At 48.6% G+C, this 131,770-nt stretch overlaps 1 protein-coding gene across 1 annotated transcript; it reads left to right on the forward strand.

The window, feature by feature from the left end:
- The first annotated feature begins 13,723 nt into the window (after positions 1–13,723).
- LOC141975424 (complement C3-like) lies at positions 13,724–101,125 on the forward strand. Its single transcript, XM_074935791.1, is given in 40 exon segments — positions 13,724–13,794; positions 17,614–17,806; positions 26,843–27,005; positions 27,670–27,740; positions 28,757–28,851; positions 30,060–30,142; positions 30,303–30,393; positions 30,889–30,991; positions 31,087–31,207; positions 33,908–34,023; positions 38,496–38,642; positions 39,367–39,579; positions 40,814–41,008; positions 42,557–42,718; positions 43,982–44,111; positions 44,857–44,928; positions 45,810–46,010; positions 46,643–46,754; positions 63,112–63,197; positions 63,379–63,518; positions 71,500–71,712; positions 72,707–72,773; positions 73,271–73,357; positions 74,104–74,307; positions 76,296–76,371; positions 77,722–77,881; positions 79,445–79,540; positions 84,402–84,552; positions 86,124–86,287; positions 87,961–88,119; positions 89,092–89,242; positions 90,262–90,313; positions 90,514–90,601; positions 93,836–93,925; positions 94,389–94,494; positions 95,867–95,956; positions 97,795–97,881; positions 98,410–98,493; positions 99,444–99,579; positions 100,811–101,125. Coding segments are annotated over 40 exon segments (4,968 nt in total). The 3' UTR covers positions 100,953–101,125.
- The last annotated feature ends 30,645 nt before the right edge of the window (positions 101,126–131,770 follow it).

Raw genomic sequence — 131,770 nt, forward strand, 5'->3', positions numbered from 1 at the left:
GTGCTACTCAGTTGATGGTGAGTCCCTCCATCATAACAAAAGGCCAAGTACAGTTCCAAGCACAGTTCCCATAATCAGGGTAATAACAATTTACTCTTCCCGCCCCAATAACAAAGACACTGGGGATCCCACAACAGCCAAAGTGACCATTTGGGCAGTTATGGCCTCATTCTAGGCGGGGTGGGTGTGCCTATGCAAATTGAGATCAGCCCCTGAAGTTCTTTTCCACTACTTGCCACACCTCACCACCAGATGTCAGGGTGGAGCCCATCCTGACTCTGCTTACATAGATTAGGATGGACAAGCATGAATGGGTGGTTAGATACGCATGGATGGATATTTGGGAGCCAGTCTTCTCTATCTCTGTGTGCCTAGGGTGACCACACAACACGTTTTGGCTGGGACAGTCCCTTTTTTCAGCCCTGTCCCGGCTGGCACCATGGAGGTACACAGACGCTCTCCACCAAAATCCACAGCGCCACCAGATGCTGCTGCCGAACAGAATTCTGAGGAGGTGGAAGTAATCTTAGATCAGGAGGCAGCTCCTGCTACCTGTAACTCCTTCTCGCCGGAGGAGAATGTTATGCCCCCTCCACCCACTCCTAGGGAAGATCTCAGGAACTTCCAGGATCTCTTCAAACAAATTGCTGACATGCTCCAGATAACCTTAGAGGAAGTCTCTCTTGGACATACCCCACACGTTCACCTCCTCCCAGATTGCCCTCCCGATTAACTCAGCACTCACGGAATCTGCCAAGAACATATGGCTGACGCCCACTACCATCCATGCTTTAACCCACGGGTTGAGAACTACTGTGTTAAAGGCTCATTAGAACAGTGGCCCCAAACTGTGGGACAAGCCCCCCTCGGGGTGTGTGGAGGAACGTTCGGTGGAGGTGCGTGTGGCAGACCCCAGGCCGGCCCCCACCTGGGGCCAAGAAGGAGCACCACCCAGCCCCACTCTGCCCCCACACCAGCTCCGCCCCCATCTGCAGCTCCACTCAGTAGTGGGTGCTTCTTGCAGTCAGCGCTGAACCCACTGTCCCAGCATGGTTCTAGGAAGCAGCGGAGGTGACTCAGTAGCGGGTGTTCTCCTCGAGGGGGCGCTGTGCTGCTCAGGATGCCAGGTTTTAGCAAGAAGGCTGAAATCGGAGGGCCTGGCCATGTTCTATTATTTACAGATACCGTGCCACTTTGACAAGAGTCCGGACGTTTGCTCCAGTGTCCACTTTGGTACGATTTTATCTCCCTAATTTCCCCCTGCAGTTGCTTTTGCATATGGAATTCGTCTTCACTTCCTGTCCTAAACAGCTGTGTTTACGGTTGGTAAAAAACTGCCAGACTTCCTTCCCAGAGGTATCCACAGGGATTTATCTGGAGTTTATCCCCTGTATGATCCTGCCCCTTTCAGATGAAGCTGCAAGAGTCCAGACCTTTCACAGTCGATTCAGAGCAGGAGGGGATGAAGGGCTCTGACCTCTTATTGAGATCTGAAACATCTGCAGTTAATCTTTGTGCCGTGCCCAGATACTGCTGGGATGGATGCCAAATAAATTCTTGGAGTTACAACGAGAATGAAACAACTTCACAGCTATGAAACTCCACTAAGAGAGAAGGATTATACACTTTTCCCAGGTGGGTAAACTGAGGCAAAGAATGCTCATGTGACTCACCCATAACAGGGCAGTGATAGAATTAGGAGTGGAGGAGTGGTAGAATCTTTGTGCTCTAAATGCTGGACAATATTCCCTCGCTGTTCTGAGTATAGAACCCAGGAATCCTGACACCTAGTTCCCTGTTTCAATCAACAGACATCCCACGTACATGGACATAGCTTCCCACACTCAGGAGCGGAACCCAGAAGACCTTTGTCTCCTGCCTTGATTATGCAAATAAATCAGACAACTTGCACCTCTTGTGTTTTTATAATTTTTTTTGGCCTATATGTTTTGTTTTTCTTTCTCATTCTTTGTGTCTCTATTTTTATGTCTAGCCTGTTTGTCAGAGCTTCTTTTAATTACGTTCACAGGCAAGAAAGGGGCTGCAATGTATCTTCTTTCTTTTTTTCCAGCGGGAGAAGCCCTCATCACAGTGGAGCAATCTGCAAGTTCAGATTATTTATTAGGTATATTACAGTGGTACATAGGAGCTGCCCCCCTTCATTGTGCTAGGCACTGTACGAACAAAAAAAAAGTCCCTGCCCCAAAGATCTTACAGTCTGATTATTTATTGTGTGTATCACAGGAGCACCTAGAGGCCCCGATCAAAAATGGGAAGTATCTGGTTGTAGGTGCTGTACACCTGTACAACAAAGAGACAGTCCCTGCCCCGGAGAGCAATGTGAGCCTGGGGGAGGGACGGGTCAGAGTTGGAAAGTTCAGCACATGAGTGTTTGCAGGATCAGGGCCTGAGTATTAGGGATGTTTACCTTGGCTTCAGCTTTGGCTTTGAATTTCTTGTCAATTTCAGGGGTAAATTTGGGGCAGCTGGTGCCGTAACCCAGCCCGGTGACACAAAACTCTGGCCACCTTCTTTCCCCCTTGCAAACATTCAGTGCTTAGAACTGTCCCATTGTAACATTGTAATTGTTGTGGGGCAGCCTCCTCCCACGCATCCCCTCATGGCCTCAAGCCAGTCCAGCAGGCAGCCCCCTGCCTCAGTTTCCCCCTTTCGAGGGGCTTCTGCAATAACTCACAAACCCTTTCACAGCCCATTTCAGGTTTGGGTTTATTCAATTAACAAATATTTCAAAATAAAGTTTGCCAGTCCTTCCTCAAGTGCATCCATGCGCACCTCTTTATCAGGTCACCCCCAGACTTTTCCTGCCTGTTGTCCCACTCCTGATGTCCCAGCTGGCTGCACTGGAGTCTAGTCACACCCTACAGCCTCTGTGCTAGTCTCTGCAGTCAATGATTTTAGTTTAGTATCCATTTATTGTGTGATGTTATCATTAATCAATGTGTTATATTACATATATTCATTGTATGTTCACCGGAGTTGATTTGTAGGATTATAAAAGTATAAGATTGATCAGTATTTAGGGGAACGACGCAGTAGACATGAGTAAGACAAGCTGAAACACAAGAACCTCTAGACTGAGGCCTGCAAAACTTTAGCTTAGCTATTTTAGGCATTGGAGAGAAGAAATGATGGTGCAAGGCCATGACCGAGAAATAACCCAAAAACTTATGGGAAAGAGGTACCAACTGGTAATATTCCGAAAGTATAAGGTCTTAAATTTAAATAATAAAATGCTGTAACAACAGATATTGTCTCTAACACGTGCCTTAACCGCAAGATAAAGATGGTACGCCAACGTTAATGAGAACCTACACGGCCTATAGAATTCGGGGTCCTGTTGGGTATGGCCTGTTGTATTGTTCTCTGGTTCATTATACACGGTTTATTAAATTATGTGTGGGTATCAGAGCCAGTGATCAGTGATTTTAAGGACACTGTGGCAATCCAAGATGGAGTCTGAAAACTGTCATCTTGTGACTCCATCTGGTGACCTTCTGTACACTGTCAGCCTGGACTGGATAAAACTGGACTGAACGGGTTTTTCCCGCCACTGGGCGACCCCCAAGGTTCCATCACCTCAGACTGTTTCCCGCCTTTCTGCCGATCGTACCATGTGTCCCCGCCATAGAGTCTGTGAAAGACCTGGGATCACGGGCTGATGGGACAGTCCACCATAGCGACCGGGTGCGGGGTTTCGGGTCTCCGGGGCACTCGTGCACCAGCCAAGAACACCCTTCGTGCCCGGGGCGAAAGGAAAAGAAGACAACACATTATCATCTTACCGCTCCTGCGCCCGGGGAACGTCACCATCCCGAGGGGCCCTGGCCCGCGTCTTCTGTCCTCCTGCCGGAACCACGCCCGTATCGATCAATCCACGAGCGGGCCAACCGACTCTAACGCCATCTTGGAGGATGGGGGTATGTCGGTAGGTATGACTGGTCCATGGTACTTCTCTCTAGGAATTGTCCATGCTGTGACATTTATCACTTTGCTGGTAACGTTAACCAAACTGCTAAAAGGTAGACACTCTTGTATTTGTCGGTGTTATTTACCTGTGGTTTAAACGTGTTCCTATGAACTCTAGATCCAGGACAATCAGAGATAACTCTCTGTTGAACTTGAGACTGTAGCCGACAGAGCTGATCCCACTGAAGTAGGATTAAGAGTACATAGAATAAAACGCTCCATTTCCCTAGAAATTCCCCTCTCTCCACATTCCTGCTGCTCTCAGCTCTTTACTGGGAAACCAGCTGACCCCTGCTCAGGTGAGCCCCCTTAGTAATTAGGGTTGGCTTGCCCCAGCCTCTAGCCCTTCACAAGCCAGCTAGCCACCGGGATAGTGTATAAGCCAGGAAAGTAACCCCACAACAGCGGGACCATTCCCCCGCTAACACATACACTATGATCTCCACTGATCATTGCGACACCACAGATAAGCTGAATGCAAACACACTCAGCAGGTAGACAGCAGATCCTCCCATGGCACCAGAAGACGCCACTTCTCCCAGAAACATCTGCTTTTTGTTCGGATGCCTCTTCTGTTGCGAGCTAAAACCTGGGCAGTGGTCAATATATAATTGCAGAAGCTCCTGGACCCCCAGCACTGACTTGATCTCAATACAGGGGGGGGCTAGCGTCCATGCTGCTCAGTTGGGAAGCAGAAGAGGCTACTTTAAGAGGATGATCTTAGTGAATTTCATGCTGGGGGAAGGTAATAGAGCAATGGATTGATGGTCTCTATTTATAGCCGGGGTACAGGACATCTCTTGGCAATGTGCCTCCATCCCTAATCTAGGAGATGAGGCCCTCTATTGCCAGGATGGGCAATTTCAGCTCTCTGGTCTATTCCACTGCCTCCTTGTGCCTGTGATTTGGTAACGTGTGCGCGTTTTATCTAGGTATTGCACAGAGAACTCCCCCCCCCACCATTTCAGGTGGCTAAAGCAGGACGCTGCGCCACTCGGGTTTTTGGCCCACTCGCCCTCTTTGGACGGAGGCGGATGGGCCAAATGTGAGTGGTGTTGCAGCCTAGCACTGGGGCTCACAACGCCACTCATGTTTGGCTCGCCCGCCCCTCCGTAGGTGGCGTCAGGGGGCGGGCAGGCCAAACCTGAGCAGCACTATAAACCCATGCACCAGGTCGCCGTGCCACAGAGTTTGGGGGCCCCCTCAAACTGGGGGCCCAAGGCAAATGGCCCCTTTAGACCCTCCCCTCTGGGCGACCAAGGATGCAGGAAATGTTCACTCCACCAGGAGAGGGGAATTGGGGGGGTGTCAAAGTAGGACTGTCCCATGAACCCCAGGGCTATTGGGAGGTCTGGAACACCCGCCCTCACCATTCCGGAATGACTTTCAGACACTTGGAGGGGAAATTAACCTTTTTAACGACATTCAGCCAAACAACAACCCCCTGAACAACCTGTACATGCTGCCAGTTCCCTGGCAATGCAGTGAAGGGGAGGGAGCAGAGTCAGGGCTTCAGAGACGCTGGGACAGAGGCAGGGTGGGATGATTGTGCTCACTGTACAATCCACAGAGAACATACCTGCCAAGATAAATCTGTCTGTGCCCTAAGGTCTTGTTTACCTTTTACATCAAGGAAGCACCAGGAAGGAGAAGAAAGATGGTCTTGTGGCTGGTTTCAGAGTAACAGCCGTGTTAGTCTGTATTCACAAAAAGAAAAGGAGTACTTGTGGCACCTTAGAGACTAACCAATTTATTTGAGCATAAGCTTTCGTGAGCTACAGCTCACTTCATCAGATGCATACTGTGGAAAGTATCGAAGATCTTTTTATATACACAAAGCATGAAAAAATGGGTGTTTACCACTATAAAAGGTTTTCTCTCCCCCCATCCCACTCTCCTGCTGGTAATAGCTTATCTAAAGTGATCACTCTCCTTACAATGTGTATGATAATCAAGTTGGGCCATTTCCAGCACAAATCCAGGGTTTAACAAGAACGTCTGAGGGGCGGCCGGGGGGGGGGGTAGGAAAAAACAAGGGGAAATAGGTTACCTTGCATAATGACTTAGCCACTCCCAGTCTCTATTCAAGCCTAAGTTAATTGTATCCAATTTGCAAATGAATTCCAATTCAACAGTCTCTCGCTGGAGTCTGGTTTTGAAGTTTTTTTGTTATAATATCGCAACTTTCATGTCTGTAATCGCGTGGCCAGAGAGATTGAAGTGTTCTCCGACTGGTTTATGAATGTTATAATTCTTGACATCTGATTTGTGTCCATTTATTCTTTTACGTAGAGACTGTCCAGTTTGACCAATGTACATGGCAGAGGGGCATTGCTGGCACATGATGGCATATATCACATTGATGGATGTGCAGGTGAACGAGCCTCTGATAGTGTGGCTGATGTTATTAGGCCCTGTGATGGTGTCCCCTGAATAGATATGTGGGCACAGTTGGCAACGGGCTTTGTTGCAAGGATAGGTTCCTGGGTTAGTGGTTCTGTTGTGTGGTATGTGGTTTCTGGTGAGTGTTTGCTTCAGGTTGGGGGGCTGTCTGTAGGCAGGACTGGCCTGTCTCCCAAGATTTGTGAGACTGTTGGGTCATCCTTCAGGATAGGTTGTAGATCCTTAATAATGCGTTGGAGGGGTTTTAGTTGGGGGCTGAAGGTGACGGCTAGTGGCATTCTTGTGGTTAAGACACAAAACTAAGGAGTCAGGACTCCTGGGTTATATTTCCAGCTCTGGAGGCAGAGTGGGATTAAGTGGGTAGAACTGGCCTGTGGTCTATTGCTAGCTGAGGGAGGGTAGGGTTATCTAATGGTTAGAGAAGGGAACTGGGGGTCAGGACTTCTAGCTTAAAGAAGGGGCTGTGATCGATGGGTTAAAGAAGAGGATTATGTGGTTGGGGCTCCAGGTTCTACTCCTCGCTATGGGAGTATGGTTTAATGGTTAGAGAAGAAGGGGGTGGGGCAGGACACCTGGTTCTGTTCCTGTCATGGGCTTGCTGTGTGATATTAGCCAAGATGCTCAGAACCAAAATAGGAAAAGCAGCCTTTAATTCTGAATGCCTCTGTTTTTGGGGGTGCCCAGTGTGAGCTATGAAGGCTTGGGTTTCACAGGGGCTCAGGATCCACAGAGCCCATTGTCAGCACAGCCTGGGACACAGCAATCCTACCGGGGTACCTGAGAAACAGTCAACCCTGGGGAAAGGAAGCTGGCCTCGGATGCCTGGTATCTGGTTATTAGTTTGCTAATAAAGTCAACTTCCAGGAAGAGAGTGAAATTGGCTGTGTATAATGTGTTTGGAACAGGCTGGGGGTGCCATCTGCTCACAGGTTCCCAGAATCCTCCTCACCAAAATGCTGAAGCTCAGATTTGGAGAAATCTCTGAATACATTTGAGAGTAAAAATTCCTCTATTTCCTATCAATCCTGGGTAAACAGTGAAGAAATCAAGGATTGTGAGGGGTTGACAGGAACTGGCAATGCCAGAGCTGACGTGGATTCAGGAATGGGAGGGTATCTGGGGGAGAGTGGGGGAAGTGCCTTGTACCTTCCAGTGTAGCAACATGTTGGAATTTCCTTGTAATCTCTGTGGACGTGAGGTGTGGGGCGTGCCGGCCCCTTAGGAAACCCCAGGAAAAGAAAACTCAGCAGTTGCCCATCAAAGAGCAACAAAACAAAGGTTCTTCTGTATCTTAAATGGGTAGGGAATGGGGTAGGTTAGAGCAAAACAGCTGGGCGTCAGGATTCCTGGTTTCTGTTCCAGCACTGGCAGGGGAGTTGGGTCTAGTGATTAGAGCAGTGTGTGTCCTGGGACTCAGAACTCCTGGGTTCTATCCCAAGCCCTGAGAGGAGTGTGGGGTCTAGTGGTAAAAGCCATGTTTAAGCTGGGTCTCAGAAGTCCTAGGTTCTACCCCCAGCACAACCACTTGACCCCCAGAGAAGAGTGGGGTCAAGTGGTTAGAGCAGTGTGTATACTGGGACTCAAGACTCCTGGGTTCTATCCCCAGCCCTGGGAGGAGAGTGGGGTCTCATGGTTAGAGTGGTGGTGTGATAAATGAAGAGGGGTGGGGGTAGCTCCCTTTTATGAACAGCCAGTAGCTATAAAACCCCTCTTAGTAGCTGTTCTCTAATTGCTTTACCTGTAAAGGGTTAAAAAGTCTCACTGCTATGCATAGGCAAAAGGAAGTGAGTGGGCGCCTGGCCAAAAGAGCCAATGGGAAGGCTAGAACTTTTTAAAATTGGTACAACTCCCCTTTTGTCTGTTCTGTTGTTGTTCTCTCAGGGAGAGGCAGACAGGGCTGAGCTATGCTGTAAGAAGCTTGGGCCTGGTATGAAAAATTATTAGTATCATACCTAGAAACTACTCATTTAAAACCCCAGATATGTAAGTAGATCAGGAAATGTCTAGGGAGACACGATTAGGTTTATCCTTTTTATTTCTTTATGGCTTGTGGATTCCTCTGTGCTAATCCTGGTGCTTTTGTTTTGCTTGTAACCTTTAAGCTGGACCTCAAGAAAGCTATTCTTGGTGCTTAATCCCTGTAGTTGCGCTTTTAAAATCTAGCAATAGCCTGAGTTCCCAGATGTATTTTCTCCCTTTTTAAAAAAGATAAAATTTATCTTTTTTAAGAACAGAATTGAATTTTTGTGTCTTAAGAGGTTTGTGCACATATTGTTTAATTAACAAGGGCAATAGCTGATTTTTTTTTCTTTCTCAGCTCTTCCCCGGGCTGCGGGTGAAAGGGTTTGAGGATACCCCACAAGAAGGAATTCCCAAGTGCGCCTTCCTGGGCTCTCAAAAGGGTTCTGCACTTGGGTGGTGGCAGCATCTACCAATCCAAGGTCAGAGAAAACCTGTAACCTTGGAAGTTTAATACATGCCTGGAGTGGCCAGTATTAATTTTTAGAATCCTTGCAGACCCCGACCTTCTGCTGGGACTCAGAACTGCTGGGTCCTATCCCCAGCACTGGGAGGAGAGTGGGGTCTAATGGTTAGAATGGTTTATATACTGGGACTCAGAACTCCTGGGTTGTATTCCCAGCACTGAGAGGAGAGTGCAGCGTAGTGTAGTGGTTAGAGTACTGTGTGTACTGGGACTCAGGACACCTGGGTTCTATCCCCAGGACTGGGAGGAGATTTGCATCTGATGGATTGGGTTATACCTCACAAAAGCTTATGCCCAAATAAATTTGTTTGTCTCTAAAGTGCCACAAGGACTCCTAGTTGTTTTTGCTGATACAGACTAACACCGCTACCCCTCTGAAAGCTAATGGGATTCTTCCAGCTTTACTCTGAGCACAGTAATAGCAGCTTCTAGCCCCTGGTACTAAGGCACTGCCTTTCACTGAAAATCCCCATAGGTTTCCCCTTCTCGTATTCCCCCTTGTTTGCAAATTGCAGCAGGAACCTGTTGCCCAATAAATCCTTCCTCAGTTGAGTGTTAAACCCAGCTCTTTATCCAGCCGAGATCACAGTCCACCCATGTGTTTGTTCAATAACATGCGCAGGTTGTCTGTAGACTGGAGGGTCAGGGCCATGTTCATCTGAATCTATCTAATATTAAATTATTCAATGTGAAAGGTGAAATTTCCAGAAGCCTGTGTCTGAAATTCAGCAAGTGTGCCTAGAAGCATGCAGTCCCTGGATATTTCCCAGAGCAGCTCCAAGGTGGCTCGTTAATCCTGCAAATCGCACATATTGGACACACTGCATTTCTTTTACGTTCTTTCTGTAGCAACTTGTGGCAAATAGTATAAAGTGCAGATCTTAAACTGCAGTTCCTGGGGGCTGCCTCAGGCTAAAGTTACTGATTTGACGTTTATTTCTGTTTTCCATGTCACACTGTTTGGCTTTTGTCTTTTCATGTTTCACTTTTCATCATCGCGCCGATCTCACTGAGAGCATTGTTTTGATATGTTGTAGAGCAGCAATTTAGTGTGCACTTGAGTGCAGGCTTTACGAAATGGGGCCCAGAAATAGTTTTTGAGAAATTCTGGACGACTACTCCTACCTAATCCCCTGACATCCAATTACATTTTTCAGGAGTTCCCTTCCTGAACTTTCAGAAGTATGGGCTGAAGTGAACCAAATACTTTATTTCATAAGTTGAAATACACTCCTTGAATTCTGCTTGCAGCTCTGGTCGCCCCATCTCAAAACAGGTGTATTAGAAATGGAATAGCTACAGAGAAGGACAACAAAAATGATGAAGGGATTAAGCTTTCGTATGAGAAGAGATTAAAAAGCCCGGGCTCTTCATCTTGGGAAAGAGATGACTAAGGAGGGATATGACAGAGGTGTATAGAATCAGGACTGGTGCGGAGAAAGTTACTAAGGAAGTGTTATTGACCCCTTCACCTAACACAAGAACCAGGGGGTCACCCCATGAAATTAATAGGCAGCAGGTGTAAAACAACTAAAAGGAAGTCCTGCACACATCATGCAGTCAACCTGTGGAACTCATTGGCAGGGGATGTTGTGAAGGCCAAAACTATAACGGGGTTCAAAAAGAGAACGAGATAAGTTCATGGAGGATAGATCCATCAATGGCTATTAGCCAAGATGGTCAGGGATGCAACCCCATGTTGTGGGTGTCCCTAAGCCTCTGACTGCCAGATGCTGGGACTAGACAACGGGGGATGATCATGTGATAATTGCCCTGTTTTGTTCATTCCCTTTGAAACACCTGGCGTTGGCCACTGTCGGAAGACAGGATACTGGGCTAGGACCATTGGTCTGACCCAGTATGGCCGTTCTTATGTTCTTATCTTAATAATCCTCTTTCCACTGCTGGGAAGTCATCGTTAGGACAGAAAGGGCAAGATGAACCCTTTCATTGCAGGGCCACTGATCCCCCACCAGTCCTAGAATAGTCAGAGAATTATTGTATTTGTCAGGCAGAGTGGACAGGGTCCAGCCTTTGTCTGTCTTCCTTATTCAGATTGTAAACAGTCTCTCATCATGAATCTGTGCAGCACCTGGCACAATGGGGCACTGATCTAAGCTGGAGCAGGGGCTGTCCCTCACTAAGTTTCTGTGCAGCGCCTGGCACAACGGAGCACTGATCTCAGCTGGGGCATCTAGGCACTGCTGTGATACAAATAATAACAAATATTCATTCATGACGGCACAAAATCTACTTGCCCTTTGATAGTGGGACAACTAATGACATTTTACCCGCCTGTTAAAATAAATTTGCAAGGCTGGTGTGTGGATTATGGATTAGATATTGTATACTCACCCCCAAATCAAGACCGGATACCTTTCTGGAAGGTATATGCTTTAGTCAGTCACCAGTTATTGGGCTCAATACAGGGGTAACTGTATGAAATACAATAGCCTGTGCTTTGCAGGAGGTCAGTCTCGATGATCAAATGGTGTCTTGAAAATCTGTGCGTTTTCGACTAGATTTTACCTCTGTCAGTGTAAATCAGTGTCATTGCACTGACGGGAGTCGGGGTAAATGGCTTGACATCAGCTGAGGATCTGTTCCCAATCAGTACTCAATACTCATTCAATACAGTAACTCCACTGAGACCAGCCTGTGATCTGACCCTGAGTGTATAAATAAATCCTTTGGGGAAGAGACTGCATCTTGCTGAGTGTAGGTACAGCGCCTAGGACAGTGGGCCCCCGATCTCAGCTGGAGTTACCATAATACCAGGCCACGAACACAACTTGCTCCCCTGTCAACCTGATGGAAAAATTAAAATCTTGCTTGTAAAACAAAGGGTGAGGCTGATTATTACAGTAGATTCAAGTCTTACGCGTTGGGCTCACACCCGGATTTGGGGCCAGTGCCTCGGCTGCTGCAAACCAGCATTGCTCTAACGAAGTCAATAGAAGTAGGGTTGTTTACGCCAGCTGAGGATGTGGCCGTCTGGCTTTAAATGTAGCTAATGATGGCAGCATCTGCCTAGCTCTGTATTTATTATTCATATAGCATTAGCACTTCGAGGGCCCAGCATGCTAGGCGCTGGTCATACATAGCAAGGGGCAGTGGCTCTGTCCCCGAGATTCATCATCCAGAGGCAATGCGAGAGGTCACACCGCAGGTCAGGGGCAGAGCCTGGAAGAGAATTCAGATCTCCTGGGTCCCAGGCGACTGCCTTAGCCATGGCACCATGTTGCTTTTACTTTCACCGCTCCCATTCCACTGAGCCCTCCTTGGTCCCGCTAGCCATATGGCATTGTCACTGCTCAGACTTGTGACACCCGTTGTTAGGTAAGCCCAGTCGGCTGCTTAGTCGTAAGTAAATATGTTGCAACTGGATGTCTTTGGATATTGTCCAGACTGAAGCCCTGTCCAAATACCAGTGCCAGGAAAAGAAACCTGTTACTGGAAGCCAGCTGGTAACGTGCCTTCCCCCATTAACCCTTCCCTGGTTTGCAGTGGTTTGCTTTTACCCAGAGGAAGGGAAAAACAGACTCTGAGATGAGTGATCTCAGTGGGGCTAGGCGGGTTCATACCAGTGGAGGATCCGGCCCAGAGATCTGAAGGTCTGGTTCATCAAGGAGGTTAACCTCTAAAAGGCCAGGTACTGGATTGCAGGGTTATTGCAGGTGAAATAGGTTAACCGGTGCCTGTGCAAATTGCTGTTTCGAACTTCAAAGCAACCAAAGGGATTTTGATACCCATCCGCCATTAAAATGTGTCTGAATCCTCTCCATGGCTTTGAAGATGCCAACCATGATGTATTTTTCAGGGGCACAGGAAATGCCACACCAGATCAGATCATAGGGTCATCGCCAAGCATGGCTATTACCAGACATTTCAGAGCCAGGTGCAAGAAACTCTACTGTGGACAATTATAGCCTGCCCAGGGGGACATTACCTCTCATGTGGCAATGAGTTCTGGAGGCTAATTCCACATTATTATTTCCTTTGATCAGTTTTATGTTACCTGGCAGTAGCACCCAAAGGCCTTCTTTGTGCTAGGTGCTGTGCAAACATACAAAGCAGGTGTAGATGATGGGTGGTCGAACATGCCGGTGCCCTGTCTTTATTAGCACTCCCACCATTGCTATCAGCAGCGTAGATTCCCTCATAGAGTGTAGAGGAGTCCTGGCCTAAGAGACAGTTTCTGCCCCAAAGGTTTTACAGTCCAAGCGAGTGGGATAGAGAGAGATCTACCCTTCTGGGGCTCCCTTGAGGACTGGGACCGCTTTCCCTACTGAAACATCCCAGGACTTGCCCAAGGTAAAAGAGGGTCAAAAGGGAGATCCAGGAACAGAATCCAGGAGTCCTGATTCTCAGCCTGCCCCCTTGTTGTAACCCAGTAGATCCCACTCCCCTCCCAGAGCCAGGAATATAACCCAAGCGTCCTGACTCCCAGCCCCCCCTGCTTTAACACACTTGAACCTATTCCTCATTCACAGCTGGGAGCAGAACCCAGGAGTCCTGACTTCCAGCCCCAATTCTCCATGCTAGGCCTGAACTGTGGTATTGATCAGCGCCCCACCATTCTGATCTGTGGCTAGCACCTTGGCATGAAGTAAACACAAGCACAGCCTCAGGTCCCTAATTCCAACTCCAGCCCTTGGAAAGACAAATAAACCCTTGTGTCAAGGGAGTGAAGAAAACATCTTTTGTTCTGAACTTTTCAGGTTTCCTGGGCTCCTCCTGGTCACTGACTAACCCGCCCAGCTGTTTGCACAAGGGCTCATCTTACAGGCAACTCTGAGGATAAATAGCCCAGGAGGAGCTACTTCTCCTCACGCTCCTGTCCTCACCATGGGGGGCTCTGCTCTCTACCTGGTGGCCGTGTTTGCTTTCTACTTCCCGGCTGTTTCTCACAGCCAGCTGTAAGTACCCCCGCGCTTCTGCCACGGTGATGAGGATATTAACCAGGGTTTGTTAAATGGCTCCCAATGGAAACAAAGCTCAATTTTCCTCTCTTCTCTGCTACTGTGTGTGGAGTGGGAACAGGCTGCAGAAATTCTCTTCCTCACCTGGTCCAAGCCTCTTTTCCCTCGCTCAGTTCCAAGGCTAATTTTAGGATTCGGAAGACGGAATTTTAAAAAAAGTATAAACTGGATTTTGAGCCTCGTTTGATCTAAGTGAATCAGGTATAGACAAGGAGTAATTCCATTGAAAACAATGGGGTTGCACCCCCCTGAAATGTACTGAAATCAGTGGGGTTGTCTTTCCCTTGGCTCCAGTGGGCTTTGGATCAGGCCCTAAAAGAAACCAGAATCAGGTTCTACGGGGCCATATTTTGAACTCCTTGCTCAGTTTCTACATCCGCAAGACACCCAGTGGGAATAAATTCTATTTTCAGTGTGTACTGGTGCAAATCTGGAGTAACTCCACAGACTTCAACGGGTAGTTAGTTACACTGGAGTAAGTCCACTGGCTAAGGGAATTGCTTATGGTGCATGAGGCAGACCAGAACCCAGTTCACTTCCAAGGGGCTGGTGGGCTTCCGAAGCACAGTGGTCCACCGCTTGGGCACTGCACTGGGAGTCAGGACTCCTGGGTTCTATTTCCAGCTGTTGGAGGGAATGTGCCTCAGGGGCCAGAAGATGGGAATGGGAGTCGGAGCTCCTTGGTTCTACCTGATGCTCTCACAGGGAGGATATCCAGGAGACGCCTGGGTTCTAGGAGGGGGATGATGTCTAGTGGTTAGAGCCGGGGGGTGTGACTTGGAGTCAAAACTGCTGGGCTCTATTCCCAGCTGAGTCACTGACTGGCTGTGTGACCTTAAGGAAGTCTGTCCCCTTTTCTGTGCTGGCCTCTCCCTCCTCTGTGAAAGGGGGATCATGACACTGACCTACCTCTGTAAAGTGCTGCGAGATCTATGCCTGGCGAGTACTTTGAGTGTGACCCTGGGGCTAAGCTTCTGTTGTCCATCTGACTGACTAGCTGCCTGGCATGGTTACTGCCTCCCGGCCTGTTCATGTCTGTGCTGGGGTGGCCAGATGAACAGCCAAGAGTGAGACCAATAGCCCATGTGGTGGCTCCTGTTCCATGGGGCTGGCCTGACTCCCTGCTCCGGCCCATTGGCTCTCACCGTAGCGCATCAGTCGGGGGGGGCTCTGTTCTCATCCTCATCCTGGAGTCATTGGCTCACCTGCCCCAAGCTGGACTGTGATGGGCCAAATAAAATAATCTGGCCGGTTTTCTTCATTCCCTCCGCACCCCTGTGTGGACAGGCACCCCCTGAGATGGGGGCCCAGTGCAAGAGCACTGAATACATGTGGGTTAAACCGGGCCTGCCCCCACCAGCACAGCACTAGCCTCCAACTGGGGCAGCAGGATCAGCAAAGAGTTGGAAGAGAGACCCCCTGCCGAGCCACCACCTTGCTCATTGCAATGCAGCACCCCCAGCACCATGCCGGGGCATTGGGGTCAGCACTGACTTACAGGGAAGAGCATCCCCGACTGTATCGGTGTACAGCTGGGCGCCCCATTTCAGAAAAGTGACAACAGCAATGTCTTTTATGACAGGATTAGGCTGGGGGACACATCCACTCACAGCAATTTTCCGTAGGGACAGGAGCACATCATGTCCTGAACTTTTTGCCTACGTGTGTGTGCATATGATCTTTATCTGGTATGAAAAAATCAAGTCCCATCATCCATCACCCTTCCTACCGGCATGACACACAGACAACTTGGCTGACATTTAGCAAAACTTTTTATTTCCCTCCAGGCCTACTTCCTTGTGAATTCACAACACTATGGGTGATGTAATCAGTCAATTATTTCGCTGGGAAGACGGCAACCCTGCTTTAACTCCATTGCCTGAGGGGGGATTTTCCAGACAGCCTAGGTGATTTAGGGGCAAAGTCAACTGGACTTGGAAGGGCTTGTCTCCATGAAGAGTTAGTTCACAGCAAACTTAAGTGTAAATCTACCCCACACTAGCCCATTGCACACTAACTGTCTGTGTGGACACTGTTAATGTGTACTAACAGTTCCTCAGGGCACTTTGTCTTCGTGCATCTTGGGCCCCGAATACTGTGGCCCTGCTGCAATTTTTAGGCACCAGCTCGATCAGAGATAGCACCTGTATGCCCGGGTCTACATTTAACATTTATGTCAACCTAGCTACATTGCCCGGAGCTTTAAGCAGCACTGTAGTTAAGCCAACCTAACTGCTGGTGTAGTTGAGGCTAGGTTGATGGAGGAATGGATGGTGCATTATCTACACCGAGTAGAGCCTGTAGTGTAGACAAGCCCTATGTCTACCCAAATTGGGAGTCACGCTGTGATGGGTTCGGTCACAGAGGTCCCCTTGGGACTGTCACCTGATGTGCTGAAATTACCTCTGAGCCCGTTTCCTCTGCCACCTTGGGACTCCAGAACCCTGCCTTGTTGAGCCAGACACTCTAGCCTGCTGCAACGCAGACCCAGGGTCTGGTCCTCAGCCCCAAAGCTGCAGACTTTAACCAAAAGCTGCTCAACAGGTCACCTATCTCCAGCACCCAGACACTCAATTCCCAAAGGGATCCAAGCCCCAAATAAATCTGTTTTTCTCAGTATAATGCTTATACAGGGTAAATTAATAAATTGTCCACCTTCTATAATACCGATAGAGAGATATGCATAGCTGTTCGCTCCCCCAGGTATTAATCTCTTACTCTTGGTTTATTAATAAACAAAAGTGATTTTATTAAGTATAAAAGTAGGATTTAAGTGGTTTCAAGTAATAACAGACAGAACAAAGCAAAATAAAGCAAAAACATGCGAGTCTAAGCCTAATACATTAAGAAACTGATTACAGGTAGTATCTCACTCTTAGAGATGGGTCCAATAAGCTTCTTTCACAGACTAGACTCCCTCCTAGTATGGGCCCAATCCTTTCCCCTGATACAGTCCTTGTTAGTTCCAGCAGACATCTTAGGGGGTAAGCAGGGGTTTTCTTATGACTGGCCACCCCTTTGTCCTGCTCCACCCCCTTTTATAGCTTTGGCACAAGGCTGGAATCATTTGTCTCTCTAGGTCCCCATCCATCCTTCTAAATGGAAAAGTACCTGATTTATGATGGATTCCAGCATCATGTGACATGGTCACATGTCAGTGTAAAACCCCTAGTCTCCATTTTTCCTGGGTTGGCCCACAGGTACACAGGAAAGTTTGCAAGTAAATAAACCATTTACAACCAATTGTCCTAGTCAATTGGAGCCATCAAGATTCTAAATCACCACTAATGGCCCACACTTTGTATAATTACAGTAGGACCTCAGAGTTCTACTTCATATTTCTAGCTTCAGATACAAGAATGATACATGCATACAAATAGGAGAAATATATTCAGTAGGTTATAACCTTTGTTATGATATCTTAGAAGAGGCTTTTTGCATGAAGAACATATTCCAGTTACATCATATTCACACTCATAAGCATATTTCCATAAAACACATGGAGTGCAATGTCACATATGCCTCCCAGCGGCTGTCTAGACATACCCCTAGGGGCAGGAGCTGTCTCTTACTCTGTGTTTTTTACTATGCATCAGTCGCTGTTGGGATTTTGAGATGCTGCTGTAAAGCAAATAATAAATTATAAACCGTGGTAACAAGCTTGGTATAAAACCTCCTTCGGGACGTGGGAATCGCAATCAGTGGGGTTTTAAATACTGACTGAATTAATCACATCGACCTTTTTGCCATTCACAGCTACTCCCTGATCACACCCAACATTCTGCGGGTGGAGAGTGAAGAGAAGGTCGTGGTGGAAGCCCATGGTCTCAATGCCCCAATCGCGGTTACAGTCACAGTGCAGGACTTACCACTTAAGCAACACATCTTATACCAGGTCCGAACTGACCTCAACCCTGTGAATGGGATGATGGGCACAGCCATAATAAAGGTGGGTAAAACCCCAGGCTCAGGTCATCCAGTGAAACAAAGGGTATCACAGGAGGTTGCCAGAGGTGGAGTTGGGTCCGATCTCCGCTGTGCTGCTGGGAACGCCCCAGCCAGGGGAGGTACACAGAGGTGGGTCTGATCTCCCCTTGAGGGCCATGCAGGGGAAAAGGAAGTCCTGTCCCTCCTCAGCCCGGCCGGGACTAGCAGCTACGAGCCCCTGGCTGGAGCGCTCCCAGAAGCATGGGGAAAATCAGACCCCCTCCACAACTGGGAACCTCCTGCGACTGCAGGAAGCTGAAGGCAGTGCAGAAGTGAGGGGGGCAATCCTAAGACCCCCCTACAACAGGTTTGTGACCCCCCCATGAATCTCTTTTGGGTCAGGATCCTCACAGTTACAACACCCTGAAATTTCAGATGTAAACATCTGAGAACATGAAATTGACTAATTTTCAAATCCTAGGGCCATGAAATTGACCAGAATGGGCTATGAATTTGGTTGGGCCCTAGTTATACAGGAGGTCAGACTAACTAATCATGTTGGTCCCTTCTGGCCGTAACATCTACAAATCTATTAGTGATGGGAGACCTATAGCTAACTAGTCAGATAAGCACTGTAGGGATCTCTTGTTCTCGACCTAAAAACTGAGGTGCCCCAAATTAGGAGGTAGAAGAAAAAGTTGAGAGGAAGGATGGAGGGGTTCCCTGGTGGAGCATGATTCTCATTTTGAGTTGATCCAAAGTCCTGGCCAGGAATGGAGAGTTGGGGGGACAGAGGGAAGGTCTCCAAGATGTTACAGTTTTAGGGGAGCACAGTAGGAATAGTCGGGAGCACATCAGTGCAGTAGAACTGACTTCAGCAGGGCACCCATGGGATGCCCTTTGTTTCACAGATATTCCATATAAGAGGAGGTGACCAGACAATGGGTACAGGGCTGTCCAAATGGTCTGGCCTGACTCACTGGTGGTGACCTACGCTGACTGTGCCATCCTGGGAAGCCCCCTCCACCTGGGGTATTTTATGGCAGCTGTGTAAGCTGCTGGAGGAACTGCATGTAGAGTGGATTAGTAAAAGGCCATGGTTTCTTATGGATTCTTTCCATGTATAATGGCATAACGAGTGGGGTCCTGTAGGGATCGGTTCTGGGTCCGGTTCTGTTCAATATCTTTGTTAGGGTTCCCGCCCCACTCTGAACTTTGGGGTACAGATGTGGGGACCCGCATGAAAGACCCCCCAATGCTTATTTTTACCAGCTTAGGTTAAAAACTTCCGCAAGGCACAAATTCCCTTCCTTGTCCTTGGATGGTATTGCTGCCACCACCAAGTGATTACACAAAAATTCAGGAAAGGGTCACTTGGAGTCCCTATTCCCCCAAAATATCCTCCCAAGCCCCTTCACCCCCTTTTCTTGGGGAGGCTTGAGAATAATATACCAACCAATAGGTTAACAAAGTGAGCACAGACCAAACCCTCTGGTTTTTAGGGCACTAAAAATCAATCAGATTTTTAAAAGAAGAACTTTTATTATAAAGAAAAAAGTAAAAGAATCACACCTGCAAAATCAGGATGGAAGGTAACTTTACAGGGTAATAAAAAGATTTAAAACACAGAGGACTTCCCTTTGGACTGAGCTTCACAGTTACAAAACAGGAATAAAACTCCCTTTTAGCACAGGGAAAATTCACAAGCTAAAACAAAAGATAATCTAACGCACTTCCTTGCCTTACTTACAATTAGATGGATCATTTTATGTATGTTTTCAGTAGATGTTTTACCTGCCTGGTCTTTCTCTCCGTCTGGAGAGGGAACAACAAAGAGAGCACAAAGAAAACCTCCCCATCCCCCATATTTGAAAGTTTCTTCTTTCCTCATTGGCCCTTCTGGTCAGGTACCAACTAGATTATATGAGCTTCTTAACCCCTTCGTAAAGTGATTCAGAACAGCTTCCCAGGAGGAATTTTATGTTACCCTTATTTGTATGTTTATTACACGTTCCCCAAATCACAGACGGTGCTGGACAGCCTGTTTCACACTGGCTGTGATTTTTTTCCTGGAGCTTTAGGAGAAAACAAAGTTAATAAGACACATGCACCTTTAGACATACTACTGATTATATAAAAACTAACAATATTTTCCACATTTTAAGGACTATTGTAACCAGTTGATTTTGGGAAACTTTTATGGGAGAGGGCATTAGCCATGTTGTTAGAAGCCCCTGAAAGGTGTTGTATTTCAAAATCAAAATTTTTGAGAGCTAAACTTCACCAAAGAAGTTTTTTGTTATTTTTCTTGACGGTATGAAGCCACTTTAGTGCAGCATGGTCGGTGTGCAGGTGGAAACGCTGTCCCCAAACGTATGGGCGTAGCTTCTCCAGAGCGTACACAATGGTATAACATTCCTTTTCTGTAATTGATCAGTGGCTTTTCCTCTCAGACAGTTTTTTGCTGAGAAACACAACAGGATGGAATTTTTGATTCGGTTCTTCCAGCATTAAAACTGCTTCCACACCACGCTCGGATGCATCTGTGCTTACTAGGAAAGGTTTGTCAAAGTTTGGGGCCCTTAGTACAGGGTCAGACATGAGTGTTTTTTAAGCTGGTTTAAGGCCTTTTGGCACTCTTCAGTCCACTGAGCTGCATTTGGCTGGGTTTTTTTTGGTCAGGTCTGTCAGTGGGGCGGTGAGTTGGCTGTAATGTGGTACAAATCGCCTGTAACATCCAGCCAAGCCTAAGAAGGATGGGACCTGTTTTTTTGACAGGCCACTTTTGGATAGCATTTAGAATCATAGAATATCAGGGTTGGAAGGGACCTCAGGAGGTCATCTAGTCCAACCCCCTGCTCAAAGCAGGACCAATCCCCACTTTTTGCCCCAGATCCCTAAATGGCCCCCTCAAGGATTGAACTCACAACTTTGGGTTTAGCAGGCCAATGCTCAAACCACTGAGCTATCCCTCCCCCCTTTGGCCTGTAGGGGGTTGATAGTTTTTTGACCCACCTAGTGACCAAGGTACGTTACTTTGTTTAGGCCTATTTGACACTTTTTAGCCTTAACAGTTAGTTCTACCTCCCTTATGCGCTCAAAGACTTTTTGTAGATGCTTTAGGTGTGTTGCCCATAAATCTGAAAATATGGCCACATCATTAAGGTAGGCGACTGCAGATTCTCCCAATTCTGCTAGGAAACTATTTACAAGTTTTTGGAAGGAGGTGGGTGCATTTCACAGCCCAAAAAGGGAGCATATTAAATTCATACAGCCCCTTATGGGTGGTGAAGGCTGACCTTTCCTTGGCGGATTCATCCAGCGGTACCTGCCAGTACCCCTTGATTAAGTCTAAGGTAGAGATGAACTGGGCACATCCCAGTTTTTTCAATAGCTCATCTGTGCGTGGCATTGGATAGTTGTCTGGGTGAGTTACGGCATTTAGCTTAAGATAGTCCATGTAAAAGGGTATCTCCCCATCTGGTTTGGGAACTAGAACCACTGGAGATGCCCATGCACTTTTAGAGGGGCAGATTACACCCATTTGTAGCGTGTCCTGGATTTTCCGTTTTATAGCAGTTTTGGCTTGAGGAGCCACCTGCTACGGTTGGGCTCTAATTGGGCAAGCATTACCTGTGTCAATGGAGTGGTATGCCCGTTCAGTCCGTCCTGCGGTGCCTGGGAACATTGGCATGAAGCTAGTGCACAGCTCCTTGATTTACTGTCGCTGCATACGTCCGAGGGTCATGGAGAGGTTCACCTTTTCCACGCCACCATCACTTTTTTCTTTATAGTAGACACTTTTAGGCCACTCAGCATCATCTCCTCCCTGGGCAGTAAACGTACACTTTAGGCTTTAGGTTTGAGGTGGTGGATGCTATGAGATAGTTAACATCTCCCAGGCGCTCTTGGACAGTAAATGGCCCTTTTCACAACACTTCCATCTTATGGGGCTGCAGTGACTTCAATACCATGACCTTTGAAGGAACGCTTTCTGGTATTTTTATAATACCAGGCCTTTTGCTCTTTTTAAGCATCTTTTAGGTTTTTTTAGCAAGGGCTAATGAGTTTCGGAGAATGTTTTGTATGTTGTTTACAAAGTCCAGAATGTTAGTTCCTGGAGAAGGCATAAACCCCTCCCATTGCTGCCTTACCAACTGTAATGGCCCCTTAACCTCATGGCCATACAAAAGTTCAAATGTTGAAAACCCCAAACTGGGATGTGGTACAGCCCTGTAGGCAAAGAGCAACTGCTGCAACACTAGGTTCCAGTCACTGGAGTGCTTATTTACGAATTTACGTATCATGGCCCCCAAAGTTTTACTAAATTCCTTTACCAGGCCATTTGTTTGATGGTGGTAAGGGGTGGCAACCAAGTGGTTCACCCCAAAGTTTTTTATGGTCCCTGCCAGTAAATTAGTTCCCAAATCCGTAAGGATATCAGAGGGCCAATTTACCCTGGCAAAAATGTCTGTTAATGCCTGGCACACACTTTTAGCCCTGGTGTTGCTTAGTGCTACTGCTTCCGGCCATCGGGTGGTAAAACTCATAAAAGTCAGTATGTACTGCTTTCCTCTGGATGTCTTTTTTGGGAAAAAGAAAATGAGGACTTGTGGCACCTTAGAGACTAACAAATTTATTTGAGCATAAGCTTTAGTGAGCCACAGCTTATGCTCAAATAAATTGGTTAGTCTCTAAGGTGCCACAAGTCCTCCTTTTCTTTTTGCAGATACAGACTAACACAGCTGCTACTATGAAACCTGTCATTATTTTTTGGGAAAGGACCTAGCATATTCACAGCTACTCACTTAAATGGAACTTTAATTATGGGGAGTGGCTGGAGAGGAGCCTTGACCTGGTTTTGGGTCATTTTCCCACTGTTTGGCACACCGTACAAGACTGTACATAGGTAGAAACGTCCTTGTCCATTCCCTCCCAGTGAAATGACTTCCCCAAATGGTCTTTGGTCCTGTTCACCCCAGCATGGCCACTAGGATGATCGTGGGCTAAGCTCAAGAGCTTTACCCGGTACTTGGTTGGAACTACCAACTGTTTTTGAGGATGCCAGTCCTCCTGGTGTCCAAGCTCCCTGGAGGCTTTCATTTGTTTTCTACTCAGCCTGGAACTGTTTTTTTGATGCTGGAGACATCAATTCCTCACTGGATTGTGGACTTGGGCTTGTCCCTCTGGAAGCGATGTAGGTGATGGGGTTGTTTTCGTTGACTGTGAACTGCTTTCCACTTGTGCTCTATGTTGTATTTTAGGCTCCAGCTGAGCCTGTTAGGCAGGTTTAGCTGCTGGTGCCAGTGCAGGTTTGGTGGTGCCCTCTGGCATTGGAGTTGTGGACAGGGTTGCAAGCGCTGGACTGCAGTGCTGACAATGGATCTGGTGCTGGTTGCTCTGCCTATTCCGGTTCTGGGACTTGTTCTGGTTGGGTCTTTGGGACTGGATTTACTACTGCTGTTGCAATCTTTGGCATGGGGTCTGGTTCCACCACCTCGGTCTGGGTCTTTGGTAACACAGACGGGGCCCTGGTAGAAGGCTCAAGAACAAGGATAGGTGTGAAGGCTTGCTTAGCCTGGCTGCAGGTGACCATTTCCACTCTTTTGGCTAGCTTTACATGACTGGCCAAGTCTTTCCCCAGCAGCATGGGAATGGGATAGTTGTCATAGACTGCAAAAGTCCACATTCCTGACCAGCCCTTGTAATGGACAGGTAACTTGGCTGTAGGCAAGTTTGAAGAGTTTGACATGAAGGGTTAAATCGTTACTTGGGCCTCTGGGTTGATGAATTTGGGGTCCACTATGGATTGGTGGATAGCTGACACCTGTACTCTAGTGTCCCTCCGCGCAATAACCTTCTTTCCACCCACACTCACAGTTTCCCTTCGCTCTGAGGGTATCTGGGAGGCATCTGGGCCTGAGGACTTTTGGTGTGATTTTGGTGTAATGAACTGCAATCTGTTGGGGTTCTTGGGGCAGTTGGTCTTCCCATGCCCCAGCTCATTACATTTAAAACATCGCCCAGCTGACTGGTCACTGGAGCCAGGTGGGTTGCTGAAAAATGGTGTGGTGGGACGATAAGGTGTTTGGGTTTTTTTGGGGGGGTGTAGGTGGGGCCTTGGGATGCCCCCGGTGGTAGGGTGTTGTCTCGGGTTTACCCTTCTGATATCCGCTCCAACTCCTCCTAGCTTTTTTATGTTCTGCCACTTCCACCCATTTGGTTTCACTCTCCCCCACCTCGATTACAGTTTTGTGCTTCCCATCTAGGATGTACCTTTCTATTTCCCCAGGAACACCCTCTAAGAACTGCTCTATTTGCATTAGGAAAGACAGATCTTTCAGAGATTTAACACTTGCTCCTGATATCCAGGCATTCCAGTTTTTTACAATGTGATTGGCGTGTCGGGAAAATGCCACGTCCGGTTTCCACCTTAGGGCTTTGAACCATTGATGGGCCTGCTCAGGTGTTAGCCCCATCCGAATTTGGCCTTTTTTAAAAAAAAGTTTGTAGCTGTTTGTTTCAGCTGCCACCTCTGCTAAGGTTTCACTGAGCTGCAGCCTCAGCTCCACCATATTCTGGTCTGTAGAGATGCTGTACCCAAGGCAGGCCCTTTTGAAACTTTTTAAGAAGGCCTCTGTATCATCGCCTACCTTGTGGGTGGGGAATTTTTTGGAATGGGAAGCAGTACCTGGAGAAGGACTGTTAGGGTTATTTGGTAGACCCAGCTTAGCCCTTTCCAGCTCTAAATGCTTCAACTTTAACTCCGTATCCAAGCATTTCGCCTCTGCCTCCAAGTGCTTTGCCTCTTTCCTCTCCTCCACCTCCAACTCCAAGCACTTTAAGTCCATTTGTCTTTCATGTTCCTTTCGTTTTTCTTTAGCTTCCAGTTTGGCTAATTCCAGTTTTTTCTGGACCTTACTTTCCATCATTTTTGCTAGCCTTCCTGCGCTTAGCCTAGCCTAGCCCGAGAGCTAGGAAAAAAAAAACCAACCAGCTTGTGAATTCCCTTGCTATAGCTTAACTACTTTGCCCTCAGACAAAAAACAACCAAAAAAACCCCTCCAGATGATCTCAGCTAAAAAAAACCAACCCCCCGCCCCAAACCCTTCCTGGTTTTCAAGCAGCCAAAAAAAAAATGTGTCCTTTTAAAATCCTGAGGTCTGTGCTTCTGGTTCAAAATGATCCCACCACTACCACCATGTCAGGGTTCCCTCCCCACTCTGAACTCTGGGGTACAGATGTGGGGACCCCCATGAAAGATCCCCTAAGCTTATTTTTACAAGCTTAGGTTAAAAACTTCCCCAAGGCACAAATTCCCTTCCTTGTCCTTAGACGGTATTGCTGCCACCACCAAGTGATTACACAAAAATTCAGGAAAGGGTCACTTGGAGTCCCTATTCCCTCAAAATATCTCCCGAGCCCCTTCACCCCCTTTCCTGGGGAGGCTTGAGAATAATATACCAACCAATAGTTTAACAAAGTGAGCACAGACCAAACCCTCTGGTTTTTAGGACACTAAAAATCAATCAGGTTCTAAAAAGAAGAACTTTATTATAAAGAAAAAAGTAAAAGAATCACACCTTCAAAATCAGGATGGAAGGTAACTTTACAGGATAATGAAAAGATTTAAAACACAGAGGACTTCCCTCAGTACTCAGCTTCACAGTTACAAAACAGGAATAAAACTTCCTCTTAGCACAGGGAAAATTCACAAGCTAAAACAAAAGATAATCTAACGCATTTCCTTGCCTTACTTACAATTAGATGGATCATTTTATGTATGTTTTCAGGAGATGTTTTACCTGCCTGGTCTCTCTCTCCGTCTGGAGAGGGAACAACAAAGAGCACAAAGAAAACCTCCCCATCCCCCAGAGATTTGAAAGTTTCTTCTTTCCTCATTGGCCCTTCTGGTCAGGTGCCAGCTAGGTTATATGAGTTTCTTAACCCTTTACAGGTAAAGTGATTTAGAACAGCTTTCCAGGAGGGATTTTATGTTACCCTTATTTGTATGTTTATGACAATCTTCATCAATGATTTAGATAATGGCATGGAGAGTACACTTATAAAGTTTATAGACGATACCAAGCTGGGAGGGGTTGTAAGTGCTTTGGAGGATAGGATTAAAATTCAAAATGATCTGGACAAACTGGAGAAATGGTCTGAAGTAAATAGGATGAAATTCAATAAGGACAAATGCAAAGTACTCCACTTAGGAAGGAACAATCAGTTGCACACGTACAAAATGGGAAATGACTGCCTAGGAAGGAGTGCTGTGGAAAGGGATCCTGGGGTCATAGTGGATTACAGGCTAAATATGAGTCAACAGTGTAATTCTGTTGCAAAAAACCAAACATCATTCTGTGATGTATTAGCAGGAGTATAAGCAAGACATGAGAAGTCATTCTTCCGCTCTATTCTGCAATGATTTGGCCTCCATGGGAGTATTGTGTCCAGTTCTGGGCACCACATTTCAGGAAAGATGTGGACAAATTGGAGAAAGCCCAGAGAAGAGCAACAAAAATGATGAAAGGTCTAGAAAGCATGATCTGTGAGGGAAGATTGAAAAAAATTGGGTTTGTTTAGTCTGGAGAAGAGAAGACTGAGAGGGGACATCATAACAGTTTTCAAGTAGATAAAAGGTTGTTACAAGGAGGAGGGAGAAAAATTGTTTGTCTTAACCTCTGAGGATAGGACAAGAAGCAACAGGCTTAAATTGCACCAAGGGCGGTTTAGGTTGGCCATCAGAAAAAACTTCCTAACTGTCAGACCAGTTAAGCACTGGTATAAATTGCCTTGGGAGGTTGTGGAATCTCCATCACTGGGGATTTTTAAGAGCAGGTTGGACAAACCCTGTCAGGGATGGTCTAGATAACAATTAGTCCTGCCTTGAGTGCAGGGGACTGGACTAGATGACCTCCCAAGGTCCCTTTCAGTTCTATGATTCTGTGATTTTATAACTGAAGCGTCAACACTGCAAAGGTCTTTTGCATAGAGCATCCCTTGTGGTGATGAGTAAAAGCAGGAGGAACTTATCCACGCTCTTCTTCTCATGCAGGTCCCCACCAAAAACATAACAAAAGATTACAAACAAAACCAGTATGTGGTGGTCCAGGCTAAGTTCCCTCAGCAAACCCTGGAGAAAGTGGTTCTGGTCCATTTCCACAGTGGATACATCTTTATCCAGACGGATAAAACCATCTATACACCTGGGTCTACAGGTACTGCCTTCCCCTGGTTTCTTCTAATGGGAAGGGATGGGAGCTGCTGATGTCATGCCATATCTACAGCAGGGCTGCAGGGTCCATCCTGTGCATATGGCTTTGCTTGTTTGGTTGAAGATGGAGGACAGTTGGAGCAGAGACTCTGCCATCACCAATTTGTAATATTTCACCCTTCACCATCGTCCTAACTGGGATGTCCCATTGAGTGTTAGATACCAAAAGACTGGGTGGGCCAGGGGATTGAGAATGGGCAATGGAACTTTTCAAATCTCAGTGACTGGTTCTGCTCCATCTTGTATTGAGATACATGCCCCCATCTGACAGTCGTCCCAAAGCCTGTGTGAAATAGGGGCTGCTAATCCCAGCTCATTCAGAACAGGACAGGTCCCTGCAATGACAAAGCCCTCCCACCTGGTACTTAGGGACAGGGGAGAAAAGCAAGACAACGCCCTAAAGAAAAAAGCCATGGAGATCTCCAACTTTAGAAAGAGGCTATTGTGAAACAACCCCGATGAGGGCTGATGGCTCAGATCCTCCATGGAGTTAGGCACCGAACTCCCGTTGGTTTCAATCGGACTTAGACACCTAAGTAGCTTTGAGAATCTGGGCCAAGGTGTTTATCAGTTAACGATGTCCCTCTCTTCTCTCTTTATTTTCTCAGTCCTCTACCGGATCTTCACCGTGGGTCACAGAATGGAACCGGTGTCTAAGAGAGTGATCGTGGACTTTGAGGTGAGGTCGCTGTTCTGAGTGAGCCCATGGGGGGATAGGTGGGTTTAGCCACTTGTCTGGGTAACGCGCAGCAATTTAATGTGTCTGAGGAGGCTGCATGCAACCCCTGCCTGTAGCAGCAACATGGTACGGCCGGGAGAAAAGCAAATGATTGTCTGAGGTCCTTCCTTGCAAACCTCTGGTGTGCAAATTCTCCTCCTATCATGAGGGAGGTTACGAAGTTTGCAGGGGCAGCAGCCAGGCAGCTCTCGCGGGAAGTCCCATGGTTCTGCAATGGTGTTAACCCTTGAGGAAAGTTGCATGGAGTTCTTCGGGAAGAGCCAAGCAGGTGATTGTCTGGGAAGGCTGAAGACAAGGAGCCACTGCAAGGAGCCCTTTGAAGGACGTGTAAAGTGGTGGCAGGAACAGGGATTAGAGCTCCAGGCGTTAGTCCTCTTAAGGCCCTTTCCTCTGGGCTTTATGATCCATAATATAAAGTAACTCAGCTGCAAAACCCTGGGCAATAATTCCCAGGGGGTTCCCTCACCTCAGCCAGCTGGGAGGGGAGAAAACACGCCTGTCCCTTCAGTTCCTCTTTGGCTCAGTTTCCCCTTTCTTTGACACTCTGCCCTGAGCAGCAGCATAACCAGCTGGGGCCTTGAGATGGGGAGCAGCTGTGGTTGGCAGAGTGACCCAGCCCTTTGGGCAGCTCCAAGGTTTGCAGAAAGCTCAGGGTTAAGCCTGGCATCTGCAAGATTCTGCCGTGGAGGCGTTTCAGTCTTCCGAGCTGCTTCCTTGAGTTCTTTGGTGGCCTCGCTGAGCTATCTCAGAAGGTCAGGAGAGATTTGTCGGTTTTTCCAGGGTCTCTGGCTTGTTAAGAAATTCAAACCAATCAGTGGAATCCAGATTGTTACATGCTATTGTTGGAAGTATGGAGAACAGTCCAGTGGCCCAGGAATGTAAATGTGGCAGATGATGCTGTTAAGAGCAATTGACAGCATTTTTCTCCCTAAACTCTTAACTTGTTTACTTTTCAGACCCCTGAGTCCATTATTGTCAAGCAGATTCCCATCTCCGCCCCCTTGAAATCAGGCATCTTCTCCCTGAACCACAACTTGCCGGAGATTGTCAGGTAGATTGGCCTGATGTTACTATGCCTGGACGGAGCAGAGCTTTGCAGGAGTTGGGCAGAGAAGCAGAAGAGATGATGTGGAGCTAGTTACTGTGTGTGGCCCATCAGCTAGATCATCTCCTACAGGCATTTCCAAGTGACGTGGAGAAAACAAACTCTCCTGCCACATACCCAGTCTTGGCATAATTTGATTTGTATTTCTTATCGTTTCGATGGATAATCATGTTTATTTGTAAGCCTTTTTTTTCAGTTTCAATCACTTCAAATGCTCAATTGTGCAAAATTAAATTATGGGTTTTTATCTTCCCCCATTCTGAGTTTTAGCAATTTAAATTTCACAGGTGGGGGAAAACATGGGGGCCAGACCACAGTGGTGGGGTCTGATAATAATTATTTAATGACAGTAGACACTGAGATTCAAAAAAGTGAAAGATTTATAGCCATTAAAACACAAATTGTCAACATCGTATGTCCAAATACACCAAGTATAAAGCCTTAAATCAAACTGTAGTAAGTTCTCATGCCGCGTTTTTCTTGCTTTGCCTATCTGTAAATTTCGATATTATCGATGGAAATGTGTTTTTGTTGGTATGCATGTGCACAGTGAAATCAATGACACATATCGATAAAAAAGTCTACACAGTCACCAGAATGAAGCTGCACTGACTTCCTTGCCATTACTCCTGATTTATTCCAGAGTATGTGAAGGCAGGATCGGGCCCTATTGGCCTGTTTTTCAAAAGTGCTGAGCACCCAACCTCCCATTCAGTGGGATTTATGAATGTTCAACTACTCTGAAAATTATGTCAGTGAGCTGGTAAGTGAGGGGCCTGATTTTGGTATGGATCGGAGTTTCCTTAAGTTTGGGGGTGTTTGGATTTAGGGTTTTGGTCCATGCAGACTGTAGAAACAAGTGCTGGCCACAAAGTTTAGATCAAAACTTCCCAAACCTTGCTGGCCAAAGGTTGAGGGGATTGTGGATCAAATGTTTTGTTCCAAGTACCTACCTCTAGTTCTGGTTCATGAAATCATCAAGGTGCAGAAAAAAATATCTTGTATGAGATTCCCTGTGGTTCCCTCAAGACGGCTTGAGTTCCACGTATGGCTCAGATTTAGCTTATGGGGCAGATAAACAAGTGAGCCAGGTGGGCCTTGCGAAATGTGCGTGTTAAGTGCATTCAGTGTTCCCTCTTATTTCCTTCCTCCAGTCTGGGAACCTGGAAGATCACGGCCAGGTATGAAGACTCCCCTCAGCAGACCTTCAGTGCGCAATTTGATGTTAAGGAGTACGGTAAGAATCCAGCACCCACTGGGCCCAGGCTCAGGGAGTGGGCCTGTCTCTACTCTCCTGACACCATCTTGGAGCAGACTCTCCATTCGGCTAGGCTTTGCTGGCAACCCACCCTCTCCTACAAGCTCAACGTTCTCCTCTTCCCCTCTCGTTTCTCCAGTGTTGCCGAGTTTCGAAGTCATATTGGAGCCGGCTGAGAAGTTTTTATACATCGATGGCATTGAAGACTTCAGGGTTTCTATCACTGCGAGGTGGGTCTGTGAGCAGGTGGAAGGTATCAGCTGACGGGGGTAGCAAGCACAGGTTTTAGTGCAGAAAAAAACCTAAGTCTTGCATCACTTTGGGAATGTTTTCCACTAAATTTTTTTTTTTCCCATGAAGAGTCTCCATTTTCCATGAGAAATTCTGATTTCTTTTTTCATCCAAAAACCCAATGTTCAAAAATGGAGAAAAAAAAATTGGCTGAAAACCTTGTGATTCAGAAATGCTGGCGCGGTGCTTCATGGGGGTTGCCATTCAGGTGCTTCATTCTTCTGTTCTTCACCATGGGCTGGGCTTGCTAGCTGGACTTAAACTCCCATCATGCACCATAGCCATGATGGTCCACTTCTCCTTACCATGGTGGATCATGGGAGATATAGACCGACCAAGGAGCTGGGCCTATAGAGGAGAATGGTGGCATAGGGCCATAATATTCAGCGATAGGTTTCCTTGTGGCTTCTCTTGCCCATCCTTATCTCCTCCAGGTATCTATATGGGAAAGAACTAGATGGCACTGCCTTTATCCTCTTTGGGGTGAAGATGGATGATGAGAAGAGGAGTATCCCGCAGTCTCTCAAGAGAATCTTGGTAATTCGTGTTCTTGGCTGGAGGGCGGGGGGAGGGATTCACGCCTCCTGGGAAACCCTGTGGGTGAGGTCATGAAACTCTCTCTCCCTTTCTAGATAGAAGGCGGAGACGGGGAAGCAACGCTGACGAGACAGATGCTGCAGGCTCGGTTTGCCAATCTGCATGAACTGGTTGGCCATTCGCTCTACATCTCTGTCACCGTTTTGACAGAATCTGGTGAGCATCAGCAATAAGTGCAAAGCCAAGTGCTTTATTCACGGGGTGTTCCAAAGTGGTGCCAAGTGCAGTTCAAGGTGTTGATTTAGATGTATAAAGTCCTATCTACTTAGGGTTCTGCAGATCTTAAAGGCTGCAGGCCAGATTCTTATCTCATTCGCTCTGGGGTAAAACTGGTGTGATGGGTTGCTCCCCCCTCCGGGGTGCCACCTGATGTATTGGGGTACCACTGAGCCTGGCTTTTCCACCAGCCTGGGCTCCCTTACGCTATCCTGATGAGCCAGGCCCTCTCAAGTCTCCTCCAGCACACACACAGGAAGGGACATGCTGCAGGAAGACAAGACACTGAAATCAGCTGCATAGGAAGGCTTCAGCTAAGGAATTTCCCAGCACTCACGTGCACCCCCCTTCTGGCATGTAAACCCAAAATTGTACTGTCTTGCACTGCACAGACAACTGTACAGCATAAGCTCATGAAATCCGCCCCCTCTCTCAATGTGGAGGATGATATGCACAGCTTTTTGCTCCCCAGTTATGAATTCCACAAACTGGTTTTAGAGAAAACAAAAACAAGTTTATTAACTGCAAAAGATTTTAAGTGGTTATAAGGGATAGGAAACAGATCAAAACAGATTACCCAGCAAACAAAACAAAAACGCAATATAAGCTCAGATACTAAAGAAACTGGTTACAAGCACTAATTTCTCACCCTAAATGTGGTTTTAGGCAGATTGCAGAGTTTCTTGAAGGCAAGCTGCTCTTGCTTGCAGCTTAAAACTCCAAGTATTTCTTTTACAGGCTAGACACCCTCCGTCTAGCCTGGTCAGTCCTTTCTTCCCAGATCAGTCTTAGATGTTTACAGCAGTCATCTTGGGCAAAGCTTCAGTGAAGAACCGACCCTGATTATCGCACTTCCCTGCCTTAAATAGGTTTTACATACGGTGGGAATCCTTTGTCTTCCAGTGTGATTCCCACCCCCGGATAGTGGAAAAGGACACATTTTATTATGGAGTCTAGTATCAGGTGACTTAATCACATGACCCTGCAGCCATAACTCACACAAAGGAAGTCCATTTGCAGCATCCCAGGAAGATGGGAGATTACCCTCTTCAAAGTCCTATTGTTCTCCCTAACAGTCTATTGACTTGTATCCAGCTAGCCAGCCAGATTGATTGCATTTTGTCTGGTGGGTATTCTCCGGGTACAAAAACTTTTGTAGTACAGATGTAGGGTCAATATTCCTAACTTAAGATACAAAAATGATACGTGCATACAAATGGGATAATCATATTCAGTAAATCACAACCGTTCCAATGATATCTCACAAGTCCCATCTTGCATAAAACACATCTTAGTTATGCTATAATCATATAATAACAATATTTCTCTGAAGGATATGGGGTGTAATGTCACACCTGGAATAACTCCAGATTTACACCAGCGAAAGTAGCTTGAAACTGTTGCACCTTTGTTTTCTGTGCATTGCACCTTTCCATTTCTAAGAGTTCTGGGTCAGCTCTTAGGGATAGTCTAGGCATACTTACTCCTGCCTCAGTGCATGGGATGGACTAGATGGCTTCTTGCAGTCCCTTCCAGCTCTACATAGCTCTGGTCTCTTAACTTTCCCTGCAGAGGGAGCAGCCATTCTGTTCCGAGCAGCTGTAGCTTGTTACAGAGGAAACTAGTAGCTGAAAGCCTGTGCTGTTGCACGGGTGTGGCAATTGGGCCAAGTAATCCAAACAACCAATGAAATTACTGCATGCAAATTAGTTGTAGAGTAAAGGTGGTGATTGGTTGGTTGAGTTGTGTCTGATATCACAATGGTCTAGGGCTCTTGGCATGCCACATGCCTTACTGGAGTTGTACACCAGGCTTGTAACGTCAGAATGGCTGGGGACTTAAAAATTGGCTGGTAACAGACTGCAAATCCCAGTGATAATTGAACCTGGTGATATTGTAACTAAGAAGAGCCCTTCTCTTGCTTATATAGCTGCTTCCATCACTTCACACAGACGCAACAGACGTTCTAGGCTTCAGAGTGGTACAACCTCAGAGTGACAGTCCTGGAATCTTATTATATAGAGACACAAACACTTGCTCTCTCTCTCCCAGGACTTTGTTTTTGTTCTTTCTTGTTGCTTCTTTAAAAGCTAAAATAAGTCGTTTTAGCATGAAAGGGGCTGATTCTGTTTTCACTGCTGCAGTGCCACTGACTATAGGGGAGTTATTCCTGATTTATACTGGTGTGAGAACAGAATCAGGCTCAACGGCCTGCAGTAATGTCAACCACAAACATGCAAAATTCACAAGTCAGTCCCCCAGCTCCCAAAATCACGAGATCATATTAAAAATCATGAGGTTTTTTTTAAATAGTAAACTTTGGTTGCTTTTTCTTTCCCTTCTGGCTTTTGAGGCGTTAGATCGCACTTGGGACATGCTTTCAAGCTTTTCTCTGCAACCAGAAGAAACGTATTTCTTCTTTTAAATGACAGCTGAGATTCTCATGCCATATGGTGATTCTAGCAGCTGGGGCTTGAAGACAAGGAATTAAAACAGGAGACTCATGATAAAATCACAAGAATCAGCGGCACTGAATCAATATCTGACCATGGCCTCTTCCTTGTGTTTTACCCTGGACCTTAAGGACAAAATTTGTATTCCCTAGCTCAGTTTTAATTGACCCATGGCTTCTCTCTGCAGGCAGCGACATGGTGGAAGCGGAGAGCACCGGAATTAACATTGTGACATCTCCCTATCAGATCCACTTCACAAAAACACCCAAGTATTTCAAGCCGGGGATGCCCTTTGAACTCATGGTAATATCTCTTCTAGATCATGCTCACTGTTGCCTGAGGTGTATAAAGAGGAGAGAACTATGGGTACTAGGGTGATGAGGGGGGTATAAGAACTTAGAATAGAACAGAAACAAAGGGCCACATTCCAATCTCAGTTACACCAACCTAATTCCAGTGTGACTCCACTAAATGCAATGGAATCACTCTAGATTTACACTGGCCTAACAAGTGCAGAGTCTGGCCCAAAAGCTGACAGCAAATACAAGGTGTGAAATGAGAAGAGGAGTATTTCTGGCACCTTAGAGACTAACCAATTTATTTGAGCATAAGCTTTCGTGAGCTACAGCTCACTTCATCGGATGCATAAAGTGGAAAGTACAGTGATGAGATTTTATATATACACACACAGACCATGAAAAAAACCATGAAAAAATATACATTGTAAGGAGAGGGAGGGAGGGATAGCTCAGTGGTTTGAGCATTGGTCTGCTAAACCCAGGGTTGTGAGTTCAATCCTTGAAGGGGCCATTTAGGGATCTGGGGCAAACATTGGGGACTGGTCCTGCTTTGAGCAGGGGGTTGGACTAGATGACCTCCTGAGGTCCCTTCCAACTCTGATATTCTATGATTCTATGAGAGTGATCACTTAAGATGAGCTATTACCAGCAGGATAGTGGGGTGGGGGAGAGAAAAAACCTGTCCACTATGGATGTAGAAGCCCTCTACACTAACATTCCACACAAAGATGGACTACAAGCCATCAGGAACACTATCCCCAATAATGTCACGGCAAACCTGGTGGCTGAACTTTGTGACTTTGTCCTCACCCATAACTATTTCACATTTGGGGACAATGTATACCTTCAAATCAGTGGCACTGCTATGGGTACCCGCATGGCCCCACAGTATGCCAACATTTTTATGAATGACTTAGAACAACGCTTCCTCAGCTCTCGTCCCCTAATGCCCCTACTCTACTTGCGCTATATTGATGACATCTTCATCATCTGGACCAATGGAAAAGAAGCCCTTGAGGAATTCCACCATGATTTCAACAATTTCCATCCCACCATCAACCTCAGCCTGGACCAGTCCACATAAGAGATCCATTTCCTGGACACTACAGTGCTAATAAGCAATGGTCACATAAACACCACCCTATACCGGAAACTTACTGACCGCTATTCCTACCTACATGCCTCCAGCTTTCACCCAGACCACACCACACGATCCATTGTCTACAGCCAAGCTCTACGATACAACCGCATTTGCTCCAACCCCTCAGGCAGAGACAAACACCTACAAGATCTCTATCACGCATTCTTACAACTACAATACCCACCTGCTGAAGTAAAGAAACAGATTGACAGAGCCAGAAGATTACCCAGAAGTCACCTATTACAGGACAGGCCCAACAAAGAAAATAACAGAACGCCACTAGCCATCACCTTCAGCCCCCAACTAAAACCTCTCCAACGCATTATCAAGCATCTACAACCTATCTTGAAGGATGACCCATCACTCTCACAAATGGGAGACAGGCCAGTCCTTGCCTACAGACAGCCCCCCAACCTGAAGCAAATACTCACCAGCAACCACACACCACACAACACAACCACTAACCCAGGAACCTATCCTTGCAACAAAGCCCGTTGCCAACTGTGCCGACATATCTATTCAGGGACACCATCACAGGGCCTAATCCCATCAGCCACACTATCAGAGGCTCGTTCACCTGCACATCTACCAATGTGATATATGCCATCATGTGCCAGCAATGCTCCTCTGCCATGTACATTGGTCAAACTGGACAGTCTCTACGTAAAAGAATAAATGGACACAAGTCAGACGTCAAGAATTATAACATTCATAAACCAGTCGGAGAACACTTCAATCTCTCTGGTCACTCGATTTCTGATCTCAAAGTGAGTATCCTTCAACAAAAAAACTTCGAAAACAGACTCCAATGAGAGACTGCTGAATTGGAATTAATTTGCAAATTGGATACAATTAACTTAGGCTTGAATAGAGACTGGGAGTGGCTGAGTCATTATACTAAGTGAAACTATTTCCCCTTGTTTATTCCTCCTCCCCCGCCCCCCGCCCGATATGTGCTGGAAATGGCCCACCTTGATTATCACTTCAAAAGGTTTTCTCTCCCCCCACCCCACTCTCCTGCTGGTAATAGCTCATCTTAAGTGATCACTCTCCTTACAATGTATATTTTTTCATGGTTTTTTTCATGGTCTGGGTGTATATATAAAATCTCATCACTGTACTTTCCACTTTATGCATCCGATGAAGTGAGCTGTAGCTCATGAAAGCTTATGCTCAAATAAATTGGTTAGCCTCTAAGGTGCCACAAGTCCTCCTGTTCTTTTTGCAAATACAGACTAACACGGCTGCTACTCTGAAAGGTGTGAAATGGCACCTAGCTACAGGTTTGGCCCAAAATGTGCCCTGGGGTCACTCGTGTACTGTGGGATAATATTCCCTGGACTGTGTGTTAATTGCTGGCACTTCAGGGTTTTCTGACTATAGAGGGGAATTGAGCACAGGTGAGGAGTTCCAAAGAGCGGGGGCATTTGCAGAAATAGGGGGCAGAGGGACCATTGTGGATAGGAGGATGAGGGGGAATTTAAAAATTGGCACTGACAGAATGATTCTTCTCCCAGCGAGTTAGGCTGCATTACAGGGGGAGAAATATTATGCTCCTAAAATTCTGAACCAATCAGCATCAGTCCTCTTGTCCACAGAGAATATGGTTTTACGGTCCCACACTCCTCTGAAGCTGAAGAGTTTGTGAAGGGAATTTAGTATTTTTCTGTCAGCAGGCACTTAAGACTATACATTAGCTGAACCTTAAGATCCAGGCAAGTAGCTGTCCGTTTTTCTTGTGTGCATGGGGGTAATTGAATTGCACCGGCTCTCTGAATGCTTAGGGCTAACGTGGGTGCTCACATTTTATACAGTGTAGAACTCTGGGGCTGGAAAGATCTTAGGTCCAGAGGTGCTGAGTTTCTGATTTCCCAGGGGGTGCTCCACCCCTGCTCCATCCCAGACCTTGCCCCCACTCCACTCCTTCCCCCAAGACCCACGCCGCATCTTCCTGCCCCCACTCTGCCCTGCCTTCTCCTCCCCCTGCCCCCCAGCACCTCCTGCCCACTGCTGAACTGATCCTCGGCAGGCGGGAGGTGCTGGGAGGGAGGGGGAGGAGCTGATCGGTGGGGCCAGCAAGTGTGAAAAATCGGGAAGGGGGTGGGGGGTAATAGGGGCCTATATAAGACAAAACCCCAAATATTCGGACTGTCCCTATAAAATCAGGACTTCTGGTCACCCTAGGCTATGTTTGTAGCAACAGCGTAATAGATTTAAACCTTTAAAGTATCTTGGCTTTTGCAAGGCCATTGATCTCTGCAGTCTTCAGGGTTTTCAGAACCAGGTCCAGTCAACACTCAAAGGGTATGTCTCGACTGCAGTCACAGGGTGGGACTGGAGCTCTAGCTGACATCGCTGAACTAGCTTCCATCACCCTGTGACCGTGTAACACCGATGACCAGGGTCTGCCGGGGCCAGGATCGAACCTGGGGCCTCCGGAGCTAAATGCATGAGCCGCTACTGCGTGAGCTAAAAGCCACATGGCACTTAGCTAAGGCTGTAGTAGACTCATTAATCTCTAAGTGGTCTAGGTGCCACTAGAGGGGGACAGAGCACCACAGCCAGCAGGCATGGCGTGCATACAACTGCAGCCTAGACATGCCCTAAGTCACAGTGTGAAAACTTTAATTAACCTCAGAGTTGAAGATATTTGTAAATAACTGGACATGACAGATGTTAGCGCAACAAATATGTCTCCCTGCTCCCTTAGTTAAAGAGCATCCATAGATTCAAGCAATATTTGGAAGCCTTGACTAACTGGCCTGACTCCTCCAATGAACTCTACTCCCATCCACTTCCTCTGTGTTAATTGCCACTTGAGAAATAATTGGCTATCTCCAATCTTGGCTCAGAAGCCTTTTGCCTCATTCGCTCAAAAAGCAGAATATTTGTTGGCAGTGATCGTGTTTTGGTTCGATTGGCAGTTGCCTTATTTGCCTGGGGCCAAAACAAGAAAAGACTAGCATGAAATTAATTTCCTCTCTGGCCTACATGAATTAATTTATTCTTAATTTTTGTATATTGTTTTGTTGGGTGTTATAAAAGCGTAAACTGATTTTAGGAGAAGGGTTGAAGTTGTGGTTTTTATATTTTTTTATGTTTGTACTTTTTAAAATGTGTATGCATTTTGTGGTGTGATACAGCAGATCATTAAGGCCCCATTCCTGAAAGTTATTTAGGTGCTTAATTCCCATTGAAATCCACGGAAGTTAGGCACCTAAATACCTTTGAAGCTATGGACCTGAGATGCCGTACATGCGATTTGATTTGAAGTTAGGATGCAGGGAGCGCTGCACCCCTTATTCGACGCATCCCTTTTTGATTGTGCCCCTCAGGTCTACGTCACAAACCCCGATGGCTCCCCAGCCCCTCGTGTCCAAGTACAGGCCGAAGGATTCCAGTCGGCTGGGTCGACCTAGGGAGATGGAACTGCCAAGCTGATTATAAACATGCCTGGGGATAAGCAGCAGGTTCCCATCACGGTGAGTAACCTTCTACCACTGAGGCTGGGCTAAGTACTATATGTACTATATGCACCAGAGGGAAATGCCCTGTTGGCGGCATTCACTCCCCTCTCATGCACTGAGCAGGAGGATAACTGAACTCTGTGCATTCCATCTGCACCTGGGGTCAGTTTCCTGTATGCCATTAGATTTTGGAGATGCTCCAATCACCATGTAACCAATACTCTATTGTGGGGCCAGAAGAGATCCCAGAAAACATTGACATGGGCATAAAGAGGTCCCGATTAGTCCCCTTGCCACCCACCATGCAGCAAAGGAGGCCTGTAGACAGCTCATGGCTCCTTAGTGTGAAGACCCTGTGAGGTGACACCAGGCTCAAGCTATAAAGCCCAAGAGAACACTGGAGCTATCTGTGTCCAGCCGCTTCAGGAGAGAGTCCTTCTTCATATTCATCTTGCAAGGGGCAAGACAGTTTCCTCTGTTCAGAGACATGTTCTCTTACAGTCCAGAAATCTGGAGTCCCAGCAGGACTGCGCTGAAGCAACGGGCCAATTAAAAGTGGCATTTGGCGTTTCTCTGAGGTGTCATGCCTAGAATGGCTGTTAGCAGCAGAATCCACCAACAATGGCATCTCAGGGGAGCTTCCTTTGCTATTGCTCACAGCGTGACCCAGCGTGAGAGGCTATAGACCCTAAGCTCACTCCCAGATTCAACTAAGATTTTATCTCCACCTCCCCTGCAGGTAAAAACTGCCCATCCCAACCTCCCAGCAAACCGCCAGGCTTCTAAGTCCATGGTGGCTGAAGCCTATCAGTCCCAAGCACAGTCTAAAAACTATCTCCATCTGGCGGTGACGGCTTCTGAGCTCAAACCTGGAGACACCTTACCTGTGAATTTCCACCTGAAGAGCAACAAGCTAGCTGTTCTGAATCAGATCCACTATTTCACCTACATAGTAAGTGCTGTGTCCCTGGGTACTGGGATCTCCTGGAACTTAGGCATCATCTGAGTTTCCACCTGTCCTTTAATATTCCCACTGCATGTAAGGAGAACCTGTAGCAGAGAATTCTTCCCAGTCAGGCAGTATATTGATTGTGTGTGTAGCAGAGTGTGGCAGGGCCCCCTTGGCTTCTGCTAGATTCACAAAGTCACTCTGAGACCCTGGGTTTAGTAACCACTGGTGCACTTTATTCTCAGGTTTGTTCTCACCACCATTTCACCATGTACAAGTAACCCTTCACCGTCTGCAGGCAGGAGGGAGGAGAAGCTACTTCCCTGCTTTCATTCCCTGCCTTTTTCCTTTTCTTCTGCTCTCCCCTGGCTTCCTTCCCCTGAGGCTTTTGTGCAGCCACAGGCTAATTAGGTAGCAGCTGTCTCCGCCTCTCCAATTAGGGCCAGGTTACCTCCAGCCCACTCTAATTTGTTCCCCTAAACAGAAGCGGGCGTGACAGAGGGCTGAAGCTGCAACCCTTTGCCCAGCACCCTGTCACAGTGTGAATGAAATAAAGTCAGTCATGGGGACAACCTCTTATCCACTTCTGGTTACTGACTCCGGGCCCTGTGATAATCAATAAAGCCGACTTCCTCCAGGAGCTGGAGATAGAACCCAGGAGTCCTAACAACCACCCCTCTGCACTCGCTACTAAACCATACTTCCTCTTGGATCTGCAGATGGAACCAGGAGTCCTGACTCCTCCCCATGTACTCACTAGAGCATATTTCCTCTTAAAGCTGGGGATGGAACCCAGGAGTCCCAGGTCTCAGTTCCCTGCTCTAAACACTAGATTTCACGGCTACTTTTTCAATGCAGAGTAGTAGGTCCACTCTGTTGCTTTTAGCTGGACAAATCAAATAATAAAGTTTCCATATAGCATGGATATGAAGTGTAGTTGGTGAGTGGGATGGGGGAAAGGAGGGGTGGTCTCTGTTGGTGAAACAAACAATATTCAGATTTGGGAATCAGATTTGTTGAATATTAGCACCACTGCCTCTACAGCCTATTCCTGCAACACATGGATTTTAGCTTATTTTCCTCTCTCCGCTCAGATGTAAAAGCCCATTTGAAAAGTTGCAAGTGACCATCTCTTAGTAGTAGAAAACAGGTAGATGGGAAGATTCATGGAATCTGAATGACCCATTGTGTTAACCTTGTGTCCTTTAAAAATCCACATCTCATGTTTCCCTGTTAGATCCTGAATAAAGGGAAGATCATTCATGTAGGGAGACAGGCCAGGCAGCAGGGACAAAATCTGGTGACCATGTCCCTGCCCATCACTCCAGACCTCATCCCTTCATTCCGCATCGTGGCTTACTACCAAGTAGGAAATTCAGAGATTGTAGCAGACTCGGTCTGGCTGGACATCAAGGACACTTGCATGGGAACGGTAGGTTGATATTCAAGTTGGCCTTCCACGTGTTAATTCCTATGAAGGTGTCATTATGAGGGACTTTTTCCTAGCCTGAAAGTGCTGACTGACTCTCAAAAGGGACTCTAAAAATGACACCGTGGGGCTTCTCATTGACTGTCTCCCAGCAAATTCTAGATCAGATTTGACCAGTTTACATGTACAAAGAAGTTCCCCAGCCCCCACAAGCCACTGCTGTCAACCCACTCTAGGATCTGGGAGTCAAGCTATGGTTCCTTCTAGCTCAGCAATAAAGACTCCGTGGATTGAAGTGGATGGAGCTGTACTGACTTGCGCCAGCTGAGTATCTGGCTTTGTATCTGCACCATAATTAGCCATTTTGCTGATGATGTGGCAGTCAGAATTGATTCCAGCTCCGTCTCCCAGGGCTGGGCTGGTTCTTCAGCAGATGTGACTCCAAATACCTATAGGGGACCTGACTATAATGTAACTACAATGCTACGCTGCTGTAACTCCAGTTAATTGCTCCTGATTTACACCAGTGTGAGATCAGAATCGGGCCCATGGAGCAGATCTATTACAGTTCAAACTTACTTGTAAATTTCTCAGGGCTGCCTGAGGGACAAAGTCACCTTCCATCATGGCTGGAACAAAGGGACTGCATGGACAGTTCTGCGGAAAAGGACCTAGGGGTTACAGTGGACGAGAAGCTGGATATGAGTCAGCAGTGTGCCCTTGTTGCCAAGAAGGCCAATGGCATTTTGGGATGTATAAGTAGGGGCATAGCGAGCAGATCGAGGGACGTGATCGTTCCCCTCTATTCGACATTGGTGAGGCCTCATCTGGAGTACTGTGTCCAGTTTTGGGCCCCACACTACAAGAAGGATGTGGATAAATTGGAGCGAGTCCAGCGAAGGGCAACAAAAATGATTAGGGGTCTGGAACACATGACTTATGAGGAGAGGCTGAGGGAACTGGGATTGTTTAGTCTGCAGAAGAGAAGAATGAGGGGGGATTTGATAGCTGCTTTCAACTACCTGAGAGGTGGTTCCAAAGAGGATGGTTCTAGACTATTCTCAGTGGTAGAAGATGACAGGACAAGGAGTAATGGTCTCAAGTTGCAGTGGGGGAGGTTTAGGTTGGATATTAGGAAAAACTTTTTCACTAGGAGGGTGGTGAAACACTGGAATGCGTTACCTAGGGAGGTGGTAGAATCTCCTTCCTTAGAAGGTCAGGCTTGACAAAGCCCTGGCTGGGATGATTTAATTGGGGATTGGTCCTGCTTTGAGCAGGGGGTTGGACTAGATGACCTCCTGAGGTCCCTTCCAACCCTGATATTCTATGATTCTATGACATTGGGTCCAATTCAGCTCTCAGTTTACACCAGCATGAATATGGAGTAACCTCCAGATTTACACAGCTGCCCCTGAGATCAGAACCTGGCTTTTGGATGCTCAAGGAACATGAAGTCTTACCTCCTTTTCTCCTATGTTTTGCAAAGGACGGGTTCTTAGCTGCTCTCTCTGCTTTAAATCAAAACCTCTCCCTTCACTGTCTTTCATACAGCTTGTGGTGAAAGGAGCCACCAATGAAGACAGGAGAATCCATGAGCCGGGAACTCCAATGAAACTCAAGCTGGAAGGAGACCACAGAGCTTATGTCGGCCTGGTGGCCGTGGACAAAGGAGTCTACGTTCTGAACAAAAAACACAAAATTACACAATCTAAGGTGGGGCATGAAAGATGTTAGTCGTAACTTGTAATGTTTTATAGTGGGAAATGCAGCTCGGCTCTTATCCTTGCTTGACGCTCCAAGATGGCGAAAAGCGAAGTGAGCCTTTTGTTTGCAGACCTGCCACTTGGGGTTTGAGCTCCACTGTACTTTAACTGAGCTGGGCCGGGCCAGGTGAGTACTTGGATGGGAGGAAACCCAGTGAAACCCAGGGTACTGTAGGGAGTGCTGTTCTGGACACACTAAAGGACACCCTCCCTTTGGACAGTGTTGACCCAGATGGTCCTGGGCTTTAGGGAACTGTATGGGTGTTGCAGTAGGGGGCGCTCTCCCCTCAGAGGTAGTTCTCACCCCAGTGCTCATGGTGGTGCTGTACATCAGGGAGTGGCAGTGTGCTCAGTAGGGGGCGCTCTCCCCTGCCAGTCAGAGCTGAACCCAATGCCCCAATGCGGCCCTAGGGGGCGCTGTGCTGCATTGAGTGGAGCGGGGGCTCAGCCTGGGGCGCTGTCCCCTCCCAGTCAGAGCTGAACCCAATACCACAGTGCGGCGCCAGGGGGCGCTGTGCTGCATTGAGTGGAGCGGGGGCTCAGCCTGGGGTGCTGTCCCCTCCCAGTCAGTGCTGAACCCAATGTCCCCGTGCAACATTCGTGGTTGCTGTGCTGTAGGGAAAAAAGTGTTAGTGACTGAAAAGAGGGAGCGCTTTCTTCTGAGTCAGCACTGATCCCCGGGCCCTATCAAGGTTTTAGGGGACGCAATGGTACTGAAAGTGCCATTTCTCAGCTGACATATCAAACAGAGCTTCTGGTCATTAAATGTCCTGTGACCCTTTCCACAAGGGTCAGGGCCCAGGTGCGCTGGCTGAATTCTAACTTGGGTATTTGATTTCTCTCTGCCTAACATCCTCTGCTGTCTGGGTTCAACTGGCTGCATAATTCTCTCTCTCTCCTCCTAAAATCGGTTGTGTTGCTGGGGCAGAATGGCTGTTGTGCTCCATCCCAGAGGCGGACGCATTTCCATGGGGATTGAGTTGCAATAAATACTTTACTTATGTCTCAGATTTTGCTTTCATTTACACTGCTGCAAACACAGAGCAAGTCAAAGGAAGTCAGTGGAGTTACTCCAGATCGCGCGATTGTACCTGAGACCAGAATCCGGCTCACAGCCTGTATAATGCTTTGGGATCATGCTGGATGGCACCATATAAATGGGAAGTGTCATTGTTAACAATAATCTCTCAACCATTGTATTTGCGCCTCACAGATCTGGGACTCTGTGGAGAAGAGTGACATTGGCTGTACGGCTGGCAGTGGAAAGAACAATCTGGGGGTATTTACGGATGCTGGACTGGCCCTGGAGACGAGCAATAGGATTTCCACAGCCCAGAGAACAGGTATCACTCTATAGAGCTGAACGGTCGCCATGAACAATGGAGGAAGGGAGGAAAGAATCAGCAAAGCAAGGCATAGTAACCTACGGCATGAGCCGGGGGTAGGGACATCAGTCTAGCAGGGCAAATCCCACTGGAACGGCCTAGGAATGGAAATGCTGGGGTTACCATGGGGGATGAGAATAAGGTCCTGAATTCCCACTGGCCCCCCACCTATTAAAAGAGGGATTAATTTTAAGAATGGGGTGGTTCTGAGGTGGGGATTCAAAGACCTTCTCTGCTAGTCCACTGGGTTTCTCCCTCTTCCAAAGTATCTTTCTCTCCCCTGGCCAGGAAGGGACGGGCAGATGGCTGGTGCTTCTCTCTGCTCTCTCTGCCCCAGGCTGCAAGCTTTTGGGGGCAGCACACGAGGAGGGAGGGAGGAATGAAGCCTCCTTCACTGTCCTCTCCTTCTGGTTGCCCTGGCTGGCTGAGCATCTGCCCAACAGCTCTTATGTGGCTCCCAGCCAGACAGGAAGGAGCAATATGTTAAGTGCCAAACTGGCTTTTCTGGTTTTCTGATTTGCCCCTAAATCAACGGGGTTCCGCTCATTGTGGCCTAGACCATTCTCAGAAATTTGGGAACTGACCGGATGCGGTGTTCAAATGTTACCGTGTTACATCCAGACAGAGAAATGGCATCAAGTTGAGTGGAGGGCCTCACTCGGTGGGTGGGTTTTTATTTTGTGTTTCTCACTTCCTTCTGCAGATCCAGAGTGTCCCCAGCCAGCAAAACGCCGGCGTCGCTCCGTTCAGCTCATTGAGTATAAGGCAATCAAAAGTAGGTACTAATCAGGGGGTTTGCTATCCTTGATCAAAGCAAGCATGCAAATCAGGAATGTGATTCCCTTACATGACCAGTTTCACCCTGCTACAGCCTTCTGCCAGCTGCATTTCCTGTAACAGGAGACAGGGGAGTTTGGACAGACTTCCATATGAGGAGAGATTGGAACTGATAAATTTATAGAGGGGATGCGATAGAGGTATAGAAAATAATGAATGGTAAATTGCTCTTTGGGGCACGGACCGTCTCTCTGTTCTGTGTTGGTACAGCACCCAACACAGTGGGGGTTTGGGCCATGACTGTGGACCCAAAGTGCTACTGCAATTCAAATAACAACAACAGATACATTGTTAAATTACCCATTTAAGCACAAGGAGACACTCAACCCAACTGAATGGTTTCTTACTACGAATTTATAAAAGGAACTATTTTCATACACAATGCATAATTAACCCACAGTACTCACCATCACAGGATTGTACTGAGGCCAAGAACCTAGCAGGATTCAAAAAAAGGATGAGCCATTTACATGGAAAAGGAAGAGATGTTCACCATTCCATAGGATAGGATTTTTAAAGAAGAGCTATACATCCTCATGCTTCAGGGCATGAGCCAACCTCTAACTGGGGTCAGGAAGAAACTTCTCTGTGGGTAGGTTATTCCACTGTGGGGTTTCTTGCACCTTTCTCTGAAGCTGCTGGTGCTAGTGACTGTTAGAGACAAGATACTGGATTAGACAGAGCAGAGTGCTAGTTCCTATGTTCCTTCTTTGGCCATGTCTAGTAGTAAATTAATGAGAGAGAGAGAGAGAGAGAGAGAGAGAGAGAGAGGAGTAGAAGAAGCTTGGTAGGAATGACCTTCTGGCTTTTACATTTTAGCATCAGATTACCAGGACCGGAAGGTGAAGAAATGCTGTGAAGATGGGATGTACGAGAACCCCATGGGGCACAGCTGCGAGAAGCGGGCTGGGTACATCCTGGATACGGATGAATGCAAGAAGACCTTCCTTGACTGCTGCAATTATATCAAGACCGTACGGGACAAGATGCAACGGGAGCTCCACCTGGAACTTGCAAGAAGCAAGTACTAGGGTTTCAATGTCACTCAGAGGAGCAAGGCTGGGGGAATTGTTAGAGAAATAAGACCATGCCACATGAACCAACCCTGCCCATGTTCACAGATCCCCCAGGTAGGAGATGAACATGAATGCAGTGGCAGCAATCCTGTTAGTGTTGCACCATGTTGATATGGGGACCCAGATGAATCAGGGTAATAACCTCTTCATAGGTTGCCGACGAGGTTTAACCTTTGTTTCTAAAGCACAGTCCTCTACCACTTGAGCTAAAGGGGTAACTCCCCTAGCTAGGAATAGTAGTAGGCTCTTACCCTTTGCAGAATATCCACTAGAGGGTGCGCATGTAGCGCTGAGCCAGTGGCTTATACCAGTGTTATAGGAGCCCAGAAAAGGCTAGCTCGTGGGGAAACAGCAAGGCAGGCATGGAGAGAAGAAGTCTGTGGCTTCCCCTCCAGCCGTTCAACCACACTCCAATTCATGCTCTTCTGGGCTGGCAGCATCAAAACCTGGCAACGTAGGTCAAATCACGGATGCTTTCAGGTCAGTAGAGCAGACCCATCCCCGAATCCTTTCAGGTTTGCCCCATCCCAATCAATGTCACAGCAGAGCCAGACAGTCTGTGATTTGACTTTCCAGGTGACTTGGATAAAAAGTTCATGTCTGACAAAAATATCACCTCAAGGAGCCTGTTTCCTGAGAGCTGGCTGTGGCAAGTGGAGCAGCTGACTGCACGACCAAATGAACTGGGGTAAGAGCATGTGGCCGTACCACTCCCATTCATCAAAGGGTCACATTCAGATGTGGCATAGCGTAGCTCCCACTGAAGACTGTGTCTCTCCACCAGCAAGACTCCCGTGGAGCCGGCTGGAGTATATGTCATGATTTAGGGCCAGCATTCAGCAGCTGATCCATATTCGTAGAATCACTCCTACATTTTAAAGCGAGAAGGGCCCTTAGATCATCTAGTCTCACCTTCTGTATAATAGAGTCCAGAGAAATTCATTCAGTTACTCCAGTTTTGAGCCCATATTTAGGTACCTAAAAGAACTGGCTCGACTTCCAAAGATGCTGAGCAGCCAGCAGTATCCCCTGGCTTCAGCCCTCATGAAAAACCAGGCTGCTGATTTAGGTGCTAGAATATGGATGTAGGTGTCTGGCTGTTTAGCGTTGGCCTTTTATCCTGTTCAGGAACGGTTCCTCATTTCTGTTTGTTATTCAGGGTGTGTTATTGGATTGCCGAGTCATGTGATATTGACGGTGCTTTCTAAGTGGATGTGTGATAAATGAAGGAAGGGGTAGCTAGCCAGCCAGTTAGCTATAAACTCCCTCTTAGTCACTGTTCTCTACTTGCTTTACCTGTAAAGGGTTAAAAAGTCCATAGGTAAAAGGAAGGGAGTCAGCACCTGACCAAAAGAGCCAAAGGGAAGGCTAGAACTTTTTAAAATTGGGAAAAAACTTCCCTTTTGTCTGTCTGTGCTTTTCTCCCAGAGCGCAGAGACAGGGCTGGAATTATGCTGTAAGAACTTGAGCCAGGTATGAGAAATCATCAGATCATACCTAGAAACTACTCATTTTGAACTCCAGATATGTAAGTAGATCAGGAAATGTCTAGGGAGACGCAATTAGGTTTATCTCTTTTATTTCTTTATGGCTTGTGGACACCTCTGTGCTTACCCCAGGTGCTTTTGTTTTGTTTGTAACCTTTAAGCTGGACCTCAAGAAAGCTATTTTTGCTTCTTAATTTTTTATTTGCTCTATTTAAATCTAGCAATAGCCTGAGGTTTTAGATGTCTTTTTTTTCTTTCTTTTTTTTAAATAAAGTTTACCTTTTTCAAGAAGAGGATTGGAGTGTTGTGTCTTAAGAGGTGTGTTCACATGTTATTTAATTAGCTGGTGGCAACAGCTGATTTCCTTTGTTTTCTTTGTCAGCTCTCCACCTGAGGGGTGTGTGTGAAAGGGCTTAAGGGTACCCCATAGAAAGGAATTCCCAGGTGCGCCTTCCTGGGTTCTCAAAGGGGTTTTTGCACTTGGGTGGTGGCAGCATCTACCCATCCAAGGTCAGAGAAAAGCTGTAACCTTGGGAGTTTAATACAAGCCTGGAGTGGCCAGTGCTAATTTTTAGAATCCTTGCAGATCCTGACCTTCTGCACTCAAAGTGCTAGAGTGGGAAATCAGCCTTGACATGGTGGCAGAGCTGTGGGATCATTTTGAATGAGAAGCACAGACCTCGGGATTTTAAAAGGATACATTTTTTCTTTAAAAGAAAAGGAGGACTTGTGGCACCTTAGAGACTAACCAATTTATTTGAGCATAAGCTTTCGATTTGCATCCGATGAAGTGAGCTGTAGCTCACGAAAGCTTATGCTCAAATAAATTGGTTAGTCTCTAAGGTGCCACAGTACTCCTTTTCTTTTTGCAAATACAGACTAACACAGCTGTTACCTGAAACCCATTTTTTCTTTAGGCAGCCTGCAAAGCCAGGAAGTTTTTTTTCTTTCTTTTCTTCTCTTTGCTACCTGAGGGGCAACAGTCACGAAAAGGGTTCAGCCTGCCAAGCCAGGGAATCCAACAAGCAGGGTTCTTTTTTCTAGTTTCATGGCAACGAAATAGCTAGGCTAGAGTAGGGCAGCCCTGTGCATGAGGTTGTGGTCAGGCACCGAAACCCTAGAGCAACCAGTCTTCCCAAAGCAGCACGCCACAGAGAAGACAGAAGATCAAGCCCAGACATCCAGCTCCATGACAGAAATGCAGAAAGTGCATGGGGGCCGGGAATTTCCCAGGAGGAAAGGGTCAGCTCTCCCCAACTCGAGATCCCGGGGCCAAGATGGAGGGATGCCCTTAACCCAGGCTGAGTTCTAACTGCAGAAGAAAGGAATTTCTTCCTAGAGATGAAGCATTTGGAAGTGGAGGAGAAGCGCTTGGAGGCAGAAGTGGAGGAGAGGAGAGAGGCGAAGCACATGGAGATGCAGCGCTTGGATGCGGAAATGGAGCTGAAGCTCTTAGAGCTGGAAAAGGCTAAGCTGGATCAATCAGGTAGCCCTAACAGTCCTTCTCCAGGAACCACTCCCCATTCCAAGAAATTCCCCACCTACAAGGTAGGTGATGATACAGAGGCCTTCTTAGAAAGGCCTTCTTTAAGCGGCCGTGCCTGGCTTCCCAGGCTTTAAACGGTGCCTCACCTGGAGACTGTCAATAGCAGTCTCTGACGGTCACTTCCAGTGTGTTCATTGCCTGGGGGAGACTCACGTTACGCAGAAGTGCCACCAGTACAAGACGTTAACGGCAAGGCCAGAAAGGCGAGGGAACTCCAGCTCAAGCCAGGGGTGAAAGTAAAATGCAGATCTTACCGGTACGGGGCCGCTCTGGCCCCCCAAAAAGGGGCGTGGCCTCGGGTGGAAGGGGTGGTAATAGCTCATCTTAAGTGATCACTCTCCTTACAATGTGTGTGATAAACACCCATTTTTTCATGGTCTGTGTGTATATAAATCTCCACACTGTATTTTCCACTTTATGCATCCAATGAAGTGAGCTGTAGCTCACGAAAGCTTGTGCTCAAATGAATTGGTTAGTCTCTAAGGTGCCACAAGTCCTCCTTTTCTTCTTCCTGTGGGATATGGGATCCTCCTCGGAGGCCTGGTCTACACTGGCGGGGGGAGGGGGGGGATCGATCTAAATTATGCAACTTCAGCTACATGAATAACGTAGCTGAAGTTGACCTACTTAGATCTATTCTCTGCCCTGCCTTTACTGCAGTGAGTCGACTGCTGCTGCTCCCCCGTTGACTTGGCCGGCGCCTCTCGTGCCAGTGGAGTACCGGAGTCGACAGGAGAGCGCTCGGGGGGGTCGATTTACCCTGTCTAGAGTAGATGCGATAAATTGACCGCCGCTGGATCGATCGCTGCCCTTGGATCCTGCGGGTAGTGTAGACAGAGGAGCACAAAGGATCCAGCCCCCATGAAAACAAAGAAGGGGCCTCACTCCGCCCCACTCGCCCCGAGCGAGAATTGCCATGCAAAAAGCTATCTCCGACCGCTAAATCTGCCCCAGTACCATTGGCACGCAGAGCCTCGGACCGCGTGGCACCGGGTTCGTCTAGTGCAGAGGCAAACTGAGGGGCAAGAGACCCGGTGCAGTCTAGCTCGCAGAAAGGCAGCCATGGCCTGTTCCCTCAGAGCCGAGAGAGCTGAAGCCCTTGGCCCCGAGCAGTGCTATGGTGCCACCTGCCGTTCCTGTACATTACAGCAAGCCCACAGCACCGGCCACACAGACGCTGACTAACCTCTGTGTGCCTCCTATGCCTGCTAGCCAGGCAGACCTTTTCGTTGCCCCCACCCTGGCACGCCTCTCTTCGGCACTGATGGCACTGAGTCTCACGGCTACACCTGCTGGCTCAGCCCCTCCTCTCTCAAGAGGATGAAGTGGCTGTAAGGATGGGCACCCCCTGCCATTCATCACCCAAACCTGGAACCTCAGGGCTACAACCCACAGTGTGGCAACCCCCTCTATGGATGCCCCCCCATAGCCCTCCCACCAAACTGGCCATATTGGGACCCATGGACAATGTACAGAGCTCACAATAACCAATCCAGGTCCAGAACACCAAGATCAGCTAGATCTACTTCACTGGTTGCCCCAGCTTCCCCTGAAGTCACCGGGGAGGAGCAAGAGGGCAATGAGGACTTAATAGAGGGTGACATCCTACCTCCTACCCATATTTCTTCCTCATCCCCGGAGGACACAATCATGCCTCCCCCCACACAGGGGGATGACTTTAAATCTTTCCAAGATCTGTTTAAGCGTGTGGCTAATTCGCTAGGCATCTGCTTAGAAGAGCTGCCAGAGACACAGCATAAGCTCACTGACATTCTCCATGCCTCTTCTGTGGCCAAGATTGCATTGCCTATTAATTCTGCCATTATGGACCCAGCAAAAACAGTCTGGCAGACACCGGTCACGGCCCCACCTTCTTGTAAACGTTCAGACAAGAAGTATTACATGCCAGCAAAAGGGGCTGAGTTCCTCTTCACTCACCCTAGCCCAAACTCACTGGTTGTGGAAGCCGTTAATCAAAGGGGAAAACAACACCTGGCTCGTACCACCCCTTACGACAAAGACTGGAAATGCCTTGACCTGTTGGTAGAAAGGCCTATTCCTCAGCGACTCTTCAGTTATGCATCGCTAACTGCTCCACCCTATTAGCCAAATACACTCACAACATTTTTGCATAGATGTCTATGATTATTGAGCATCTCCCAACAGACAAAAAAGAACAATACAGAGCTAGCATCTCAGAAGGTTCCCTGATTGACGGCCTTGCAGGAATCACTGGATTCTGCAGAGACGACGGCTCACTCCATTGCCACGTCAGTAGTCATGCGGAGGGCCTCTTGGCTCCACCTTTCCGGATTCCCCAAGGAAATCCAGGCCATGATCAAGGACTTACCTTCTGAGGGACAGAAACTCTTTGCGGACACCATGGATGCAGCCTTGCATACACTCAAGGACTCCAGTGCCACACTGAAAACCTTGGGAATTCCCGTAACTGATAACAAAAAGAAATAGGGTGCATTTTACACCCAGCGCTTCCATACTGCTCTGTATACCCAGCTGCAGAGACAATACTACCAATGTTGCAAATGACGTCAGTCAAGACGACGACAGACACCGGGGCAATCCACCATGTCCCAACTATCTACTTCTAGACAGGCATTTTGAAGTGTTGGTCAAGGGCATGAGGACCCCTCAAATTCCATTGCCGCAACCATCTCCCGATTCCAGTCCCTTTGGGGACTGCCTAACACCTTTCTATCCGGTCTGGGTAACCATTACATCGGACAAATGGGTTCTGGAAATTATACTCAAGGGTTATTCCATCCCCTTCACCTCTATTCCACCAACCCACCCCCCTTTCCTGTCCCTCTTCAGGAACCCTTCTCAAAAGCACCTACTACAGCAGGAAATAAATCACCTCCTGCAACTGGGTGCCGTAGAACCTGTACCTCCCAAACGCAGGAGGACCGGGTTTTATTCACAATATTTCCTCACCCAAAAGAAAACGGGTGGCTGGAGGCCCATATTGGACCTGCGCAAGCAAAACAAGTTTATCAGAACTCAGCGTTTCAAGATGGTTACCCTTGCAACCATAATCCCAGCATTGGAGAAGGGAGATTTGCTCTCAGCCCTCAACCTCCAGGATGCTTATTTCCACGTTACCATACATCCTGCACACAGAAGGTTCCTTCCTTTCACAGTAGGCAACCTACATTTCCAGTACAAAGTGCTCCCATTTGGACTTTCCATGGCCCCGTGAGTTTTCTCCAAAGTCCCCGCTGTGGTCACAGCCCATCTTTGCAGACAGGGGTAATTATATTCCCCTATCTGGATGATTGCCTGTTGAAAGCTTCTACATACCAACAGGCGGTGGATGCTTTGTCTCTCACTGCACATCTGTTCAGAAGACTAGGCCTACAAATCAATGCCCTAAATCCACCCTAATTCCAACCCAACAGTTGAAATTCATGCATCCACCTGGACTGCACCACGGCATTGGCAAGTCTACCCCAACAACACTTCCTGACATTAACAAACTTCATAGCAACCATACAAAACAGCCTGCAGACATCTGCCAGGTTATGCCTCCAACTTCTAGGACACGTGTCAGCAACCACGTTTGTCATGAAACATGCACGACTTCATATGAGGCACCTTCAGGCATGGCTCCGTACAGTATACATACCTTCCATTCACAAGCGACTGACCATGCCCACCGCAATAAAGAACTCGTTATCCTGGTGGACAAACCATTCCAACGTCTGCACGCATGTCCCGTTCCAACGACACACCCCATCAGTAACAATAACCATGAATGCGTCTCTCCTGGACTGAGGAGCACACCTGTCTGAACATACCATCCAGGGCAGATGGTCCTCCAATGCATGCCACCATTTGCTGCCCCTCATTCACAACAAGACAGTGCAGATCCTTACAGACAATTTGGCCACCATGTTTTATATCAGTCGCCAAGGTGGGGCTCGATCTTACCCGCTCTGCACAGAGGCGGTTCACCTTTGGGAGTGGTGCATCTCCCACAACATAGACCTCAAAGCAGCCTACCTAGCGGGAAGCCAAAACAGCACAGTGGATGATCTAAGTAGAAACTTCTCCCACTCACACAAATGGGAAATGGACCCGGAAATCCTCACCACTAACTTCCAACACTGGGGTTTCCCCACAATAGACCTTTTTGTAAGTCCCACAATACCAAGTGCCTTCAATACTGCTCCCCAGGAGGACTCGAGGAAAAATCCCTCAGGGATGGCTTCCTCATGAAATGGGAAGTGCCTCTTATCAGGGTTCCCTCCCCACTCTGAACTCTGGGGTACAGATGTGGGGACCCGCATGAAAGACCCCATAAGCTTATTTCTACAAGCTTAGGTTAAAAACTTCCCCAAGGCACAAATTCTTTCCTTGTCTTTGGATGGTACTGCTGCCACCACCAAGTAATTTAGACAAAGATTCAGGAAAAGGACCACTTGGAGTCCCTATTTCCCTAAAATATCCCCCCAAGCCCCTTCACCCCTTTTCCTGTGGAGGCTTGAGAATAATATCCTCACTAATTGGTACAAAGTGAGCACAAACCAAACCCCTTGGTTTTTAGGACACTGAAAATCAATCAGGTTCTTAAAAGAAGAATTTTATTTTAAAAAAAAGTATAAGAATCACACCTGCAAAAATCAGGATGGAAGGTACTTTTTATAGGGTAATAAAAAGATTTAAACCACAGAGGATTCCCCTCTAGGCTCAACTTCAAAGGTACAAAAACAGGAATAAATCTCCCTCTTAGCATAGGGAAAATTCACACGCTAAAAACAAAAGATAATCTAACGCATTTCCTTGCTATTACTTACAATTTCTGTAATTTTAGATGTATCATTTCAGGATCTTTTTAGGAGTTGCTTTACCTGCTTGGTCTCTCTCTTCGTCCCGAGAGGGAACAAACAAAGAGAGCACAAACAAACCCTCTCCGCCCCACCCAGATTTGAATGTATCTTCTTTCTTCATTGGCCCTTTTGGTCAGGTGCCAACTAGGTTATTTGAGCTTCTTAACCCATGCAGGTAAAGATTCAGGACAGCTACCCTGGAGGGATTTTATGCTACCCTTAGCTGTATGTTTATGACACCTCTAATGTATGCTTTTCCCCCAATTCCTCTGATATCTCCTGTCCTTTATAAGATAAAACAGGACAGATCCCAAGTAATCCTGATTGCTCCAACCTGGCCCAGACAAACCTGGTTTCCCTACCTCAACCAGATGATCAAAACACCACTGTGGCTCCTCCCACTCGTACCTCGCCTACTCACACAGGACTCAGGTCGTCTCCATCACCCCAACATCCCGATCCTCCATCTCAAGGCATGGCTAATCTGTGGCTGATACCTTGGGAGGCAGGCTGTTCCACAGAGGTCTGGGATATTTTGATGAACAGCAGATGATTAACCACACAAAAAACATACGCTCAAAAGTGGCGTCGTTTCTCCATATGGTGCAGAGACAAACAACTCTCCCCTCGAACGGCTCCATTACCCGCAATACGTGAATATATGCTGACCCTAAAAAAATTAGGTCTTTCTATCAGTTCACTCCAGGTACATTTATCTGCAATCACAGCTTTCCATTCCAAAGTAGATGGCCTCACTATATTTGTGCATCCTCTCACTAAACACTTCCTCAAGGGTATACAGAATACTTACCCTACAGACAGAGACCCTACCCCTATGTGGGACCTTAACTTAATCCTCCGTACTCTCATGGGCAAACCTTTTGAGCCTCTGGCTACCTGCTCACTATTACACTTGTCCATGAAAATCACCTTTCTAGTCGCAATTACGTCAGCACGATGGGTTGGAGAGTGATGGTAACTTCACCTTAACCATATTCTTCAAGGACAAGGTAATCCTTCGCCCACATCCGAAATTCATACCTAAAGTGGCCTCATCCTTCCATCTAAACCAGCCCATCTACTTACCTGTATTCTTCCGAAGCCACATGCTGACAGCAGGGAAGCATCTCTTCACACACTGGACGTTCTTAGAGCACTTGCATTCTCTATAGATAGAACACAGACATTCAGAAAATCCACCAGACTGTTCGTTTCTGCAATGGAACGATCTCAAGGACTACCCATTTCCAAACAACAACTTTCAAAATGGATATTGGAGTGCAACTGATTATGCTACCGCGAACACAACCTAGAACCCCCATCTGGTCTTCACACGCACTCCACCAGGGCTATATCCACATCAATAGCCTTTCTTAAAGATATACCCATCATTGATATATATAAAGCAGCTACCTGGGCATCAGCCCACACCTTCACCAGAAATTACGCCATAGAGAAGCAATCAGCTGCTGACGCTCATTTTGGAGAATCGGTGTTATCCATAGCCCAGTAAACATCTCCAAAGCCCCTCCTTCCACTGAAGGGTGCTGCTCCATAGTCACCTAAAAGTGGAGCACCCAAAGGGACACTCCTCGAAGAAGAAGAGAAGGTTAATCACCTGTGCAGTAACTGAGGTTCTTTGAGACGGTTGTCCCTGTCGGTGCTTCACTACTCCCCCTCCTCCCCTCTGCTTCAGAGTTTCTCTTCGATCTTCTGTGGCACAGAAGGAACTGGGAGACAGTTGGCTGTGCGCACACGATACGCACTCAGAGCAGCACGAGCTGGCTGCAGTGCGTGCATGGTCAACCAGGGCACTGCTACCTTAAATCTCTGACTAGAAGCATAGGAGTGCTCAAACACCTAAAAGTAGAGCACCCACAGGGACAACCATCTCGAAGAACCTCAGTTACTGCACAGGTGAGTAACGTTCTCCTCTGTCTCTCCTAATACAAATGGAGCAGTTCTTAGAGGGTTCTTAGAGCAGTTCTTAGAGCAGTGCCCTGGTTGACCCTGAGGAAATAGAAAGGTACATCAAAGATGGGAAGCCCAAAACTGTAATCAAGGCTTGTGAGATCAGAGCCAAATGGGTGGAGGTGGCGGAGAAGAAGAAAGCTAGTAGCAGTTGGTGGGGATACCAGAAGGGGCAACCCAAGACAACACCCCACCATCGGACTCAGCCCAAGCCCCACCTCGCAAGGAGGAGCCGTCCACACAGCCAGGGAAACCCCAGATGCCCTCTCGTCCCACAACCCCAGTCTCCAACCACCCACCTCACCCCAGCCCATAATCAGCTGGGCGATGCTTTAAGTGTAATGAACTGGGGCATGTGAAGGCCAAATGCCCCAAGAGCACCAGCCAACTGCAACTCATCACCCTGGGACCCCAGGGACTCTCGGTGGGACCCCAGGGTCATGCTGGGGTGAACAGGACCAAGGACCCTTTGGTGAAGTCATTCCACTGGAAGGGAATGGGCAAGGACGTTTCTACCTACGTCCAGTCTTGGGAGGTGTGCCAGAGGGTGGGAAAGCCCAAAGACAAGGTCAAGGCCCCTCTCCAGTCACTTCCCATAATTGAGGTCCCATTTCAGCTGTAGCTGTGGATATTCTGGGTCCTTTCCCTAAGAAGACACCAAGAGGAAAGCTGTACATAGTGACCTTCATGGATTTTGCCACCCGATGGCCGGAAGCAGTAGCTCCAAGCAACACCTGGGCTAAAAGCGTGAGCCAGGCATTGGCAGACATTTTTGCCAGAGTAGGTTGGCCCTCCGACATCCTTATGGATTCGGGAACTAACTTCCTGGCAGGCACCATGAAACGTCTTTGGGGAGCTCATGGGATAAACCATTTGGTTGCCACCCCTTAGCACCATCAAACGAATGGCCTAGTGGAGAAGTTTAATGGAACTTTGGGGGCCATGATATGTAAATTTGTGAATGAGCACTCCAATGATTGGGACCTAGTGTTGCAGTAGTTGCTCTTTGCCTACAGGGCTGTACCACATCCCAGTTTGGGATTTTCACCCTTTGAACTTGTTTATGGCCATGAAGATAAAGGGCCATTACAGTTGGTGAAGCAGCAATGGGAGGGGGTTACAGCTTCTCCAGGAACGAACATTTTGGACTTTGTAACCAACCTGCAAAACACCCTCAAAAACTTTCTAGCCCTTGCTCGAGAAAACCTACAGGGTACTCAACAAGAGCAAAAGGCCTGGTATGATGAACATGCCAGAGAGCGTTCCTTCAGAGGAGGTGACCAAGTCATGGTCCTGAAAGCGCTCCAGGCCAATAAGATGGAAATGTTGTGGGAGGGGCCATTTATGGACCAAGAGTGCCTGGGAGCTGTTAATTACCTCATGGCATTCCCAAAATCTAAAGTATACCATATTAATTCTCTAAAGCCCTTTTATTCCTGAGAAATCAAGATTCTCCAGTTTACAGCCCAGGAGAGAGATGACGCTGAGTGGCCTGAAGGAGTCCACTATGAAGGAAAAAGCAATGGTGGCGTAGAAGAGGTGAGCCTTTTCATAACCCCTGGGCATAATCAGCGACAGCAAATCCAGCAGCTGTGCACCAACTTCACGCCAATATTTTCAGCCACCCTGGGACAGAGAGAACAGGCGTACCACTCCATTGACACAGGTGATGCTCACCCATTAGAGCCCAACCCTACGGTTGGCTCCTCAAGCCAAAACTGCAGTAGAAAGGGAGATCAAGGACATGTTACAGATGGGTGTAATCTGCCCCTCTGAGAGTCCATGGGCATCTCCACTGGATCTGGTTTCCAAACCAGACAGGGAAATCCACTTTTGCCTGGACTACTATAAGCTAAATGCTGTAACTTGCCCAGAAAACTATCCAATGCCAGGCACAGATGAGATATTGGAGAAACTGGGATGTGCCCAGTTCATCCCCACCTTAGACTGGGGTACTGACAAGTGCCGCTAGATGACCCAGCAAAGAAAATGTCAGCTTTCATCACCCATGTAGGTCTGTATGAATTTAATGTAATCCCTTTTGGACTGCAAAATGCATCCACCACCTTCCAGAGACTGGTAGATAACCTTCTGGCTGGATTTGGGGAATTTGCAGTCGCCTACCTTGATGATGTGGCTATATTCTCAGATTCATGGGCAGAACACCTGGAACACCTTCAAGCTGTCTTCCAGCGCACAAGGGAATCCGGATTAACAGTTAAGGCCAAGAAATGTCAAATAGGCCTAAACAGGGTTACCTACCTTGGACACTAGGTGGGTCAAGGAACTATCAACCTCCTAGAGGCTAAAGTAAATGCTATCCAAAATTGGCCTGTCCCTAAGTCAAAGAAGGAGGTCCAATCCTTCTTGGGCTTGGCCGGGTAATATCGACGGTTTGTACCACACTACAGCCAAATTGCCACCCCACTAACACACCTAACCAGGAAAAAACCACCAAATGCAGTTCAATGGACTGAAAAGTGTCAGGAAGCCTTTAATCAGTTTAAGGTGGCCCTTACGTCTGACCCTGTACTAAGGGCCCCAGGCTTCGACCAACCTTTTGTCATAACCACAGATGTGTCCGAGCATGGTGTAGGAGCAGTTTTAATGCAGGAAGGACCAGATCAACAATTCCATCCTGTTGTGTTCCTCAGCAAAAAACTTTCTGAGAAGGACAGCTACTGGTCAGTCTCAGAAAAAGAATGTTACACCATTGTGTATGCTCTGGAGAAGCTAAACCCATACATTTGGGGACAGCATTTTCACCTGCAGACTGACCATGCTGCACTGAAGTGGCTTCACACAGTCAAAGAAACTAACAAAAACTTCTTCGGTGGAGTTTAGCTCTTCAAGACTTTGATTTTGAAATACAACTCATTTCAGGAGCCTCTAACGCAGTGGCTGATGCACTGTCCTGGGAAGGTTTCCCAGAATCAGACGGGTGAAAATTTCCCTGTATTCTAAGTCACTGTAGTCCTTGAAATGTGAAAAATACTATTTAGATCTTCATGTAATTATTAGTAAAATTAGAGGTGCATGTATCTGTCATAAACATACAGCTAAGGGTAGCATAAAATCCTTCCTGGGTAGCTGTACTGACTCTTTACCTGTAAGGGGTAAGAAGCTCAAATAACCTAGTTGGCACCTGACCAAACGGGCCAATGAGCAAAGAAGATACTTTCAAATCGGGGGAAGGGGGATGTTTTGTTTGTGCTCTCTTTGTTTGTTCCCTCTCGGGACGAAGAGAGAGACCAAGCAGGTAAAGCAACTCCTAAAAAGATCCTGAAATGATACATCTAAAATTACAGAAATTGTAAGTAATAGCAAGGAAATGCGTTAGATTATCTTTTGTTTTTAGCTTGTGAATTTTCCCTATGCTAAGAGGGAGGTTTATTCCTGCTTTTGTACCTTTGAAGTTGAGCCTAGAGGGGAATCCTCTGTGGTTTAAATCTTTTTATTACCTTATAAAAAGTACTTTCCATCCTGATTTTTGCAGGTGTGATTCTTTTACCTTTTTTTAAAATAAAATTCTTCTTTTAAGAACCTGATTGATTTTCAGTGTCCTAAAAACCAAGGGGTTTGGTCTGTGCTCACATTATAACCAATTGCTGAGGATATTATTCTCAATCCTTCCCAGGAAAGGGAGTGAAGAGGCTTGGGGGAATATTTTAGGGAAATAGGGACTCCAAGTGGTCCTTTTCCTGAATTTTTGTCTAAATCACTTGGTGGTGGCAGCAATACCATCCAAGGACAAGGAAAGGATTTGTGCCTTGGGGAAGTTTTTAACCTAAGCTTGTAGAAATAAGCTTAGGGGGTCTTTCATTTGGGTCCCCTCATCTGTACCCCAGAGTTCAGAGTGGGGAGGGAACCCTGACAGTATCTTATTAACTCTGTTTCCTAGACCTCCAGGAAGAAATCCCAGCCGGTGTGGACCCGACCTGAACCAGGCTGGCCAGCACTCTCTGTGATTTGGGGGCCTGTAATAAATGAAAGGCGGGGGGTAGCTCCCTTTTATGGACACCCAGCCAGCCAGTTAGCTATAAACTCTCTCTCTTAGTAGCTGTTCTCTACTTGCTTTACCTGTAAAGGGTTAAAAAGTCCATAGGTAAAAGGAAGGGAGTCAGCACCTGACCAAAAGAGCCAATGGGAAGGCTAGAACTTTTTAAAATTGGGAAAAAACTTCCCCTTTGTCTGTCTGTGTTGTTCTCCCAGAGAGCAGAGACAGGGCTGGAACTATGCTGTAAGAGCTTGAGCCAGGTATGAAAAATCACTAAATCATACCTAGAAACTACTCATTTGGAACCCCAGATATGTAAGTAGATCAGGAAATGTCTAGGGAAACGCAATTAGGTTTATCTCTTTTATTTCTTTATGGCTTGTGGACTCCTCTGTGCTTACCCCAGGTGCTTTTGTTTTGTTTGTAACCTTTAAGCTGGACCTCAAGAAAGCTAAGGGAGTAGCTATAATTTTTTGTATTTGCTCTTAATTTTTGTATTTGCTCTTTTAAAATCTAGCAATAGCTTGAGCTTTTAGATGTCTTTTTTTTTCTTTATTTATTTTAAATAAAGTTTACCTTTTTTAAGAACAGGATTGGAGTGTTGTGTCTTAAGAGGTGTGTTCACATGTTATTTAATTAGCTGGTGGCAACAGCTGATTTCCTTTGTTTTCTTTGTCAGCTCTCCCCCGGAGGGGTGTGTGTGAAAGGGCTTAAGGGTACCCCATAGAAAGGAATTCCCAAGTGCGCCTTCCTGGATTCTCAAAGGGGTTTTTGCACTTGGGTGGTGGCAGCATCTACCCATCCAAGGTCAGAGAAAAGCTGTAACCTTGGGAGTTTAATACAAGCCTGGAGTGGCCAGTGCTAATTTTTAGAATCCTTGCAGGCCCCCACCCTCTGCCCTCGAAGTGCCAGAGTGGGGACTCAGCCTTGACAGGATAGCTGAAGCTTTTTTTTTTAAAAGGTAAATGAGGCGCTGGGCCAGGCCCCTCTCCACTGGAATGGAATATAATTCCCCTGCTTGGAATTAGACCTGGACACTAGAATTAGTATCCCTACCCTTGAGACCTTTAAAACAGGTTGTGTCCTGTGGCTGGTGCAGAACTTGGACCACTGAGTTCCTCCCCAGAGAGGGCTCTATATTTCAGTGGGTGGGTGAAGAAGGCTTTACCCTGGACCTCAGTCCTAAGATAGGAGGATCTACACCAGGGATCTCAAACTCAAATCACCACAAAAGCCACATGAGGATGAGTACATTGACCTGAGGGCCGCATCACTGAAACCTTTTCATACAACGATACAAAAGTATAGTCAAAAATAAAAAAATGAAGAGTAATATCGTATGCTATTAAAAGTCAATGTATTAACTTTTTAAAAACTGTAATGCGAAAAGTCAGTGCTAATTTTGACAGTCGTTTCATTTTTGGCCACTTAGCTGGCAGCATTTTGCATCAACCAGAGCATCAATATTAGCTTTGATATCCTGAGACGAAACCAATCTCAGTGTTGCTTGGAAATGTTCATCAGTGAACCTTGACCTTAACACAGCTTTGTTAATCTCCATGGAGGAGAAAAACTTTTCACATATATATGTACTTCCAAACGTTGCCATTACCCTTGCGAAAGCAGAGGGAGCTGTCTTGGGGTCTGATGGGCTAAAAGCCATTGGCCATGAGCATGCGTTGAACCTCACAGAAGGCAGCTGGCAGCACCTTTCAGCCTCAGGTCACAGCAAGGGGCTGGGACGCAAGTTTTGAATCCCCCTCCTTTGGGTCATCTCTCTGTTAGAACTTCCTTTGTGCGGAGCTGAGATGCCTGCTTCTCCCACTGAGAGCAGTGGGATCTCAGGGTGCTTAGCACCTTTCAGAGCAGGCTCTGATAGCACGAGCATTGCAACAAAGCCCTGAAGCCAAGGGGAATGACAGGTATGATTCAAATCACGCCACAGATGCCCAAATAAACAACCCCCTATCCCAGACTGCTCCAAGTTAATCCCCCCTCTGCGTCTTCCTGTGCATCCTGGCTCCTGTGTATCTCTGCTAGACTGTAAGCTGTTGGAGGTCTTACCAAGCACACTAATGAAAAGAGGGGTGTTACCATAGCCACTAGAGGTATCTAGCTGCACAGAAAGCAGAGGGGCAGGGAAGCATGTGGCTTGGAAAGCCCTCCCACCCCAGTTTGTAAATCGTACTTGTTTCCAGGGGAGGAGCGAGGAGTTGGGCCTGTTTTCAAATGTGAAAACTCTGTGATGCGCTGAGAAACTAGCGAGAAACTGGGCTGGCTGAGAAAAAACACAACCCTCCCCCCATCAGCCCAGCATGGTAATACAGCCTCGGTGGCCCCCATGGATCCCCTGCCCAGCCTGTTGCTCTCCCTCCCTTCTGCTGCTCGCAGCTCTACTTAGCCCTGCTGCAGCCCACATGCATTTCATAGAATCATAGAATATCAGGGTTGGAAGGGACCTCAGGACGTCATCTAGTCCAACCCCCTGCTCAAAGCAGGACCAATCCCCAATCAAATCATCCCAGCCAGGGCTTTGTCAAGCCTGACCTTAAAAACTTCATTTGTGTGTGGCCAGACGGGGGCAGCCACGCGTTGCCCCATGCTCTCACCACTCCACTTGAGCGGCTTGGCATGAGTTGGCAGCCTGGCGCTAGGCAGGCGGAGGAGGAAGCCCCCGGGACTGGGGGGAGGGAGGGAGGAGCCTGGGCTTGTTCTGCCCTCTGGTTTCTTCACTTCTAGCGACACTTCAGTACATGCCCCACCCCTTCCCCGCCCCCATTCCAACCCCTTCCCCAAAGTCCCCGCCCCAACTCCACCGTCTCCCTGCCCCAATCCAACCCCTTCCCCAAATCCCTCCCCATCCTCCTCCCTTCCCCGCCTCCTCCTCTGAGCGCGCTGCGTCCCCACTCCTCCCCACTGCCTCCTGGAAAGCCCTAAGCACCTCCAAACAGCTGTTTGGTGGCGGAAAGCGCTGGGAGGTAGGCAGAGGAGTGGGGACGTGGCATGCTCGGGGGGGGGGACGAGGAGGGGGAGCAGGGAGTGAGGGGCAGAGTGGGGGAGTTGGCACCTATGGTGGGCTGCAGGAAATAAGTCTGTGGGCCGCATGTTTGAGACCCTTGATCTACACCCTTAGCTGGGGAATGTCCATGAATCCTAGCTCCTTCTCTAAAAGACTCTGTCTTTCTCTTTCCATGTAGAATTTCCTCCAGGACGGTGCCTATTTTCCTGAAGGATTCCAGTACCACCTGGGAAGTCCTGGCTGTGAGCCTTTCAGAGACCAAAGGTGAGGAACACTACGAGCTCTCCAAAGAACAGGCAGAAAACCTAATGGGGAAAAGACCCCAGGCCACAATGGGCCTTGGAAACATCACAGTGAGATGGAACAATTGAGGAGACGACAAACACATTTCAGGACTAAAGTATAAGCTCCCCTGTCTCTGATCCTGGGTCTTTCCCCATTGCAGGGCTCTGTGTGGCTGACCCCTATGAGATAAAAGTAATGAAAGGTTTTTTCATCGACCTCCAGCTGCCCTACTCTGTAGTGAGGAATGAGGATGTGGAAATCCGGGCTATTATCTACAACTATTGGGACCAAAACATTAAGGTAAGCTCACTGCCTCATGGGGCTCTGCAATTGACCTGAGGTGTCAAGTCTTTGACAGACAGCCAAACCAACACAAAATTGTGGAAGGCTTGTTCTTCTAGGGCCTGATCCCTTTGGGGCTGGACACCTTTGTTTCCCATTGACCTTGTTGAGTGCTCAGCACCTTTGAGGATCAGGGCTATGGAATCCACCCAGTTAAGACCATAAAAGCGGCCATACTGGGTCAGACCAGTGGTCCATCTAGCCCAGTATCCTGTCTTCTGACAGCAACCAATGCCAGGTGCTGCAGGGGGAATGAACAGAACAAGTAATCATCAAGTGATCCATCCCTTCTTCTTTGAGTGCTTGTTCATATCCACTCCAATTATGTGTGTGCGCGCATCACGTGCACGGACATCAGAAACTTTTCCCCTTAGCAGCTTCCATTGGGATGGCAGAGGAGCCCCCTAGGGTGGCTCCTTATGGCTCTGTATATAGTACCCTGCCTGCCCGACCCCCCGCCTTCAATTCCTTCTTACTGTCCATGGTGGCGTTGGAACGTGGTCTCTCGCTGACAAGTGATCCCTTAGCAATCTAATTTTGACAGTTAGATAATTTGTTGTTAGATAGTTAATAAATTAGTTAGGTACAGCTTAGTTAGAGATGACTGGGATTTAGTTGCATCCATCAGCCTTGGGCTGCGGGGCATGACGCAAGCCCGGGGTTTAAAGCTTATGCTACCTGCCACAAGTCTATGCCCAACAGCGACCCACACGACTCCAACCTTAGGTGTCTGGGGGAGGCACACCAGGCTGAGCCCTGCAAAATTTGCAGGCCTTTAAGGCCCGGACGAAGAAAGAAAGAGACTTTCGTCTTAAGCAGATGCTCATGGAGGCCGCATTACAACCAGTGACCCCAGACCACCTGGTACCGGGCCCGAGCTCCTCAGTGAGAAGTGCCCCGGCATCAGTGCGCAATTCGGCACCGGGCTCGAGAGATCCCTGGTACCATAAATCCCTGGCACTGAGACAAGCTGACCAGCTCTGGCACCTCTCAAGCTCCCCAGCACCGGCCAAGTGCCATAAGAAAGGGGAAAGAGGACGCTCCCCTCAAAGAGTGACCAAGACACTCAGAGAGGCTCCCACAACTCAGAGACAGGACTCTGTTTCCCATCAGGTGCCGGCACTATTGACTCTGGCACCGCAGGCATCATTGAGTCCGGTGCCCAGCGACTTCGGCACAGACCAGTGTCTAGAGGAGGTCTTGGAACCCCCCTCCACACCAGACACATTTGAGGCTGCAAAAGGACCTCATTGAACTGTCGACACCCAATCCCCTCCCATGCAGGGAGAAGCCTCTGGCACCACCCAGACGGGTGCCGTCCAGAGGGAAACCAGCAATGGTGTGCCGCTCGAGGTCACCAATCTGGCATCGCTCACGGCACCGCTCCCATTTGAGCTCGCCACAGTGCCGCTCCCCAGCACCGACAACCCCACGTGAGGTTATGGCACCAGATGAAGAAGCACCCTCGGCGCCCCCACCGAGGACCCGGCACTGCTCCATGTCACCCTCGGTCACTCGGCACCAAAACATGGTATCAGCCACTTCCCCGGCACTGTATGCTCTAAGGCGGTGCAGGTCTCGGGCTAGCTGGTACCGCTCACTATCCCAATCCTCTCAGCACCGGTCCATGGCCCGCACCTCTCGGCACACCACAGTGGCTCAAGGATCATTGACACCACCTTGGTCCTCCCCTTCAGCCTCCTCAGACCCTGAGGCCAACTCAGGCCGCTCTAGTTATAGCAGGCACCAGACCAAGAGCAGTAGAGAGTCCCACACAGCCTGGCAGCTGCAGTGGTTGCCTCCAGAGCAATGGCCCTTTTGGACGCCATGAGCCTATCACCAACAACAGGGCACATTTTCTAGAGCCTCCAGATTGGTGCACTCAATGCGACGCCACTCAAGGTCACCATATAAACACACCTTGAGGGCAAGAGAGGCCACACTCTCTAGACAGACCTCAGACCCCCCAAAGCAGCTGACAGAGACAACTCTGTTGCCTGCACCGCTACTGAGAGGCACAACCCCAAGGCTTTAGGAGGCACAGTCTGCCTCTCAAGAGGTGACAGCCTTGACAGGCCCCAACATGGCCCAGGACTATGGGGGATTACAGGAGGGTCAGGACGATGGCAACCACCCTCAGCTGGTCGATTCGGCTGACTCTGCAGCCAGAACCATATCATCAGGAGTGGTCATGAGGAGTTCAGCCTGGCTACAGGTGTCATGCCTCCCTCCCGAGGTCCAAAACACATTGCAAGACCTCCCTTTCGAAGACTCTGGCCTCTTTTCAGAGCAAACGGACTCCAGGCTGCATAGCCTCGAGGATTCCAGGGCTACAGTGAAATCCCTGGGAATGCATACACCAGCAACCCAGAGGAAGCCCTTCAGGCCTCAATTTCCACAGCAGAGGCCATACTAAACTCACCCCAGACGAGACCCCCACCGCAGGTGAGACAGCATAATAGACGCAGACGGTCGAACAATGCGTCTAACCAAGGCCCAGATAATCCCCAGCCAGGAAACAAGCCAGGGTTTTGATGGCACGCATGAGGACAGCCTACCAATCCAATCCCAGGATCCCTCCTCACAGTTTTTAAACCAGCTATTCCGCTTCTACCACGCGTGGTCCTGTATAACATCTGACCGCTGGGTCCTACACATGGTACAGGTGGGATACTCCCTCAAGTTCCCCTCCTTTCCTCCCTCCCACCCCTCTTCCCTATCCCTCTTCAGGGACCTGTCTCACAAGCAACTCCTTATGCAGGAGGTATGATCGCTCGTCGATATAGGGGCGGTGGAGGAGGTTCCCCAGGAGCTAAGGGGAAAGGGATTTTACTCCTGTTATCCAGCCTGGCAAATCAGAGAGTCTCTGCGTTGGTGGCTGGACCAACCAGGCATCTGTGCAGGAGTCCCCTTCACCACAACCCAACCTTCACTGACATTAGTAACAGATGCGTCAGATCTGGGTTGGGGTGCACACCTAGGGGAACTGAGAACACAGGGTCTGTGGATGCAGGATGAGATACCCCTCCATAACAACCTGAAGGTGCTCAGAGTGGTTTGTCTGGCCTGTCAAACCTTTCATAGAATCATAGAATATTAGGGTTGGAAGAGACCTCAGGAGGTCATCTAGTCCAGTCTACTCAAAGCAGGACCAATACCAAATAAATCATCCCAGCCCGGGCTTTGTCAAGCCGGGTCTTAAAAACCTCTAAGGATGGAGATTCCACCACCTCCCTAGGTAACCCATTCCAGTGCTCCACCACCCTCCTCATGAAATAGTGTTTCCTAATATCCAACCTAAACCTCCCCCACTGCAACTTGAGACCATTGCTTCTTGTTCTGTCATCTGCCACCACTGAGAAGAGCCTAGCTCCATCCTCTTTGGAACCCCCTTTCAGGTAGTTGAAGGCGGCTATCAAATCCCCCCTCACTCTTCTCTTCTGCAGACTAAATAACCCCTGTTCCCTCAGCCTCTCCTCATAAGTCATATGTTCCAGTCCCCTAATCATTTTTGTTGCCCTCCGCTGGACTCTCTTTAATTTGTCCACATCCCTTCTGTAGTGGGGGGACCAAAACTGGACACAATACTCCAGGTGTGGCCTCACCAGTGCCAAATAGAGGGGAATAATCACTTCCCTCGATCTGCTGGAAATGCTCTTACTAATACAGCCCAATATGCCGTTGGCCATCTTGGCAACAAGGGCACACTGCTGACTCATATCCAGCTTCTCATCCACTGTAATCCCCAGATCCTTTTCTGCAGAATGCTGCTTAGCCAGTCAGTCCCCAGGCTGTAGTCGTGCATGGGATTCTTCTGTCCTAAGTGCAGGACTCTGCACTTCTCCTTGTTGAACTTCATCAGATTTCTTTTGGCCCAATCCTCCAATTTGTCTAGGTTACTCTGGACCCTATCCCTACCCTCCAGCATATCTACCTCTCCCCCCCCGCAGCTTAGTGTCATCTGCAAACTTGTTGAGGGTGCAATCCACACCATCCTCCAGATCATTAATAAAGATGTTGAACAAAACTGGCCCCAGGACCAACCCCTGGGGCACTCCGCTTGATACTGCTGCCAATTAGATATCAAGCCGTTAATCACTACCCATTGAGCCCGACAATCTAGCCAGCTTTCTGTCCACTTTATAGTCCATTCATCCAATCCATACTTCTTTAACTTGGTGGCAAGAATACTGTGGGAGACTGTATCAAAAACTTTGCTAAAGTCAAGATATATCACATCCACCACTTTTCCCATATCCACACAGCCAGTTATTTCATCATAGAAGGCAATCAGGTTGGTCAGGCATGCCTTGCCCTTGTTGAATCCATGTTGACTGTTCCTGATCACCTTCCTCTCCTCCAAGTGCTTCAAAATGCATTCCTTGAGGACCTGCTCCATGATTTTGCCGGGGAGTGAAGTGAGGCTGACCGGTCTGTAGTTCCCTGGGTTCTCTTTCTTCCCTTTTTAAAATATGGGCACTATATTTGCCTTTTTCCAAGCATCCGGGACCTCCCCCAATTGCCACATGGACTTGTGCACATCCAGCTTTTCTAAATAGTCCTTAACCTGTTCTTTCACCACTGAGGGCTGCTCACCCCCTCCACATACTGTGTTGCCCAGTGGAGCAGTCTGGAAGCTGACCTTGTCTGTGAAGACCAAGGCAAAAAAAGCATTGAGTACTTCAGCTTTTTCCACATCATGTGTCACTAGGTTGCCTCCCCCATTCTGTAAGAGTCTCAGACTTTCCCTGACCTTCTTCTTGTTGCTAACATACCTGTAGAAACCCTTTTGTTACCCTTCACATCCCTTGCTAGCTGCAACTCCAGTTGTGGCTTGGCCTTCCTGATTACACCTCTGCATGTTCTAGCAATATTTGTATTTGTATATAAGCTCACCGAAGATTTCACTGTTAAACCAAGCTGTTCGCCTACCATATTTGCTATTCTTTCTGCACATCAGGATGGTTTGTTCCTGTGCCCTCAATAAGGCTTCTTTAAAATACAGCCTCCTAGACTCCTTTCCCCCTCATATTAGCCTCCCAGGGGATCCTGCCCATCAGCTCCCTAGGGGAGTCAAAGTCTGCTTTTCTGAAGTCCAGGATACGTATTTTGCTACTCTCCTTTCTTCCTTTTGTGAGTATCCTGAACTCAACTGTCTCATGGTCACTGCTGCCTAGGTTGCCACCCACTTCTACTTCCCCTACCAATTCTTCCCTGTTTGTAAGCAGCAGGTCAAGAGGAGCACGGCCCCTAGTTCGTTCCTCCAGCATTTGTACCAGGAAGTTGTCCCCGACACTCTTCAAAAACTTCCTGGATTGTCTGTGCATTGCTGTATTGCTCTCCCAGCAGATGTCAGGGTGATTTAAGTCCCCCATTAGAACCAAGGTCTGTGATCTGGAAACTTCAGTTAGTTGTCCAAAGAAACTTCTGATCCGGTGGTCTGTAGCACACACCCACCATGACATCACCCTTGTTGCTTTCACGCCACTTTGCAAGGTCACAGCGTGACAGTCCTGACAGACAACACCACCACCATGTTCTACATAAACAAATAGGGCAGAGCTCGCTTCTCACCCCTCTGATGCGAGGCTCTTCTCCTCTGCAACTTCTGTATAGCCCGGTCCATACAGCTGGAAGCATCCTACCTCCCCAGGGTGAGGAACGAGCTGGCAGATCACCTCAACAGGTCCTACCAAGCTCACGAGTGGTCAGTCCGATCAGATGTCCTGCAGTCAGTTTTCCAAAAGTGGGGTTATCCCCAAGTCAATCTATCCGCCATCAAGGACAACAAACAGTGTCCTCGGTTCTGCTCATTTCAAAACCACGGCCCGGGCTCCATCTCTGACGTGTTCTTAATGCAGTGGGGAGAGGGCCTGAAGTATGCCTTCCCTCCAATCCTGCTGATCCACTGGGTCCTGCTCAAGATATGCAGGGACAGAGCGATGGTGATCCTGCTTGCCCTGTCCTGGCCACGTCAGCGCTGGTACACAACACTCCTCAAACTATCAGTAGACGCCCCAATAGCCCTACCCCTCCATCTGGACTTGATCACTCAGGACCAAGGGTGCCTTCTCCACCCAAACCTACAGTCCCTGCACCCCATGGCTTGGAAGCTCCATGGCTAAACTCGATGGTGAGCCAGTGCTCTCAGCCAGTGAGACAAATACTTCTTGGCTGCAGGAATGCTTCCACAAGGTCAATTTACTTAGCCAAGTGGAAAAGGTTCTCCTGCTGGTGTGAACCCAGATGTCTGTTACCGCTCCAGGTATCTATCCTGGTTATTCTGGACTACATGCTTCACTTCAAGCAACAAGGCCTATCACTTCCATCCATCAGAGTACACCTGGTGGCTATCTCAGCTTTCCATCCAGGGAAATCTGGGCACTCGATATTCTCAAATCCCATGATGGTGCGTTTCCTCAAGGGATTGGAGAGGGAATACCCTTACTCTCAACCACCAGTACCAACCTGGAATCTGAACCTCTCCAAGCTCATGAGTCCACTGTTTGAGCCACTGGCCACTTGTTCCCACCTTTACTTTTCATGGCAGGTAGCGTTCTTGGTGGCCATTACATTGGTGAGGAGAGTGTCTTAACTAAAGGCTCTCACCTCCAAACCTCCTTATACGGTGTTTCATAAGGACAAGGTGCAATTTAGACCACACCTTAGATTCCTCCCCAAGGTGGTCTCCCAGTTCCACATGGGACAGGACATTTGTCTGCCTGTGATTTTTCCAAAGCCTCACACGAGCCTGCAGTAGGAGAGCTTGCACACGCTAGATGTTCGAAGAGCCCTAGCGTTCTACGTAGAGCACACAAGGCCTTTTTGCAAATCAACTCAACTGTTCGTAGCCATAGCTGATAGAATGAAGGGCCTTCCAGTATCTTCTCAGCGCATCTCGTCCTGGATCACAGACTGCATTCGCACATGCTATGAGTTGGCTAAGGTCCCAGCTCCTGCAATCACAGCCCATTCGACGAGAGCACAAGTGTCTTTGATCACCTTTCTGGCACGGGTACCCATCCACAAAATCTGCAAAGCAGCTACCTGGTCCTCAGTGCATACGTTTACAGCCCACTATGCCATCAACCAACAGGCCAGAGATGATACAGCGATCAGCAGGGCTGTCCTCCAATCAATCATTCCTTGACTCCTACCCACTTCCAATAGTCAGCTTGGAAGTCACTTCACTGGAATGGACATGAACAAGCACTGGAAGAAGAAAAGACGGTTATTTACCTCTGTTAACTATTGTTCTTCGAGATTTGTTGTTCACGTCCATTACAATACCCGCCCCCCCACCCCTCTGTCGGCGTCAATGGCAAGACGGACCCAAAGAGGGGTCAGGCCGGCAGGGTATTATATACAGTGCCATAAGAGCACCACTCTAGGGGGCTCCTCTGTCGTCCCGATGGGAGCTGTTAAGGGAAAAAGTTTCCGATGTCCGAGCATATGACGTGCCCGCACACCTAATTGTAATAGACGTGAACAACACATCTCGAAGAACAACGGTTACGAGAGGTAAGTAACCATATTCTCTTGCCTATTCCCAGCTTCTGGCAAGATTGTATGATATAGAGGGAGATAAAAAATACCCTTCTGGCTGCCATTCTTCTCTGCCTGGGCCTCAAATCTGTAAGTACCAGGTTCGGGGCTTTCTGCTGACTCGCACTGGTAGCCAGACCAGGTGGGTCTCATTACTTCCACTCAGGAACACCACAGGCTGAGGGCCTCTCTGAGGCAGGACAGGACTAGAGGGGGTCCTGAAGGGCCTCTCAGGAAGTAGGTCAGGATACAGTCCCATGCTTGTAAGTACAGTTCTGTCTGTTATTTATTAAGATTAAAAGCAAACTCCAGTCAGAGGGTATGTTTTGGATCAGTGCCCTACAGTGTCATGATGTGCAGACTGCCTGTTCACGAATCTCTGTTCTCTTCTCAGGTCCGGCTAGAGCTGCTGTACAACTCAGTTTTCTGCAGCGCATCCACTTCCAAGGCTAAATACCAGCAGATCCTTGACATCAAAGCCAAGTCCTCCCTGGCCGTGCCATTAGTGATTGTCCCATTGCAGCTGGGATCTCACGACATTGAGGTCAAGGCAGCGGTGTGGGGCAGTTTTGTGTCTGATGGTGTGAAGAAGAAACTGAAGGTTGTGGTGGGTATCAGGTGATGGGGACGTGATGTCTGCTGTAGGGCAAGAGGCTGGAGGCCTGATTGTCTGGCTTCTAGAATCAGTGCTGTTAATTTAACCTGTTAAATTAACACCCCGCATCTCCATCCTCATCCCACTTCCTCCCCTCCCCTGTGGCAACTACAGCAGGGCTGGGGCTGGCTTGGTTATCTTGCACTTGATCCTCTGAGCTGTCATATAAGAGACCTAGGTTCAGTTCCTCAGGCCCAGGGTCTTGCTCCTTGAACCAGTGGGTGCTGGAATCAATGCACCCAGGGAGAACCTCATATCGTTCGGCAGAGAGAGCTGAGCAAAGGAGCAGCATTGGTGGGTTGTGAAAGGCATCCCACTGGCCTGCCCCAGGAGATTACTGCAATGCTGGGTGAGAGGAAGATCCTCCACTGAAGATCAGGAAGTAGAAAAGTCCTTCAGGGAGGTCACAGAGCAATGATGGAATGAATTGAGCTTCTCACTTCCTCACCCTGCCAGACTCTGTAGGCCAGATTCATAAGAACATAAGAATGGCCATACTGGGTCAGACCAAAGGTCCATCTAGCCCAGTGTCCTGTCTTCCGACAGTTGCCAATGCCAGGTGCCCCAGAGGGAATGAACAGAACAGGTAATCATCAAGTGATCCTTTCCCTGTCACCCATTCCCAACTTCTGGCAAAAAATTCCTGCCGTTCATCTGTGCTGGAATCAGTGGTATTACGCTAAGGATGAATTTGGCCTAGGGACTTCTCCTTGGATGCATCCTAACCAGGATCCAAAACAAAAGGGGACGCTGCGTGAAGTTGAGGTCAGATTCCAGACTTATTGGGACAGAGCCTGATCTCAGTTTCACTTGACCGCTGACTTCCAGTGGAGCCACTGCTGATTCACGCTGATCACAAGATCAGCAAGTCGCTCACCTTTTCCTACTGCTCTTCATTGTCTCTGAACACTACTGTGCTTACTATGCTCTTGTCATTCCTTTCTAGCCTGAAGGGATAAGGATGACCAAAACAATTACATCTGTCATATTGGATCCATCTGCGAAAGGAGCAGGTGAGTAGCTGCACTGCTTTGCCTTTACGTGGCGCCTTTCATCCTGAAGGTTTCAAAGAATTCCACAGTCTATATCTAAGTAAGGCCATCTCTGTTTTTGGAGTCCTTGTATCTAACCCAAACCCTTAATTGAATCTGCAGCAAACTTCCCTGAAAAATTCTATCCTGGCTTTCGATTGTGCGTGGGAGATTTCAGAGGGATTGGTTTCGTGTTGGCTGAGATGGAGGTCAAAATCAGGCTCATCACGGAAGACTGGAATCAGCAATATGCAGAGCAATTCAGCTGCCACTGAAAAGCAGCCACCTCTGCCTGCCCCATATTTACAGCTTCCTGATTCCCATCTCAGCTTCCCCGTCCCTCCCTTTGCCCTAGCACATCAGAGAACCCTGCACAATCCACTGAGCATTGTAGAGTATTACTCAAGAACCGGCAGCAAAGCTCAGCCAGCTGGACGGATGGCATTTCACTGTCTCTTCTCCTCGTCCTTCCTTTTCAGGGGGAGTCCAGGAAGTGAGGGTGAAAGCAGCAGATATAGATGACATTGTTCCAGACACAGAATCGGAGACCAAAGTCAGAATCCAAGGCAAGGGCCTCTGATCTGAAAGTGTTTTATGCTTTAGAAACAGAGTGAAGGGAGCAATGAATTCTTCTCTGGTAGCCACACTCGCAGGAGGTAGACCGATTACCCACCTGGTTCTGTTACAACTGTCTACATGCACTATCGAGCATTAATGGTCAAGATACATCAAAGTCATTGTCGGCGTGTGGCTAAGCAAGGTGCTCACAGGAGAGATAGGTGCACAGAAATAAGGAGCACCCAGAGAGTAGCCTACGTCTTTGGACAGGATGGCCTAGTGGTTTGAGCCCTAGCTTAGTATTTGGGAAGCCTGAGTTCAAGACCTTGCTCTTCCACAGACGTCCCTGGTGACTTCAGGCAGCTTCCTTAGCCTATCTGAGCTTCAGCTCCCCATCTGGAAAATGTGGATAATAGCCCTTCCTTTGCCCCCATTTAGCTCAACCAGCAAGGGCTGTTGCTTTCAGAATAGGAGTGTCCAGGTTCTATCCCCACCGCTGGCAGGGCTGGAGTGAAGTAGCCTAGGAGGGATTGGTGAGAAATGCTCAGAGTAGTGCGGGGGACCTTGTCAGCACACAGGACCCAGATCAATTGTTGCTGGGTTAGGATCTGACCTTCATGGACTTTGGGTGTGCTCAGCCCATGGATTGAGCTCTCAATCCGCCACTGCCCACAGAGAGGTCTGTCTGTCTCCCTGTCCCCACCAGCACCTGCTCTCCATGCTTGAATTCATGCCACGTTATTTCCTTGGCCAGGAAACCCCGTGACAATCATTGTCGAAAACTCCATCGACGGGGCCAACCTGAAGCACCTCATTGTGACGCCGTCTGGCTCCGGGGAAGAGAACATGATCGGCATGACCCGCCCCGTCATTGCCACCATCTACCTGGACAGCACCGAGCAGTGGGGAAGGATCGGAGTGGAACGCAGGGCAGAATCCATCAGGTTGATCACGCAAGGTAAGTACTTCTCATGCCAGACAGCAAATCCCTCTTCAGGCTCGCGTTAGGGACACAGGAACTGCCGTACAAGACCGGCTCCGAGGTCCCTCTAGCCCAGTAGCCTGTCTCGGAAAGTGGCCAGTACCAAATGCTTCAGAAACCTCATGTTAAGCACACTGGGTGATAGATAGAGAATCCAGGGATCAGGCAGCTAGCCTGGCACTCAGGAGACACCAGTTCAGTTCCCTGCTCTGCCACAGACTCCTGGGGTGATGTTGGGCAAGTCACTTAATCTCTCTGTCACTCCATTTCCCCCGAGCAAACCAGGAGAGTTGCAGTGCCCTGCTGCACAAGGGGGTTGTGAGGGTAGACGGCAGGAACTCCGCAAACTCCCACCGGCACCTGGATCGTGGCCCTGCCCCCGCTCTGCCCCTCCCCCTGTAGGCCCACCCACACTCCTCCCCAAGGCACCGCCCCACTAGGCTTCTTCCCCCCAAAGCCTTGAACTTGCTCCACCTCTTCCGGCCCCCATTCTGCCACTCACTCCTCTCTGCCCTGCCCCCGTCACTCACACATAAGGCATGAAAAAGTGGGAGGGGTGGGAGGGGTCATGTCCCCCCGGCCCCCGCTGTTCCAGTCCCCCTGGTAGTTACATTGAAGAATGTGAGGCACCCCTGTACTATGGGAATGGGGGCCAGATAAGCCCCTAAAATAGAGAGAGAATCTGCCTCCCACATTAGGTCTCCTACTCCCTTTAGAGGTTGGTTTAAGACCTGAAGCATGAGGTTTAATATCCCTCCCCCAATGTACATTGGCATTAGTCATGATAACTCTGAATAAACCTTCCTATGCAGACAAACGCCCAACCCCGTTTTCAGTCCTGCTGGGCATTTGGGCTCCTGTTCATTAACATAAGAACATAAGAATGGTCCTACTGGGTCCGACAAAAGGTCATCTAGCCCAGTATCCTGTCTTCCAGCAGTGGCCAGTGCCAGGTGCCCCTGAGGGAAGGAACAGAACATGTAACCATCAAGAGATCCATCCTCTGTTGCTCATTCCCAACTTCTGGCAAACAGAGGCTAGGGACACCATTCCTGCACATCCTGTCTAGTAGCCATTGATGGACCTACCCTCCATGAATTTATCTAGTTCTTTTTTTAACCCTGTTATGGTCTTGGCCTTCACAACATCCTCTGGCAAGGAGTTCCACTGGTTGACCGTGCGTTGTGTGAAGAAATACTTCCTTTTATTTGTTTTAAATCTGCTGCCTATTTGTTTTCATTGCTGGCCTATGCTGTTGTGCGGGGAATGGGATGGTTGTGGGGCGGAGGCCATTCACCCACAGTTCAAATCTGTTTCAGGTTGGCACTTGGTAGTGAGGAAGGATAGAGAATCTCATGACCATTGAGAGAACTTGGTAGGTTTCAGCCTAGCTCCTGAAGGAACAGGTGTCCCTGTCACTGCACCGCGGGCCCCCTTGTGGGCTGCCTAAATTAGGCGTGGAGTCTGAACTACAAACATCCCATCCATTAAGCTTTTACAATATGGGGAAACTGAGGCAGACAGTGACTTGCACAACATCACATCACGCAGTGAGTGACAGAACTGAGAACTGAACCCAGGAGTCCTGACTCACAGCACTTTGCTCCAAACACTAACCCACCCTCCCCTCCCGGAGCCTGGTACAGAACCCAGGCATCCTGCCTCCCAGGTCCCCATACACTCTAATCACTTGACCCCCACTCCCACCGTGGAGGGAGGATTCATGCTGGTGAGGAATGGGGCAGTGCCCATGCCAATTGGCTTCCCCACCAGACATCTTTCTGCCTTTGCTTCCCTTGAGTTGCTGTGCTGTGTGAGAGACGCCTGCAGAAAAAGGGGGAGCCACACAACTCGGACGCAGCAGCAGGGGTCACAGTTCTGACTTCGTTTGCCTTACGCATGTAAAGTCCTCATTAGAAGCTCGCCAGACATTGCACAGCTCCTTCGTACTCTCCCTGTTTCAGGTTACACGCAGCAGATGGTTTACAAAAAACCCGACTTCTCATACGCCGCTTTCAAAGACCGGCCGGCAAGCACTTGGTGAGGACAGTGGGTTTTCTAATGCACCTTCTTGATCAGCGTTAGCCTGACCCTACACATGCAATATGTGAGCCAGAGCAAGTCAGTCTCCAGCCCAAAACCAGAGGGCAAAGGTTAACACACACAACGGGAAAAAAGTACCCAATCCAACTCCCACAGATGGCAATGGAAAGACTCCCAAAGATGAGATCGGCACCTAAGCAGAGTAGGGGCTTAATTCCCTTTGAAAGTCAATCAGAGTTCAGTGCCTAACTCACTTAGGCACTTCCATAAATCCTGCTGGGTGCCTATTTGCATCTTTAGGTGCCTAAATGCCTTGTTAATTTGGCCCCCAGTGATTTCAGTGACAGTTCAGTGTGGGCAAGCAGATGGCCTGAGGGATTGGTGATGAATAAGGCGAAGATTTAGTCAGGGGTATTTTTAGTAAAAGTCATGGACAGGCCACAGGCAATAAACAAAAATTCACGGCCCGTGACCTGTCTATGACTTTTACTAAAAATACCCCATCAGGGTGTCACACCCCTAATTCTTAGCTGCTCCTAGGACGCTGCTGCTCTGGAGGTCCCCGGGGTGCTGCTGCTCTGGGGGTCCCTGGGAAACCGTTGCTTTGGGGGATCCCCGGGGCTGACAGCTGGCTTCTGCTCCGGCGGCGGGGGCTGACTACATCCGACTGCCCACTGTTCCAAGGCCCCTGGGGACTGCTCTCCAACAGCCGCTGCTCAGACTGCCCCCAGAGTGGCCGCTCGGACTGCTGCTGCTCAGGCGGTCCCCAGGGACGCACCCGGGACTGATGCTCAGGTGGTCCCCGCGACTAGCCACACCAGCCACTGCACCTGTGGAATTCATGGAAAGTCATGGGAATCCGTGACTTCCGCGACCTCCGTGACAGACTCGCAGCCTTAGTAATGAACTCCAGGTCCTTTCACTTTTAGCTGGCTAGTTTGTAGCTGGCTCAGAATAACCATTACCATCTTGGCGGCTGTTCACTGGCTTGTGTGAAGTTGAGTTTGATGACGCTCCAGTCCAGTTCCCAGTGGCCAGCTGTCTCCAGCGAGCCCCCAACGCCACCATCCTGGTCATACCACTGCAGGCAGCAAGAGCTCGGCACGTCTCAAGCAGAGCCAGCCGTAATAGGGAGCAGTGTCTGGATGCGCTTTCCCAGACAAGCGGTGACATTTTCCCGGGCTCCATGCTCACTCAGGTTACCATAAACTGACCCACATGAACCTCCCTCCATTTACTGTTGTGAAACGTCTCAGCTCATACCTGAGTGCAGACGGTCCAGCTTCCACACTGAGGGCAATTCTGGGAAGGCAGGAGTGACCGTGATGTGATTGATTCTGCCCTCAGGCTGACGGCGTACGTGGCAAAGGTCTTTGCCATGGCTAAGAAACTGGTGCCCATTGAAAACCAAGTTATCTGCGGGGCGGTGAAATGGCTGATCCTGGCAAAGCAGAAACTGGATGGCATCTTCCAAGAAGATGCCCCAGTAATCCACGGAGAGATGGTTGTACGTGTTTCCTTTGACTTTTATACACCAATCACTACCCACCTCAATCATCACAGCAACTTGTTGGTTCATAATTCAAAGGGAGATTTTACTGGGCTGCATCTCAAAGTCTGTGCTCACACAGATTGATCTCTCTCTCTCTCCCTCCCATCAGTGGAACAACCCAGTGCAGTTACCTGGGCAGCAGTGAATGGAGATTTAGGCCCAATGGGCCAGATTGTATCTATTTAGTCCTTAGTGGACTTCATGTAGTCTTTGGCACTTCTCCCTTTTTGGGGGTAAACATTCTCCTGGGGGTATATCATTTTTGGTTTTGTTATTGTTCGGGGTTTAGGAGTGGAAGCGGGGGGTCATTATTGGAGCTAGGGATGTCAGGGTTGGGATTTATGGGTGCCAGGGTTTAGGGCATATCAGTGCTAAGGTTTATTAGGTAAAAGGGGTGTCAGTGTCAGGCTTTTGGCGGTGTCAGTGTTAGGGTTTAGGGTAGAAGGGGTTGTCAGTGTAGAGGTTTGGGGGTTTCAGTGTCAGGGTTTAACGTGTAGAAGGGGGTGTCAGGATTTAGGGGGGCATCAGTGTCAAGTTTTAGGGGTGTCAGGGTGTGGTTTAGGGGTCTCAGTGTTAGGGTTTAGGGGTTGAAAGGGGTGTCAGGGTTTAGCAGAGGTACTGGAACTAGAGGTGCGTGGGGTGCTGCAACACCCCCTGGCTTGAAGTGGTTTCCATTATACACAGGGTTACAATGGCTCTCAGCACCACCACTATAAAAATTATTCCAGCACCCCTGGGGTTCAGGGATGTCAGTGTCTGTGTTTAAGTGGTCTCAGTGTTAGGGGTCTCTGTGTTAGGGTTTAGGGTAGAAGGGGGTGTTCGTGTCTAAGGGGTGTCCATGTCTGGGTTTAGGGGTGTCCCTGTCAGGGTTTATTAGATAGGAGGGGGTGAGGTTAGTGATGTGGGTGTTCTCATGGTGGAAAGACATCTCCAAAGGGGATAGTTTTGCAGCATTTACTAAAGATGCTTAGGCTCTGGCCTGGCCTGATCTCCCCTGGGCATTGGTTCCCCAGCCAGCCCCCTCAACTGAGAATGCCTTGTCCTTGCCTCTCATGCACTTAGTCCGGGGTTTAGTGATTTGCATTGCCCCAGAGGAGCGCAGCTGTCTTGGTGATTCACAGACCAAAGTTTGGTCTTTGATGTCGCTGGGGCTTGACCCATTAACTGCACAGGAAGCTGCCTGGGAGCTAGTGGCGGGACCTGAGCACTGGCCTGGTGAGCTAAATTCTCTCACGCTGGTTTAATACGAAGCATCTCTATTGACTTGGATGGAGTTCCTCCACACTGACAAAGGCGTAGCTGCCATCGGAACCTGGCCCATTGCACGACAGGTGTTCATTAGCCAAAGGGAGGTTCAGCGATAGGTCTGGCCGTGACTGAGAGTCCATTCTTGGGTAGCTTTCTAGGAAGCATGTGTTCTGCTATAATTTCGTATGCTGAGGGCCTGGGATTAATTCTTTCTTTTCATGGTACTCGGGGGACTTTCTTATCCCAAACCTGTCCTTTGCTCCCCTTTAGGGAGGGTACAAGGGTGCTGAGCCTGATGTCTCTTTAACAGCTTTCGTGCTGGTTGCATTGGAAGAGGCCAAGGACATCTGCAAGGATCAAGTCAATGTGAGTGTCTCTGCACCGTATATGCACTTCTATGTTCATACCCAGGTTTTCCCATCTTTCCATCCCCTATGAACCACACCCCGTGGTGTTATAAGAAGCACACGGGATCTTTTTCAGGGGAAAAGGCAATATGCCGCATTTATTGAAGATACAACAATTAGCATATGCATTCAATCACACCACACACACACACACACACTGTCCCACCAGTCGATGTTATAGTTACTAGTCCACAGTCCGGATCAACCTAGAGGCCAGCTAGGTTGATCATGGGTAGATAGGAGCCGGGTTCTGTCGGTCGCGACCCAATGCTCCGGGGAAGTCTTTGCAGGATGAACCCAAAGTTTCGTGGCACCCTGTTTATATAGGTTTCAGAGTAGCAGCCGTATTAGTCTGTATTCGCAAAAAGAAAAGGAGTACTTGTGGCACCTTAGAGACTAACCAATTTATTTGAGCATAAGCTTTCGTGAGCTACAGCTCACTTCAACCTAGAATCCTGTTTATATAGTGATTTTTCTTCATTGGGACCAATGAGTTTTGCACCGTCATGCTGTAATCAATTGTTGTTTGACGAGTGCTTGTTTTCTTAAATTGTCCTTCTCATTCTTTCATCAAGTTCCTCAGGGAGTTGTCCCATGCTGGTTTTGATCACAGCTATCTTGTCCCCATTCATTGGTGCCTGTCTCATCTTTAGAGCCGTCATTCTGCTCTCCTCTGACATTTCACTAGGGGCGTGTTGCAGCCTCCTGGCACCCTTGTGTCAGTTTCCAGTTCCTCCCTAGACCATCTGGTTCAGCAATGGCCTGCACACTTATCTGTTCTTAACACACACATTCCTCATTCACACACAAAACAGAATTATTTTACACAGAAAATTTTTAACAGGAACATCAAGTTGCAATGCAAAAGAAAACAATCATGGCATTCTTTTACTTATTTTAAAATGCTAAACCTACAACAAATTGGTGACCCTCAAAGGTCTGTTACTGCCTTAAAATCAGTCCAGACACAAAAAAAATTCTGGCTGATGCATCTCTACCAATGGCGTATCAGATCATTCCTTTCTGCTATTCAAAAAGGGTGGCTGACAGGATATGGTAAAATCATACATCAATACATTTAATACATGCTACATTATTGTCTCATTATTCTTTATCCTTCATTCTAAATCATACAAAATACAAACATAAAATCCTACTACTACAATGGCACGTGGAATTTGCTGGGGAAAGAGTTAGTGGTGTTGCCAGATAGTCTTCTCTTCCTCGCACACCCGTTGAGGAGCTCAGGTCTCGAATGCCACTGGGACGCAGCCTTCAGAGTCCTCCGAGGATCTTGCAAGAGTCTTCCAGGAAAACAAGAGATGCTGGGCTTGGATATTTATCATATAAGAAAACCAGGCAAACAAAAACTATTTAAAATAACATAGAGACCATCTTCATACATTGGAAAGAAGCAATGAGTCCTTATTTGGGTTTAGCTTCATGCTATGGTTTAACGGCCTCTCCATCTACAAAAGAAGAGAATATCAGAATACAAGGCTTTCAGAATTACAAGCTGGGCGGGTTTAAGTTTCCGTTATTATTATAATCATTATTTATATTGAGGTAGCCCCATGGAGCTGCAGTCTGGGACCAGGGATCCCGTTGTGCCAGGTGCTGTACAAACATAGAACCAGAAGACAGTCTCTGCGCCAGAGAGTTTGCAATCTAAGCATGCAGGAATATTAAGGGAAACTGGATAGGTCAGGGGATTAGTTACAGGACATTGATTTACTTATTTAGATTTAAAATAACTTTAAAAAGATGCTTATGCAATGCTCTAGCACAGGGGTGGGCAACCTACGGCCTGTAGGCTGCATCCAGCCCATAAAACCTTTTAATCTGGCCCTCGAGCTTCTGCTGGGGAGTGGGGTCAGGGGCTGCTCCACATGGCTCTTGGAAGCAGTGGTGTGTGTCCCCTCTGGTTCCTATGCATAAGGGCAGCTAGGGGGCTCTGCATGCTGCCCCAGCTTCAAGTCCCACCCCCGCAGCTCCCATTGGCTAGGAACTGTGGCCAATGGGAGCTGTGGGGCAGTGCCTTTGGATGGGGCAGCAAGCAGAGCTGCCTGGCTGGCGATGTTCCTCCACGTAGGAGCCAAAGAGGGGACATGCCGCTGCTTCCAGGAGCCGCGCCTGCAAATGGGGCAGCATGCAGAACCGCCTGGCCGCACCTTTGCATAGGAGCTGGAGAAGGGACATGCCGCTGCTTCCAGGAGCGGCTTCAGGTTAGCACTGCTCAGAGCCTGCACCCCAACCCAGCCCTAATCCACCTCATGCCTTCTGAACCCCTTGGTCCCAGCCCAGAGCATCCTCCTTCACCCCAAACCCCTCATCCCCAGCCCCACTCCAGAGCCCTCCCCCCACCCCATACCCCAACCCCCTGCTCTAGCCTGGCGCCTCCTCCTGTACCCTGAACTCCTCATTTCTGGGCCCACCCTAGAGCCAACACCCCCAGCTGGAGCCCTCACCCCATCCCACACCCCACCCCTCAATTTAGTGAGCATTCATGGCCCGTCATACAATTTCCATACCCAGATGTGGCTCTCAGGCCAAAAAGTTTGCCCACCCCAGCTCTAGCACCCTGCCACGTCATTAACCGCACAGTTACATCCTCGCAGGGTTAAAGTGATCATTTCAGCAGGAACTCAGCTGGCCAGACAGCAACAGAACCTCCTTTCTACCCCTCATCGTGAGGAGAAGCAAACCCTCAGCCCTCTCCAAGAACCCTATCAAAGAGGTGTCTTTTGCAGCACGCTCAGGTCACCACATTTGAGCTATTTCAGGCCAAGCTGGGGAACAAATTCCAGAGTCCTGGAGCCCTTGTAGAGAACAGCCTGGCAGCTGCCCCCTCTCTTTTATAGTGCGGGGGAGCCAGCCGACTGCTGCTGTAGCCGTACAGCATGAGGAGAGAGGCAATCATCTACAGGGTGAAGCAGCGTGGCCTTGTGGGTAGTGCACTGGTCTAGGTTTCAGATGACTTGAGTTCTCATCCCACGCCTGCTGGCGGACCTCAGGCAAATACCTTTTCTGCTCTGTGCCTCAGTTTTTCTTTCTGTAATTTGGGGCTAACAAGACTGACCTCCTTTGTAAAGTGCTGAGGAAAAGTGTGATATAAGAGCTTGGTATTATTAGATCCTGGACCCTGGTCAAACCAGCACAGGCAGAGACTGACAAGGTGACCACTTCAGAGGTGTTCATTAGCCACCTCCCCGTGCCCCCCCCCCCGAGTTTTGTGTTGGGGTCTCATTCCGCTTCTTCTAATGCAACTGGCTCCAGGTTGGCAGCCTCGCCAGAGAGACAACGGACTGAGTGGGGCATGGGGCCGACGCTACCCTCTCTCATCCCGGGGAGGCTTGCTTAGCCACTGCACTGTTCGTGGGGCAAAACAGAGGACATCCTCCTCCAGAATTGCCTCCATCTTTCTTCTTCAGGCTTGCCGGTCATACATTTGCTCCATATGCGCTTTGTCCTCCTGTACACTGTCTGTGCACTATTTTCTTGGTCGTCCTCTTGTTTTCCGCCTGTAAACATTACTCTCAAGGGCCTCCCTAACAAGATTCCCTTCACAAGTGCTGACTTTTATTTTTCCCAGTGGGTGCTTCACCCCCACTCTGCCCTGAGGCTCTGTCCCCACTCCGCCCACTCCCCTGAGACCCCGTCCTTGCTCCGCCTCTTCCTGCCTCAAAGTCCCCGCCAGCCCGCCGCTCCCTCTTCTCCATCCCCTCCCCCGAGCGCCTCCCAACAGCCGCTTGCTGATCGGCGGCCAGCCGGGGCGGAACCACGGTGGCTGGTGGGTGCTGAGCACCCCCTATTTTTTTCCATGGGTGCTTGAGCCCCAGAGCACCCACGGCGTCGGCACCTATGGTTCTCTTCATCCCCTCTTTGTACGGGCCCATCACGTCATCTCATCCTCCTCTCTTGCAGCTTCGATCTGATACCACAGACCAGGGCCAGATTTAGGGGCAGGCAATCCAGGCGACTGCTTGGGGTGCTGGGCTTTGGGGAGGATGCTGGGCTCGGGGTTTTGTTTTTGTTGTTAGAGACAAAAAGGAAAATTGAATATTTGAAATAAAATGTTTCCAGTATTCCGTATGTGGATTCATTTTTCACTAACCTCATAGAATGTTCTGGACGTATAAGCTTTGTTTCTATAAGCTTAGAGGAAACTATTTTTTTTATTTGCTTATATATGGCATGAATAAATACAGATTTACAGCTCCTAGCATGCAAATTTATCATCTTATATGACAGGGATAATTCATGCATGCGAATCGTGCATCAAAGTTGTGAAATGGGCGACAAATGCAATAAAAAATAAGGTATTCAAAAATTTAACAAATAGAGGGGGTGATACCAAAGACCCTCTGAGGCGCCATTTGGGCTAGGGCCGGCCCTGCCACAGACTTTGGTCTCACTCCTGATGACATTCTGCATGTGGTCCAGAAATGTCCCCTTTCGCTGCCCTCACATATTTCACTTCCATGCCTTTCTGCCTCCTCTATCTTTCACCAGCACAAAATTCACTGTGATATTAAATAAAGCTGGAAGCCACATGAATTTGTAATGCCTTAATGTAACCCAGACACCTCCTGGGTGTGGTGTTCTGTCCCATCTAGTGGCGCTGAGGCCACTTAGAGAGAGATTAATGAGTCTGCTCTAGAGCCTTTGGGCTTTTAGTTCATGCAGTAGAGGCTCATTCATTTAGCAATAAGTAGAGGTCCCAGGTTCAATCCTACCCCCTGACTGGGCATTAACACTACCCGAAACCTCAGCCTAACCCACGAGTTTGATTTTCTTTTGTTTTCTTTGTCACCTTCTAGAGTTTGGAAGGCAGCATCAGCAAAGCAGCTGACTACTTAGCCCAAAGGTACCAGTCTCTAACCAGACCTTACACTATGGCTCTTGCGTCCTATGCCTTAGTGATGGTGGGGAAACTGAACACTGAGACGGTGCTCATGAGAGCTTCGAAAGGTAAATCAGGGCATCTTATCAACTACTGGAAAGATGTGGACAAGTCAGGATGGGGTTTAGGGAAGAGAAGCAAAGGAGGTTGGAGAGGGATTAATTTATGAGGAATGAATAACAGGCATAGATTTGTTCCTTTTGGCCAGATTTTAGATTGATCAGACTGGGTGTAAATCCAGAGTAACTCTCCTGGGTTGAGTGGAGTTACTCCAGATTTACACCAATGTGTCTGAGATCTGGATGTGGCAGAGATATATGGTATTACTTGACCTCAGGAGGAAGCTGAGAGCCCTGTATATATATCTAAAGGATGTAAACCCCAAAGAGAAAGAGAGAGAAGAGGGTGGGTCAAGAGGATGTAACTGGATGCAACTGAGCAAAGGAGAATTTCAGAGGATATAGAACAATATTACCCGCAAGGAAAATGGAGTTTGCCCCATTGTTTGGGATGGTTAAAACAGGGCAGGACAAAGCTGTTGTCTAGATATAACAATGTTATGTTGAAAGGTGCCAGGTGGGTCTTTGATCCCAAAACAGTCACAGACCTTGGCCATGTCTACAATGCAGGGACTATAGTGGCACAGCTACGGTGCCGCAGCTATGCCGGTATCACCCCATATTGTAGACTCAGACTGCACCGATGGAAGGGGTTTTCCATCTCTGTAGGAACTCCACCACCATGATCAATGGTAGCTAGGTCAACTGAAGCATTTTTCCATTGACTTCATAGAATCATAGAATATCAGGCTTGGAAGGGACCTCAGGAGGTCATCTAGTCCAACCCCCTGCTCAAAGCAGGACCAATCCCCAACTAAATCAGACTTAACTGTGTCTGCACTAGGGGTTAGTTTGGTATAGCTTTAGCACTCCAGAAGAGGGTGTGTGTGAAGATTTTTCATATGCCCTGAGTGACACATCTATGATGACCTAAGTTTTAAGTGTAGACCAGGCCCTTGTTCAAGATAATGGGTGTGCCAGGCACTCTTTCAGACTCAGCGGAATGGGAGCAATCAAGACTCTTTCTGTAGTAGACACAGCTAAAAACAATGTAGCACAGCAAGGTCAAGAGCTAAGCCATGTGGGCTGCGGGGTTTCCCTGATTGCAAACACAGGGACTAGTATGTTGGTTTTGCACCCTGTGTGTTAGAGACAGAAACGAGCTGAAAGCCTGGAGAAGTATTATGAAACAAGCAGAGAGACATTGCTTGTTGGGCCTAGAACTCACTTCAGAGGTGGACTTGGGGATTTCTCAGCAAGGAGGTTGCCTGCTGTTGGTTTCTCTTATGCTCAGGGAAGCGGGACTTTCTGTGCATTTTCGTAAGCAATCAGGTTTACACCAGAGAATGTACCTGAGGCCTATGATCAATTCCTCATCGTAATTGAAACAATCCTCCAAGACTCCAAATGTTGGGTAGCTGCTCAGCCCGAAACGGGCAACAACCGGTTTGACTTACCAATCCTCCCTGCAGAAAGTTGGGGAAGGAGTCAGGCAATGGTATGGTCCAGTCAGATCTGCTCAGAATAAGTGGATGTCTGTGGGAAGAGTCCTTTAGCTTGCTTTCTTTGCTGCTGCCTAGAGGGAAATCGCTGGGAAGAGCCAAACGCCCGCACCTTCAACATTGAGGGCACCTCGTATGCCTTGCTGGCCTTGCTGAAAATGAAGAAGTATGAGTTGACCGGTCCCATAGTCAGATGGCTGAGAGAGCAGAACTACTACGGAGGGGGATATGGATCTACCCAAGTGAGTATGATCCTTATAGTACCGGGTATCCTTCCAAGACTGTGTTTTGTGGGAAGGTCTCCCCTCGGAAAAGATGGGATTCCGATCACTTGAGTCATTGTAGAAAGCCTTGGAAAATGCCCAGTAGAGAACAATCCTGCATTGCCTGGGAGATGGGCAACGTGACCTACCAGGTCTTTGCCATTGTTAACCTAAGGCAGAGACCAGCATAGGAGCATGACTGAATCTTCTCACTTGAGGCTCCATCCTGCCAAGGTGATGGGTGCGAGCATGCTTCACTTTAATACTGCAGGTTGTCCCCGGGGAGTCAATGGGCCTTCTCTTCCCATGGGCAGAAGCGCATGGGCATCTGGACTCATTCTAGCATTTGTTTGTTTTTTGGCCGTTGGTCTGGAGACAGGGTGCCAGACGTGTAGGACCAATGGCCTGAGTCCACATGACAAAGCCAGGGTGGATCATGACTAATATGAATCAATTTGGGTTTAATCCATCTCTGAGTAGAACTGTAAGGTTATGGTTTTTGGAATTTTTTTTAAACTGTGCTTACACAAGCCACTGGAGAGGATAAAAGCCCTGCTGCTAGTGACAGCTAAATAAAGATGGATTGTCCTCAGATATCGCTCCCTTCCCTGGAATATGGGGGCCACTAGGAACTATAGGGTCTGTCTGTGTCCAGCAGCCTCAGTAGAGAAGCCCCTTTACATTCCTTGCTACTGAGTCTTGTCTTTTCTTTACCTAAAAGGATGCTACAAGCTCTGCTGGGAGTGGTCTGTATTTTTGGAGTCACGGGCAGTGTGCTCTATCCCTAACGCTGTGCTGTGTGTGCCATAGATGTCTCTATATGTGTAACCCACACACCTCCTGGGTGTGGTGTTCTGTCCCCTCCAGTGGCACCGAGACCACTTAGAGAGAGAGATTAATGTGTCTTCTACAGCCTTAGTTAAGGGCCACATGGCTTTTAGCTCATGCAGTAGAGGCTCATGCATTTAGCAAGAGGTTCCACGTTTGAGTCCCTGACAAGCCCCCACTTGTAATACCGATAGACCCCGGTCGTCGGTGGGCGGGATTGAACTTGGGATCTCTGGAGCTAAATGCATGAGCCTCTCCTACATGAGCTAAAAGCCACATGGGCCTTAGCTAAGGCTGTAGCACACTCATTAATCTCTCGCTAAGTGGTCTTGGTACCACAGCACCACACCCTGTGGAGGTGTGTGGGTTACATACACATAGAAGGAGCCACTATCTAGTTGTGCTCTGTTCAGCTGACAATTGGCCCCTGTTAATAGCTGGGGGAGATGGGAAGCTCATTGACCATGCTCGATATATTTATTGACCATGGGTTCTATTCCTGGCTTGGCCACTGGCTTCCTGGGTGACCCTGGGAAAGCTACTTCCCTGCCCTGTGCCTCCGTTTCCCCAACTGTAAAATGGGGATAAAGATATTGTACTGTTTTGTAAAGTGCTTGGAGATCTACTGATGAAACACACTACAGAGGAGCCAGGTAATATTATTATATAACCCTTTGCCTGCGTGACACCCAGTGGAACCCTGGTGTTTTCTTTCATTGTATTTTTGGTTTCTGTTCATTAAAGAGTCTCTTTAGAAGCTGTCAGCTGTTCAGCGCAATAGGACAATAAGGTGTAACCCTCTTGTCTTCCTCCTGGTGTTCTAGGTTACCATCATGGTGTTCCAGGCTCTTGCGCAGTACCAGATAGACATTCTGCAGCACAAAGACCTGAATTTGGAGGTTTCTATTCTCCTGCGGCACCATGCTAGTATGATAAAGTACAGAATCTTAAATCACAACGCTCTGGTGGCCAGAATAGCAGAGGTATCGTGCTTCTCTGTGTGATTAGTAGAGACCACTGATCATAGCGAAAGGGGATTTGACTAGAATCTCCTATCCAAACCCTTTTGGGAGTGGGAGGGGGATTCAGATTCCTGGCACCAGCTCCAAATGCATCCACACTTTTGACTCAGATTTTTAAGACCAGAAGGGACCATTATGATCATCTCGCCTGACCTTCGGCATGATGCAGGCCCAGAGAACCTCACCTACCAATTTCTGCATCAAGCCCATAACTTCTAGCTGAGCTGTGAGATGTCTCTTAGATAGATATCCAGCCTTGACTGAAAAACTTCAAGTGATGGAGAATCCACCACATCCTGTCAGGCTCTAGGGTCTAGGCCTGGTGGTTGGAGCTGGCTGTAGAGTTGGGACTGGGCCGAGGGCAATGCTGAAATCAGGGTCTGGGGACAGGCCGTGGGTCAGAGGAAGGCCCCTGGCTGACTAGGGGTGTTGTGCAGAGTAACTCGCAGCTCTGATGGGGACAGTAAAATACTTGTGCCTGGGGGTTATCTGTCCCAGGGCCTGACCAGGGATGGTCACTGCAGGCTCTGTTGGATGGGTGAGTCACCGCAGCTGAGTGAGCAGCCCTGGGCTGGCTGGGGTTTGCCTCACACATCCTGAGGTAAATTGTTCCAGGGTTAGTGACCTGGACTGTGTGGTTTTGAGCTGAATCCAGAAGTAGGAGGGGATGGGTTGCTTTAGGCTTGGCTCTGGAGAAGCAATACATCTGGAGATCAAAGACTTACTGCCTGGTAAGTAACCTTTTTTCGCCTTCATGCTAATGTCTCTGCAGAGTCCCGCTAGTCCCTCTGGGTGAGTGACTGTCAATCTCACCAGCTTCATTTTCTTCATTAGCTTCATTTGCCCTGTCTTTAAATCATCATCATAATAATTATTAATAATAATAATAATAATGAAGTACAAAAGGAAATTAACCTTGGATCAACTTTACAGATCGAATGGAATGAAGACTTCACTGTGAAGGCAGAAGGAACTGGACAAGCCACCTTAACTGTAATGATAATTTATAATGCAAAGCTCCGGGAGGATGAATCTCAGTGTAAGAAGTTTGACCTGAGGGTATCGGTTGAAGAAGCCCGGGGTGGTAAGTAACCGCCCGTCTTTTCTCTTCTGAAGCTTGCTGTCAATCCTCAGATCTGGACAAATTTGGCTCAGTTACACCAGTTTAACTCCACGGACAGCAGCGGGTTTACACCAACCAACCACCATCTCTGCAATCACATTCTTAACTTTGGAAAGTATTTTTGTGAAGCTCCTTCAAACTCTCCCAGTTCCCAAGTCCTACAAAATTATACCCATAGGGCAGGCACTAAATTATTACAGCTACCACATGTCCTAGGGTTGCAGCTAATGCAGGGTCATTCCAGATAAGGGAGCAGATGCTGCCTTCTCTCATCATGGTGCTTGTTAGCAGCAGAGTTGGAGCATCGGATGTGGATGGGAACACAGGCCAGCTACTCTGGGTATTGTCTCCCTCTGAAGTAGAGATGAGCCCATGGCAGGGAGTCTGGTTAGAGTCCCAGACATCCAGTGAACACATTTCCAGATAGCATGGGGGTGAAATCAGCATGGGACAGAAGGCAGGATCTTCAGCACCCAAAACACAAGCCTCTGCGGCTTGGTCTAAAGGAGCAATTTCCTTGAGCTGGGAGTAGCTGATCGTTAGAGTTGCTAGGGCTGGCCAGTAGAGGGAGCCATGACCACACATTAGGCCAGCATATGATAGAGGGATCCAGGATTTTGGCACCTCTTGTTACAGAAACAGGAGCCAGCAGTACATTGTTCTTAGTTTCCCAGCTGTCCAAGGAGTTCACACCCAAGGGTTCTCTCTGTTTCGGTCTCCTCTTTCCGCTAACCCTAGATTATATTTCATTTGTGCCACGCAGCTGGGAGAAGCTTTTTAGTTTGTGTGCCAGGGATGGGAAGAGTTATTTATGGATTGCTGGAGGAGAGGGGAGGTTTATTGAGGGATTTTTCACACCTACTGTAGGACTTGTTTGATTACTAAGCCCTGTTAGTGCAGCTAAAAAACAAAAGAGGGTTATTCTGGCATGAAATTTACACTGAGATATTAATTTCTTTTCTCTTCTGCAATGTTTCTAGTTAAGAAGCCGGAAGGAGCAATGCGTTCAGTCTATATTAAAATCTGCATCAGGTGAGAACAATGCCCTTTAACAATAGATGATAAATAGATGGACAGATGCAGGGGGTAACTGGAGAATCTTGGGCTATGAATTTTTCTATGGAATTGCCAAAAAAGTTATGATAAAGCAACAGGAGCTGGTGGAGCGATCGCAAAATTAATGTTCAAGTGATGAATTCTGATCAAAAGGGTATTTTCTCTCTCCTTGTTAGATTCCTTGGTGTGGTTGATGCCACAATGTCCATCATTGATGTCTCCATGCTCACTGGCTTCTCACCAGACGTGGAGGATCTTACGAGAGTACGTCAGTGTAATCTGAGAACAGGGAACGTAATAAACAATGCAGTGGCTCGGCTGGGGCTTTCAGATGAGAAAATCCAATACAGCAGGTGAATAGTCAGGCTCCAGGGTTAAACCTTGGGGGAGACCAGACGGCTCTAAGGATTGGTAACAGCTTTAGGAAACCGCAACCATTTCTCTCCAGGTCAGTGATGTAAGGTCAGTGATATAATGTCATCTCTGTCGGGCAGGTTTTGGGATCCTTTTTGGGACTCAGCTCAGTTTCCTTGGGGATGGGTGTTCACATCTCTGTAACCAGCACCACAATTGGGAAGATGTGGGATCTTTGTTGGCATTCACAGAAGAGTTGCCAGGGGATAGGCCATGAGCCATGAACCCAACGTCCAAATTCACACATATAAATGGGGACCGGGGCAAGTTTTGCAAGTTGCGCCGGCTGCTTTGAAAATCTGGCAATACAAATCTAGGTCAGTTCAATCCTGCTTTATTGGATAGCAGATTGAGGGGCTGCTGTCATTTGACTGTGCATGCCAGAGCAGACTGCATTTGATACAGTCTCTTGTACAGTAACTGCTCACTTAAAGACGTCCCGATTAATGTTTCGTTGTTACCTTGCTGATCAATTTAGGGAACATGCTCGTGTAAAGTTGTGCAATGCTCCCTTATAACGTCGTTTGGCAGCCATCTGTTTTGTTCACTGCAAAGAGCAGCCCGTTGCAGCGAGCTGGTGGGGGCTTGGAACCAGGGTGGACCGGCAGCCCCCCATCAGCTCCCCGCGCCCCTAAGTTCCATGTGCGACAGCCACCTAGCAGGCTATCCATTGCCGGCAGTTCACCTGTCCCTCCCCCCATTGCCATGTGCTGCTCCTGCCCTCTGCCTTGGAGCTGCCCACGGGAGCCTCCTGCTTGCTGTGGGGGGAGGGGAGGGCTAATGTCAGGGTGTCCCTCTCCCCCCTGCTCCTGCACCCCGCTTACCCCATCTCTGTAGAGCAGGGGGACACATGACAGGGCTCAGGACGGAGGGAGCTTCCTGGCAGCAACTGCGGTCTCAGCTTGTTGATTAACTTAACAAGGCAGTGTACTTAAGAGTGCGGTCAGCGTACTTAAAAGGGAAATGCGCATCTCTCTCTCTCTCACACACACACACACACACACACACACACGGTGTGTGTCTCTGTCTGCCATGCTGTCTCCCCTCCCTCCATTCGTGCTGCCTTTTAGAGTGTGAGGCTACATTAAAAACGAGTTAACCCTTGAGGACTCAGCCAATTGCTAGTTCATCATTTAGCAGTAAGGCATTCCCTGGGAAATATCCCACCCTCTGACTCCACCCCCTCAACCAAGCTTCACAAGCATCATCACTCTGTACAGTATTAAATTGTTTGTTTAAAACTTATACTGTGTATGTGGCAAAAAAATTTTTTTCCCTGGAACATAACCCCCCTATTTACATTAATTCTTATGGGGAAATTGGATTTGCTTAACATCATTTAGCTTAAAGTTGCATTTTTCAGGAACAGAACTACAACATTAAGTGAGGAGTTACTGTACGGTAGGGCCAGAGTTTTAAAAAAATGGCTTCCCTTTAGACCCTCTGACCTACACGGTGCGGAGTTATTTGGGCCGGGAGAACCGTGGGTACAGGAAAAGAGGCTGCACAAAAAGCCAGGCCCCAAAGGAGTCACTGCAGTGAATTGCTGCCCTGGTATAAAATGAGGGTGGATTATTAGGCAAACAAACCCAGGGATGTCTCCAGCATTGGTGTTCTCCTCCTGCAGCTGCATAAAATCAGCCAGAATGCCAAACCAGAACCATAATGTGCCCAGAGTTGCTGCTTGGCTTGTACTGAGCATGCTCAGTAACATCTATTGACACTGCTGCCCTCACTCTGCCCCCCCTCCGCCCCCGCACTATCTACAGGTTTGGGTCATCTCTGGCTTCATGTGTGCCAGGGCTGAGCCCCGGCACCTCTGGGCCTGGCAGTTCAGAGCCCTGGCACCTCTGGGCTTGCTGCTTCAGTTATGAACGTTAAAAAAAAAAAAAAAATTGCTTGAGCCCCAGAACCTCTTTCATTACAAATGTAGGCACTGTGCATACGTACACTGTGGTCACCGAACCTGGGACATTTATTGAGAAAAGCTCAACTTTTTCAGCGAGAGTACCAGCTCCGTTAGCTGTGGATAGAGTTGCCAACTTTCTAATCACACGAAACCGAAGACACTTGCCCCGCCCCATCCCTGAAGCCCCACCCCTGCCTTGCCCCTTCTCCAAGATGCAGCCCCCTGCTCACTCCATCCCCCTCCCTCTGTCGCTCACTCTCCCCCACCCTCACTCATTTTCACCGGGCTGGGGCAGGTAGTTGGGGTGCAAGAGGGGGTGAGGGCTCTGGCTGGGCGTGCGGGCTCTGGGGTGGGGCCACAAATGAGATGTTCAGGGTGCAGGAGGAGGTTCCAGGCTGGGGCATGGGGTTGGGGTTCAGGGAGCAGGTTAGGGCTCCGGCTGAGGATACGGGCTCTAGGGTGGGGCCAGGGATGAGGGTTTTGGGATGCAGGAGAGAGCTCCGGGCTGGGGCAACGGGTTGACGTGTGGGAGGGGGTAAAGGGTGTGGGCTGTGGTAGGGAGTTAAGGAATATGAGGGGGTTCTGACCTTGGGCAGGTGGTTGGGGTGCAGGAGGGGGTTCATGGTGCAGGCTCCAGCCAGGCAGCACTTACCTCAGGCATCTCCTGGGAGCGGTGACATGCCCCCCGGCTCCCAGGCGGAGGGGGCAGGGGGCTCTGTGCGCGGTCCACACCCGCAGGCATGGCCCATGCAGCTCCAATTGTCTGCAATTCCTGGCCAATGGGAGCTGCAGAGCTAGTGCTCGGGGTGGGGTCAGTGCACGGAGCCCCTGTGGCCGCTCCTGCACCTAGGAGCTGGACATGCCATCCGCTTCCAGGAGCTGCATGGAGCCAGGACAGGCGGGGAGCCTGCCTTAGCCACACTGCTGACCGGAGCTGCCAGGGTCCCTTTTTGACCAGGTGTTCCGCTCGAAAACCAGACACCTGGCAACCCTAGCTGTTGAGTAAGTAGCAGGCTAGTATCCTCCATGCAAATCCTATCATGGGAGATGTGATCACAAGCATGACACCACTGAGTCACGTGGTGAGATGGTGGGTTTTTTCGCTCAGCTGCAAGACTTTCGTAGAGACGCTGCCTTACCCATGATGCCTCTTGCTTTTCCTTCTTCACATTTAGCTTTCTCAAGGGGTCAACAGATACATTTCCAAGTATGAAATTGACAAAGTCCTGTCCGACAGAGGCAACCTGAGGATCTACCTGGACAAGGTAAAGGCTCGACAAGGGGCCTCTCTGATCCTGTGTTCATTTCATGGGCTCCTGTTGAGCCAAACTGCACTCCCAGATACACCGTGGCATCCCCGCAGATGTCAGCCAGTTGACAAATTGCAACCCCTGGCCAAATTTGACTCACTGGCCCAGATTCAGGCTTTCCACTAGGAACAACTGAATGGGCCAGATCCTCAGCTGGTGGATGTGGATGTAGGTCCATTGACTTCAGTGGGAAATACAGCATCTGACATTAAGGTTGAATTTGCTTCTCTGTGTCATTCACTTCTTTCCTTGCTCCTTTCACTTCTCTAGTTTTTCTTTCCTCCACCTGCCTCACTTTCTCTTTCCCCTCTTCTTTCCCAAACATCTCCCCTTCTTTTATTCTTTTTCATTCTCTCTCTTTCATCCATCCACCCTTTGGCATAAGCAATCCTGTTATTTCCCCCCCCCCCCACCCCAGGTTTCTCACAGGGAGGAAGAATGCCTGCAGTTTAAAGCTCACCAGTTTTTCGAAGTTGGTCTCATTCAGCCGGCATCCGTCACAGTCTACAACTATTACACCATAGGTAACAGATCGCAGCTCTCCTCACCATTAAAGGCACCATGGCTTCAAATTCTGCTCTGGGTTACATTGGTGTCATTACTTCTTGCAGTCTTTTGCTGCACTACTTAGGTATCATTATCCCTGTGTAACAGAGGGGATGCACTGGGAATAGAACCCAGGCGTCCTGAATCCCAATGTCCTGCTCTACACAAGCTCACGCTCCCTTCTCGACTTTTCCAGATTACTGTACCCCTTTCAGGAGTCTGATTTGTCGTGCGTACCCCAAGTTTCACCTCACTTTAAAACAACTTGCTTACAAAATCAGACATAAAAATACAAAAGTGTCCCAGCCACACTAGTACTGACAAATTGCTGACTTTCTCATTTTTTACCATATAATCAATATAAATCAATTGGAATAGAGATATTGGACTTACATTTCAGTGTGAGACCTGAGCCTGTTTTCGCTTGTGAGCCTTGTCATTCGGCGGCTGGAGAGCGGCAGCTGCTGGCCAGGTTCCCAACTCTCAAGGCAGCGCCGCCGCCAGCAGCAGCGCAGAAGTTAGGGTGGCATGATCTGATATTGCTACCCTTACTTGTGCGCTGCCCTTCCGTGCTGAGCGGCCAGAGAGCGGCGGCTGCTGGCCAGGGAGTTCATGTTCTTTGTGGTGAATGAGGACTATTTTTTCAATCCTGCTCCCACCCCGCCCCACAATCGCTACTCCCACTCCCACCCGCTCCTGCATTGTTTGTTGAATTTTTATCCCGCTCCCGCTATTACGGCAGCGGGACCTGTGGGATCCCAGTCCTGCTGCAGGGCTCTAGAGCCTGTTGTAAAACTAGGCAAATATCTAGATAAGTTAACATACCCCCTAGGGTACTGCTAGGGTATGTTTCGCCCTGGTTGAGAACTCCTGGATTAGAACTCAGGGGTTTCAGACTCATAGACATTAAGGCCAAACAGGACCATCCTGATCATCTAGTCTAACTTCCTGCCCACCTCCCAGTTCCTCCTGTTCTAACATTACCCCATGCTGGAAATATATGGTCACACTCATCCGCTTAACACACCTATGCAAAGGTAGGCAAAATAATACCTCTCACTACCTGCAATAATTATCCTACTTGCCCTCTCCCCCACTTTTACCTCCAGAGGTGAATTTGCTGCTAGCTTGATTAAGAGGGTGTCTCCAACAAGCACCAGCCCATCATTTCAAGTTGATGATTTCCTATAGCTAAGAAAATCATTCCCACAGACTGCTGCTCCCTTCCCCAGGGTCACCCAGTGTGACTTCTGCTTGAGTAAGGGCTTCAGGGTTGTTTCCTAGGTGCTGTAAACCACGGCCATTTTTCTGTGGGAGGGGGAACGATCCGTGTCTCTGATCTGTCTCTAGATGACCGGTGCACCAAGTTCTATCACCCGTCTAACGAGAGCAGGCTCTTAAATAAGATCTGTCATGGGGGTGTCTGCCGGTGTGCAGAAGGTAAGGAGAGTCCTGTCTCTACTTACATCTCTGGTAGGGGCTCCCCTGTCAGCTTTACCAACAAACATGCAGTCCCAGGGCCCCCCAGCATCAGCCCCCTCAGTCGCTCATCAGGGTCCTCCTTCCCTGTGGGCCACAGGCAGGATGGTCCCTGGGTCTGTCCCCCAGCCTGGAGCTCTGACTCTTGGCCGGCTGTGTCCCTGCTACAGCACCACCACATACAGGAATGGTGGGACCAGGGTCGGGGTGAGGGCACCCTCATTGGCAATATGTGGGGGATGCACCCCCAAATAAACTCCTGCACGCTTGGGGAGGGGAGGCAAGAGAGGACCCGGAAGGGACTGCAGGGCCTGGGATCAGGCCAGGGAGCAGAACCAAGAGGGGCTGGATTGGGCCTTGCAGGAGGTAGGAACCCCCGGGACCCACCTTCCTAGCCTGAAACCTGCCCCTCACCACCACAGAGTCTCAATATCTTCCTTCACTCCCTCCTCCCCCGCATTCAGAGAGGGTTTCCACCCTCCCTGACCACCTGCCCTCACCTGTGGTCCCTCCTTCTCTTCTCCAGTGACAACCCCTCCCACCAATTGCAGAGAGTTGGCAGCAGGACGTAGAATTTCTCTTGTCAGCTGGGTGACCGGGAGGGAGCGGGTATTGGAGAAGTCAGTTCCTCCTCTCTGCCCATCAGGGCCCTGGGGTCTGATCCATGGAGTGGGGCTCCACACATTGAAGCAGGGCAGTCTGGGATGCAGGAGTTGCTGGGTTTCCAGCCATTCCGATGGGGATGCTCCTCCCTGGTTATGAAACTTCCGTGGAAACATACCAGCTGTTTCAATGGTTGGAATCCGGCCTGGGGGGTAGTGACATGAAGTCAGGCACTTCTTTAAAATATCTGGGTCCTCTCATTCCAGGATGCCCACAGCTGGCACCCCTCAGCCCCCTGCTGTCAGTTTCAGCACAGAGGCCAAGTATTGGATGAGCCATGAAGGCTCCACTCCCCACTGACTCTTAGGAAGGGATCCTCTAGAAGAGGGTGGAGACACATTGGTGGGGCCCTTGTTCAGTGGGGAACTTGCTGTAGCCCTGCTGTCTGCCAGGCATACAGAGAGGTATTCAGTCTCCAGATCTGTCCTTCCCATCACCTTTGATTCCCCATCTGCAGCTCCACTAAGTCCCGAGACAAGGCTCCTCCTGGCACTGACCCAGGTAGATATCCACCAGTGCAGAGAGGGAAGATAGCTGTGATTGCCAGGCCTATTTATGGTCCTTGGTTATTTCATATATCCAGACAGAGTTCCTCTGGGCAACGTCTACTGATTCCTTTGCAGAGCTGTCGGAGTCTGTCGGCTCAGGATCGCCTCATTTAGACCCTGCAACCTACCTCTCCATCCCTTGTTTCTTCTTTTACTGTGCCCCATAACACAGGTGCTGACTTTTATTTTTCCTGGTGGGTGCTCCACCCCCACTCCGCCCCTTCCCCTGAGACCCCACCCTAGCTCTGCCACTTCTCCCCCCCGCCGCTCTGCCCCTTCCCCCAAGACCCCCTGCCCGCTGTTCTCTGCCGAATGCCTCCCGCCAGCCACCAAACATGCCGAGCACCCCGTTTTTTTACCACTGGTGCTTAAGCCCCAGAGCACCCACGACGTTGGCGCCTATGCCCCTTAATGTGATAGGTGATTGGCTTCATGGCCACTCCCTTGTCGGAGGAGGTGGGCCTGTCACTGTTTGGGTTAGCGCGGCTCACCCATGATTCAAGTATGTGGGCTCCTGTGGGTTACTAATAACAGAGCTGAAACTATGGTCTCCCTTGGTGATTCTCTACCCACCTTCCTTCCCCATAGAAAGCTGCTTCATGCAGCAGAAGATAGAGGGTCCCATCACCCTGAACAGACGAATGGAGGAAGCCTGCGAACCTGGAGTGGATTATGGTAAATCTGTGATTTGGATCTGCTGAGTCTTTTTCCATGAGGAGAGAGCAGAGACAGAGTTCGGAATGCGATTTGGATTGTAAAGTTTGCCTTTGAGGCTGAATCAGGGGTAAGGTCTGGGGCAGAAACCTGATGAGATTTTGGGGCCTTAAACTCCCAGAAATGAACAAGATCAGATGACTGTTTAAGATTCAATCTAACCCTAAGTATTTATCTGCCCCCCATTTCCCTAGTATCTGAGCACTTCACAATCTTTAACGTGTTTATCTTCACAACCTCCTGTGAGAGCTATTATCCCCATTGTACAAAAGGGGAAACTGAGGCATGGAGTGACTAAGTAATTTGCCCAAGGTCACGCAGCATGTCTGTGGTGGAGCAGAGAAACGAACCCAGGTTTTCAACTATCACCCATATCATGGGACCATCTTTCTCACAACTAGTTTTGGGATTCAGTTACACACTGAATTCTCTACAGAAAAGTACTGCAGACCTTCAACTGGTGTTTTGTATGTCTTCCTTTTTTTAAAGTGTATAAAACCAAGCTTGTTAGAACTGAAGAAGTGGGCAGTTCTGACTACTACATCATGGAAATTTTGGAAATCATTAAAGTAGGTAAGAGCTCCCCTTCTAAAATCAGGGTGCAATTTCTTTGACCGGTCTTTGGGATAAATGCCTGCATAAGAGCTATTTCTCTTCTCCAGAGGAAGTGCTAAAGCAAGGCTAATCTAGTCTCTTTCTTGTCCCCATGCGGCAATAGGTTAATGCCCTGGAGTATGAATTTGCTAAACCCACCGAGGCAGCCATGCCATGAAAAGGCAGACAAAATAACAGGGGGGAACCTCTCACTGTGTTCAGCCTGGCATAATTGTCCAGTCTCATTATGGGCTTTTTCAACCTTCCTCTGAAGCAATTGGCATTGGCCATTGTGGGAGTCAAGACCCCAGACTTGGTGGCCCTTTGGCCCAAGCTGCTATAGGGGAGGTGGAGTCTCTCTTCCTCAATGCTGACTTTTATAAAATCGATATAAAGACAAAAGTAAGCAGGGATCTAACTGAGCTCAAAGCGGCTTCACTCACTGGGAGCTGATATGACTGTTCTAATTATTTGTATTACCTGAGATTAGGGGCCCCTTGTGCTAAACACTGGACATACCCAGATACAACCCCTGCCTTGACGAGGTTACAGTCTAAATCGACACTGGGTGGATTTATTGGCCCCATTTCACAGGTGGGGAATTGAGTCACAAGGAGATCGAGTGACTTGTTCAAGGTCACACAAGGAGTCTGTGGCAGAAACAGGAGCTGAGGCCTGAACTCTTCAGGCCAGCCCGGTGCTGCAACCACAAGACGGTCCTTCCTGTCTCTAATGACTGCTGGAACTTCAGTGATTGGTTATCACAGCAGTCTCACTGGGGCTAAATTTGTACTGAAATCGCAAGAGAACGCATAGGAGTCACCTCTCCTCTGTTCCTTTCGTCTTCATCCCTCTCCATCCTGTACTATCTCCTTGTCACTCTGCTCTTATGTGTGAGATCTTTTTTTCACCCTTCCCCACCCGCCCAGGGACTGATGAAAATCCACAAGGACAAACCCGCCCATTCATCAGCCACATAAAATGCAGGGAGTCTCTGAGGCTGGAGCGTAACAAAGACTACTTGATTTGGGGACTCAGCACCGACTTGTGGCCCAGGAAAGCTGAGTAAGTAGCCTCCTGTGGTTACCCTGCGTTAGTCTCAAGCCAACACGCCCTTAATTAATTACCCTATCAATTTTAGGTACCTATCAGGCACCCATTACTGTACTTTCTGAGTGCCCCACAATATCTTTATTGTCACTACGGGAGGCAGGGCAGCATTATTACCCTCATTTAACGGGTGGGTAAACTGAGGCAAGGACAGCCTATGGTCCAGGTCGTCAAAGGTATTGAGGCACCTAACTCCCACTGACTGGCCTTAGGTGACCTCTCCAAAGTACCAAAAGGAAGTTTCTGGAGTTGCTGGGAACTGAATCCAGGTTCGCCTCGTAGTCTAACCCTGGACCACCATTCGTCGCAGGGGCTACCCAACTATTTCACCAGCACAAATCACATTCACAGTGCAATTTCAAGGTCTCTGCATCCAGCCACAGTTGTTCCTAAATCACTTAGGGTTAGACTGGGTGAAAATATAATTAGGGTAAAAACTGCACCTAACAATGAGCTTCACCAACAAAGACGCAGCGCACGGAGGCTAAAAGTTCCATCCTCATGATGTATATGGAGCATTGCATGCTGGGATCTGTAGTCTCTGTACTCCATGGACTGAACCTATGAGAGGGGAGGCAACCCACTGTTTCTCTGCAAGTCAGATGGGGCCCTTAGGCATGGGTGGAGTGTGAGCCACCTGTCTGGGGAGGCTTGCCCCTGGCACCGCTCCTCTGCCCCTCCGGAGCCCTGAGACCCTCCACCGCAGCTGCCAGCCCCCCTGCCCCAGCCCCGGGCTGCTCTGGCCAGCCAACCTGAGTTCCCCCAGCCCGGAAGCGCTGGGCGCTGCAGCCCCAGCGTCCCCAGCCCTGGAGCACCAGGTGCCGCGACCCCAGCGCCTGAAGCGCCACCAGCCCTGGAGCGCCAGGGAGCACCAGCGCTGGGGTGCCCTGACTCAAGTCCCGAGCTGCAGGCCAGCCCGCGCTAACACCAGCCCCAGCCCCAGCCCCTTTAGTGAAGAGGAGCAGCCTGCATGGGCTGTGACCAGGGGGAAGAGACGGGAAGCAGGAGGGAGCTCAGGGCAGAGCATGAGTGGGGCCACGCCTGTCTTTTTGGGGAGACAGCCTCCCCTGGCCTGCCATACCTGCTACCCATGCCCTTAGGCAGCCTGTCTGCCCTTGAGGAACCGAGCAAACAAATTGGACACATTCTGTGCTTCACTGCTCACCCTTCTGCCTGTCCATCCCAGGCTAGCCTATGTCATTGGTAAGGACACCTGGATCGAGAAGTGGCCCAACGAGGATGAATGCCAGGAGCCGGATTTCCAGAACCTCTGCCAGGAATTCCTTGAGTTCTCTGAAGCCATGACCATGTTTGGCTGCCCAACCTAAACTTGGACCCAGCTTTCCCAGCGGCCCCAATAGGACAGTGTGAGCTGAGACGGAGCATTACACTCAGGTGGAGACATCTCCACTCAGAGTCCCAATGCTGCTGACTCTCTCCTCTAGCCCTGTCCTCTTGGGGCATTTCTGTCTCTTCTTCTTGTTGTCTCTCTCTCTATAAAAGGCTGATTTCTTACCCTGGTCTGCTGTGTGACTTTTTACCAATCTTTACATAGTCTGCAAAATAGCTTTTTAAGTAACCAGCTACTAGGATCATGGGTGCACGAGAAAAAACCTTAAATTAGATTAGGATGGACAAGCATGAATGGATGGTTAGATTCACATGGATGGATATTTGGGAGCGAGCCTTCTGTACCTCTGTGTGCCTAGGGTGACGACACATCCTGTTTTGGCCGGGACAGTCCCTTTTTTCAGCCCTGTCCTGGTGGTCCTGACTTTGTCAAAGAAGTGGGGTGTGGAGGACTGTGCAGGGAGGGGGGAGTGGCGATGTCAGTCCTGCACAGGGGGGGAAGACAGGACTCGTGCACAGGCAGGCAGGGCTCAGACCCTCCCCCAAAATACAATAGTCTGCTCTCAGTGAGAGTGCCGCTTTTGACTTCAAGGGGAGCAGGATTAATCTCTTAGTCCCAGATCACCAAAGGTATTTAGGCACCTAACTGCTATTAAAATCAATGGGAATTAGTCTCCTAAATGCCTATGAGAATCTGGGCCCCAGTGCATTTACTGTTGTAACTTTGGAAGCACTAGTGCAAAGCTTGTGAGGTGGCAACAAGAAGTTGCACAAAGTGGCAGATCTCGGAAGCTTGAAACCATTCGATTCCCTCTCCTCCCGCCCCCATTCACATGGCGAATTTTTCCACGGGGATCCCTTTTATTATTTTTTATTGTAGTAGCACCTAAAAGCCCCAGTCACAGACCATAGACCCTGTGCTAGGAGCTGTATGAATAAAGAACAAAACCACACCCCTGGCCCCAAAGAGCTTCCAGTCTAAACACGTTTCAAACCATGCTGCTTGAACAGAGGATCTAAGGCGGGGCTGAGACTTTGAAGTTTGGAAAGGTCAGTCCATAGCTAACCAAGAGGCAGCTCCCCTACCTCATGACCACATAATTCCTGAGGAGCAGGGTGATACCAGCCCGGTTGGGTACATTACAGAATTCTGTCTAAGCAGCTGCCCAGTTCGCACAAAGCACCAGGTGACAGGGAGTATGACATCACCATGGCTCTTGACCACAGGTTCCCATATCCAGTAGCTGGAGTCAAATTGAATCCTTGTAGATGAAACCCCTCGAGAGGAGGGTAACAGCTTTTTGAAGAGACTAATTATGTAACAAGCACGGCCAGGAGTAGCTTTGCAATACTGCAGAACCTGAGAATTATGGACACTTCTGGACTGGAGGTTGTTCGTAACTCTGAAATGTTTGTAACTCCGAACAAGCCGTCACGGGCTGCTCCTCAGGGCCGACTGCTCGGAGCGGGGGCTCACGGCTCTGCAGTGGCTGCCTGGCAAGTGGGGGCGGGGACAGGCAGCTGGTTCTAGCCCCCTGGCTGCAAGGGTGGTGAGTGGGGCACCGCAGTGTCAGTGGGCGCATGGTGCAGGCTGTGGCCCTTTAAAACAGAGCTGTTTCTCCAGAGCGCAGGGTGCAGGCAGGGGCTCCGGCTCCAGCTCTAGCAGCAAACACTCCAGGCCAGGTCTCAGTAGCAGCTCGGGAAGTTTCTTTCCCAGGCTCAGAACTGGCAAGCTTGTCCCCCCACTGCCACCCCTCTCCCCCAGCCGGGGACAGAGAGAGGGGAAAACAGCGGTCACCACCTCCTACCTGTAAGTGGCTGCCCCGCGCTGTGACAAGTAGCAGGTGGGGGGTGCAGACAGGCAGCCCAGGTGTGCCTACCTTTAAGATGCAAATACAGGCACAGTCCAGTGTTTGCTGCTTTGTTTGTTTTTCCTCAGAATTTTGGGGGCATCTGGCTTTAAACGCCGCGACGCCCTTCCGCTTCCCGAGGGACACTCGCAATGTGGCCAGTGGCGCAACCCACGTGCCACAGTCTGCTAAGACCCGGACTAGGAAAGCCAGGGCCCTTCAACTGAAGCACATTCTCATGGAGACATCCCTGGCTTCACACCTGGGCTGGCAAACGTCTCGTGCTGCCCTAGGGCCACAGGCAGCTTCTGATAGACTGTCCCCACCCCGAAGGGAAGGGACCTGTCCCCTGAAGGATGTGGGTAGAGGAGAGCTAACACTGCCCCTGCCAAGACCACGTCCAAGAGGAAATGTTGCCCGACTTACAGTTCCTTGCTCACCTCTCCTCGGTATGGACACTGCTTCAGCACTTCCACTCGCCCCACCAGTTACAGCTGCTCCTCCTTCCTCTCATGAGGAGGACGAAGATGAGGAAGGGGAGGCTTTCCTCCCACCACTCTTCACCGATGCAAGGCAGTGTTCGGTCTGCACATCAGGAGCACCCTACGCCTCCTCCAGGGTCTGAATTTCAAGGGTAGCCTGGTCACCCCCCTACCTATGCCCTTCCCACCTCAGTGGGCATGCTGGGACCCGTGGGCAGTACACAGTTCTACTCTAATGCCATTGCTGGCACCACAGAGGTAAACAGATGCTCTCCACCAAAATCCACAGCGCCACCAGATGCCCCGGCCAAACAGAATTTGGAGGAGGTGGAAGAAATCTTAGATCAGGAGGCAGATCCTGCTACCTGTAACTCCTTCTCGCCAGAGGAGAATGTTATGCCCCCTCCCCCATTCCTAGAGAAGATCTCAGGAACTTCCAGGATCTCTTAAAACAAACTGCTGACATGCTCCAGATAACCTTAGAGGAAGTCTCTCTTGGACATACTCCACACGTCCACCTCCTCCCAGATTGCCCTCCCGATTAACTCAGCACTCACAGAAGCTGCCAAGAACATATGGCTGCCAAGAACATCCCACCCACATCTAAGAAAGTGGACAAAAAATACTACACCCCTCCAAAAGGGATGGAATTTCTATTCACACACCCTCAGCCAAATTCACTGGTAGTTGATGCAGTTAACGAAAAGGGCAAACATATCCAGAACCAGCCCTTCTGATAAGGAGTGGAAAAGACTAGACTTACTTGGCCACAACGCCTGCTCATCAGCAACACTTCACTTCCGAATTGCCAGTTATGAAGCCCTCATGGCGAAGTACGACTACATAAACTATTCCAAATTTTCTACTTTATTGACTGCATACCAGAGGACAAAAGAGAACAGTTTACATCGCTCATCTCTGAGGGTCACCTCTGAGCTAGGACAGCCCTCCAGGCTTCTTTGGACTCTGCCAACACGGCAGCAAGGACCATTGCTACCGCCTTAGTAATGCGTCAGGCCTCCTGGCTTCATAACTGGCCGTTTGGATTGAGAACAAAATGGCATCCTCCTTGTGGCAAAAGGGCCGGAACGCTGTTCTGGTGGACCAGCATGTTCTGGCGGACCAGCATGTTCTGGCCCTGGCTCAGGGGGAAGGATCACCACATAACCCCATGGCAGATCTCCAGGGACCTCACTTTGGGAACCATGGATATAAAGCAGAAGCCTCCTTGACCTCAGCTGATGCTAAAGGCCATGCAATGGACGCCGCTGGCCATCAAAATCAGGGTGTACCAGAGACGCTGACCATGTGGAGCCGCAGGGAGCAATTGCTCAAACTAGTCCTTGCCAGCATGCCTTTATTCCATGTCTTGAAGGGGAGAGAGAGAAGTTCACTCTGTCATATGGGTAGAGTGACTGTGACAGGGTCAGGACTCACCACAGCTGGCGACTCTCGCTGGTTGCTCTGGGAAATTGGCTCTTGTCCACAGAGGAGCGCCCTCTGCGCGTGGTGTCTCACCCATTATCTACTCTGCTGGTTTGGAACCCGCGTTGCTCCCTGCTCTGTGGCATCCTCTTCAGGACACTGCCCTCCAGCAGTGCCCCCTACTCCAGTCTCAGCCCCTTCCAGGGGGCGGGGGTTAACAGCAGTCCTTCGGCTTGCACCTGCCTCAGTTGCCAACCACAACCCCACAGTCTAGCCCCTCACTTCAGGAGTAGGTTGTAGTCTGTCTCAGCCCCACTCCACTGTGGCCAGATGCAGTGTAAGGGGGGGACCCAGGCCTACCTGCTACTCTGGGTCCTGGCCCAGGGACCCTCTAGCAGCAGCCTCTCTCTGCCCTCCTTCACTCCCCTCTTGTCCACCTATCTTCCCTGGGCCACTTCCCCTTTGGCCCTATGCACCTTCTCGACCCTTTCTAGCAGGGGCTGCAGCCTGGCAGGTACCCAGGCCGGAGCTCTCTTCTGCTCCCCGGAGCCTGCCCAGCACTGCTCTGTCCAAGGTGCTATCTCCTTAACTCAGGAGCCCATCCTCCTCCTCCCTTGCTAGTCAGGGAGAGACTCCCTTCTACCTTGCTAGGCAGCCTTTATAGAGGGCCCAGCCCGGCCCTGATTGGCTGCCTCTCCCTTTGCTCTGATTGGCCCTCCACAGGCCTTTGCCAATTGGCTGCTGGTCTGTGCGGCCTCTCTGACTTGTTCCAGCCCTTTTTCTTTTGGCGCTGTGCGGGAGGGAAGGGACGGGAGCTGCTTCCAGTCACAGGGGAGGAGGAAGACGGGGGGAGAGATGACTACTGGCCTCTGTCTCTGCGGGAACAGGCTGGAAATCTTCTCCCCTTCCTCCCCCCCCAGCCACTCCAGAGCTTAGCTGAGGGGCGGAGAGGCTTCCCCATGCCAGTGCTGTGCAGGGCTTTGGCTCCTCATGGCCAGTGCCCCAGACTGGAGGGTCTTGGGCTTTCCCGGGGCGCCGGCCCAGCCAGAGGCAGTGTGGGAAGGAAGGCGCCTCCTGGCCAGGCTGTTAATGAGCTGAGCGCTCCGACCAGGGGCTGGTCCTCTTGCACAGAGTTGGGAGCGGGATGCGCCCCACTGCAGGGGATATGGAGGAACAGCGGGGCTGAGGGGGGGAGGGGCAAAGCAGGGAGAGGGCAGCGAGAGGGGGAGCACGTAACCAGCTGCCTGCTGGTGCCTGTCCACACTCATTGGTGCTGCAGGGTGCAGCCAGTGCCGGCTGAAAATGGGATGGAGCCCGGGGCCCCGCTGGCCGAGAGCTGGCTCCCAGCGGGGGGCTGTGCTGATGGATCGGCAGGGAGGAGCGGCTCAGCCCTGCATGCTGGAGCTTTGCCTCGCCACCAGCCTTGCACACCCACCCCCATTATCGGTCACGTCACCGCTGGTGGGTGGGTGGTTGGCGAGCAGAGATCCGGCCAGAATCAGGACCCACAAGTATTGATGGGAGGCAGAAAATACGGGACAATTTGACCATTTTAAAGAAAACTTTGGGACACCTGCAGGAGGGCTGAAATACAGGACTAGACCCACCTAGACAAATTGGAGGATTGGGACAAAAGAAATCTGATGAGGTTCAATAAGGATAAGTGCAGGGTCCTGCACTTAGGATGGAAGAATCCAATGCACCGCTACAGACTAGGGACCGAATGGCTAGGAAGCAGTTCTGCAGAAAAGGACCTAGGGGTGACAGTGGACGAGAAGCTGGATATGAGTCAACAGGGTGCCCTTGTTGCCAAGAAGGCCAATGGCATTTTGGGATGTATAAGTAGGGGCATAGCGAGCAGATCGAGGGACGTGATCGTTCCCCTCTATTCGACACTGGTGAGGCCTCATCTGGAGTACTGTGTCCAGTTTTGGGCCCCACACTACAAGAAGGATGTGGATAAATTGGAGAGAGTCCAGCGAAGGGCAACAAAAATGATTAGGGGTCTAGAGCACATGACTTATGAAGAGAGGCTGAGGGAGCTGGGATTGTTTAGTCTGCAGAAGAGAAGAATGAGGGGGGATTTGATAGCTGCTTTCAACTACCTGAAAGGGGGTTCCAAAGAGGATGGCTCTAGACTGTTCTCAATGGTAGCAGATGACAGAACGAGGAGTAATGGTCTCAAGTTGCAATGGGGGAGGTTTAGATTGGATATTAGGAAAAACTTTTTCACTAAGAGGGTGGTGAAACGCTGGAATGCGTTACCTAGGGAGGTGGTAGAATCTCCTTCCTTAGAGGTTTTTAAGGTCAGGCTTGACAAAGCCCTGGCTGGGATGATTTAACTGGGAATTGGTCCTGCTTCGAGCAGGGGGTTGGACTAGATGACCTTCTGGGGTCCCTTCCAACCCTGATATTCTATGATTCTATGACTGTCCCTTTAAAAATGGGACGTCTGGTCACCCTATGTATGGGGAATTGTGCCTTTAAGTGCTGAGCTTCCCAGAGCCTGGGCAAGGTACTGTCAAGCCAGGAGCAGCAGAAGCTCCCTAAAAGTGTGTGGGGGGCCACAGGCACCCAAACCATGGACCCACCCCCCTGCACCTCCCCTTCTCCCTAAGGCGCCACCCCCGTGCCGTCCCTTCTCCTCAAGCCCCCGCTCTCATGCTGCCCATGGCCCTGCCCTCACACTGCCCCTTCTCCCAGAGCCCCCACATCTCGCCCTTCCCCTTCCCCGCAAGACCCTGCCCCCGCTCGCTCCTCTCCACACCCTCCCCATCATCGCTTGCCCTTACGGCCAGGAAAAAGTGGGAGGGCATAGCCTCCTGGCTTGCCCTGTTCCGGCACCCCTATGTCAAGCTCTTCTTGGTGGTATGCACGGGCAGTTGGAACCGGACACAGAATAACGCAGATCTCTTAGGTTCATAGATTCCAAGTCCGGAAGGGAACATTGTGATCATCTAGTCTAACCTCCTGTATTACACAGGCCACGTCAGCTGTTGCCTTGAGCTGGATTTGAATCACTGATGTAAAAGTGAGGGGCTCTGCAGCTCCTCTTGGTGCTTTTGTGGTGTGGATTGCTTTGGCCCTGCGTAGAGAGTGACATTGTTGGGAATTAACCCAACGCTTTTCTGCCATTTACTACACAAACGTTTCAGGGCTGCCCATATGAGCCATGTGTAATTGAGTTAAAACAGGGGTCGGCAACCTTCAGCACGCAGCCCATCAGGGTAATCCATTGTCGGGGCATGTTTACATTGTCCATCCACAGGCATGGCCCCCCGCAGATCCCAGGGACATGCTGGCCACTGATTTCTGCAGCTCCCATTGGCCGGGAATGGCAAACTGTGGCCACTGGGAGCTGCGGGGGGCCATGCCTGCAGAAGGTCAATGTAAACAAACTGTCTCGTGGCCCAACAGCAGATTACCCGATGGTCTGCGTGCCGAAGGTTGCTGACCCCTGAGTTAAAAGCACTTGCAACACTGAAATCTCTGCTAAACCAAATCAGCTGCAATGGCTCCTTGAGTATCTAGCCCAGAGTTCCCAGCACTGCCACTGCTCTTTGGAGCAGTGCAATCTGGGAAATTTTGAGAGGCATTTTGGGATACTTCTGGGAGGCTCAGAGGGCATTGTGAGACCGTGGTCAATTTCCCATAATCTCCTGAGAAACTCCCATAATTCTCTGAGGCTCTCCGGTAACTCCTCTGGATCTGGTGCCATTTCCAAGCTGTTTGGTCAACACAGGAGGTCTGGATAACTTTTCAATTTGCTCTTTTTTTATCAGCAGCCAAGGAGTTTTGCTAGAGGCTATGAAAAGCTACCGTGAGGGAGCAGAAGGTGGCCCAGGAGTTCCTGGCATGAGCCAAAAACTGAGACAAGAAGCTGGCAGGCTGACGTTGAATCCACAAAGGGTTAGCGGGAAGAAATGAGGACGGGTAAGTTCCCAAGGGACTGGAGAGGGGCAAACCTGGCAGCCTAACTTCAATACCTGGAAAGATACTGGAACAAATTATTAAACAATCATTTGTAAGCACCTAGAGAATAGTAGGGTGATAAGTAATAGCCACTATGGATTTGTCAAGAACAAATAATACCAACCAGATCTAATTTCCTTCTTTGAAAGATTTACTGGCCTAGTAGATCAGGGGAAGCAGTAGATGTGATATAGCTTGATTTCAGTAAAGCTTTTACACATGCACATAAACACAGTAACGCAATGTTATCTAAATGTAATTACTATAAAATGGGTGTACAACTGGTTGAAAAAAATGTTCTCAGCGATATTATCAGTGGTTTTCTGTCAAACTGGGAGGACATATCTAGTGGGATCCCACAAGGGTCTCTCCCGGGTATGAAACTATTCAATATTTTCATTAATGACTTGGCCAATGGAGTGGAGAGTATGCTTATAAAATATGCAGAGGACACCAAGTTAGGAGGGGTTGCAAGCACTTTGGAGGACACTATTAGAATTCAAAACAACCTTGATAAATCTGAAATCAACCAGATGAAATTCAGTAAAGACAAGTGCAAAGTGTTACTTTAGGAAGGAGATGGGGAATAACTGGCTAGGCAGTAGTATTACTGAAAAGGAGCTGGGAGTTACAGTGGATCACAAATTGAATGAGCCACCAATGTGAGGCAATTGCAAAATCGGCTAATATCATTCTGATGTGTATTAACAGGAGTGCCGTACCTAAGACACAGGAGGTAACTGTTCTGTTCTACTTAGCACTGGTGAGACCTCAGCTGGAGTACTGTCCCCAGTTTCAAGGAAGATGTGAACAAACTGGAGAGAGTCCAGAGGAGAGCAACAAAAGTGATAAAAGGTTTAGAAAACATGACTTATGGGGAAAGGTTAGAAAAATGGCATGTTTGGACTACAGACGAGAAGGATGATGTGGGGAACCTGATAACAGTCTTTAACTATGTTAAGGTGTTACCAAGAGGATGATGATCAGTCGTTCTTCATGTCCATGAGGGTAATGTGACGGGGTGTACCAAGCCTGCCCTGGGCCGACAGGGACAGATCAATCACTGTGGGGCCAGGAGGCCACACCCTCTCCCCCCTGCTGCGCATGCTCCAGGTGGAAGGGACAGATAAGAGGAGGCAGCCTAGCTCAGTCTGGGCTGGCCGAGGAGGAGGAAGGACTCACGTCGCAAGCTCCTGCCGAGACGCCGGAGACTCTCCAAGCAGTGGGAATTGTGATGCTGTATGGAATCTGGGGGACACTTTAGGGTATTATGCATCCCAGTATTGTAAAATTGCAATGAGTTATGCCACATATGCCATGTGAGATATCTGTGGAAAAGTTATGATTTGTCAGATATGATAATCTTGCTCATGTGTTTGTATTGCCTTTGTATTATGAGCTATAGATACATCTGTCTGTCTGTATTTCAAACTTGTGCTATGCTGTGACACCCCCAGGCAGTCTGGCATCAGCACTGCCTAGCCTGCTTGATGGCATCAAGGAACATCAGCTGTACAATGAACCCATTGAACCTACACCTTCAGACTCAGCAAGGCAGGCACAGAACTCTAAGACTTCCAGGCCATGTGCTGGGTAGCCTGGGTTTGGAACAAAGGAAATCAAGCTGCATGGGAAAGGGCTATAAAAGGCAGCTGCACCTTCTCCATTTTGTCTTCAGTCCTACTTCTTGTCTTCATTCCTGCTTCTTACCTCTGGAGTAACCTTCCTACAAACAAAGCTCTGAACAAAGGACTGACTGGCCCATCCAAGCTGTGGATGTGTTCCAGAGGGACTTTCAAGCCAGCAAACTCAGCAATACTGCGAGGAACCTGATGGACTTTCAAGTCTTTGTATGTATGTAACTGCTTTACCATTTGACATCTCTCTTCTTGTTCTTTCTTTTTTCTGTATAATAAACCTTTAGTTTTAGATACTAAAGAATTGGCTGGCAGCGTGGTATTTTGGGTAAGCTCCAAACCTATGCTGACCTGGTAACATGGCTGACCCTTTGGGGTCAGAAGAACAGTTTGTATATGTGAGCAGAGTTTTTAAAATCACTTCTCACTATACTGGGCCTAGTGCTGACTGGGAGCCGGAGAACTGGAATGCAATAAAGGGGACTGTGTGATTTCTTTTTTACTTCTTGATAACTAGTGTGGGGAATCAGAAGCACAGCTTGTGACTGGATGGGGAGTTTAACTTCAGTGTTACGCACCAGTCTTGGGAGGATCTGCTCTCCCTTTTGCAGCCTGCCCTGACCTTGGCATTTCCACTGAGGGCTGCCCTAGGCACCCTGGGTCACAGGAACCATAGACCTGGAGTAAGCTGCGAGTGACCAGACAACTGCAGAGATTGATGGGGATGCTGAGCTGCTGCCAGCCGTGGAGATGCATGAGATGCAGCTTGGGGTAGGAAGTGACCCAGAGAATGTAGTAAAAGCCAATGCTTAATCCCATAATGGGGAATTTTCCAACTTCATAGGGCCATGGGTTGGAACCCAGTGGAGCAGGGTCGACCCGGGTTCCCTTACTCCCCCCTCCCTCCTACTTGCCACTAGGGGTGGCTACTGTATATTTGCTCTGCCCCGCCTGGGGATTACAAACTGACTGCTTGTTGTGTCCTTCCCGGAGGGCCAGAACTCCCAATAGCTGTTTGCCTCCCCCAGCCAGGAAGCTCATGGGCCATAGATTGTTTGGTTGCCTGCCCCAGCCCAAGAGGCTCATAGGCCATGGACTGTTCTGTTCGCTCTGCCCTGCCAGGGGTCCTGAGACCACATTGCGGCAAATATTTGATCCCTCAAGGAGTCCAGATGAGTGTGTGACACGGTGTACCGACCCCGCACTGGGTCAATGGAGGTGGCCCCGCTTGACAGACAGGGCCCCCGGTCACAGGTAGGACAAGAAGTAATCAGCTTAATCTGCTTCAGGGAAGATTTAGGTTAGATATTAGGAAAAACATTCTAACCATAAGGACAGTTAAGCACTGTAACAGGTTACCAAGGCAGGTTGTGTAGTTTCCATCACCGAAGGTTTTTAAGAAGAAGTTAGACAAACACCTGTCAGGGATGGTCTAAGTACACTTGGTCCTGCCTTGGTGCAGGGGGCTGGATCCGATGACCTCTCGAGGTTCCTTCCAGCCCGACATTTCTGATACAGCAACTCCAAGGAGGCACCACAACAGCTCAAAAGGTCACAGAATCATGGAGCCAAAATTAAAGAGTCTGATTTGCTTAAACCAGCCAAGTAAGCTTTTTGATTGGGAATGCCAATCGGGTTAAAAGCTTCCAAATTCTACAATCCTAAAACAACTTCAGAATGAAGAAAGGAGAAGACAATGAGAACAAGCAGGAAAGAGAAGCCAAATTCTGAAGACAGCTCCCAATTCTCCTACAACTTTAGTAAATTGAGAAGAATGAAGGGTTGGATCCACTTTGAGAAGTTGAAAGAACCCCAAGTTAATATCCTCACTAGGTCAGAATCATGAGGATACTTGCAGCTGGCTGTGAGAGATACCTGGAAACAAAATGCCACCGGGGCCACCATGGATCCTGCCATGGTGATGAGAGGAGGGTCAGAAGATGCAGCTCTTAGTGGGCTGTTTATCCTGAGAGTCTACTGACCCTCTTGTGAAAAGAGATCAGCAGTTAATAATGAATGGAGAGGTGCCCAGACAACCTGTATTTTTAACAGAAATAAAGATTTCTAAAGATTTTGGAGGGCTTTTTGAGAAAAAAAAACTGGTAAAAACCAGGACAAGACTTTGTTCAAAACCCAAGAAGATTGGGAATCTTTTGCTGCTCTGCTGAATATCAAGCTAGGGACTCCTGGGATCCATTCCTGGCTGTGCCACATACTATGCAACACAGCAAAGGGTTAATGGAGAAAAGAGATGATCAGCAAGCAAACTTCTAGTAAATGATTTGTTTTCCTGGCAGTGTCTGAGGTAGGTGGATAGAAATCAAGCCAGGATAGCCACCAAAAACTCAAAATGCTGTGAAATGCAGGCACTGATCATGACGGCATAGTTTAGGCTGTTACCACGAGTGTACTGTGATCACACCTAAGGAAGGAAGCTGCTAGTTGAAATGAACACCAGAAGCAATGAACACAGGCTCCAAAGTCAGTGGCCAAACAGGCTACTACGGAAGGAACTGTTTTGCAACCAAGTAGCTGTATGATGAGACAAACATTTAGATTCGCTTAGAAGCGTTAAGTCTAACCATAGGTGGCTCTCCTGTTACCCCTGGGGGAATTCTGCGCCACTGCGCACATGCAGAATTCATGTCCCCTGAAGATATTTTTTCTCAGCAGAAAATACACTCTGCGGAAAAAGCGCAGCAGTTACGCCTTTTGCCCACCAGAGGCTGCTGTGGTGCCAGAACCGAGAGCAGCCGCACCAGAGTAGGAGCAGCCTCAAGTGCGGATAGGGGAAAGACGAGCCTGTGACCCTCACAGCACCCGGCCCGTGGGGCCAGGTCATGAGGCACAGGATATGGGGGGTCGGACAGCGTGGGGCACATGGGGCTGCTGGGGGAGGGGGGTCACAGAGAGGCATTCAGAAGGGCTAGTGGGGGGGACAGGCTGAGACTGAATGGAAGTGGGGGTGCACGAACACATGGGTACAGGAGGGAGAGGGGTGCAGGAAAACGGGGTGGGGTGGCTGAGTGGGGGTGCTGGGCCATATAGGACAGGGGAGGAGGGTGCAGAGACATGGTGGAGGAGGCTGGCTGAGCGAGGGTGCAGGGTCATAGAATCATAGAATCATAGAATATCAGGGTTGGAAGGGACCCCAGAAGGTCATCTAGTCCAACCCCCTGCTCGAAGCAGGACCAATTCCCAGTTAAATCACACATGAGGATCATAGAGGGTCACATGAGGATGGGGGAGGAGGTGTGGCTGAGAAGGATCAATGTCTACAGTTACACGAGCACATGTATGCCCGTGACCACGGACCAGCTCAGTCAGTGGCGGTACTTTCCACTGCCCCCTAGCCCAGGCAAAGATGCTCCTCTGAGACTCCTCTTTATACACCAATACAAACAAATTATACATTGCTCCTCCAACATGGTTCGTTACCACCCTTTACCTTGTACATGTTGGTTCGCTCAAAACATCTCTGTCCATCACATTGTCATCTGGCCTTATCTTTCAGAGGGGGTGTCAAGGTTCCTCCCGCACTCTGAACTCTAGGGTACAGATGTGGGGACCTGCATGTAAACCTCCTAAGCTTACTTTCACCAGCTTAGGTTAAAACTTCCCCAAGGTACAAATTAATTTTATCCTTTGACCCTGGATCTCCACTGCCACCACCAAACTCTAACTGGGTTTACTGGGAAACGTAGTTTGGACACATCTTTCCCCCCAAAATCCTCCCAACCCTTGTACCCCACTTCCTGGGAAAGGTTTGGTAAAAATCCTCACCAATTTGCATAGGTAACCACAGACCCAAACCCTTGGATCTGAGAACAATGAAAAAGCATTCAGTTTTCTTACAAGAAGACTTTTAATAGAAGTAAAGGAGTCACCTCTGTAAAATCAGGATGGTAGATACCTTACAGGGTAATTAGATTCAAAACATAGAGAATCCCTCTAGGCAAAACCTTAAGTTACAAAAAAGACACACAGACAGGAATAGTCATTCTATTCAGCACAGTTCTTTTCTCAGCCATTTAAAGAAATCATAATCTAACACATACCTAGCTAGATTACTTACTAAAAGTTCTAAGACTCCATTCCTGTTCTATCCCCGGCAAAAGCAGCATACAGACAGACACAGACCCTTTGTTTCTCTCCCTCCTCCCAGCTTTTGAAAGTATCTTGTCTCCTCATTGGTCATTTTGGTCAGGTGCCAACGAGGTTACCTTTAGCTTCTTAATCCTTTACAAGGGAGAGGATTTTTCTTCTGGCCAGGAGGGATTTTAAAGGGGTTTACCCTTCCCTTTATATTTATGACAGGGGGTCAGTGTATCCTTGTATTATCTTCGGGGAGTGTGTTCATACCGTACTTGGTATCAAGTCATCCTGGTGCCACCCTTCTGGAATGTGTTTGTCTGAGTGTCCTGGGCGGAGCATGTCTCAGGGATGTGTGTGTTTTTGCACGATCAGCCCTGTTCTTGCCAGGTTCTGTGAGCTTGACTTCTGCTCACAGCCTGTCTCTTGCTAACTTTGCTTTATATTAGCAGGGCTTGACCTTAACTGACCATAGAGTCATAGAATATCAGAGATGGAAGGGACCTCAGGAGGTCATCTAGTCCAACCCCCTGCTCCAAGCAGTACCAACCCCAACTAAATCATCCCAGCCAGGGCTTTGTCAAGCCTGACCTTAAAAGCCTCCAAGAAAGGAGATTCCACCACCTCCCTAGGTAACCCATTCCAGTGCTTCATCACCCTCCTGGTGAAAAAGTTTTTCCTAATATCCAACCTAAACCTCTCCCCCTGCAACTTGAGACCATTACTCCTCGTTCTGTCATCTGCTACCACTGAGAACAACCTAGCTCCATCCTCTTTGGAACCCCCTTTCAGGTAGTTGAAAGCAGCTATCAAATCCCCCCTCATTCTTCTCTTGAGGGGGGGATTTGATATGAATGAGGGGGGATTTGATAGCTGCTTTCAACTACCTGAAAGGGGTTCCAAAGAGGATGGAGGTAGGTTGTTCTCAGTGGTAGCTGGTGACAGAACGAGGAGTAATGGTCTCAAGTTGCAGTGGGGGAGGTTTAGGTTGGATTTTAGGAAAAACTTTTTCACTAGGAGGGTGATGAAGCACTAGAATGCGTTACCTAAAGAGGTGGTGGAATCTCCTTCCTTAGAAGTTTTTAAGGTCAGGCTTGACAAAGCCCTGGCTGGGATGATTTAGTTGCGGGTTGGTCCTGCTTGGAGCAGGGAGTTGGACTAGATGACCTCCTGAGGTCCCTTCCATCTCTGATATTCTATGATTCTATGATTCTTCTCTTCCGCAGACTAAACAATCCCAGTTCCCGCCGCTCCTCATAAATCATGTGGTCCAGTCCCCTAAACATTTTTGTTGCCCTCCACTGGATGCTTTCCAATTTTTCCACATCCTTTTTGTCAGGTGGGTCCCAAAACTGGACACAGTACTCCAGATGAGGCCTCACCAATGTCGAATAAAGGGGAACGATCACGTCCCTCGATCTGCTGGCAATGCTCCTCCTTGTACAGCCCAAAATGCCATTAGCCTTCTTGGCAACAAGGGCACCCTGTTGACTCATATCCAGCTTCTTGTCCACTGTAACCCCTAGGTCCTTTTCTGCACAACTGCTGCCTAACCATTCGGTCCCTAGTCTGTAATAGTGCATGGGATTCTTCCATCCTAAGTGCAGGACTCTGCACTTGTCTTTGTTGAACGTCATCAGATTTCTTTTTGCCCAATCCTCTAATTTTCTAGGTCCCTCTGTATCCAATCCCTGCCCTCCAGCGTATCTACCACTCCTCCCAGTTTAGTGTCATCTGCAAACTTGCTGAGGGTGCAATCCACACCATCCCCCAGATCGTTGTTGGAGATATTGAACAAAACCGGCCCCAGGACCAACCCTTGGGGCACTCCGCTTGATACCGGCCTCCAACTAGACATGGAGCCATTGATCACTACCTGTTGAGCCTGATGATCTAGCCAGCTTTCTATCCACCTTCTAATCCACTTCAGGACTATCTACTTTAGTTCAGGCCTCACACACAAGGCCTCATGTCTCAGGCACTCTTTAGGGTTGCCAGGCGTCCAGTTTTCGACTGGAGTTCCTGGTGGAAAATGGATCCTGGACAAGGCCGCTAAAAGTCCGGTTGGCTGCAGCTCCAGAGGGGCAGGCAGGCTCCGTGCCCCGCTCCACACGGCTCCCAGGAAGTGGCCGGCATGTCCCTCCTGCTCCTGGTGGAGGGGCAGCCAGGGAGACTTCATGCACTGCCCCCGCCCGCAGGCACCACCTCGAGTGCCGACTCTGCAGCTTCCATTGGCCAGGAACTGTGGCCAATCGGAGCTGCGGGGGCGGTGCCTGCAGGTGGGGGTAGAGCGTGGATCCCCTTGGCCACCCCTCTGCCTAGGAGCCAGAGGACCATACTGCCTCTTCCCTGGAGCCGCCTGGACTTCCTCCATCCCGGGAAGTGCTGGGGCTGCTTGTGTCAGCGCCGCACAGAGCACACACCCCAAACCCCCTCCAGTGCCCCAACCCCCTGCCCTAGCTTGGAACCCCCTCGCGCACCCAAACTCCCTACCAGAGCCCTCACCCCACACCCCCTCCTGCACCCCAAACCCTTCATCCCTACCCCCACCACTGAGTCCACGCCCCCAGATACAGAGCAGTCACCCCCCCACTGCACCTCAACCCCCTGCCCCAGCCCAGAGCTCCCTCCCGCAGCCTGAAAGCCTCATTTCTGGCCCCACCCTGGAGCCCGCACCCCCAGCCCAGAACCCATACCCCCTCCCACACCCCAACCACCTGCCTCAGCCTGGAGCCCCCCCCCCCCGCACACACACACACTCCAAACCCCTTGGCCCCAGCCCCACCCCAGAGCTCACACCCCCATCCAGAGCCCTCACCCCCTCCTGCACCCCAACCACCTGCCCCAGCCTGGTGAAAATGAGCGAGTGCGCGAGAGTGGGGGAGAGCAAGCAACGGAGGGGGGGAATAGAGTGAGTGGGGCAGGGCCTCAGAGAAGAGATGGAGCAAGGGTGTTTGGTTTTCTGCCATTAGAAAATTGGCAACCTTTCCTCCACTTTTTGTCTTTTTATGGGGAGGAAGTTTACCCCTCCTCCCGGGAAAGCATAATGCATGGACGGAAGATGACCCAGTGGGCTAAACACTGGGTTTTGTCACCTTACTTTACCATCCATACATTCATGCCCCATCTGTCCCTTAGACTGCACGTTCCCTCTTACGAATGATGGACAGATTTTATTTTCCCATTGTTTTTAGTCCCTTATGGTGGGCCTGGAAATGTTAGGCCCGGGACTTTGATTGAATGTGGTTTTATGATTGAGCCTTGGGGGCACTCTGAAATCATGAATATATGCGGATAATATGGATATGGGAATTATATGTGTATGTAACAGGGTCCTCTGCCCGACCCTCTTCCTGGGGCCCGCTGACTGCCCCAACAAAGCTCAGAGAGGCTTCCTGTTACTCAGCACCCGTGGCTTTATTTGCACACACAGTTCTCCCACCACCAGTGTTGAGCTATGTACAAGGCTTACAGGGTTAGCGCCCTCCTTCCCAAGCAGTCAGCCCACAGCCAGGAGACGGCCTGTTCTCCTGGCAGCCCCCTTCCTACGGGCTCCCAGCCCTTATAACTGCTGGCTTGTCAGGCCCACAGGCGGAGCCAATCCCCAGGCCAGGCATCATGCCTGTTACACGAGCCCCAGTCTATTTCTCTTGATTGGAGTTGGCTGAGCAGGGGCTAATTAGGTGATTTGGCAGCAGCCCCCTGCTACAGCGTAGTGTATATGTGTCTAGCATGTGTGTGTACATATGATACCACCTTATAGCCAAGCATAACAATGTTTTTCCAGTCTGGTGTGGTAATCTGGCCCTTTACTTTGGTGATGCAGATAGCAACATACCCCTAGTAGGGCAATTACAGTTACCACCCATATCATCATTCGTAGTCGGCTGAGTGTTTTGATAGGCATTATTACAGGGTGCCCCCAGAGTGCTATGTATATAAAGAAGTAAAACAGAAATTTGGAGCAGAGACTTACAAATCAGGCCTTAACATGGAAATTCTTGTCATTAGTTACTACACAATACTGTCCGACCATGTTATAGGTTACCCTTACTGCTGGTTGTCCCCCTCTGGTAAGCTTTGCTGGACAGGAAACAGGAAGTTGGCTAGCTTCTTTTCCACTGGTCGCATTGCTCCGATATACCGGTAGCTGACGTAGATCCAGTCGTTTTTTATGGATGCTGTCTTCCAGCTAACCTACTGAATGGACAGTAACCCATTTATCAAATACCTGCTGCATCCAGATTTAGTATGGATACCCAGACACTGAACAAGATTGTTTTGAATAACAGGTGCTCAGTGAGGATGCAGTGATGACTGGTACTAACAGGGAATTTGTTCACCCAACTTGTAGTTATTGTGTAACCTAATAATAATTTCCTTGCCAATTTGTTTTTTCCTTGCCATCATGCTGTTTGCTGCCAATCATTTGTTAATTTTTAGTTGTGCGTTGGTGAAACGGTTCAGCGATGTTCTGAACACTGTAAATGTTGTACAGCAATACAGCCATAATGCAGTTGCTTTTACAGAGTAGTCAAATTCATCGATATTTTGATCCTAAAGATTTAAACCCACAGGTACATGAATTCACTTTGCTTAATAGTATACAATTTAAATGACAGTTAGACCTGGTCCAGCTTATGGTTTTTAGCTACTTATTGTCCATATACCGTAGAATGAGGTGTAATTGACCACTCTGTTATTTATAAAGCAATTCATTTTTCTTTTCTTGATGCTTGAGGATTTCTTCACTGTATACTGATATCTTCTGGTGTCTTCAGGACGTGATATCTTCTGGTGTCTTCGGTCTGTGGGATGCAACCTTAAACAGCTTTAAGTTAGTTAACAAAATACATTTTTTTGCTTGGTTGTTTACATTTCTCTGCTTTTCAGTAATCCAAACTTAATACACAGATTAACTTAGTTTGTAATGTGGACCGCGTCTTTTATAACCCAAACTATACTTTTGCAATTGTTGTATAGACTTTTATTTTCACTTGAGGTGCATTACTAATATTTTATACTAAATATAATGCTTAACTGCTAAAATAGATGCTCACAATCTTCTGTGAGAAAGTGTGTTGCTTTCCCCTGCTGAATACTCTGCCCTGGTCTACACTAGGACTTTAGGTCGAATTTAGCAGCGTTAACTCGATGTAAACCTGCACCCGTCCACACGATGAAGCCCTTTTTTTCGACTTAAAGGGCTCTTAAAATCGATTTCCTTACTCCACCCCTGACAAGTGGATTAGCGCTTAAATCGGCCTTGCCGGGTCGAATTTGGGGTACTCTGGACACAATTCAACGGTATTGGCCTCCAGGAGCTATCCCAGAGTGCTCCATTGTGACCGCTCTGGACAGCACTCTCAACTCAGATGCACTGGCCAGGTAGACAGGAAAAGAACCGCGAACTTTTGAATCTCATTTCCTGTTTGGCCAGCATGGCAAGCTGCAGGTGACCATGCAGAGCTCATCAGCAGAGGTGACCATGATGGAGTCCCAGAATGGCAAAAGAGCTCCAGCATGGACTGCATGGGAGGTACAGGATCTGATCGCTGTATGGGGAGAGGAATCCGTGCTATCAGAACTCCGTTCCAGTTTTCGAAATGCCAAAACCTTTGTCAAAATCTCCCAGGGCATGAAGGACAGAGGCCATAACAGGGACCCGAAGCAGTGCCGCGTGAAACTTAAGGAGCTGAGGCAAGCCTACCAGAAAACCAGAGAGGTGAACGGCCGCTCTGGGTCAGAGCCCCAAACATGCCGCTTCTATGATGAGCTGCATGCCATTTTAGGGGGTTCAGCCACCACTACCCGAGCCGTGTTGTTTGACTCCTTCAATGGAGATGGAGGCAACACAGAAGCAGGTTTTGGGGACGAGGAAGATGATGATGATGAAGTTGTAGATAGCTCACAGCAAGCAAGCGGAGAAACCGGTTTTCCCGGCAGCCAGGAACTGTTTCTCACCCTGGACCTGGAGCCAGTACCCCCCGAACCCACCCAAGGCTGCCTCCTGGACCCGGCAGGCGGAGAAGGGACCTCTGGTGAGTGTACCTTTTAAAATACTATACATGGTTTAAAAGGAAGCATGTGAAAGGATTAATTTGCCCTGGCATTCACTGCTCTCCTGGATGTACTCCCAAAGCCTCTGCAAAAGGTTTCTGGGGAGGGCAGCCTTATTGCGTCCTCCATGGTAGGACACTTTACCACTCCAGGCCAGTAGCACGTATTCGGGAATCATTGTACAACAAAGCATTGCAGTGTATGTTTGCTGGCGTTCAAACAACATCCGTTCTTTATCTCTCTGTGTTATCCTCAGGAGAGTGAGATATCATTCATGGTCACCTGGTTGAAATAGGGTGCTTTTCTTCAGGGGACACTCAGAGGTGCCCGTTCCTGCTGGGCTGTTTGCCTGTGGCTGAACAGAAATGTTCCCCGCTGTTAGCGACGGGGAGGGGGGAGGATTGAGGGGGTAGCCACGCGGTGGGGGGAGGCAAAATGCGACCTTGTAACGAAAGCACATGTGCTATGTATGTAATGTTAACAGCAAGGTTTACCCTGAAAGAGTGTAGCCATTGTTTTATAAAATGTGTCTTTTTAAATACCGCTGTCCCTTTTTTTTTCTCCACCAGCTGCATGTGTTTCAATGATCACAGGATCTTCTCCTTCCCAGAGGCTAGTGAAGATTAGAAAGAAAAAAAAACGCACTCGTGATGAAATGTTCTCTGAGCTCATGCTGTCCTCCCACACTGACAGAGCACAGACGAATGCATGGAGGCAAATAATGTCAGAGTGCAGGAAAGCACAAAATGACCAGGAGGAGAGGTGGTGGGCTGAAGAGAGTAAGTGGCAGGCTGAAGACAGGGCTGAAGTTCAAATGTGGTGGCAGCGTGATGAGAGGAGGCAGGATTCAATGCTGAGGCTGCTGGAGGATCAAACCAATATGCTCCAGTGTATGGTTGAGCTGCAGCAAAGGCAGCTGGAGCACAGACTGCCACTACAGCCCCTGTGTAACCAACCGCCCTCCTCCCCAAGTTCCATAGCCTCCACACCCAGACGCCCAAGAACGGGGTGGGGGGGCTCCGGCCAACCAGCCACTCCACCCCAGAGGATTGCCCAAAAAACAGAAGGCTGGCATTCAATAAATTTTAAAGTTGTAAACTTTTAAAGTGCTGTGTGGCATTTTCCTTCCCTCCTCCACCACCTCTCCTGGGCTACCTTGGTAGTCATCCCCCTGTTTGTGTGATGAATGAATAAAGAATGCATGAATGTGAAGCAACAATGACTTTATTGCCTCTGCAAGTGGTGATCGAAGGGAGGAGGGGAGGGTGGTTAGCTTACAGGGAAGTAGAGTGAACCAAGGGGCGGGGGGTTTCATCAAGGAGAAACAAAGAGAACTTTCATACCGTAGCCTGGCCAGTCATGAAACTGGTTTTCAAGGCTTCTCTGATGCGTAGCTCTCCCTCCTGAGCTCTTCTAACAGCCCTGGTGTCTGGCTGCGCGTAACCAGCAGCCAGGCGATTTGCCTCAACCTCCCACCCCGCCATAAACGTCTCCCTCTTACTCTCACAGATATTGTAGAGCTCACAGCAAGCAGTAATAACAGTGGGAATATTGGTTTCGCTGAGGTCTAAGCGAGTCAGTAAACTGCGCCAGCGTGCCTTTAAACGTCCAAATGCACATTCTACCACCATTCTGCACTTGCTCGGCCTGTAGTTGAACAACTCCTGACTACTGTCTAGGCTGCCTGTGTACGGCTTCATGAGCCATGGCATTAAGGGGTAGGCTGGGTCCCCAAGGATAACTATAGGCATTTCAACATTCCCAACAGTTATTTTCTGGTCTGGGAATAAAGTCCCTTTCTGCAGCTTTTGAAACAGACCAGAGTTCCTGAAGATGCGAGCGTCATGTACCTTTCCCGGCCATCCCACGTTGATGTTGGTGAAACGTCCCTTGTGATCCACCAGAGCTTGCAGCACCATTGAAAAGTACCCCTTGCGATTTATGTACTCGCCGGCTTGGTGCTCAGGTGCCAAGATAGGGATATGGGTTCCGTCTATGGCCCCACCACAGTTAGGGAATCCCATTGCAGCAAAGCCATCCACTATGACCTGCACATTTCCCAGGGTCACTACCCTTGATATCAGCAGATCTTTGATTGCATGGGCTACTTGCATCACAGCAGCCCCCACAGTAGATTTGCCCACTCCAAATTGATTCCCAACTGACCGGTAGCTGTCTGGCGTTGCAAGCTTCCACAGGGCTATCGCCACTCACTTCTCAACTGTGAGGGCTGCTCTCATCTTGGTATTCATACGCTTCAGGGCAGGGGAAAGCAAGTCACAAAGTTCCATGAAAGTGCCCTTACGCAGGCGAAAGTTTCGCAGCCACTGGGAATCGTCCCAGACCTGCAACACTATGTGGTCCCACCAGTCTGTGCTTGTTTTCCGAGCCCAGAATCAGCGTTCCACAGCATGAACCTGCCCCATTAGCACCATGATGCATGCATTGGCAGGGCCCATGCTTTCAGAGAAATCTGTGTCCATGTCCTGATCACTCACGTGACCGCGCTGATGTCGCCTCCTCACCCGGTATCGCTTTGCCAGGTTCTGGTGCTGCATATACTGCTGGATAATGCGTGTGGTGTTTAATGTACTCCTAATTGCCAAAGTGAGCTGAGCGGCCTCCATGCTTGCCTTGGTATGGCGTCCGCACAGAAAAAAGGGGTGGAACGATTGTCTGCTGTTGCTCTGACGGAGGGAGGGGCGACTGACGACATGGCTTACAGGGTTGGCTTACAGGGAATTAAAATCAACAAAGGGGGTGGCTTTACATTAAGGAGTATTTCAGGCAGGACTTCACGGAGGGTTCCAATAAGAAATGGCGCACCTAAGTAATTGTTCTTATTGGAACAAGCAGGTTGGTCTGGCCTCTGATTGATACATGGCTAGATTTACCTCGCTGCACCTTCTCTGTGAGTGACTGCAGTGTGACCTAGAGGAATGAGTCCCCTGGGGGGGGGAAGAAAATGAGTACAAAACAAATCTAGTCTATTTCTTGTTTTGATCCACTCCATCTATCTTTTACATCTTTGGCTGGCAGCAGACGGTGCAGAAGGACTGCAAGCCATCCACATCTCATGGCTGCTCAGCAGAAGATGGTACAATACGACTGCTAGCCATCCTCATCTCTTGCCTGCCTGGCAGAAGATGGTACAATAGGACTGCTAGCAATCTGTATCACCTGCCTGCTCACCATAAGATGGTTCAATAGGACTGACTGCAGGACTAAAGAGAATGACCTGGTCAAGTCACTCCAAATTTAGTCCCTGTGCCCATGTCTGCCCAGGCGCTCCTGATCGACCTCACAGAGGCGACCAGGAGCACCTCGGACATGACGATGACGGCTACCAGTCGTACTGTACTGTCTGCTGCCACAAGGCAATGGGTTGATGCTGCTGTGTAGCAATGCAGTACCGTGTCTGCCAGCACCCAGGAGACATACGGTGACGGTTACCTGAGCGGGCTCCATGCTTGCCGTGGTATGGCGTCTGCACAGGTAACTCAGGAAAAAAGGCGCGAAACGATTGTCTGCCCTTGCTTTCACGGAGGGAGGGAGGGAACGGGGGCCTGACAATATGTACCCAGAACCACCCGCGACAATGTTTTTGCCCCATCAGGCATTGGGATCTCAACCCAGAATTCCAATGGGCAGCGGAGACTGCGGGAACTGTGGGATAGCTACCCACAGTGCAACACTCTGGAAGTCGACGCTTGCCTCGGTACTGTGGAAGCACTCCGCCGAGTTAATGCACTTAATGCACTTAGAGCATTTTCTGTGGGGACACACACACTCGAATATATAAAAACGATTTCTAAAAAAACGACTTCTATAAATTCGACCTAATTTCGTAGTGTAGACATACCCTCTGTTTTAGCAAAAGAGTTAGTAAAAGAAATTTTACCCACACTTTATATTGTTAATTTGCTTGAGATACCAATTCCACTTTTGTTAACTGTGTGGAAGCATAAACTTTAACAACCACTACTTCCCTTTAACAACATGAAAGAGAATAAAAATTAAACCAAAATGAATTTTAAATACAGGTATGCAAATACTTTGATGTATTAAACTTTCATGACACTTCAATCTGTTTGGGAAACAAGGGTGGAAACCTGTTGAAATTGTTTGGTTAGCTTTAACATTTTGCAACATAACCAGACATAGCATAAATTTTTTTTTAATTTTGCTATAACATTCTTATAACCGCCTTTGAAAGTGCGAACAAGTTTATAAAAATCCAAACAAGAAATTGATGTTTCATTAATATTTCCTTTACCTTAATGTTGAGGTTTACCCTTACATTTTTTTCTTTGAATGAAAAAACCTGTGATTAATAAAAAAAAAAAAAAAAAAAAGCTTTTTGTTTGCAATTGCATTACTTGTGTGTCGGCAAAAATATATGTACATATATTTATAATTGATGCCTTTTTGTACTTTGCAAAAAAATTGCTATTAATAATATTATGATGGCTATACCGCAATCACAATATTAAAATAGTGTGGTACCACTTAAATTAAATAAAAGTATAAAATTGACTTTTGTTGCAACAAAATAAAAACCAAACAAAAACTAGTCACGAGACACACACCACATACACGCAGGACAAACTTACAATTAAAAACAAATGGTGCCTGAATTTTATTTATAACTATGCATCTGTAAAATGGGCATAATGATTGTGACAGGGTGGGCTAGGCCCTGAGGCTCCCTGCTGGATGCCTTATGGCCCTGCCACACCCTGCCCCAGGAAAGGGCAGTAGAGAGGTCCTCCAAGTTGCCTAGAGTGGCTGTGTGGAAAGCAACCAATCAGGGCCCAGCAGGGTAGTATAAGAAGAGCTGCGAGTGGGCCAGACTGAGATCAGTTCCTTGCTAGAGCTGGAGGAGAGTGGATGGTGCTCCAGGCTGGCTGCTGGGACTCCACCAAGACAAGGCCCTGAGATAAGGGTGAAGAGTGTGCAGGAGCCATGGGGAAGTGGCCCAGGGAACTGGAGCAACAACGCAGTTTATTTAAAGGGACATGGTGGATGGCTGCGATCTGTAGGGTCCCTGGGCTGGGACCCAGAGTAGAGGGTAGGCCTAGGTTCCCCCCACCAGCCACTGGGAAAGAGGCCTGGACTTTGAGGCACCCCGGAAGGGGAGTTGAACTGTAGTGGCCCAGTTGTAGAGCTGAGGCCAGAAAGGCCCCGAGAGGGCAAAGACATTGCCTCCAGGGAGGGAGCCCTGGGCCACCGCTCTATACCGGAGCAGGGACAGCTTGAGAGAGGCCTCTGTTGGACTTGTTTTTATTTCACATACAGACTGTGTGTGACCGGCTGGAGGGTTGAGTCAGCAAAGGCCCACCACAAACCGGATAGAGAGTGTGTACACTCACTCAGCCAGCGAGCACTCGTGAGAGGTGAGTGTGCCCCTATTCCAATGATATTGACCTTTGGGAAGAGCTTTGAGGTCTACTGATGACGAGTACTATCTAAGAGTGCTATTATTCTTTATTGGACATCTGTCAGTAACTAATCTCCATGGCTTTCTGCTCCTGCAGCCACTTGGTTTCCAAGCGGTTCCTCCTGCAATGGTCAGTTTGTGGTGAATTTGCCATAGAGCATGTGTCTATCCGGTGTTCGTTTCAGCCAGAAGCAGCCATCCTTAGGTGCAACCATAATAGACTCATGGTATCATCTTTAATCATGGAGTCAGGACCAGCACCTCGATTATACAGTATTTTGGAGATGTAATATTTTTGGTGAGTATCTGGACTTGATTGGAGAATGTTGTCCCTTAAATCCCTATAAACATGTTGAATGTCCATAAATGAGGTTTTATTTAAAAAGTCTGGATTATCTGTTCCATCCCAGGTACACTTGATGCAGTTTTAAGCCACCTCTGCCCCTCTTTGTACTCCGGCATAATTTAGATCATCCTCAGAGCAACTCTGATTTACACTAACAGCTCCCTGTGGGGTGCTAGTAGCCGGAAGTAGCCTGAGTACAGAGCCTGCTTCAGTCAAACCCCCTTTTCCTCAGAGCATGTATGCTATGACACAGGCTACAAGAGGGGAGGCAAAGAGCCACCTATGCTAGCTTTATGCCATCCAGGGAACCCCTTTACACCAAGAGTATTCTCCACTGAGCAGATATACTGTCTTACGATACCTCAGTGCTGCTGGAGGAATTGTGTGTATGGCTGGGTAGTCAAAGGCTCCTGACAGCCTTGATTTTTATGGACTCTTTCTCTTACTAAGTCTTGTCGATATCAATATATTACTTAAAATTCATTATCACTACAAAGCCTTTTTGCATAAAGTATCTCGTCCTGGTGACTGAAACCAGGAAGAACTCCCAGAGCCATGATCTCCTTCTCACTCAGGTTCCCATCAAAGACAAGAAGAAAGATTCCAAGCAAAACCAGTATGTGTTCGTCCAGGCCATGCGCCCCCACAGGTCACCCTGGACTGGAGAAGGTGGTTCTTGTCTCCTTCCACAGTAGCTATATCTTTGTCCAGATGGACAGGTACTGTATTCCACATATCCCTTCTAACAGGAAGCGGGGGGAGCTATTGACTTCACATTAGCGCTATAGCAGGTCTGCAGATTCCATATGCTGGAGTGTATTGTTTTGCTTGTCTTGTGGTTGAAGGCAGCATGGAGTTACAGCAGACACTTTGCCATCCATGAGATGGCTAGTTCTCCTTAATGCTTTGTTCTTCATAGTCCTTTTTAGGCTTGTCAACACTACTTGGCATCCTAAGAACTAGATGTGCAATGCTCTACATGCACACCCCAGTGTGCTTACTCTCTCCAAGCTAATAACCAGTTGTTGTAGATTCACTTTGCGCTTGTTTAAAAACTGGTTAGAATTTGACTGTTTAAAAAGGAATCATTCTGGTGCCATTGTGGATGGGGATTAACACAAACGGGTTCCATAAGTCCTCTCACTTCTGTCCCTTATTGCACCTTTTAGGATGTAGAATGCACTGCTTCTGGAAGCTACGGCAGGAGCTCTGGAACAGGTCCCTTGAGGGCACTGCAACTGAAATGATTTGGAACAAAAAGAAAGGGTTAGAGTTAGGGTCTGCAACTGCTAGCAGCAAATATCTCCAATGGCCAGTGGTGGGACAGTAGGTGGGGAGGGCTCTGAGTTACTGTGAGAATTCTTTTCCCAGGTTTCCACTGCTGGGTCTTGCCCACATGCTCAGTATCCAACTGATCACCAGGTTTTGGGTTAGGAAGGAATTTCCCCCCCCCCCCGTGTGAAATTGGCAGAGACCCTGGAGGTTTTTTGCCTTCCTCTGTAGCATGGGGCACGGGTCACTTGCAGGTTTAAACGAGTGCAAATGGTGGGTTCTCTGTAACTTGAAATCTTTAAATCATGATTGGAGAACTTCAGTAACTTCACCAGAGGTTCGGGGTCTATTCCAGGAATGAGTGGGTGAGGTTCTGTGGCCTGCGATGTGCAGGAGGACAGACTAGCTGATGGTGATGGCCCTTTCTAACCTTAAAGTCTGAGTATGAGAACAATAGCAGTGTGGATGCAGAGCAAAAGTGGGAGGATTCTTAAACTAAATCACCATGGCTATGGACAAGTTGAACCATTTATGCTTGGGTGGTTCTATTCCACCAGTTCAGTTACAAGCTATTCAATCCTTTAGTGTATACCTTACCTTCTTATCTTATGACTTTTGTGAAATAGGGACTGGTGGTCTTAGTAATGGGGGCAGGGGGGAAATACCAGATACTAAAGGGCTCCTTAATCTAGCAGAGAAAGGAATAGCAAGAACCAGGCTACTACAAATCACACAAGGTGTACATTTTTTAATGGTGAAAAAGATTAACATTTGGAACAGACTACAAGGGAAGAGGTGGATCTTCCACTTCTTGAGATTTTCAAATAAAGATTGGCTGCCTTTCTGGCAATATATTTCAGTCAAACACAAGTGATTGGGCTTAGTAACTGGGTGAAATTTTATGGCCTCTGAGGGCAGGCACTCGAGGGAACCCACTTGTGAAAATCCAACACCCCAACCCAGTCTCATGTTACCCTGGACTGGGAGGAGGCACAAGATGACTAGCCCAAGGGACTAGACTGTTGATCTGTGGGGGTGTCAGCCATACTCAAGCCAGAGCAGGAAAAACAGGTCCTCTTCTGGTATTAGATCTAACCCAGAATAAAAACAAAACCCAACAGTGGTCAGTTTGAGGCAGGAAGAGCTTCACTCAAGGTTAAGCTGAGGGCAGGTTTGGAGCAGAGAGCATTCTGCAAATGGTATCAATCACCCCGGAGATTTCTGGAAACGACCCAAACCCAACAAACTTGGCGTTTATCAGAGTCCATAATCCACCCACCAAACATGATCAGCAGTTTGTGTGGGAGGCTGGTGCAATGCAGGGTCAGGGGCAGTCAGTCCTGTCCTCCTAAAATACTAACCCTCTGCCAGGGAGGCCAACAGACATTGCTCGATTAACCCTTTTACCAAAGACTGTCCTGTCCCATAAAAGTCAGAGAGGGTTGTATGTATGGGAGTGGGGGGGAATTGACGTTAAGCTTACCATAGACTTCTGGTGCCAACCTTAATAATGGAATCATGACTGATGCAGCCATAGTTTAATAGTTTGCAATTTGCATATTTTGGAGAATGTCTAGACTTGGATCACTTGCAAATAGCTTGTCCAATGCCAGGAAAACAAACCATTATTATCGGAAACCATCTGATAACCAACTTTCCCATTAACTCTTTGCTGGCTTGTAGCTGGACCCCTTGGGGGGGGTTACTTAGAATAAGTTTTAAAAAAAAGTTCTTGGAACACTTTGTCTATATTATTCCACTCTTGGGGCGCATCTGCGCCATGCATTGGAGATCAGAGTCTTTTGGCTAGCAGGGCCCAGGCACCCCCGCTGTCTTCATGCCCTGTGCTGAGGACATATAGGCAGAACTGCCCAGCCTCCACTCAGCTCCTTCTTGCTACCCATGGCTGTGAGCTGGCGCTAGCCGGTGTCTGTGTATATTTCTAGTTCCCCTGTTGGCGTTAGTGCATCGCTTTAGGATTTTTGTCCATTGCCACATAAAATTGAAACTTATCAAAAGCAACTTTGTATATTTTTTTTTTCCCCTGGTACTGGGGCTCAGACATGTCAAACCCTAAATCCCCAGGTTTACGATTGCATTTCTTGCAAGGGTGCAATACTCACAAATGACAGACATACGTCCCCAATAAGTACAGGTAGGAACTGAGGAGAAACAGTCAAACAGAAAAGAGTCTAGTTCCATCCTATGAAGGCAGACAATGGAAAAATTGACACATTTTATAAGTACTTGTATAGAAGTGCAAGAAGTCTAGATACTTAGATGAGCAAAGTGGAATGCCTGGTATTCAATGAGGATATTAATATAATGATCAATGGAGCACAGTATACCAGGATACGAATTGTGTAGGAATGACAGAGTAGGTCGTGCTGGTGAGGGAGTGGCACAAGACGTGAAAGAAAGCATAAAGTCAAATATAGTAAAAATCTTAAATGAATCAAACAATGTCATAGAATCGCTGATAGAAATTCCTTGCTTGAGCAGTAAGAGTATAGCAGGAGGGACTATACTAGTGACCGTAATCGTGACTGTGATTGTGAAATGCTCAGGTTGATTAGAGAGCAACAAAACAGAAAACCCAATAATAATGGGGGATTTCAACTATCCCCCATATTGACTGAGAACATGTCACCTTGGGACAGGATACAGAGATAAAATATCTAGACCTCATTAATGACTGCTTCTTGGAGCAGCTAGTCCTGGACCCAGGAGGGGAGAGACAAGTCTTGATTTAGACTGAAGTGGTGCACAGGATCTGGTCTAAGAGGTGAATATTGCTGAACCACTTGGTAACAGTGATCATAATGTAATTAAATTTAACATCCTTGTAGGGAGGAAAATTCCAAAGAAACCTACACAGTAGCATTTAATTTCAAAAAGGGGAATTACAAATGAGGAGGCTAATTAACCAGAAATTAAAAGGAACAGTCACAAGTGAAATGCCTGCGAGCTGCATGGAAACTTTTTAAAAAAACATAATAGAGGCTCAAACTATACATATATCCCAAATTAAAAAAAAAAAAAAACAGTCAGAGGGCCAAAAAAAGCATGCAACCATAGCTAAACAACTGCTAAAAGAGGCAGTGAGGCAAAAAGACATCCTTTAACAATTGAAAGTCAAATTCTACTGAGGAAAATAGAAAGGAACATAAACTCTGGCAAGCCAAGTGTAAAAGTATAAGTGGGTAGGCCAAAAAGAATATGAAAAGTAACTAACAAATGAGGCCCAAATCATGTTTAAATACATCAGAAGCAGGAAGCCAAACAATCAGTGGGGCCACTGGATGATGGACGTGCTAGAGGAGCACTCAAGGAAGGCGGCTGCAGAGAAGCTAAATCAAGTCTTTGCATCGATCTTCGCTCCAAAGGATGTGAGGGAGATTCCCACGCCTGAGCCATTCTGTTTAGGTGACAAATCTGAGGAACTGTCTCAGATCGCGATGTCAATAAAAGGAGGGTTTGGAACAAATTCATAAGTTAAGCAGTAATAAGTCACCAGGACCAGGTGGTATTCACCCAAGCGTTCGGAAGGAACTCAAATATAAATTGCAGAACTGCTACCTGTGGTATGTAACCGATTCCTTATATCAGCCTCTGTTACCAGTTGAGAGGTGAATGTTTAATGTGATGCCGACTTTTAAAAAAGGCTCCAGAGATGTTCCTGGCAAATACAGCTGGTCAGCCTAACTTTGGTACCAGGCAAATGGGTTAAAACTATAGTAAAGAACAGAATTTCAGACACCTAGCTGAACACGATTTGTTGGGGAAGAGTCAACATGGCTTTTGTAAAGGCAAATCATCGTCTATTAAAATTCTTTGAGGGTGTCAACAAACATGTGGAGAAGGGTGATCCAGGTGGTATACTGTATTTGGCCTTTCAGAAAGCCTTTGACAAGGTCCCTCACCAAAGTCTCTTAAGCAAAGAAAAGGGTCAAGAGATAAGAAGGAAGGTCTTCTCGTGGATCAATACATGGTTGTAAGATAGGAAACAAAGGGTAGGAATAAACTCAGTTTTCACAGTGGAGACAGGTAAAAATAGCTGGGTCCCCCACTTCTAAGCCATGCAGCAGGCTAGCAAGGGCCATGCAGGCAGGGAGAGGTACTTCTCCCCCAGCCCCAGAGCTGGTGCAGCGAGAGAGGGCTGGGGGGAGTCCTCTTTCCCTGCTGCAGCCTGCATCCCCGAGCCCACACCCCCAGCCAGA

The sequence above is a fragment of the Natator depressus genome, chromosome 20 (assembly GCF_965152275.1).
Source record: "Natator depressus isolate rNatDep1 chromosome 20, rNatDep2.hap1, whole genome shotgun sequence".
Classification (NCBI taxonomy): Eukaryota; Metazoa; Chordata; order Testudines; family Cheloniidae; genus Natator; species Natator depressus.